We start from the raw sequence: 122,471 nt of genomic DNA, 5'->3' as shown, positions 1-122,471 counted from the left end.
TATGTATTAATTTTATGATACACAGCACAAAATCGTGTACGTTTGTTGCATGTGTATGGCCAATTTAGTTCACTATGGTGCATGTGAGAGACACATAAACATTTATTTTTATAGAATCTTAATCAATGAATACAAATATTTCAAATCCAAAAACCGGAAACAAGTCGACAAATATAGCGGTTGTGCATTTTGTGTCCGGGTTGCAAGGATTCCTTTGTATTACTTAGTTTGAGTAATGTCAAAATAAAATTGAGAATCGAAATGGGGAATGTGTCAAAGAGACAACAACCCGAACAAAGAGCAAATAACAACCGAAGGCCACATACACAGGCAAATTTCATTCACATAAATTTCACGTGAATTTCAATTCATGTGAATCTCACGCGATATTCAGAAATATGCAATGGGAAAAATGAAGAGTTTCTTCAATTTTAACAATTTTAGGTCATCCTTTGATAGAATCGTGTAAATGGTGTTACCAATTTAAAGCATACATTTAGGTACTAAATATTATTGTTTAACATCAAACAACTGTTCCAATTTGTTGTTTAGGTTTAAATTACGACTTATTGACATTATTCATATAGCTGTGCATTCTATTTAAACATAAATTTCAGAATACATTGTCGTAAAAAAGTTGGCCGTCCTAATTATGGTCGTTGTAAATACTGAAAAATACACTCAAACTGAATATATGTGAATTGTATAAGAATAATTGATAATAATATACCTAATCTTTGTACACGACCTAAAAACACTTTCATTTATGAATAAAGATTAAAAAAAATGTCGCATTTTAATATAGTAACACCACTGACCCTTCAGTAACTCCAATGACACAAAAGTATCATCATTGACATCACATTTCAAATTTTACCTTTGTCAAGTACTGAACAGAAAGCCAAGATCACCGAGCAAAAGAAAAAGATGAAAAAATAATTCTTAGGCTAAAAAATCTCAAATTATATAACATAACATCCATTACTAAAAATGTCAATAGTGTTACTAAATACCTCCTTTTTTTGGAATATTAAGTATTGTAATTTTCATTTTTAATAAATGTTATATCAAACCTAATCTTGAATTATATCCTAGGTTCTATCCTATTTGTTAGAATTTCAAATGTGACGTCACTTTGTGCGTTGATCTCTTCAGCTAACTCGGTTTTATTTTTTTATGTGCTGGTTTATATTGTTTTATGTATACGTTTTTATTCTGTTGTTATTCGCCACTTCGGTGTTATCATGTATATCTATTATATATTCATTTTTATAAAATTACTGTTTGCAAAAGTATGAATTATTCTAAATACTAAGATAACCTTAGCCGTATTGGGCACAACTTTTTGGAACTTTTGGCCTCAATGCTCTTCAACTTTGTACTTTTGTTGGCTTTCAAACTTTTTTAATCTGATTGTCACTGATTAGTCTTTTGTAGATAAAACGCCATAAGGCGTATTAAATTATAAACCTGGTACCTTTTGATAGCTATCATTTGTGTGTTTCTCTATCCTACATGTATATGTTCTCATTTATTTGTATTGCAGTCCTGTCATGTAATGTACTTTACATTGCTATAAAAGTGGGAGGTTTGGTTAGCCACAAAACCCGGTTCACCCACCATTTTATTCTTAAAATGTCCTGTTCCACATCAGGAAAATGGTCATTATATTATAGTTCCGATCTGTGTGTGTTACTTTTAAGTGTTGTGTCGTAGTTCACCTCTTAAATTTGATGTGTTTCCCTAAGTTTTAGTTTGTAACCCGGATTTGTTTCTTTCTCAATCGATTTATGAATTACAAACAGCGGTATACTACTGTTGCCTTTATTTACATAATCAATGAACCAATGTAAATGAGGTCAAGCCGGCGGTCAGAGGAACCATGGCAGAAAGATATGTTCACATTAAAAATCATACCATAAACATAATATAGCTAGCCTATTGTTTATACTAGTAGCATCTTAGAAATAGACCCAAGTACTATTGCTGAACATTGACCAATAAACCATGAAAACGAGGTCAAGGTCAGTTGAAGATGAACCTAGCCAGACAAATGTTAACCTTTCACATAATATAATTCACCTATTGCTTTTAGTAACTGATAAACATGAGACTGATATGTGCATTTGTAGTCGGATCTGGAAATGTCCATAAGGGTGGAGGGGCACAGACTGCTAAAGAGGGAGTCAAATCCAGTCATGCTTCAGTTATTCCCTAAGTAGTCAACCATTTTTTGCACCCTGCCCTACATAGATACACCTTTCGTAAACTATAAATAACAAAACATGAAAACATAGCATGGACCAATGAACCACACAAATAAATTCATATGAAACCTGTCAACCCTTCCAGACAAAAAAATATATTATCTGAGAAGTCAACCAAACCACAAAAACTTATTATTGTTCAATGAACCATGAAAATGAGATAAAGATCAGATAACATGCTAGACCACATGAACACCTTACATACATTTCATACACTAAATAAGTTGATCTATTGGTCATAGGATTTGAGATATGATTAATCTTGAAATCATAACTTTGATCACTGATCAAAGTCAAGTGAACCCTCTCTGACTGATATTTAGGCATTGCAAGGATCATATTTACCAAATACAACTATCCTGATACTAGTGATAAGTAAGTATTTCACATGACCAAAAAACTATTAAAAAAATCATACAATCAAAGAACCATGAAAATGAGATTAAGAATAATGGGCAAGTGAGACAGAAACTAGTAGCATAAGGCAAACAAGGTATAAATCATCTAGGTCTTATTTGGAAATATAAATCTTTATATATAACAAAACAAAAAAATTTCCTGTTCCTTCAGCATTGTGCAGACACTTTTTATTCCTAGATGATCGTCTTATGCATGTCCCTAAAGCTAGAAATATTACCAAATGCAGCAAACTCAATGTCTTTGATATTAAGTCAAATTAATACATGTATCAATTGATCACAGGTATTCAACAGTTCATTTAATCAGATGGTATTCCAATTTGCCAGTTATTTTGACAAAATCACATTTCTTCATACCCATGTCATTGATCATGCTCTTAACAACAATACTGGAAACACATAACTTGTAGGTTTTTATATTTGAAGCCAAATATCACCATTCTAAGAGCTATTAGACACAGGCACTTGAATGACATAGCTTACATCTGTAAGTTTGTTTATTTTAGAGGAAATTTTCGAATTAGCTTAGAAAAGAAGACCAAAGATTTACTGACTAAATCTATTTTTTGTTCCAACACCCAAAACATCAAATATAGTACTAAATTTAAGTACACTGTAACTGATATATGTTTAATTTGTAGGCACATACTTTCTCAATCGAAAAATGAAGCTAACCATTTGCACATGAAATTGATCTCAATGCCATATGACATATCAGAGAATAGTTGTTACAAAAAATTTAGATTGCCATTGACAAAGGACTTTATTTTGGCTTGGGGCCAAAATTTTGTCTACAATAAATTACCTACAGGTTCCTAAAAACATCATGCTAGTTTCTGTAACCTGCAGACGGCTAGACATTCTCCTTACTTTAATATTCTCATCCCAACAGAAAGTGGCAGTGTATTCTTTTCACAAGGCATGTAATTCTTTGTTTCTACACTTTTTATTTACAAATGTTACTAAGTAACAGTTAATTACAATGATTGTATTCACCTATGTAGTCCTAATGCTAAACCAGATGCTCTGCAGGGTGCAGCTTGATATGACCGTAGAGGGTGAACCCTGAACAGAAGGGGTAAGTATGGACACAACATTCAAGCTTGATACAGCTCTGAATTTGGATTGTGATTAAATAGTTGACACAGAATAGGTTTTGGACACAGAATGAATGTGGTTTAAGAACTTAAAAATTTAAATGGGACATTTATCTATTATGGTCCAATATCAAAAATCTAAAAACATGGTTGGAATCAGCATATCAAAGAACCCCAAGAATTCAATTTTTGATGAAACCAAATAAAGTTCAATTTTAAACCCTTAAGAACTCAATGTGGACCAATGTGATAAGGGGCCCAAATATCAAAAATCTAAATACATGGTTAGATTCAGCATATCAAACAAACCCATATATTTTTTTTGTTTTTAAATCAAACAAAATTTAGTTTTGGCCCCTAATTCCTAAACTGTTGGGACCAAAAACTCCCAAAATCAATCCCAACCTTCCTTTTGTGGTCATAAACCTTGTGTTTAAATTTATAAATCTAATCAAACACAACAATGTAATCACAATGAATTTGGGTTTATTGCACATATGATTGATAGGAATGACAATTACAATAAATTAATAACAGCAGTCTAAAACATATATTGCACAAATGCTTTGAAAAAAACTGAGAAAATAAAATACTATTGCACAAAAGAATATGAAACACAAGAAAAAATCAACACAATATTGCACATATGAATAGAAAATACTGGAAAAAATAAGTGTTATTGCACATTTGCATACTAGACAATATAAACAAAACTCGATACACTACTGAACAAATGCAAGTTGCAAATACATGTACACAAATGGAATATAACATCTAACTGCATTGTCATCTGGTCTTAAGGTCACATTTTTTGTTTTCTTCTAGGTTTATAGATTTTCAATAAAAATAAAAGTTGACCAGTAAGTGAAATAAAAACAGTAATAGCAATATACAGCATACAAAACTGGTGAACATTACATCATTTAAAACTGGAGTTTAAATGTGCAAATTTATTTACATTATGTTAATATGATGAATAAGTTTTTATATGTAAATCATGTAAAAAAAATCTGAATGCAATAAAAGTGAATTAAATGGCATAAAGAACATAAAAGAATGCTGCTTAGAAACAGGGGAAACATAAAACTCTGTCAAGCATTTTCCCAGAATTGTACAGAAACCTAATAACATTTTAATGTCAAGTTGATCTTTAAATAATGGTTATAATATAACTGTATAATAAGGCAAATCAAATTAATTTTTAATTATATTTTTGTGTTTTGTTTCACTTTTAGATGCAATATTTGGTTTTGAACACCTTTTTTTGATGCAAAATTTATAAGATGAAATAAAAAAAAATTAATGTACCAGACATTGAAAAACAGCTATTAAACTTATTGATCATTTTTAACTGAGAGTCATGATTTCCTGTTTTTGATTAGACTTTTGCAAAAATTCTGTTGTCTGTTAAAATGAAACAAACTATTTACAATTCGATTAAAACTGTTCTTTTATTGTTCCCTATATATCATACTTAGTCTTTGAACGTTCCTCCAATAACAACCACTTGTATATTGTATGTTATTCACAAGCAACATAACAACTAACTCAACCTTGTCCTGTCAGATCATGCATCTGCTTCACCTGAGTCAGCACTGCTATTGATGTTAACCTCTTCATTACCTTTATAGTACAACGCATTGTCAAAACTACCAGCACCACCACCACCACCAGGCGATGGATTACGTTTCTTATAGAAAAGCATGCCTACCACTGCAACCACACCTAACACTACTATAACAGTGATTAAAACCCCTACCAAGCCTCCACCTGACAACCCAGTCTTATTACCTACAATGGAATTAATATATATAAATAACTTGTTTACAAGAAAACTTGTAAAATCTTAGTTTCAAGTACAAAAATATCAAAATTTATTAAAAACAGAAGATTGTAATGAGATATTAGCGTACCTTCCATCACACAAGGAAGGAAGTTCCCTCTTTCTTTTAAACAAAAATTAAATCTCCTTTTTGAACCTATCACATGGGAGGTCAAAATCTTGATCTTTGAAAACCCATTCTCCTGTTTAAGTGTGGTTTGTGTTGCTCTATCTCTAGTTTCCTGTATTATAATCTATGGATTTTTATGCATTTATTTTGTTTACAAGGTCTTCCTTTTTGATAATTTATTTGTTTGATGTGTTTGAGCTTTTGATTTTGCCTTTTGATTTGGGACTTTGAATTTCAAATTCTCCTCAAATTTCAGTACTTTGTGATATTACTTTATGTGTAAAATGAAATCTTATCTAATTCTTAGCTGATTTATTCTTTCTCCAATAAACACTTTTTCATCAGATGAAACAAAACCACAAAATCTAAGTCTTAAGTAAAATACTAAGAAACAATAAGTTCTACTTACTTAAAACCCTTGTCTGAGCTTGATTTTTGGGACCATTTATAAATCCAGTTGGCTGTACATATGGCACGTTATTCTTATTTGGTGCAGGTGTATTTCTTGTGGGAAACACATTGGGAAATGTTAGGAAAGTTACAGGACCAACATTTGGTTTACTAGTAGACCCTGGACCAACAATAGGTTGTGTTGCTGGACCAACATTAGGTTGAGTCACTGGACCAACGTTTGGTGGTGTAGCTGGAGCTAGTGTGGTTACAGGTACTGTTCCAGCTCCTAGTACTGCAAACAAAAATAATTACATCAATATTTCAGCCAATGACTTCCTCCAAAACTGTCACAAATTGGTGCATTAAATATAATTTCTTATATATAATTAACAGATTCAAGTTCACTTAAATGTGTTGTTTAGCTTGCTTGCTTTGATTTATTCAGGTTGCTTATATTATGCATGTGGTTTAATTATATGTGTGCTGTGTATTCCTTCACACACATTTACTGAAAGATCAATTTTAAAGTGATGGGATTCATGTAATGTATCAGGGTTTCTTGTGTAAATGAGGAAGGCACTACAGTGTGGTAATCTTTGGATTTTTGTTAGCAGCTTTCAGTTCACTCATTTTCAAAACATATTCATAAGTCACTTTCTTCTTTGCAAGTACTGGTAGTAGGTATGAATATGCAGGTATGTATCTTCTTAAATATGTAATTTTAGTTTTAAGTTCAATGTATCTCATTATAGTGCTCGTGTTGAACCATTATCACATTATTCACTGCTTTTCATTGGGGACACACTAAAAATGCTAAACAAGTATATTTCATTTCATCGATTTGTTTATCAGTCGTGATATCATATAAGCAGAACCATGTTTTATTTCATGGATGTAATAAATTTAAACCTGTAAATATTGAGATTTAGATCTCAGGATTGCACAAATTTGCTTTTGAATCATAACAAAATGATTACTCAATGTTTCCCTTCCTAAGAAAAGCTTTACTTAAAATCTTATAATTTCAAATATATCAATGCCATTGTCTTTCCAGAGTTAAAGGAATTTATTTGTCAAAAATGTATAGACAATTTCTAGGTGTTTTTTTATTTTAACAAAGTCCTTTTTTTTTTTTTTAAAACCTAATCCAACTAAGTTTTGTAACAAGCTGCACATATCATTTTTGAATACATTTTTCTTCTTCATATGCTGGTCAGCAGATAGATATTGGAATTTAAGGAATAATATATCAATGAGAGTACAAACTAGAGGCTCTCAAGAGCCTGTGTCGCTCACCTTTGTCTATGTGCATATTAAACAATGGACATAAATTCATGACAAAATTGTGTTTTGGTGATGGTGATGTGTTTTTAGATCTTTCTTTACTGAAATTTCTTGTTGCTACAATTATCTCTATCTATAATGAACTTGGCCCAGTAATTACAGTGGAAAATATTTTCTAAAAATTTACATAAATTTATGAAAATTGTTTAAAATTGACTATAAAGGGCAATAACTCCTTAAGGGGTCAATTGACAATTTTTGTCATGCTGAGTTATTTGTAGATCTTATTTTGCTGAACATTATTGCTGTTTACAGTTTTTCTCTATCTATAATAATATTCAAGATAATAACCAAAATCTGCAAAATTTCCTTAAAATTACTAATTCGGTGGCAGCAACACAAGAATGAGTTGTCTGATTTGTCTGAAAATTTCAGGGCAGATAGATTTTGACCTGATAAACAATTTTATTTCATGTCAGATTTGCTCTAAATGATTTGGTTTCAGAGATATAAGCCAAAATCTACATTTCACCCCTATGTTCTATTTTTAGCCATGGCAGCCATCTTGGTTGGTTCGCTGTGTCACGCCACACATTTTTTAACCTAGATACCCCAATGATGATTGTGGCCAAGTGTGGCTTAATTTGGCCCGGTAGTTTCAGGAGAAGATTTTTGTAAAAGAATACTAAAATTTTTGAAAAATGGTTAAAAATGGACTTTAAAGGGCAAATTTACTTCTTAAGGGTCAACTGACAATTTTGGTCATGTTGACTTATTTGTAGATCTTACTTTGCTGAACATTATTGCTGTTTACAGGTAATCTCTTTCTATAATAATATTCAAGATAATAACCAAAATCTGCAAAATTTCCTTAAAATTACTAATTTCGGGGCAGCAACCCAATAATCGGGCCAGATGAGCTAAAAATAAAAGGGAAATGCAAATAATTAAAATGGATTAGGTGGAAAGAAAATTTCTCTAACACAGAAAATTCTTTTATCTAAGTCTTGGCCTTCGTATACCAAAGATTGGTTACAGTAATATCACTTACATGCTCTGCCTTTACAAACAAAAGATTTTTTCTGGTCACAGGGGATATCATTCCATTTGCCAGTGTCTCTGTACATTTCTACACATTCTTCATTGGTTGCATTCACAGGATCTGATGGTTCACCAGCATTCCAATTAGTGTAGCTTACAGCTGTATTGTCTGACCACATAAAACCACCTACAATTCCAATGACAAAATAAAATGATAGAATGCGAAAATACCTGAAGAAACAACAATTTAAAACATGTGTTGTCTAAGTTCATGACCTTATCTACTACTGTGATGAAAGACATAGATTTGTGCAGGGGGAAACTTATAATTCCAGTTAGGTGAGGTTTTTGCTCCATGCTGAAGGTCTCTGTAACTTTGTTATGAAAAACAGCAATAAAAGTGCTGTTACTTTGCTTTTTGTGTACTTTGCTATGCATATATTAATGTTGTGTCAAGAATGGATACCCCATATCATTTCTTTTCAATTTTTGTTTGTGATAAAGTTTAAAGTCATGTTGCATGTCAAATCTGATAGAAAATACACCATCAACTAGAAAAACTGATATGTCAGCAAGAGCCCTGGCTTGGGAATTCGGGTGAGGCACAGAAACAGATGATTATAATACTGATGCAAACAATTTACAAAGCAAGATCTTTAAAAGTTTAAAGTCATGTTGCATGTCAAATCTGATAGAAAATACACCATCAACTAGAAAAACTGATATGTCAGCAAGAGCCCTGGCTTGGGAATTCGGGTGAGGCACAGAAACAGATGATTATAATACTGATGCAAACAATTTACAAAGCAAGATCTTTGGTGGGGTATCAATTTTGAACATATCTTAAAGCAACTCTAATGAAGTCAGAAATATGTGATCTCTAATATAAACTTACACCGAAATCAGTTAACCGCAAATAGAAAGTAACATTCTCCTCAATATTTATTTTAGCCTGAATAATGACTTACTAAAATGGCAGATCCATGCAAATATAGACACTTTTGAATCTTTTTCATTCCAAGAAAGAACTTTAAAGAATGCATTTATATAATTATTACCGTTTATTAAACATAAGACATATTTCATATAAGACAGATTCACAATAATATTAAATTCCAGCAATAGATGTTTATATAACAAATGCTATTCTCAAAGTGATCCCAAACTATCAAACTAAAAATACACTGCTCAAACTATACTGCTACATCAAGTAAGATTTTTAGTGTGCAAGCTCACTAGGTGGCAGACTGCAGGAAGACATGACACCCTTTCCTATTTCTAAGAATGTGCTCAAGCATTTTAAGGATGTACTTAAGTTATGTTTAGGGTTTTTTGTCAACTGACTCCTTGGTTTTTTTTCTACAATAAAGGGTAAAATATTTTACCCCATGCACCCACTTCTCGTTTCATTAAAATCTTCAATATCTCAGACATTACAGGTCATTTACCAAAATCTAAGCAGATAAAGATTTCTTTCCTTACAATTTGAGACCCAAATTATTCCAATGTTAAATATAAGTTAAAAGTCTGAGTCATCCTTTTCCCACCATTTAAAAAAATTAAATTGCACAAAAGGAGTTCCATAACCTATCAATATAATTCTAAGTTATTATTTCCTCTTATTTTCAAAATCGGTTATGCTATTTCTTTCTTAACGACTATCATCATGATCATACTGTGAAAGTGAATTTTGTTTATCTGAATAATATCTAAATCTTACTCATTAAAAGACAGAACATGATATTCTATAATAGATAATCACCGTGTTCTTTGACATTCTTTGTAATTTGTAATGATAAATATATGTTTACCATGAGATGTACCATTTACACAGTGTAATGAACTAATAGTAAATATATATCATCAGTGGAAATCACTTTGACAAAAAGAAATCAGGTGGAAAAAATCTCATTTATGAGGAATTAAAGATATGAATGAATGAATGAATGAATGAACTTTATCAGCCATAGCTTTCATGAATAATGAATGCAGTTAATTGTTGAAAATCTGTAAAAAAACATCAGTTGGAAACAATCTGAAATTAAAAAGAAACTAGTTTTGATCAACTTTGCTGATTTTTATTCCACAATGAATTCTTGAAAGTGGAATGACCTTTCAAATAGACTTATATAGCTGGACTATAATTCAAACTGGGATGACCATGCATAAATAACTACTAAATATTGAAAAGTGTGTGATGATGTCCGTGTGAGGAAAGATTTTAATTGACCTAAGTATGGAAAATGAACAGCAAGAACTGAAAAAATTGAAAATTGTCTATACCAAAGAAACAGTTATAATAAATGGATACATCATTCCACCAGTCGCAGTGATAGTCTTGGTCACAAATGTGTTTGTTATTCTTATATACTTCAAACAGTTCAGACAGACTACAAATAACATACGGAAAATTTCAAGTATACTTTATATTTCAATAGCAACAGCTAATACATTAGCCATCTTACCGATATCTGTATGGTATTTCTATTTATTCACCTTAGGGAACATGGGCAACACATATTTTGTTCCGTACCATTTATGTTGGGGATGGTATTTTTTCGCTTATTTTAAGGCTTTTCCACATATGGCATCTATATGGTTCGTAACAATTCTGTCTGTTCAAAGATACATGATTATCAAACACCCATTTGTTTCTTCAGAAAAATGGACTTTAAAAAGGATGTGTATATTACTAGTAATTGTTTGGTTAGTGACATTTTCAATGCAATTGCATCTTGTGTTTGAATTACATTTTACACCAAAGTACATTAGTGTTAACACCACTACCAATGTATCTACCATCTTAGGATGTAGTGCTTATTATGCTGATTGGTTGGATGGAAATGGTGAAACATCTGAAATGATCAGCTACTTACTTAAACTCATTGGAGTAATTTTTATTCCGTCGTTTTTGATAATTTACTCAGACGTATCACTAGTGTTATTTTTAAAGGAATCCTCCAATGTTCGGAAAATACAGCTGGTAAAAGCATCTAGCACGGAAAAAGAACAAGCATCAGGTTCCGTACGTTTAAATTACGTAACTTTTCAATATGATTTAACTGATGGTGAGAGCAGACGTCAAACATTGCTGGTAGTTATTTTATCCTCAATAGTTTTCGTAGTTGAAATTCCATTTGCTGTACTGTTAATAGTTTATATTCATTTCATATCGATACAGGACAATGAACTAAAAGGTTGGCTATCAGTAGGTCCTGCAGTAAATTTAATTAATCTCACTATGCATGTCAGTTATCCAATATTATTTATTTTGTCATGTTTACTTAGTCGTCAGTTTAGAAAATTGCTCTTAAATATGTTATGTCTGGTGAAAAATTAGTTTCTCAAAAAAAATCGTAAGACTTTGGATGAAAATAATACTTATCAAAGTGTTGAGTCAGTATAAGGCCACGTTTTTTTTTAATTTGTTGGTTTACGGATTTTCTCCACGAAAAAGTCGGGTCGGTCGGTCCGGAAAAAAAAGAAAAAAAATATCTTTCAAGACAGAAAAATATGCAAAATAAATATATATTTCACTTTCTAATAATATGTTTGTTATGCTATTATGTCATCATTTCTTAAATTCCATGAAATATTATAGCTCAGCTGTCATAAACATTGCATGACATTGTCTAATAGTTTCCCGTAAAAAAAGGGGTTGCACGAACAAAGACGAAATAAAATCGTCATTTCATAAACAAAAAAAAACAGATTCGCGTAGCTCTTATTCAATTCCAGAAAACTTGTTGAATAATGATCTTCAAGCACGAAAACTGATAAAGAAAAATGTAAAACGTCGTACGAAAATATGTTTCAACACACGTGCCAAAAATGTAATAGACTCGTCCACTGAAAAAAACGATAATATCGGGTTAATCTGTTGTCATGCATTCCCGTTTTTTATCCAAATGGACGATATATTTTTTTTATATTAATTATGAAACAAGAAAATTTCAAATGATTTGTTAATATTCAGTACTTTAACTTGATGTCTTGAACTTCCACCTGTTCACATTTGGACAAGTCTATTTCTATGAAATGATGCATCTTACGGACTGATGACAAATAAGAGAAACAAACTTATTGTGTAATTGATTTAAACACAGGCTTCGTTCCGCAACATTATTTGCGCAAACAACATTTCAAGGTCAGTTATAATAGATTTGTCTTTAATAGTTATCCCACAAGGACGCAGTGTGTCAGTGTAAGATCACCCCAATGGTCGGAGGCCAGAGGGTGATCTAACACTGACACACCAAGTCCGACTGGGATAACTATTTTACATCCCAGCTGTTTTAGATTAGACGAAAAACCATTTACAATTCATAAAATCTAGTTAAGAACGCCACACAATCATAACAATATACTTTATATATTACTATATGATGTATACCCTTTTTGACCCCAAACAAGATGAGTAGATATCAAACAATGTCAACTCGCCCCACACTATATCGCCACTTTATAAAAATATCTTCCCACTCTTGTTTACCGACTTGCCCCACTTTGAAAAAGTGTAAAATCAAATTGAACAATCAGTCTGAAAACTCACTAATTAACGAAAAAGGTTAAAACCCCACTGAATAAAGGTCTGACGACTCGCCCCACTTATAAAAAGATCTTGCTTCCTTTAAGTATGTCAAATTACTATTATTTCGTATCCAGTCGTCCTGGTGTAGTGGTATGTGTCGTGGCTTAATATGCTAAAGGTCTTGAGTTCGAATCCCAGCATATTCATTGGATTTTTTCTACGTGAATTTTGATAGATAGTCTTTTCCGTATAATTAATTATAATTTTTATAGTGGATTAGACATTCCCGCCAAAATGTTACAGAACAAAGGAAAGCATGCATAACAAAGAAACTCAAACTGGGGTGATCTGGTAGGGGTGATCCGGCTCAGATCACCCCTGTTAGAACAAAGGAGCTGGGGCGTAAATTTTTAGAAAAGTAAACTGGAAGTTTTATTTTTTCACAACAGAAAATGTTATCAGTTCTGTTAGTGATTAATGCATTTCATTACATAAAAAAAGAATATTTTAATCATTTTTCAGGGATAATGCATTTGTTAGGGTCAGCGGGAATAAAAAATCATGAAAAGTCAATTTTATTTTAATTCTGGAAATCGGCAAAATCGGGTTGGCGGTTCAGTAAACCAACAAACTAAAAAATCCTGGCCTTAGAGAAGTATGACAAATAAACCAAACTGATCTACGTAAGACAGCACAGATTTTTGGTGAGATGCATCAACAAGTGATTTTTTTAAGATGAAGAAATGTGCTAAAGATATGTATATTGTTTTGAATAAAAATGGAAGTGTTCCCACTAGTCAGTTAAGATAGACTGAAATTTTTGGCTTTGATCAAAATCATTGGAAAAAAATTTATAAACTGCCATTTGTTGTCAAAAATAATACTAAGTTACAGTGGACACAGTATAGATTCAATCATCGAATCTTAGCTACAAACAAATTTCTTCATAAAATTAAGATTTATGATAATCCAAATTGTACATTTTGTAATAGAGAAATTGAAACATTAGAACATTTATTTTGGGAATATGAACATACACAATTATTATTAGAACAGATTGAAAATTGGTTTCTAACCAATGGAATTAGTGTACTTTTTACAAAAGAAGTTTTTTTGTTTGGTAACACTGCAAAAATATCAAAAGGCAATGCAGAAAATACTCTTTTTCTTACCATAAAGCAATATATTTATAATTCCAGATGTTTTAAAAAAAAACTGAAAATAAACTCAGTAAAAGAAAAGATGAAATATGTGTATGCAATGGACAAAAATATTGCTATGAAAAACAAATGTGAACATCAGTTTCTCAGAGAATGGAATGCTTTTGATATATTACTTAGTTAAGTACAAAAATGTATATACTTTACATTTAATATTATACATGTTATAAATGAAAATGCTGTATTTACTATACTAAAATAGAATTCAATTTCTAGATGAATTATATTGAAAACTCACCACACTATTCTCTCTCACTCTCTTTCTCTTTCTATCTCTCTCTCTCCGGTGTTCAAACTGCTTTACTCTTTATCTTATATTTGTACATTTAAAAAAAAAAAAAAAAAAAAAGAGCTTCCTAATAGAAAGATGTATTGATTAGATAATATCTATAGATCTATATATTATATATTGCTATTATATTTGTGTATATTATGTTGTAAATTGGAAGTTATAAATAATAAAAATTAAAAAAAAAAAAGAAATGTGCTATAAAGGGAAAACATTATCTTCAAATGAATAAAATAAACATCAAGTTATGGCTTCATTACATTTCAAAATGCATGCAAATTAAATATAATTTATCAAATGAGAAAGAATGCTTACTGTTTATTCCTTTTGTGAGACCAACCCAGATATTCTGTGCTGTATGTTGTGCAGTAGGTGACCTAGCATTCAACATAACCATATAAACATAATTCTGGTCATCTTGAGAAGTGATACTGACAAGATCCATCAAGCGTCTAGTACATGCATATCTAGCTGATGGCCAGTCCTTGTATGTAAATGGACTAAAATAGTAGCAGTAGTCTCCGCTGATTATCTCACCAGGGTTACGGCAATGTCCTGGTGGTGCCGGTGTTGCAGCTGGAGGCTGAGCTATAAATACAAGACATTATAAGCCTGTAATAGTCTTTAAAATACATTTGAAAACAAGAATGTGTCCCTAGTACATGGATGCCCCACTCGCACTATCATTTTCTATGTTCAGTGGACCGTGAAATTAGGGTCAAAACTCTTATTTGGCATTAAAGTTAGAAAAATCATATCATAAGGAACATGTGTACTAAGTTTCAAGTTGATTGGACTTCAACTTCATCAAAAACTACCTTGACCAAAAACTTTAACCTGAAGCGGGATGAACGGACGCACGGACAAACGAACAGACAGACAGACTGACGAAAGGACATAAAGACCAGAAAACATAATGCCCCTCTAGTATCGTAGGTGGGGCATAAAAACATAACTCATACTGTGTGAATAAGTCATCCAATGTTTGAAAGTGTATTCTAATATGACATGCTTCTTTCGCTTTGTGAACAAACCCATGCTCTAATTTTATCTTTATTTACACCTTCAGTGTTTTCATTAAAAATACCACCAGGTAAACAGTCAGAAAGCTGTCTTTCTATTATAATCAAAAAATTTATTAAAATAATTTGAAGAGCCTCAATGGTTAAGAGGTTTAATTCTTCATCAAGATCATTATTAATAAATAAACTATTAAAAACTTCATCTTTTTTTGTAAATTTTGGATAAAAAACTTTCCCTTCAATAAGTTCTGAAGCATCCTTTGAAAGGAGTTCAATAGAATTTTTGAAAACCAACCAAATGTCATTCAAATCTAAAATATGATCAACATTTTCAATAATTCTCCATAAAGGACCAGTAAGAAGCTTATCTATAATACCTAAAGCTCTACAACCTGCTAAATATACAGGATTGTTTACATAATTATAAACAGCACAAAGTAATCTATTTCGGTCCTCTTTATTAAAATAATTCTCAATAAATAATTTTATATGATTTCTATGGTGAAAAACACTTGCACCCATTGAAAACAGTAATTTAATTCTATGCCCATGAAAAGTGGTAAGTTGCAAATCAACAGGAGGTTCCAACTGGTTTAAAAGTGTTTTAAAAAGTAAACCATAACCAGATTTCTCATCTGCACCAGGCACCCACAGCTTTGTAGAAGCTCTGGTAAAATTGCAACAACTAGGACTGAAAAAACTACTACAATCAACAGATTCTAAAATATTTTGTTCCCATAATTTCAAACCAGACTCAGCCTGAGTAGCAAAATTAACAAGTACATGTAAATTACATTTAAATCCATTTATAGCTGACATCTTTTTAATTAAATCCATATCAGTATCATCATCAGTTGGTAAACACTCTATTTTCATTTTTTCTAATAATGATTTTAATGACTGGTTAACAATATGGCGATCAGTCATCATGTTTTTAATTGATAAAATAAGTTTAGACCTACTTTCTTCACATAAATTAGCATCTGAATTTTTTACAAGAATTTTAGACATGTCTGTTAATACAGAATCTATTAATAACTTAAAACTTTCTGCATCTCCACGAACCATTTCATTTATTCCTAAACTGAACTGACCAAAAGAGGTTCCAACCTGGACACCACCAAATTCATGACCCCCTCTTTTGGTACCATCAGTATGCAAAGTATTACATTCACTAGTAAGCATTGCCTCAGCTGCTTGCATCTGAGCAAGAGCTTTGGCCTCTAAAAGTATAATTTCAGAAAAGGTGTGTTTCGGCAACCTTTCTACTTTCAACCCCCCTAACTTTTCCAAGACCGTTCTAACCACCTTTTCTACATTGTTAACACCGACATTTAAACTTAATAATGCAGCATAAACCTCTCTAACTGTATCATTATATTTTCCATTATGGAAAGTCTGAACAATTTGGTTCAACTCAAAAGACATTTTAAATTCCGTTAATGCAACACATTACATGCAGTCATAATGAAAGAATTAGTAACATCATCAGACATGATGTTACTAATTCTTTCACTATGACTGCATTTTTTGTGTTGCATTCCGAAATTGACATATTTGACCTAGATACGACAACCTTTCATGCTCTGTTCAAATTCCTCCCTCTGAAAAATCACTATCACTCAGGCAAAAATAATCACGAATATAATGCCTACCCATGTGAAACTACAATAAAGTATAGCTTGCATCAATTTTTTCTTAATCAAAAATGCTTTATTTTTTAACAAACAATTTCTTTTCAAAATATGTTCTTCTAAAAATCATTCTGCTTGATGCACTTGCATGCAGTAATATTCAGATAACAAAATTCCCAGAATTCCCAGTAAAAAACATTAAAACAATATGGAAGTATAGTATGAACAATAACACTTGACGACTAGCTATCAATCCCTAAAAAAATAAAGCTACTGACAAAAAGACTCAGGAAAATCATTACTTTATAAAGGACAAACTAGAGGCTCTAAAGAGCCTGTGTCGCTCACCTTGGTCTATGTGAATATTAAACAAAGGAAGCAGATGGATTCATGACAAAACTGTGTTTTGGTGATGGTGATGTGTTTGTACATCTTACTTTACTGAACATTCTTGCTACTTACAATTATCTCTATCTATAATGAACTTGGCCCAGTAGTTTCAGTGGAAAATGTTAGTTAAAATTTACAAATTTTATGAAAATTGTTAAAAATTGACTATAAAGGACAATAACTCCTTAGGGATCAATTGACCATTTCCGTCATGTTGACTTATTTGTAAATCTTACTTTGCTTAACATTATTGATGTTTACAGTTTATCTCTATCTATAATAATATTCAAGATAATAACCAACAAGAATGTGTCCTCAGTACACGAATGCCCCACTCGCACTATCATTTTCCATGTTCAGTGGACCGTGAAATTGGGGTAAAAACTCTAATTTGGCATTAAAATTAGAAAGATCATATCATAGGGGACATGTGTACTAAGTTTGAAGTCGATTGGACTTAAACTTCATCAAAAACTACCTTGACCAAAAACTTTAACCTGAAGCGGGACAGACGGACGGACGAACGAACAAACGGACGGACGAACAGACAGACGGACGGACGCACAGACCAGAAAACATAATGCCCCTCTACTATCGTAGGTGGGGCATAAAAACAGCAAAATTTCCTTAAAATTACCAATTCAGGGGCAGCAACCCAACAACAGGTTGTCAGATTCATCTGAAAATTTCAGGGCAGATAGATCTTGACCTGATAAACAATTTTACCCCCATGTCTGATTTGCTCTAAAGGCTGCGGTTTCAGAGTTGTAATCCAAAATCTACATTTCACCCCTATGTTCTATTTTTAGCCATGGCTGCCATCTTGGTTGGTTGGCCAGGTCTCCGGACACAATTTTTAAACTAGATACCCCAATGATGATTGTGGACAAGTTTGGTTTAATTTGGCCCAGTAGTTCAGAGGAGAAGATTTTTGTAAAAGATAACTAAGATTTACGAAAAATGGTTAAAAATTGACTATAAAGGGCAATAACTCCTAAAGAAATCAACAGACCATAACCCAACAACGGATTGTCGGATTCATCTGAAAATTGACCTGATAAACAATTTTACCACATGTCAGATTTGCTCTAAATGCTTTGATTTTTGAGTTATAAGCTAAAAACTGCATTTTACCCCTATGTTCTATTTTTAGCCATGGCAGCCATCTTGGTTGGTTGGCTGGGTCACGCCACATATTTTTTAAATTAGATACCTCAATGATGATTGTGGCCAATTTGGATTAATTTGGCCCAGTAGTTTCAGAGGAGAAGATTTTTGTAAAAGTTAACGACGACGGACGACAGACGACGACGGACGCCAAGTGATGGGAAAAGCTCACTTGGTCCTTTGGGCCAGGTGAGCTAAAAAGCTGAAACTTCTCCCTTGTTTTTTAAAATATTTATTGATTTCATGTTATAAGTCTGTAATATGAAGGTTTACCTACACGTATCACATTAACATTACAAAATCAAACTATGCCAGACTGACATGTACACCATACTATTATTCGATTCACCAAAAATAGTGGTCCAGTTGCTAACAGTACCAGAGAACTAGATCTTAATACAAAATTTTATTATTGACCAATGAACTCTGAAAATGAGGTCATGTTCATGTGAACCCTGCCAGAAAGACATGTAAACCTTACAATCATTCAATACACCAAATATAGCTGACCTATTGGTTATGATAACTAATAAACTGACAAAATCATGAAAACTTATTATTGACCAATTACCATGATAATGAGGTGAAAGTCAGATCACACATGTCAGACAGACATGTACACCATACAATCATAACATACACCAAATATAGCTGACCTATTGGTTATGATAACTGATAAACTGACAAAATCATGAAAACTTATTATTGACCAATTACCATGATAATGAGGTGAAAGTCAGATCACACATGTCAGACAGACATGTACACCATACAATCATAACATACACCAAATATAGCTGACCTATTGGTTATGATAACTGATAAACTGACAAAATCATGAAAACTTATTATTGACCAATTACCATGATAATGAGGTGAAAGTCAGATCACACATGTCAGACAGACATGTACACCATACAATCATAACATACACCAAATATAGCTGACCTATTGGTTATGATAACTGATAAACTGACAAAATCATGAAAACTTATTATTGACCAATTACCATGATAATGAGGTGAAAGTCAGATCACACATGTCAGACAGACATGTACACCATACAATCATAACATACACCAAATATAGCTGACCTATTGGTTATGATAACTGATAAACTGACAAAATCATGAAAACTTATTATTGACCAATTACCATGATAATGAGGTGAAAGTCAGATCACACATGTCAGACAGACATGTACACCATACAATCATAACATACACCAAATATAGCTGACCTATTGGTTATGATAACTGATAAACTGACAAAATCATGAAAACTTTTATTATGACCAATTATCATGATAATGAGGTGAAAGTCAGATCACACCTGCCAGACAGACATGTACACAGTGGCGTATCCAGGGGGGTTCCGGGGGTTGGAACCCCCCTTTTTTTTTGGCCGATCAATGCATTTGAATGGGAGCATATAGTTGGAACCCCCCCCCCCCCCTTACTCTGGGTTGGGAACCCCCCTTTTTAAAATGGCTAGATCCGCGCCTGTATCTACCATACAATCATAACATACACCAAATATGGTAGTCCTATTGCTTATAGTATCAGAGATATAGATTTTACCAAGATAACTTGATCTTACTCACTGATTAGTAAAGTGAGGCAAAAGTCAAGTGAAAACTGTCCGACAGGCATGAGGACATTACAAGGTATTCAATACCAAACACAGTTTTACTATTAGTCTATTAGTCTATTACTCATAATAAGGGGGAAATTAACATTACAAAAACTTAACTTTTTTTCAAGGTCACTGATCCAAGAAAATGAGATAAAGGATTACTGACATATGACAGACAGACACTTAATAAAATAAGGCATCTATATACAAAGAATGAAGCATCCAGGTCCTCTACCTTATGAAATATTAATCTTAAAGGAAATTAGCTACTTTAGCCCTTACCAACCCTATGTCTTGCTCTCTGAAAGGTGTTGCATGCTCAACAAAAACTAAAAAACTAAAAATTGGCATCTTCATCAACTTTAGGTAGCATTTTTTTTTACATCTTTTATATTTATTGAGACAATATTCCAAAGCATATGCAAACCACTCTGTTCTATTTTAGAAATATCAGCCATGTTTGTTGATCATGCATCAAATTATTGCATACAATTTTCAATAAAGCTGCTCTAGAGCACAGGTAAAGTTTGATAACAAAACCTACCTTTTATACCTGTAGGAAACTAAAAAATATGAAATGTCGTTTTATTTCTGGACATTCTGTTGAAGAGTTATTGGCAATCATATCACATCTTTTTATTTTTAAAACAACTGTTAAGGAATATGCAAGTAGTGGAAATAATGACTGTTATGAAAGGTTAATATCAAATAATATTGAAAAATTTTAAATCTTGAAAAGGTAATAATCTAAAGTACTATTGACCTTTTGTTATTATTTTTATTTCAATATTCCCTGCAGTTCAATGTGTAATAAGAATAAATGACTCAAATATTTAAGGCTGCTGAAAATTTTAATGACTTTATACTTCATAATGTTTATGATTAATTATTGTCAATACACTCAAACATACCAGAATTGATTTCACAGACGTATCCTAGAGTAAGAGAACAGGTAGTATCATCCCATAGTCCATTATTTGACTTAACACATCTGTCTGATGGTGCCTGACTTGGTTCACCATAACCCCAGCTTGTAAATGTAACAGGCCAACTCTTTTGCCAGTGATAAGTGCCTTTAAACTGGGAAGAATATATCAAAATACATATATATAAACATTGTTTTTTTCAATCAGTGTAATTATAAGGCTGTATTTCAAACCATGATTCAAATCAATTATCTTTTACAATACCAATTGTCTATTTATCTATCTTCTTTTTTTTTAACAAATCTGTCTTTCTTTAATTTGTGACATTTTCTTTTTGTAAGGTGTAAACTTTTGTCATGTATGTTATATTTTTAACTTGGGGTTAATAAAAAGCATTATCTGTTATATATAATGATGAAAGTTTTTAATGACCTTGACTGGCTATACAGCCCTTGCACAGTCGGCTCTGTTATATATTTTAACTGTCAGCCAATAAAAAGCAATACCTGTTACTGTGGATATCAATTTTGATGGGTATTGTTGGTACAAGTGAACCACCAATTCAAATAATCAATGAAAGACAAATTTCCTACAAGTCATGTATGCAGAGATTGTCAAAACCACCAAATCTAATATCCATCAAACTACAAGTTTTCCTAAATCCATGAAAATTGATACCCACAAAAATAAAATTAATCTACAGTAATTTCATCAGTAGCTGCTATTCATAATTTATTAACAATTACAATTCAATATGTTAAAGTTAGAAATAAATTGTAAAAAAATAAAAAGTTAAGCCAATAAAAATATAGGGCTATACCAATGTCATGCTTATAGAGCTAAACTTGAATAGGTTCATATAAAGTAATGGATAAAAACAATTAGGTAAAACTGGAAAATCAGTAATACATGGAAAGGATAAGCAGTTATACCTGGTCAAATTGTAGTCCTATCCAGTAATACATGGAAAGGATAAGAAGTTATACCTGGTCAAATTGTAGTCCTATCCAGTAATACATGGAAAGGATAAGAAGTTATACCTGGTCAAATTGTAGTCCTATCCAGTAATACATGGAAAGGATAAGAAGTTATACCTGGTCAAATTGTAGTCCTATCCAGTAATACATGGAAAGGATAAGAAGTTATACCTGGTCAAATTGTAGTCCTATCCAGTAATACATGGAAAGGATAAGAAGTTATACCTGGTCAAATTGTAGTCCTATCCAGTAATACATGGAAAGAATAAGAAGTTATACCTGGTCAAATTGTAGTCCTATCCAGTAATACATGGAAAGGATAAGAAGTTATACCTGGTCAAATTGTAGTCCTATCCAGTAATACATGGAAAGGATAAGAAGTTATACCTGGTCAAATTGTAGTCCTATCCAGTAATACATGGAAAGGATAAGAAGTTATACCTGGTCAAATTGTAGTCCTATCCAGTAATACATGGAAAGGATAAGAAGTTATACCTGGTCAAATTGTAGTCCTATCCAGTAATACATGGAAAGGATAAGAAGTTATACCTGGTCAAATTGTAGTCCTATCCAGTAATACATGGAAAGGATAAGAAGTTATACCTGGTCAAATTGTAGTCCTATCCAGTAATACATGGAAAGGATAAGAAGTTATACCTGGTCAAATTGTAGTCCTATCCAGTAATACATGGAAAGGATAAGAAGTTATACCTAGTCAAATTGTAGTCCTATCCAGTAATACATGGAAAGGATAAGAAGTTATACCTGGTCAAATTGTAGTCCTATCCAGTAATACATGGAAAGGATAAGAAGTTATACCTGGTCAAATTGTAGTCCTATCCAGTAATACATGGAAAGTATAAGAAGTTATACCTGGTCAAATTGTAGTCCTATCCAGTAATCAAAGTTTGGTCCCATTTGAGATTCTATAAATGAGTTCTCATAATTAGAATTGATCGACGCAAGAACGCCACCATCACCTTGACATAAATTTTCTGCCAGTTGCCATGATTGGACTGGTGTCTTTACAAACTTATAACAACTTGTTCCATGGGAGACATATCCTGCTCTACAATTTTTCCTTGGGGACAGAGTAGCCTGACCTACAGCTGTAAAAGAAGAAAATTTACAAATTCATATTTTGATATAAAGTCATTTGCATAGTTAAGCATATAAAAAGACTTTATTCAAAAGACTCCACTTTTACAAATTCATTTTGACCTTGATATTTCCATTATACTTCAACGTTTTCTTAGAGTCTAAGGCAGATATTATTAATATGCTGATGTTGCATATGATGATGCACCCTCAACAGTTTACGTCAAAACATATATAAAAAGACAAAGTTTAAATTTGTTTTTGTGTCAAACGATGTTGATATACATGTATGATGCCCAACTGATTAAAATGCTTGCCTTTGTTGCTAGTTCTTAGGGGATTGAAGTGGATCAGACAAAAAATGTCCACCTAGCTCAAATATTTTTAAGAACCCCTGGTTAAGATAGTTGGTGAGATAAATTTGTTATACAGTGTGCAAGTGACCAAATACAAAATATTTTGGGTCAGTAAATTCCAAATGAAAATTTGAGCTTTGCTCACACCCCATAAGGAATTTACTGACCCTTATATATCGTATATATCACTAGCACACTGTTATATACTACTAATAATACATGTACAAATACCTTATATTAGTAAGAAATATAATGGGTTATAAATAAATATGTTTCATCGCTTGTATGAAAATGTTTGCTATAAATTTCTATACTTAAAGCAATGAGGTGAAATTAAAGTCTTATAGGATTTTAAGTATGCTTTATCTTATCACCTTGCACTTTGATGACTTGACTTTAATTTTCTACAGAAGTTGGTAAAGTTTTCAACCAGTTGAACCGTTTGGTTTCTCAAAAACATATAGCAATTGTGTCTGAATTTTGAATGAACTGCAAAATGTGGAGAGCAGCACCTACAGTAAAGTCATGATATACTGACTTACTTTAAAAAAGCAACACTCATTTTTTTAGATTTTTTTACCAGATCATGTTTGATCCTCATACAACTACTATTCATGCTCATCATACGTCTTTCTCTTTCGAAAAAATCAACATCTGACAAACCTGAGGTTATTGAATATACCGGATCATTGAGATCGCACGAATTTCAGAAAGTGAAATTTCAAAGCAATAAAAGATTTTTTCAGGTTTTTTTCTTTGTGAAACAGTTCTTTCAATCCTTGGCCACACTTCAATCAGTTTAAAAATGTTGCATCTCCATATATTGCTAAGACTGAGGAATAAAAAACTGAATTAACCCATTAGAATACTGCAAAAGGAAAACGTGAACGAGCTGTAAACAGACGATTTGATGTCAGAAACTCGTCTTACTGTTCTTCTGACAATGATAACGGTAGACAGGATTTGTTGAAGACCATCAATACCCAGATCAACAGGTAGTGACAATGCAACGTCAATAGAATTTGATTACGCAACGTCATTTGCAAGACAGGTCTACGGCCGCAATGTCAACTGTTAATCAAATTGCTGAATGCCATTTTGTACAGATTTATGCCATAAATGTTTCCCATTAACTGAACTGCCAAAGAATCGACTGCAGAAAACATTTAAAGCCTTAAAGTTTCAACCGCATAATTGCCAAAACCCATTGTAATGGGTGGAACAACGAAAAAATCAGAAGGTGCAAATCAGAACCCAGAACGTGCCGAACAGAATTGGTTGACCTTTCTGACAATCATTTTGGCGTTTGTTACAGGTAGTCATTGCTATTGACGGTGACACGTTCATTGGGAAAGGGAAAACCAGGGTTTCAGTGTATACCACAATATTTGAACATTGAAAATGACGTAATCAATTCAACTTTCGAACTGGCATTTTTTTAAACATTGAAGTAATGAAAAAACTTACTGTTCATAAGTTTGTTTACAAAAAATTGCATATTTGAAAATGGGAATTAAAAAGAACAATCTAGTGTTGCGTTTCTAAAGTCAGTCAGTATATTTGGAAAGCAAATTTAAAATTTGCAAATAATAAGCTACATAACTCTTGAATGGTACATGCTAACAAGTGTCTATGGTGCATGCCAAAATATTTTAAATGGTACATGCAAAAATGTGTTTAATGGTTCTAAACCAATTTGAATTTTGATCCATTTTGGGTTGTGGTACTCTTAACATCTGGAATCCTGGATTTCTAATTGATAAAGAACGGTTAAAGAGAATAATTTGTTTACCTTTTGGCCCTTGGCATAAAATATTACGAGGCGTGTTACACCTTTGATCATTCCAAGAACCAGCTATAACACTCTTCACATACATTTCTACACAATCTTCCTGCAATAAAAGATAATAGATGCAAATAAATATTCATTGCTGTAGTTTTTGTTAAAGTATTTGTTTCCGTTCAAAATATTGAAAAGCATCTTGCAAGAAAACCCATTATAACTCATCATTATCCAGCTGCTAATCAAATATGAGGTTCAGTGATTGATATTTAGCCAACTCCTAGAGTGAGGTATACAACTTGATACTATAATAATCATGCGTAAGAGGTCAGTTCTGGAAATCTATGAATTCAGTAACTTTAACAAATTCGGTAACAGTTACTGAATTCATTAACTGAACCATTACCAAAGTCGGTACCTTTAGTGTTCATTTGATTTTACAATTTCAGACGGAACTGCAGACAAATTTCTAGAATTCTGCCTGGTAAAATTAAAATCTATCTACGGATTGATGAAAACCGATGACAAATGTTCAAAAATCCTTATCAATTCCTTATACATTTATAAATGTCAAAACCAAATAAATTCTGTAGTTACCGAATTATTTAATGGTTCAGTTAATGAAATTCGGTAACTGTTAATGAATTTTGTTAACGTTACCAAATTCAGAAATTTCCAGAACTGAGGTTTCCAGTTGTTGTGAAGACAACTTTATTATTACCTTCTGTAAACCCCAACTTTATCTTGATACCATGGTTACCAGATAAACAAAATGACTGAAAAACTGAAGCATTGATATACATACTGATAATCACTGGTTAAAATACTGATCCCTTACTAGGCAATAAATATTTGAATATCACGCTCTCAGTGTTCCTTTGGCGTACTTTTCCCAACAATGTGATCAGAAAAATACCTAAATCAAATAGGTTCAGTGATTGATTAAGTGTTCCCTGAAATGACATTTGTTATGAATTGCCTGAATATAAGATTTTATTGAGGTCACAAACTTTGCCATTGATCAGGAAATGTCTTTCCATTCCAGCTTAGAAATGTAAGTTTGTTTACGTTACTTACTGTTCTCCCTCGTCCTCTTTGTGAGTTACCATTAGGTTCTCCTGCATTCCAGTTGGAGTAGAAGAATGCTGAATTATCTTGCCAATTAAATCTATTGCCATGTCTCAAATTGTTCAGTCCAATCCATAGATTTGTGGTAAATCCTTGTATCAAGGAAGTAAGGAAAGCTGAAAGGGATAAAAAATGGTAAACATTAGGATCAATGAAGTAAGGAAAGCTGAAAGAGGTAAAATGTAATAGATAATGAACAATTATTTCTATTGTAAGCAGAAGCATCATAAAATAAGTTGCTAACTCCTTTGATTTTTACTGGAAGAAAAAGTTATTTTTGTTTACATGGATTTGTACTGGAAGAAAAAGTTATTTTTGTTTATATGGATTTGTACTGGAAGAAAAAGTTATTTTTGTTTATATGGATTTGTACTGGAAGAAAAAGTTATTTTTGTTTACATGGATTTGTACTGGAAGAAAAAGTTATTTTTGTTTATATGGATTTGTACTGGAAGAAAAAGTTATTTTTGTTTACATGGATTTGTACTGGAAGAAAAAGTTATTTTTGTTTACATGGATTTGTACTGGAAGAAAAAGTTATTTTTGTTTACATGGATTTGTACTGGAAGAAAAAGTTATTTTTGTTTACATGGATTTGTACTGGAAGGCACAGTATTTTATGTTGGGCACAAATTCCTGTCTTCCTTTTGGTATTGGAGAGGGTGAAGTCTGATGAACATTTATGTTGAAAGATGGAAACTTCATAATTCTATAATTCTAATTAATTTTTTTTTATGTTTAAGGGGGCTCGCGGGTCTAAATCAATTTTTTTTCCTAATATAGGATTTCTCTATATTTTTTCATAAATGAACTTTATCATATACTTAATAGAAAAATGAAATAAAAATATGGGGTCACCGTTCATTTAAGCTCACAATCTGCCTCCGAAAGAAGCATACATTTTTGTTAATGTCCCTTTTTTCTGTAGAACTCATAGGAGAAATAAAGGTAATATCGAAATAAAAAAAGAACTAAATTACAGAAATCGCAAAAATTTTACAATTATTTAGTTTATGTAAACCTTATTTGAAAACAATAACAAAAAATATAGGTCACCGATGAGTTAAAGAAGATATTTCAATTTTATGGCCATAAAATGGCATTTTTGCACCAAAGGGAGATAATTTGGAACTTTTTCAATGATAAAAAACATTTTAAAAGTCATCTGGGGCCAAGCCGAATCGATTTTTTTTGGTTGATTTTTGTACCATATCATAAAGTAATAACTGATAGTGTAATAAATAAAATTTGTAATGAAAAAACAAATGTTTAATTTTTGGCCAAAATTTTTGTACCCGCGAACGGGCGTATGACATTTGCGCCGATTTTGAAAATTTCCATTCTTTCATTTGCGCCGATTTTATAATTTCTCCTAATTGGATTTACAGGTAAAAATAAATTAATACTTTTACTTGTACTATAACTTGAAGGTTTATTGGTATATCTGATTATAAATGTTGTTCACTTATGTTTAATAGATATAGGAAGATGTGGTATGAATGCAAATGAGACAATTCTCCATCCAAGCTGATTGGAAGACTATTTATGAAAGTAAACCATTTTTAAGTTTATTTTGATTCTAATTGTTCTGGAAATTCGTTGTAACACGATGGACATATTGTAACGACCCGATGAGTCAATTCTTTAATCTTCGACAGCCATACATATCGGAGGGTCAGTGTCCAGAAAAATAACATATCTTGCCGATGTACCATTAAATCGTGTAAAGCCAGAGTCACAACGGATTCTGATTGGGAGACTATTGTCAAACCAAAACACAGAAAGAACATAACCATGTGGCAGTTGACCGAAAGACCGAGGCTGAAGATCTACGAGTACGGTAAAGGAAAAGTCTGGAGATGTATCTTCAAAGACTGGGATGAAAAGTTATCTCATTGGCACTAATACCATATCCTCTTATATCTGTTTACCTGTTATTTACCTGTAATTTACCTGTAAAAAAATCGGCGCAAATGAAAAAAAAAATCGGCGCAAATGAAGGAAAAAATCGGCGCAAATGAAATGCAGATCGGCGCAAATGCAAAACGCCGCCGTGAACCTCCTTAAGAGACAAAATTTAGGTCAGTTAGTTTCTGATCTTTAAACAAAAAAATCAAACTTAATTTGAATCAAAGATGTTTTATATTAGTGTTTAAGACAAGTCATTATAACTAAAAAGCATTTCATCTCCAACTCATTCAGCAATTATTTTGGTACAATTAAACTAGAGGCTCTAAAGAGCCTGTGTCGCTCACCTTGGTCTATGTGAATATTAAACAAAGGAAGCAGATTGAAAATTGACTACAAAGTTCAATAACTCCTACAGGGGTCAATTGACCATTTCGTTCATGTTGACTTATTTGTAGATCTTACTTTGCTGAAAATTATTGCTGTTTATAGTTTACCTATATCTATAATAATATTCAATATAATAACCAAAAACAGCAAAATGTCCTTAAAATTACCAATTCAGGGGCTGCAACCCAAAAACAGGTTGTCCAATTCATGTGAAAATTTCAGGGCAGATAGATCTTGACCTGATTAACAATTTTACTTCATGTCAGATTTTCTCTAAATTATTTGGTTTTTGAGTTATAAGCCAAAAACTGCATTTTACCCCTATGTTCTATTTTTAGCAGTGGCGGCCATCTTGGTTTGATGGCCAGGTCACCGGACACATTTTTTAAACAAGAAACCCCAAAGATGATTGTGGCCAAGTTTGGATCAATTTGGCACAGCAGTTTCAGAGAAGAAGATTTTAGTAAAAGATATATAAAATTTACGAAAAATGGTTAAAAATTGACTTTAAAGGGCAATAACTCCTAAAGAGGTCAACTGACCATTTTGGTCATGTTGACTTATTTGTAACTCTGACCTTGCTGAACATTATTGCTGTTTACAGTTTACCTATATCTATAATAATATTCAATATAATAACCAAAAACAGCAAAATTTCCTTAAAATTAACAATTCAGGGGCCGCAACCCAAAAACAGGTTGTCCAATTCATCTGAAAATTTCAGGGCAGATAGATCTTCGCCTGATTAACAATTTTATCCAATGTCAGATTAGCTCTAAATGCTTTGGTTTTTGAGTTATAAGCCAAAAACTGCATTTTACCCCTATGTTCTATTTATAGCCATGGCGGTCATCTTGGTTAGTTGGCGGGGTCACCGGACACAATTTTTAAACTAGATACCCCAATGATGATTGTGGCCAAGTTTCAAATAATTTGGTCCAGCAGTTTCAGAGGAGAAGATTTTTCTAAAAGATTACTAAGATTTACGAAAAATGGTTAAAAATTGACTATAAAGGGCAATAACTCCTAAAGTGGTCAACTGATCATTTTGGTCATGTTGACTTATTTGTAGATCTTTCTTTGCTGAACATTATTGCTTTTTACAGTTTATCTCTATCTAAAATAATATTCAAGATAATAACCAAAAACAACAAAATTTCCTTAAAATTACCAATTCAGGGGCAGCAACCTAACAACGGAATGTCAGATTCATCTGAAAATTTCAGAGCAGATAGATCTTAACCTGATTAACAATATTACCCTTTGTCAGATTTGCCCTAAATGCTTTGGTTTTTGAGTTATAAGCCAAAAACTGCATTTTACCCCTATGTTCTATTTATAGCCATGGCGGCCATCTTGGTCAGTTGGCGGGGTCACCGGACACAATTTTTAAACTAGATACCCCAATGATGATTGTGGCCAAGTTTGGTTAAATTTGGCCTAGTAGTTTCAGAGGAGAAGATTTTTGTAAAAGTTAACGCAGGACGACGACGGACGACGACGGACGACGACGACGGACGACGACGGACGCCGGACGCCAAGTGATGAGAAAAGCTCACTTGGCCCTTCGGGCCAGGTGAGCTAAAAAAACATTAAGCCTGTGATAAAGCATATGAGAACAGCTTTCTTTACCCAGTGTGTCCATTTTATGCCAGTTTTATAGACCTCTAACTATTCCTAATGTTACGATTCATATGATATTCTACCTTGTTCAATTTCATTGTTGACTGCAGCAATATCATATCCAGTACCGAACTTTCTACAAAACTGCACAGCTGAATTCCAATCTGTTGGAGTTGTGTTGTTATTGGCATAAAAACATTTGTTACCTGAAGAAGAAAAATGTTATGTAAGTAAAAGGCATTAATCAACATAAAATGTAGTTCTGCACAACGTATTATTAACTTAAGATGTAGTTTACGTCACTTAATGCACCACACACCATTTTTTACAACATACTATTTAAATTTAACATAAACATTACCTTAAGATGTAGTTCACATCACTAAATGCACCACAAACCATTTTTTACAACATACTATTTAAATTTAGCATTAACATTACCTAAAGATATAGTACATTTGTAACAAGATACCACTTACCAAAAGAAATTTCAAATCCAGTACAAAGAATGAACAAGTTACCAAATTTACAATCCAGTACACAAATCAATGAAGTCATACTTTACTATAAAATTAACTAACATTACAGATCTTTGAAGTAACACCATACCATAAAATAACTTACAATACATAATTGAAGTCACACCATACCCTAAAAACATGGAATAAAATACTATAACTTACCATATATACTTACAATACAGAATAATAGACCGTATCACTATTAGGGAATCTTACATTACTTGACCCAAGAATATAAGACACTTGAAATTTTAAAGGCATACAACAATCACTATTTATTTGTTGCATCAGACATTTTTTAGTATGACTTTAAATTTAACAGCAACCTTTATGATGTCCAGAAATTGCAGACAAATAGCAAATAGGTGTAGGTCTTACCATATGGTTCTGGTACAAACCTACACTACATAGCTACTATCGTACAACTTACCATATACACTATACCATAACTACCATCGTACAACTTACCATATACACTATACATAACTACCATCGTACAACTTACCATATACACTATACATAACTACCATCGTACAACTTACCATATACACTATACATAACTACCATCGTACAACTTACCATATACACTATACATAACTACCATCGTACAACTTACCATATGGTTCTGGTACAAATCCATTGACAGAACAACCTCCAGAGATTAACTGTGGTGGTGTAGGAGTAACGGGTCCAACAGACCCTACACTACATAGCTACCATCGTACAACTTACCATATACACTATACATAACTACCATCATACAACTTACCATATACACTATACATAACTCGTACAACTTACCATATACACTATACATAACTACCATCGTACAACTTACCATATACACTATACATAACTACCATCGTACAACTTACCATATGGTTCTGGTACAAATCCATTGACAGAACAACCTCCATAGATTAACTGTGGTGGTGTAGGAGTAACGGGTCCAACAGACCCTACACTACATAGCTACCATCGTACAACTTACCATATACACTATACATAACTACCATCGTACAACTTACCATATGCACTATACATAACTACCATCGTACAACTTACCATATACACTATACATAGCTACCATCGTACAACTTACCATATACACTATACATAGCTACCATCGTACAACTTACCATATGGTTCTGGTACAAATCCATTGACAGAACAAGCTCCATAGATTAACTGTGGTGGTGTAGGAGTAACGGGTCCAACAGACCCTACACTACATAGCTACCATCGTACAACTTACCATATACACTATACATAACTACCATCGTACAACTTACCATATACACTATACATAGCTACCATCGTACAACTTACCATATGCACTATACATAACTACCATCGTACAACTTACCATATACACTATACATAGCTACCATCGTACAACTTACCATATGGTTCTGGTACAAATCCAGTGACAGAACAACCTCCAGAGATTAACTGTGGTGGAGCAGGAGTCACAGGTCCAACAGACCCTATTGATTTTTTGCAGATAAATCCTATTTGTTGGTTGCAATTGTCATCATTCCAGTTCCCTATTAAAACCATTGTAAAACTGCATAATTTGTTTATTAACCTTTCATACTATTAAAAGCAGTTTAAGTTTGCTTACAAACCTCAAGAAAGATGTATTGAAAAAAATATAAATATACACAGTACTACATATAATTTCAAAAAAATAAAATATGATTAATTTCTTTGCTTTCAAAACACTATTAATTTATTCTTAAAGGTGGAATTAGCTATTATTTAGACAAAATTTTTTAAAAAATATCATCATTTTGTTGTTCAAACATTAATATAAGTGAAATATTGAATGATTTCTCTAGTAGCAGAATTTAATTTAGAATCATTTTTATTTATTAATAACTTCATATCTTTCTTCCTTGTACTAACCATTGGAGGAAAGCAATCCTGCACACCTTTCACCTCCAAATGCATCATTGGGTTCGTTTCCATTCCAGCTTTCAAAATCAAGTACAGAGCCGTCACTCCACCTATAAATAGATTCTCAAATAAAATATTTTCTTTTGTTACAAGTAGAATTTTTATTTCAGCATTTTCAGTGTTTAAAATAGTCAAATTTACACACAAAAAAATATGATTTTATCTAAGGTTGTTTACAACAATGGATTGGTTTCTTTTTTTCTTCTTTTTTTCACATGATATAAACATGTTATAGATAACATATTTGGCTGGTTTTCTAGGGGGAAATCTATTTCTGTAGTCTTTATAAAGCTTGACCACCTTATTTTTAATAACAAAAGAAGTTGTTCTCCTGGATCAAACCAAGGTCATCATTTTATTTTTCTCAATTAAGCACTGATTAGAACAAGAATGTGTCCCAAGTACACGGATGCCCCATCTGCACTATCATTTTCTATGTTCAGTGGACTGTGAAAATGAAATAAAATCTCTAATTTGGCATTAAAATTAGAAAGATGATATAATATCAATCATGACGAAAATGCGTTCAAATGACAAATCTACGACAAACGAACTGCAAATTGTGATCGTTTGAGAAATATTGAGATTCAATATTCAATCTGTTTTAAGATCATAAGTCCAGTTATTGTCTCTTGAATACATTCCATGTATCCAATCTCTATTCTAGATACATAAGCAAGTCTTATCTGGATTAATAAGGTTTTATAAGTTTTGCTATTTATACATATTATGATAAAATAATTTCATTTAACAATCTAGATGAAATTTACTTACTTATATTTTCCAGGCTTCTCAAGTTCATTAAGACCTATCCAAAATTCATTTTGATTCAACTTAGAAGTCTAAAAAAAGAAAAGAATTCTATTAATGAAATGCATGTCTGCATTAAGTACCTAAAACTTAAACCAGTCCTCTCAGCTTTGCAACCTCTTTCAAAATACTACACCTAAAAATATTTACCATTTATTTTAACAAGAAATACTAGAATAGAAAAATAGTGTTGCTTAATTTGATGTGTGAAAAAATATTGTGCATATAAAATTACACAGCTTCTTAATATTCCAAAAAGTAATTTTTAATTAGTTTAAACATATTTTATTATTCAAAATGACAAACGGATTAGACACAAGTTTTACAACTTAGTAATGTCTTCTCCAATTTTTACCTTTTTTAATGAAGTTAAACTTGATGTTGATCAGTGATTTTCTCTGTGAAATTCAATTACTTTCATAAAATAGTATCTATGTTAAGAACATTTATCTTGGACTAAAGTTTGGGACTTGTTTGGACTTTTCAATAGACAACTTTTGAGTTCGATGCATTTTCTTCAAAAAATTTGGTTTAAATGAACATCATTCGTGCGTTTCGGGACATTGTCACCTCCGTTCAAATGTTGATCGAGTGCTTGGAAAACTATAAATCTATATTGCAAATTGATTTCAAATAATTGTCTTTTAGCACTGCTGTTATTAGGAAATTGTGATTAAGTACCTACTGAACAAATATTATTTCTAGTTTATCCTGCACAATAACAATCACTAACACGCTTGATGAATGTTTATAGTGCAGGGATACAGGCGATCCCCTCTATCTGGTAAATGACGTCATAAAGTGGCACATAATTGACAATTTTTTTCCGGTGACGGACAAACTTGAAAGTGGTCTATTGAAAGAACTAAGTACATAAACTAGATGTTTATACTGATTTCTACATCATTCTCGACAAGCTTGCAATGAAAATAAAAGGAGGAAAATATGCATCAGCCATTTGAAAATCTTCTGTAATTTTTTAAGGCGATAAACTAGTGTTTTCAAATGGAACATTTAACATACTCTAATTATTTTTTGAATGATTAACTGGATTATCTGTATTGAAGTTGATGTTTTCAAGACATGCATGTCTGCAGCATTTTACAATCGCATGGTTGTATGATATGTTGTATTGAAATAATATATATAGCAGCCTTTCTTAGATCAGTCAGTACTCCTGACTTTATGTGGATGTTACTGGCCATGGTATGACCAGAATTCACTAATTTTGCAGTTTTTAAATCAGCATTTTGTTTGAAATAGGATCAAACCTTTGATATGAATAATTTACATTTTTATGTTTAACTCCACACAATACTAAGTTAAAGTGATATAATAACTAAATTGTGAACTTTGATAGGCTAACAATTGTACAATGTATATTTATATTGTTTTCCAACCTATACATTGTATATTATGGTTACTTTGGATTTCGCCTAAAGCTGAAGGACAAAAATGTTACCTTAAGCTAAAGGACAAAATGTTTTTGTGCTACCATAATTATGTAAAATTGTAATTTTCTAAAGATAATCAAATAATCAATAAACTAAATAATTGATTTTATAAAAAACAAAGATTATCATTCAAATTTTAACACTTTTTAATTAGGTTTTTTAAATTTTAATACACATTTTTATCAAAATCTGTTAAATCGGAAAAAGCTCTGATTAACAACTTTAAAACATTCTTGTAATTCCATACTCCGTTCTTCTGACACAGTAAAAGTGTAGCATGACTACTTTAAGATATAAATAAGTCTTTAAATTTAACTTACCATGCCTAACAACAGATTGTTTTCATCCTGAGCATGAATACTGGCCAAATTAGCTTTATTAGCTAAACAATACTGTTGGGCTTGGTACCATGATAGCGATGAATTAGCACCATTTGTGGGATTGGTCATATAACATGCTCCATTGAACAACTCCCAGGAGCCTGCACCACACTGAGCAGCTACAATTGAAATAGTTTAGACTATTAGTTTTCAATTATAATATTAATTACACAATTTGAACAAACAAACAAAAAACAAACCTAAATTGAAAATTCAATTTTGAGATAAATTAAGATTTAGCAGCAACTATAAGATGAGTTGACAATAATGACCAAGATTTATAACTTTTATGATTCTTACATAATTTTTTCGTTTTTTCTGCTTTCTGTTTATTTTTTTTTACAAACAAACATGGTTTACATATGGTATAAATGATAAACATCAATGAAGTCCATGTTCTGGACTATGTTCAAAAATCAATCATTGGTTCATCAGCAACCATACCAAATTTTCTAATTTTTATTCATAATAAGATGCTTTGTCATCAATGTGTTACCATTACCATTGAATAAATGATTTTTTATTTAAGTGTAGTGACGTTATTGTTAATCTATAATCAACAACTTACATGTAACACCAGTCACTGGTGCAGCAGTAGTCTGAAGTACTGTTCCTGAAAAATCATTAAATTGAAATGATGTAATGCCACTGTGCACTTAAAATGTCCATCGATTTTTTATATCTACTCTATTAATATTTGGCGACTTTTTTCCTTAATGAAATAAAATGTAAAAGGCATCATTATATCTCTCTGTGCCTTGCTATTTGTACAATTTCCCATTGATCCCACAGCCTGATTTCTTTTGGATTCAAGTGATTCTCTAAATATGTAAAAGTAATAATGCCACATTCAATGCAGCAATATAGTGTTTCAATATCTATCCACATCAATTTGTCAATGAAATATAGGTAAATCATTCATACAACAAGACAACTGACAGAACTTCAACTTGCACAAGATTTACTTTTTATAACAACTTCATGTAATTTCATATTCTTTGTAAAGAAATACCTTGTTGAGACAAATTGATCAAAAAAAGAATAATGACCTTTCATTTTTTTATTCCATCTTTATCAGCTTGAATAATAGCTTAACTAAGCAGGCTTGCTTGATAAAGTCAGTTTCTAAGACTGAAATATTTGTGATATTTTTATTGAAATTTAATCAATATGAATTAAATTTATTTATTGAATTGATAAGAATTGGATTTGTCTCCCTTTTTATGTTTTTATTGTTGCAAGCGACACTAAAACCGGTTGTATAATACAAATTTTTCTGTTCATAAGCGATACGCAATTATCTCGTGCATTTATAGGCGGGAATTTCAATATAAAACCAGTTGTTTCGGTAATGTTATTTCATTCTTTAACAAACTGTAGACGGGTGCAAGGACAAAAACCCACCACACCCTACCCCAATTAAATATTTGTTTGCTGCCGTTATGATTTATAATTACAGATTTTGTATGCAGTCTTTACCAATCGTCATGGCTTTTAAACATGTTGACATTTGATGGATGATGATGTGATCTAACAAAGCTGAACATTACAAGCAATGTGTATGGCGGAATTAACGTATTGTGGTGCTGGAAGCCCAGTTGTCACCTCTTCAGTACTGGTTGCCCTTTACTGAATCAATGAAAAACATTAATTATATTGTCATTGAATGATTTATTCTTTGGCCTTTTGAAAATCTAATTGTTGTTATGATTTTGTTGAAAAATTAAAGCCATGACAAAATTCGCCAATTCTAAAATAGTGTTGTTTTTATTCATGAGTCAAATAATAGAATCTAGAGACACAGAAACTGTTTGTATGTCATAGGAATTCACCATTTTGCTATATGTCGGTTTGGTAGTTTGATATCATATACAATAACTATATTTTTCATATAAAGCTGATAAAGGCACAAGCTTACCTCTCTGTATCTTACAGATATAGTTGAGAGAGAGATAACAGTTATTGTCATTCCAAAGTCCTTTCTGTGTGGTATAGCCTACAATCTGTCCACAGTCTTCATTGTTAAAATTATTAGGTTCATTGGGAGCCCAGGCCGTAAAATCAAAACCCGATCCATCACTCCAAACATATCCTGTCTCATTTACACGATCATTAAGTCCAATCCAGAAAGTTGTGGAATCTCTTTAATAAAAAACAGATTTTATTTCAGAATGATTTGACAACATCTTAAAATTATGATGAAACAAGAATGTGTCCCAAGTACACGGATGCCCAATCTGCATTATCATTATCTATGTTCAGTGGACTGTGAAAATGGGATAAAATCTCTAATTTGGTATTAAAATTAGAAAGATCATATCATACTGGAACATGTTTACTAAGTTTCAAATTGATCAGACTTCAACTTCATCAAAAACTACCTCGACTAAAAACTTTAACCTGAAACTGGACGAAAGGACGGACAGACGGCACAACAGATGGATGGAGGCACAGACCAGAAAACAGTATGCCCATAAATGGGGCATAAAAAAGATATAATTATTTGGTGGATGTATTATTAGTGTCAGGTGTGTTTACTGGAAAATTAACTTCTTTATTAAAAACAATTTCAAAATGTAAAAGAAAAAAATACATATAAAATAGAAGATGTGGTATGATTGACAATGAGACAACTCTCCCCAAGAGACCAAATGACACAGAAAAAAACAGTTTTAGGTCACCGTATGTCTATTCCAAGGGACAATCAATAACACATGTCTAAGGACACAAAACAATATGAACAAAAAAATGAAATGACAAGCAATTATCCATAAAATTAGAACATTGAGAAACACAAACCACATCAAATAAATGAAATAAGTGATAGAATAAAAGACAATACAACAACAACAACAACACACTAATGTATCCACTTACACCAGTAAATTAGTTTTTATATAGTTTAATTCATTCTGATCATGAATACTAAGTAAGTCACCACCAAGACCTCTACACAAATCTCTTGATGCTTCCCAGGTTTGTTTCTGTGCTGACGATGAGTATTTCTGAAATATAAAACAATAATTTAATTATGGATGTAACACGTCTTCTGATTGGCTGACGTTATTTTGTTATCAGCCCATAGACATAATTTAGTCATGTGACAGTGACGTCATCAACTTTTTTCATGGTTTTCTACGGTTTAAAATGGAATTTAGAATCAAATTATAAGAAATTACTGTAATATTTTTTCTGTCTATTGGAAATAACATAAAAAATGTGGTGCACACTGTTAAATAACCCGCTACGCGCGTTATTCAGTGTGACCTAAATTTTTTATATTATTTCTTCCTAGACAGAAAAAATATTACAGTCATTCCTTAAATAGTTTAAAAGGGCCTTATAAAACTTTAACACAAATAAACATGAGCATGGATACTATATCAGAAGTATATTGCAAACTAGTTAGCCTGCTCAAGAAAAATAAATGAGGATTACATAAAACATCCCATTATGTGGCAAGAGACATATATCCCCCACTTCCTCTTTTTGTAGCCCTAACTTTTTTCATTTATAAAGACTTTCTGACAACAATGTTAGACATGCACACATTTCCTTTCTTCAATAAAGAATGTATTACAATAATAAACAGCATACCTTATAACAGTAGGATGAATACTGGTTCCAACCCATAGGACAGGGAACATTGGGTGCAATTGTTGATGGAGGTGCAGTAAAGCCTGTCCGCGGTGTTTCACAAATGTAGTTGTGGAGTTCAGTACACTGCTTATTTCCCCATAATCCAATTGGATGAGTTGTTCTCATGGCAACACAAGTATTCTTTTCATTTCCTGAAGTAAAATGATTATTTCTTACATTTCAATACATATGAATTACTGCTTTAAACTTTAAATATAATAAAGACAATTACATTAATCAAATGTTGCTTTAAATATTAAGATAGTTGCCGATTTGAATATGAATGAGGGGTATATCTAGAAATCATGGTTATGCTTAGAGATGGAAGTGCAATGTATCTATTATGAAATAGTTTTTAAAAATATTATTTTCTCCCTTTTTTTTTTAAGATTTTTTAAAAAATTTGAACACTTGTCTTGTAATCTACATTCATTTTGAAAATCTACAGTGTTCATAATTCAAGTTAATATTTGCAAAAGCATTTCTAAAAATATTGAATACATTTATTTCACATTGCCTGGAAACATATCAGAAATTGGTGTCAAAAATCTAATTTGGCATTTAAATTAGACAGATCATACCATAGGGAACATGTGTACTATATAAGTTTTAAGTTGTTTGGACTTCCACTTCATCAAAAATTACCTCGACCAAAAACTTTAACCTGAAGCAGGACAGACAGACAGATAGACAACCAATAAACAGACGAACTAACAGATTCACAGACTAGAAAACAGAATGCCCCTCTACTATCATAGGTGGGGCATAAAAACTTATCAAAATCTGTCTGAGATATTACCTGTATGTGTGTTGTCCCAGAATGTAAAGTAGTCTGTTTGCCCTTGTACCCAACTATAAGTCCCTGGAGTGGATTTATCTGTTAGTCCAATCCAAAAGACATCTGTTCTGGTGTCTATGTAACTGGCTAGGAAAGATTGAACATACCTAGAAAATTGAATACTAATTTAACCAAGAACTATTTCAAGATTTGAATAACCAGAAGATATAAGGCGTCTGTATAAGAAAAATAATTAGATTAGTGGTGATTACATATATAATTGAATAAATATATCCTTTGATTTCATGCATGAAGATCATATCACAAAGAAATGCCAAAAATAAAATTGCCAATCTTTGATAAAATGATGGCAATATGTTTCATTTGCCTTTGAATCAAACAAAGGGTAATAATACTCACTATCCTCATTTCCATTACTCTGACAACAAAATATATGTGTGTGATTACCTGTCATTTACTGTTGCCAGCTGACCTTAGTACTGTGATTGACATGAGGCTTGGGCTGCCTGCCATGTAAGACCCATTATTTACAATATATATGTGTGTGATTACCTGTCATTTACTGTTGCCAGCTGACCTTTGTACTTTGATTGACATGAGGCTTGGGCCGCCTGCCATGTAAGACGTTGGGCATTATTTACAATATATATGTGTGTGGTTACCTGTCATTCACTGTTGACAGCTGACCTTTGTACTTTGATTGACATGAGGCTTGGGCCGCCTGCCATGTAAGACGTTGGGCATTATTTACAATATATATGTGTGTGGTTACCTGTCATTCTAATATGACGTGCTGCTTCTTTAGCTTTGTAAACAACACTGTGATAAAATTCTCGATAAAATATACTTAGCGCAGACTCAGAGATATACATAATAATGGCTGTTACAATATACTTCCCACGTAAATCTACATATATTGGAACCTGTTTGCAGACCCTTTGCTGATTTTATTGTTTTAAAAAGTGCAATTAAAAAAAGACAAAATAACTTTTATTCTTATTCGTATGCATAATAAAAAGAAGTAATGCACAAAAGCTTGGAGAAGTCAACAAAATGAAAATTAAATAAAATTCTGCGAAAGTCTATTAATCTTTTTGGCGCATTTAAGTCATTTTAAAACATGACGTCATACAAATGAAACCGCTAAAGTTGAAAGTTTTCTGTTACATGAACCATCGGAATTGGTATGATATTGTATTAAAACTGATTTTTGAGGTAGGTTTTGTTTTATTTTCTTTTCTATTGCATTATTCGCATATTTAGTCATTTCAGCAAGTCAACATAGCGGCTCCTTAGTTACAAAATGTCAACTTTGGATTTGACGGAAGCTTATGAGAAAAACGTGTAAATTAAAAATGGCAAATGTTGGTTTTGAGAATTTAAAGAATTAAAAATTTCTAGCGTTTATTCACGAAATAAGTTACGCAAGCTACATATTTATAAAGATATTTGTGATTTATCTAACAGGGAGTAAAAAAGAACAGCCACACACGCAGCATACCTACCCTCGCTTCAGTTTTTTAATGACCGTATTTGTCCTATTAGAATTGAAATAATTCATGGAAGCCATAGATTGTTGGAAATTTAAACATGGCCTGGGCCGTGATATTCGAATTTTATCCTGAGTGTTAGCGAGGGATAAAATTAACGAATATCACGGCCCAGGCCATGTGTAAATTTCCAACAATCTATGGCTTCCATGAATTATTTCTTAATTTACTGTTGCCAGCTGACCTTTGTACTTTGACTGACATGAGGCTTGGGCCACCTGCCATGTAAGACGTTGGGCATTATTTACAATATATATGTGTGTGATTACCTGTCATTTACTGTTGCCAGCTGACCTTTGTACTTTGATTGACATGAGGCTTGGGCCACCTGCCATGTAAGACGTTAGGCATTATTTACAATATATTTGTGTGTGATTACCTGTCATTTACTGTTGCCAGCTGACCTTTGTACTTTGATTGACATGAGGCTTGAGCCGCCTGCCATGTGAGACGTTGGGCATTATTTTGATCCAACAAAGCATAGCATGATGCTCCAAAACCATATCCTCTCCACTGTTAAACAGAAGAATTTGACATTTACTTTAAGTATCAATGAGCACATAACTCAACAGGTGTTTTTTATTTCTTCAGCAATATTACCGTAAAAATTTAGATGTTATATATTGATTTCCTCTAGAAGAAGTTAATATGGATAATGCAGTGTGAAGACTAAAGAAGTATAAATATACATTTGTTTATATATTTATGTATACATATATATATATATAACTTTCTACAACCACCACTGAATTTATTTATTTGTAAAGCCAAAGTTCCAACCCATACACTTTGTCTATGAGATGAGAGAAATGTGTAAGGCTTTTTAATATTTATCATCTTTATAAACATTTTACTGAATTATTTTTCATAATTTCATGGATGCGGCTCATTCTATTAAAATAATGTAATACTCACAGGGTGTGTACATCCCTGGAATAAGGGATTCTGCCCAGTAGTAGCTACTACCTGTACACCTTTTCTACACACATAACCCTGAGATAAAGTGTTACATGGCATATCATTCCAACCTCTTCCCTAAAATAATAAATAAAGAATTATGACAGTTAATGAAATATAACAGTTTACAAAGTAAAAGTGTCATCTAATTGGAAGAAAAAATACAATAAATAAACAATTAAAAAAATTAAATATGTACATGGAAATCAGACATTTTATTCAAACAAGACAGGTGTATGGCAAACAGACAACATCTAAATGAAATTAAAGCAGGGGTGTGGCAATTTAACAAAAATTACCTGATGCTCAAAAACGGAAGCATATCCAATTCAAATAGGATTCATAGGTCATCATTGATAAGGGAATTGTCCAGATCTTTTACTTGTACCAGAGAATTCATTTTAGACTTTCAACTTATCCATCACTTCAACCTTTCTCCCCAACTGAATTATAGTTCTTAAATTACTTTACTGTGTATTCATTATTATTTGTGGGATATCAAATTTTGAAGGATTTCATTGGTACAGATGAACTACAAATCTAAATGTTCAACATATTACAATTTGTCTATACACTTTGCAGACTTTGACTTATACAGTACACTTTATGCAAACTTTGGCTAAACCATAAAATCAAATATCCTTGAAAATGTAAGTCTCATTCAGTCCATGAAAATTAGTACTACCGTAGAAAGGGGTGTATAGTTCGCGGTTTTTTACCTTGGGAATGAAATTGATGGAAGGGGTGCGGACTATGCAGTACTATAGGATTTCGTGACATTTTTTTCCATGTAGGGATACGATGTTGAACGAGGTTTGGCCAAGTAAACAGAAACATCATGTGTTGTCAATGTTATAATGTATTCTTAACAACTCTTTGTATTATTTAGAAATAAAATAAACAATCTAACTGTATTCTTGACTACTCTTTGTTATTTTTTTTAATAAAATAAACAATCTAACAGTGTTGACTTAGTAATTTGCATAAAAATCAGCCTTTGATAGAATGTCCGCTTTGTTTCGGATTTGGTCAAATTTGTGTCATTGCATTTAAACAGTGTACCTGAATCCTGAATATCAATGAAAGATGAACCCTTCAATGGTAAAACCATAATAGTCAAGTTGAAACCTAGTGAAATCTTCCCAAGATAGATTTTTTTAATGTTATTCGCGTGTGTACAGTACAAGTAAACCACGATGCGCCATTTTGAAAATGTGTGATTGAAGTATCAGAAATTTTCGTATTCCGACTTTTTGTGTTTAACTGTTAACTTATCGACGTAAATAAATCAAGACCTAACATTTTTTAATTGTAAATCGTAACCATTAATACTGAAAGTGTAAACCTGAAAGAAGTGGAATTTTGTATACGAAATATATTTCCAGGTGAAAGGTCACATTGTTTGTTTTTTTTTACATTGTGTGATTGAGCTGTTTTATATGTATATAACAGTGTCTCATAAGTCTTTTTAGGCTGGGTGTTGATCTTTTTTTTTATGTGATTGTACTTGTGTAAATATTTTACTATTGTGTAAGATCAATACGTGACACTTTAATAAAATAAATTTATCTTATCTTATCTATCTGTATCGTCTTACATGAATGAGTTTTCGGGTTTGTGTGTAAAGCAATTACTTAACCATGTCAACTTTTGACAAGTGATGAATGTAATTCAATAACCTAAGGCAGTTCTTCAAATCAATAAAAGAAATGATAAGATTAAAGAGTTATAACATTTTAATGAGTTCTAATCAATTTTTAAACATCAAACATCAAACTTTCGATCTTAAATGTTTGATCTTAAATTTTCTTTTGTTTAATAGCATACCAAATATTTATTTTTTAGAATTTTAAACAGTTTATTGGCTTGGGCAAGCTACCACTTTCAATGTTATCAAAAGTGATAACGCTGATAGTTAAATGTACATGATTGAATTAATTAACATTTATTACATGAATACAGTTCTTACTTTCATTGTTTGGGACTTTGAATTAATTAGTAAAGAATGATAGTCTGAAAGACGATTTAATTGAGCAATTAAACAGAATCTTTTGAAAACTTTTAAAATAGATTAAATACATATCTTTTTAAGTCCTCTTTTACAAACTGATCATAACTTTATATTAATCATCGATCTTTTAACAACAATAATTACTGTGTTGCCAGTCTTTAACACAGATTAAAAACATATCTTTAAAGATCCCATTCAAAAACTTATCATAAGTTTTAAGTGACTATCAATCTTTTCAACAACAATACTTACTATATTGCCGATCTCGGCAAAAAAAATATAAAAAAATACGCAATTTAGGCATTTTCCGTCATTGTTCGCGGACCCGATCTTGTCAAAAGTTGCCGCGGACTATACAAGCGAACTAGACTTTTTCCTTGATATTTGGGGATGAAGAGGGGGCGCGGACTATACACAAATGCGGACAATACACGGCCGTATACGGTAGTGCATATAAATGAATCCACAGTATATATAACATTCAAATTCAACTAAATATCCTAATGTCTAAATGATTTATGAAGTGTATGAAAATAAATATATATATATTAGAAAAAGGATAGAAGTGAGCCATGCAAACATTGGCACAGACTTGGATCAATGTAAAAATATAACTTAAAACCCAGCTTACCTGGAGCCAAACACTGACACAATCTTCATTCAGGTTCCTCCAGTTGTTGGGCTCTTTACTATTCCAGTTTGTATACAACACTGGTGTTCCATCATCCCAGACAAAATAATTCTCAACAACTCTGTCACTAAGTCCTATCCAGTAACTTCCACCCAAGAACAGTCCTTTCATTGCTACAAATAAATAGAATATCATAGCTTCAAATAAATAGAAGATCAACGTTTCAAATAAATAAAAGATCATAGCTACTAGTTAATACAAGATCATAGCTAATTAATTATTTGTTCATACTCTAAATATTTTGAAAAGGCAATACCTTAAGTTGAGGATACTTATGCATATTGCAGTTCTGCATCATATGTTAAAGTTTCCCCCTTCAGGGAATGGGCCTCATCAAGATAAGAAATTATATAAAGTAATACTTAGAAACATCTAAACATACGTCTAGGTAAATTGGCTTGTATGAAATTCTGCTCATCCCGACTGTTGACTGTTGCTAGGTAACCACCTCTCTTTTGACATTCTGTCCTGGCAGCAGTTGCAGTCATATTTTTTCTAATAAAAGCCCAACATGAGTTTGCATGTTTTTTCCATCCAAATTGACATCCCAAAAACTGTCCAGCTGTAAGATAGTACTTAGTATAGTTAAGTTTTACTATGTCAGGTAAATACACAAGTGCATATGATAAATTTAGAGCAGGTGCTTCTCCAATTAGAATTGAAACTGGCAGATATGAAGATTAAGATGTAAATCAAAGGTTTTGTTTTAATAGTAGAAAAAAAAATTCAGATGTAAATAGAATATGAAAAATATGTGTTGTAATACCGCAGTCCCACTAGGCCACGATCGCACTATGATCTGTGAAAAAATGCAAATTTTGATGATCGTAGTACAACCAAGTAGATTGCAGTAAGGTCGTATCACGGTCGTGGTGAGGTCTTCAAGATCGTGATGAGCGTGGCCAACTTTGAACATGTTCAAAACAATCATTGTGCGGTCTGGGCAAAATCAGGTTGTAGTAGAAGCGTAGTAAGAGCGCACTAAAGTCGTGGTAAGATCGCAAAGGTCTCTGTACCATCGTAGCGAGAACGTAGCGAAAGCGTGATTCTATTCAAAGAGACAGTGCTACAATATCACAGCGACGTTATTACCACATCACTACATCCATCACATTTTAACCGCGACCCAACTACGCTTCAACTACGACTATACCATGTTTACACCACGCTGTTCAAGACCATAGTACGATTCTAGCACACCCTTATCGTCCTCATCACGCTCTTCTTACAACCTGACTACGTTCACACTACGTCCATCATTCTCATTGTCATTTTCACATAAATATATTATATATCTCCAGATTTTGTTTGTCTGTATGTAATTAGGACTTCTTGTCCATTTTCTCTAACCACTCAACCATGCTTCTTGTTTTTATATTGATTAGACCGTTGGTTTTCCCGTATGAATGGTTTTACACTATCAATTTTTGGGGCCCTTTATAGCTTGCTGTTCGATGTGAGCCAAGGCTCCGTGTTGAATGCCGTACCTTCGCCTATAATGGTTTACTTTTATAAATTGTTACTTAGATGGAGAGTTGTCTCATTGACTCTCATACCACATCTTCCTATAGCTATTGACACATCTGTGTCATCTCTGCTAAAAATATTGTTATTTGAGCTTTATGGACAAGCAAAAGGTTGTAATTTAGGTTGGATTGGTCCGGAATCTCTACTTGATCAGGATTCAATACTATCAGAGCTTCCTCTGCCTCTACATCAACCCTTACCACCACGCCCACATGTTCTAGAAGATTTTGGTTGCATCAGTGTATTGTTTCCGAAAAAATCTATGTTTTAATCAGAAATAGAAGAATAGAACTGTATTGATATGGAACATGATGTTGACATTATTGCTGAGAATGTAGTAAGATCGCTGTATGACCGTAGCATTATCGTGGTAAGAACGTCCTATAATCGCAGTAAAAGCGTGGTAAGATCGTGTTGCAATCAGATAACACATGGTATGGTCGTAGTGAGAACGTGATAAGCGTAGTGAGGTCGCATAATAAGCACGGTGAGAAGGTGGTATAATCGTAGTGGGATCGTTCTAGAAGCGTAATGAGGACGTAGTAGCATAGTGATATCAACGAAAATTTACATTTTCATGTGTTCATACCGCGACTTCACCACGATCTGAATTTTTTTTAGATCGCCGTGAACGTGGTGCGATCGTGGTCTAGTGGACTGTGGCTTTAGAATGCAAAGAATGGGTAGATTTGGGATTTTTTTTTTTTACAGAGTATGTTATGTAGAAAGTAGTTTCAATTATTTGTGTAATGAGGACATTTTTTTATTTACATTTCACAGCCAAAATCTGTCATGAATTACTTTTTAAGAGAGAGTGTATTTTAAAATTGTAATAACTGTATATAATGTTGTATTTTGTTTTATTCTTTTGATTATGATTATAAAAGTATTGCTTTTTAATATGGTGTTTTATATTAAGATATATTGATATATGTTATCTTTTTTAGAAATTATCAAAATCTTCTGACCAATATTTACATTCTGTTCACTTATTTAACGAATTAAGTATAAATAAGGAGAAATATGAAATTCAAATATGTAAATTTTCTTCCTGCTGTATCTTTGAAATTAAGTTTTCTTAACAACAGATTATTCTTACCTGGAACTCGTGGAGTTGGTCTTGGTTTAATTGTAGTTCTTGGTCCCCCTGTAAAAAAGATTTAGTTTGTTTAACTTTGTAATAAGATACATCGATTGGAAAAGTTAAACATTTCTGATAATACAAAAAATGCATGTTATTAAAATATAATTTTATTATCGTTTCAAACTATTTTAACAAAATTTAAAATAAATGGAGAGTACTTGCAAATAACTTTATAAAGGTAAAAAACTCAAGAACGTTAACAGTGATGCACCGAAATTTGAACTTGATCTGTGTTTTGTTTTAAAAAGCAGTGTGTATAAGTTTCAATACATTTGGTTAAGGCAAACTAAACTAAGAAAATGAAAACTAATTTTGTGACATACTGACGGACTAAGGAAACACATAATGCCCCCTCCTCCATACAGGCGAATCAGTTTGGAATAGCATAAACACTAAAATATCTTCTTTTTTTTAATTTTCTATAACAAAGGGCAACAAATTCTGCAAAAATTGTTAATATAGAATGTGACTTGAACCTGCCATCTTGTGATATTTATAGATTATAAGAAACAAGAATGTGTCCCAAGGACACGTATGCCCCATCCTCATTATGATTTATCATTTTCTATGTTCAGTGGACTGTGAAAATAGGGTAAAAACTCTAATTTGGCATAAAAATTTGATAGATCATATCATAGTAAACATGTGTACTAAGTTTCAAGTTGATTGGACTTTAACTTCATCAAAAACTAACTTGACCAAAAACTTGAACCTGAAGGGGGACAGACAGACAAACATAATGCCCCATGGTATTTCTACCATCTTAAGACCAACAAAGACTATGATACAAAAAATTCAACTGATAAAGTAAAAAAATAACATTGAAAATTAAGAAATTAAACTCCCTCAGGCAAAGTTGACCTTTAGAGAAGAATTTTGCCATTCTGTAAATGTCCTTTATGGTCATAAAGCTCCTTATGTTTGACCATGTTGACACGTCCCTGATTTTCAAATGTTCAGCTTTGAGCATTCTTGATGCACGTGATGATAAATCCAGAAAAGCTCTTTGGACACAAAAAAAACACACAAGCGTTTTATATTTTTACAAGCACTGGGTTGGTACAGCGGATAGTGAAGGTACCATCAGCTCGATAGGCAGTGCTTTTGTACTGACATGATCTTTATCTTATACCTATTAAAAATCCCTATTCATAAATTAAGAAATCATTTAGAAATTAAAAGGTTCAAACTCCCTCTAGAAAAGTTGACTAAAGATAACTGTGCTATTCCGTTTATGCCCTCTCTGGTCATATAGCCTCTCTTATGAATCCCTGGTATTCAAATGTGTAGGTTTGATTTGTCTCGATGAAGATAATTCCAGAAAAGCACATAGTGTTTACTTAATTTACAGAAAGAAATGTAGAAACTTGATATTTTGAGGTCTCCACCAATACCTTCTTATGATATGAAATGGCTTTATACCAACTTATCAAACCATTACAGGAAAACTAACTGTACAAATAGACTGATTGAATTTAAAGCTTTTATCCCTATTTGACTTCATGGACAGGGGGATTGACTAATCACATGACATCATATGAAAACATTCAGTGTAGATGTTACTTTATTACTTGCATACGGTACCTCATAACTTTATATTAATCTAATCAAAACTAAATTTCTGAAGCAGGTGATTTTTATTTTCCATCATATTTTAATAATTGATAATGATGAGTTTCATGAACACAATATCGTATTCCAAAGCTGTGAATAGCAATGTGATCAGCACTCGTTATGAAAACTAAATTAACAATAAGTTCATATTGATAACACCAATCCATGCAACAAGAAAGCGAGACAGACGGACAAACGAACAAACAAATGCACAGACCAGAAAACATAATGCCCATATATGGGGCATAAAAATGGGGTATAAAAAACAGCATTACATTAACCTGCAAATGGAATTTATATTACATAATAGATGAGATATTTATAACATATTAAGGAAACATTTAAATATACCTACAATATTTTTTACATATGAACCCATTCCTGTAGTTACAAGGGAAATCATTCCATGTATGACCTCGCTGTACATAGTACCCCATACAGTCCTCATTATGTCTGGCATCGTCTGGTTGCCCTTAAAAAATTAGGTCAGTTTATTTCAAAAATATTGTATAATCAAAATTCCTATTTCACATACTTAACATTTTTCCCATACTTCAGACATAATCTAATGTCATAAAATGGTAGCTACCAAATATGAATATGAAGGAACAGGACTTACATTGATATCAGGGGCTGTATTGAGTTATAAGGAGTTATAGCATAATCTTTCAAAGATTCTCTAATGCTGGTCTTCTAGTATATTACGAATTACTTATTATTTCATGACATTATTGACTCATGAATTAAACATTTAACCCACATCCATTATTTCCAAAAACCTATTTTAATTTAACCATAACACTAAATCATGTACCTGTCCCAAGTCAATATGTGTTAAAAAGCTGCTTAATTAAACATTTTGTGTTTTATGTTTGCAGTATAATATTGAAGAGGCAATGCCAGAGAAAACCAGGCAGAACTTTGTTCAACAACCTTTTTTCGATAAATGTGTTTTTGTATTGTATGCATCTAAATTCTTTTGTTGGGAAATGACATTTTTAAAGGTCATATTGGGTTATAATATGTATAAAAAAATAAATTTGATTTTACAGTAAATTTGACTGCTTATATAGGGAAATATGGGTATTAATTTCTCAACAAAAAACTTGTTTTTATGTTCAATTATATGTGTGCATGTTCTGATATGTGTTCCGGACCATATGAGTATTTGGACCATACGCGTATGGTCTTATCCATATGGGTATATACTCATATGGTCCCACCATACGCGTATTGTCTGACTGTACGCGTATGGTCGGGGTAATTACACTCTGTTACAGTTTACTTTGAATACTTCTAAACTCTTCATATGGTATGACCATTTCTTAAAAAAACGCTATCATATAGGTCATTTTATTATCATATTATAATAAAAAGATTAACTAAATAAAAATAAGAAGTTTCACATAGTTAATTTTACTACCTTGTCAAACTATAATAAACACATTTTATACCGATGTCCATTACCGATTTGTTATTAGGAGTGAATAGCAATATGTCGACTTGAAAAGATCACTTCCAAAATTATCTCAATAAACTGTTACACAAGAAGTCATTGGCAAGGAACATATTTTATTTAAGTTGTTTTGTGCATATGGTGTACTGTAGTCACATTACGATATTTGAAATATAGAGCTCCACAAACACCTTCACCATAAGCCTACATGCAAGAATGTAATAAACGATGAAAATTAACTTTGGCATCAATATTCAATTTTAACGTAGCCTTTAAATTAATACATTGTCCTTTAAATTAATACATTGTCATGTAACAATCAATTTTTTTTTAGATAAAGTGTATTGTGTTATTGAAACGTTTGTAATGCATATTTGAGAAAAATACCTATATGGTAAAAATACTCTTTGGTCCAGCCCATTAATAACCATACAAGTATGTACTCATAAGGTTCAGATACTCATATGGTCTAGAACATATATATTGTTTGATTTGCTTTTGTTTTTAGGTTTTAAAAGCTCTCTAGAGCTTGCAGTTACATGTTTATCTGGTATACATAGACTATAAATACAGCTTTATATCATATAAATTAAGTACTTGGTGCCCAGTTGACGTAATTAAATGGTGTTCTATCACTCCATGTCCATCCACCTTCCTTTGACCTATCAGTTCCACCAAGCCATAAAGCTACTGAATTCATTGTAGCAGACCTTGCTGTAATGATAAAATAATATGAATGTATAGATTCAATATTTGAAATACAAACCAATCAACTTGATGAGTTTTTAAACTTTGCTTGGTTTATAAATATCTGCCATATCAGAAAAATTCATTGAATCGAATGTATCAAAATGGAAAAATATTTTGAGAGTCTAGAGGTAGTCCTCCTATACTATGACTATTTTAGTGAGACTGTGAGAGTCGAAAGCAAAACTGAATAACCAGTTTACTTGTTTTAAGCTCACATGGCCTTTTAGACAGGGTGACCAAAATAATTAAACATCTACATAAATATAATAAAATCTTGAATGATAATGAATTATGTATGGTAAACGTACTGTTAATATAAACTTGTGTCTCTCTATCATGTATACTGGCCAGGTCCCCACCCATTCTCTTACAAGCCAGACGTGCATCATTCCATGACATCTGGTCATCACGGAACTGGTAACAATACTTTGATGATGGATCCTCTTCCCATCCAACTCCACAATGTAAACTAAATGGCACTGAAAAATTCAAATTTCAAAAGTTAATATCAATTTTTTAAAGAAAACAATGAACCCATTACCAATAAAGACATTTATAGACCTTGAATTAAGTCCAATATATTAAAATATGAAAAATTTAATAGTGATGCACACATCTTTAAAACATGTATCAATATCAACCTTATCTCTTTGGCATTGGAACCACATCTTCTTATTTATATTGTATACTACAAAAATATGTTATAATCTAAGAATGTGAATTGAGGTGTCTTAAATAAATAAAGTTCAACCTGAAGACAAATTAATAGTTACTTACTTGGAGTAGTTGTTATTGGTGGGCCTAATGGAATAGATTCTGAAAAATAAATAAATCATTGTTGATAAATAATTAATTCAGATCATGATCTAATTTGAAGAGGAGTTTTTTTTAAGTTGTTGATGTTAAGCCACTTTTAAGCAGGAAATTTTTTTAAAGATTTCCTACAGAACAAAAAGCTAGTACCCATATTCAGTAACTCGCCAAATAATGAACAGCAATAAAATCCATACTAGAAAATTTTGTATTTTTATGATATTATTGTTGGTTTCTTATACACATCCTCCCTGTTATTGGCTGAGTGCTTATATACTCAAAGTGAAAATGCAAATATAAGAAATAGATTTCCAATGTCCATATATTTCATCTGTCCAACAGGAATAATTTAAATAAAAAATAATTTCTTTTAAACTTTTAATAAATATCTTGCAAGAAATGTAGACAGGACATTCTGACTATGTTATTTTCCATTTATTTTTATTTCATATGACATAGCTCATGTTATAATTAGTTGAATGACACTCTTCCATGACCTTTCTGACATAAAATTCATAAAAATTCAAAAGAAATGTAGGTGTACTGTGGGAGTGCTAACAATACAATTTTAACATGAACATAAATAAAAGACATAACTCCTGAAAAAATTATAGATCAAGACATTGATGATAAAACCCTTTAATATATATTTCATAACAATCCTACAAGAAATGTAGGTGTGAAAGTGCTAACAATACAATTTTCTATTAAATTATTAAATTAATATTTCAAGGGGTCATTACTCTTTTGAGAATATGTGCTGATCTGCACTGATTTTCAAACATGTCAAGAGACATAATTTAAAAATCTTTGATATAAATGACACAAATATCTGGCCCAAATTTATCACTTGAGAGCACTTATAATTTTCTAATCTATAGAATTTACAATACTAAGGGACATAACTCCTGCAAAAATAATTGATATTGTGGTTGGTTTTTTTTTAATTTGTCCCAGACTTTACTGATATAAACCTCCAATTTAACTTTCATAACAATCCTACAAGAACTGTATGCTTAAAAACACTTACAATACAATTTTCACTATAAAATTATAATAATAAAAATTTTCTCTTTTGAAAAAGTGGATCAGCACTGATTTTGGAACATGTCCAATATAATTTTGCTTATGTAAACCTTTGATATAAATTTCATAGAAATCTGGCAAAAAAAGTACAGGTGAGAGTGCTTACAAGACCTGAAAGGCAGACACACAGACAGATGACCTGTATTTAAATGTCCTCAAAATCGTATCAAGGACAAAAAATCAACAGCAGGTGAATGGCAAAGGATTAAATAAGTAGCAGAAAAAAAATTAGTACCATCCAAAAAGAAAATTGTTCAAATTAACTATCATGAAATGTAAAAAAATCAATTCCATTTACCGTTTCTCATTTTAAAGAAACTACATATTTATTTTATATAAAATATAGTTCTGAAGTATTTAAAATGAAAATTTTAAATTGCCATTAACATTGAAACATTTAAATCAAATTTTAGTAAAAAATAAAGAAACTTGAAAACATTACTAACCACAATATACAAATATAACTTGGTGAAATATAATGAATCTATATGAAACAATTATTCAGCAGGTAACAAGACAACATTTAATAAGTGCATAAATAAATTCCACCACCACACTGCAGGTATTAAGAAATGGGAATAGGATCAAATTTCTGATGAAAAACAAAGATATACTTGGTGGTTTTTGACAAACAAATTTCCTTCCTGTGCTACATCCCTGGTCATTCCAACATCGATTTTTATATTCAATACAATTTTCCTGTCCTCCTCTTTCATTAGGTTCTCTTGGACACCATTTTCTAAATCTTGTCTGGAATGAATTATGTATGTGAAAGATCATAAGTTGTACAAATATTATGTTGATGTTATAAGGTCATATAAATATTAACACTTTCCAGGCTGCATTTCATTTTCAAAAATATAAACTTCTGTATCTTTTCTATTCTGTTTCATAGCAACTTTGTATAAAAAAGTTGAATAGAATTTCACCAGATAATAAATATTCAACGGTCAACATGTAATTATAAGTAGAAAACAATTGTGACCAAAATTTCTTTTGGCTATGAAATTAAACATGGAGCCTGAAAAATGAATATCCTTGACCTTTGTTCCTACCATTCAATACCTACTAGGAGGTTTCTGACAAATAAATTTTAATCCAGCGTAACATTTCTCATCATTCCAGCATCGATTTTTGTATTCGATGCAGTTCACGGCTCCATCATCATTAGGTTCATGAGGACACGATTTTTTTAATTTTGTCTGAAATGTCAATTCTTATAAGGTAAAGTGTTAAATAATCTTGTATTTAGATTAAAAATAAAACTATATATTTCCAATTATGATCTGTAAATGGGATTATCTGTTCTATCACATCTAATGGCAAAACATTACACAACTGAAAAATTCTGTAAAAGTCCCACCAATTTTGTGATTTTTCATGCTCTTGATATGGTCGTTAAAATGTAGAATTATGTCCATTTTCACTATGGACTTAATAATTGCTTTTCTCATGCCTTCTCCTTATTAAGACCTAAGCTAAGGTTTGATACCCTGGTGGTTTAAGCTTTTGCTTTGATACAAATAAAAGACAAGCAGACAGTTCAGTTATTGAATTTTTAATATATTATTATTTGAAGTTTTGAAATACAATAATAAAAGGTTAACATACTTTTTATGACATTGGAATAAAGGTCATAATTTAGGATCACCATGTGTTTTACCCTTCAAGACTTTGTAAGGCAGATCATTTATCATTTGATTTTTTTTTTATTTATTTCATTCAATAATTACCTTATGATCCAACTGTTTTCTAAAAGATTTCAAGTTTTCATTATGACAAACCTTGTTTTACAAAATCTTTAAATACCAAAAATACAATTTCCTGTTTTGTGTTTATTATCATTACCTGCAAACCTGTGGCTGCCCATATAAATTTTCTGTTCCGAGCTTTATCATTCAAACCAATCCAATATTCTTGTGTACGTATACGATCTGTTAAAAGATAGGTAAAATTGTGTCATCAGGCTTAAACAGGTAATTTGTAAAGGGTATTGCAAGAAATTATGTACATGTCTCTTATATCTTATATAGGGATTGATTGATTGATTGATTGTTGGTTGCTTTACGCTGCATTAACACAAAAAGGCTATATCGCGGCAAGAGCTAATTTGAATCTCTTATTATAATTTAAAGCATATTTTTAAATAAGACAAAATGTCCTTCAAGAAAACTAAAATTCTAGACTAAAGCAAATTGATTATTTACAAATAAAAATTGATTGATTGATTGATTGTTGGTTGCTTTATGCCGCATTAGCACAAAAAGGCTATATCTTATATAGGGAAACAGTATCTTATTTAAAGTGATGATTCAATCATCTTTGTTAAAAATGTACTGGAACATAACCTACTTGTGCTTCAAAAATTAAGTCTTAATATTTTTAGTAATATAAAATAAAAGTGTCATCTCCCATAGTTTTTGGACCATAAAAATAGTTTTTCACAAATAATTTGGGCTGTTGGTTGTGTTGTAACTTTGGGCTTTGAGCTATATCTCAATTTTGAAGGCCTCACTGTGAAGCCTAAAATCAGTAATAAAATTGCTTTGGTGTTTGTGTCAAGTAGTAATCCTTCTTCTTCCATCAAAAACTGTTCTTCGCCAATCTTCATCTGTATAGGTTTGAAAAGTGGACAGCTAATGAATCATTGTAACACAAATTATTATCTTTATCAAAGTATTGTTGAAATCCCATTTGAAATATTTAGCGTCCAGAATCCATGTTCTTGCACTAACTTTGTCTACTTTTAGTAACAATAACCTTGACCTTAAATGTGTAAGGATATTTTGTGGAATGTAACAGTTTAGAACTGTAATAATTCTAATGAATTAAATGTGCAAATTCCTCAGGAATCTATCATGCTGCTTTTGATTTTAAGGTGGTACAAAGCACCTTGACTAATATTGATTTGATTCATTTAATTTTCCTTAATAAAACAAAGTGATTAAAACTTTCAGCTGATTTTTACAGAGTTATCTCCCATTAGGGTTATTTACCACCTCAAGAAAATAAAATAAACAGGAAATTCCAAGTTGATTAACAATAATAAATGATTATGTTTTCTATTAATACCAGTTTTTCTTCAGACTATCAAATGGCAATGAATGAACGTTTTAAGAGAATCATACGAGTTAAAGTGTGTTGAAATGAATGATGATCATTTCATTAGAAAGTTTAAGATTAAACTTCTATATAGTCTTGTACTTGATTAAGGAAGGGACACTTGCAAACATGCTTAATGTGTAGTAAATTTTAGAATGTTTTACTTGCCAAAAGTTCTTTTTTTTGAAAGACTGAATGACTGAAAGACATATAAAAAAAACTATATGCCTGAAACTTCCTAGAATGGGCATATAAAACGTTCAATCATATCATATACAACATCCAACCCTTTAAAATGGACCTCAAATGCAAACATTATCAGTAACATTCAGGAAAAGGGGACCCATAATTGCAAAATAGTTATGAACTAAATACTAAATCATTGTACTAACAAAATGTGTTCCTAAGATTTAAACTTAGCTATAGTATTTTTAACATGCAATGCTTTGAATTTCATTTTTTCTCAGTGGAATGGAGGCCATTGCCAAGTTCTATAAGTTCCTTTAATTTCATAGAGAATGGTATCATTGATAGATAAGAACAAGTTTCCTTAGGTAATGCTAGTAATAAACTAACAAACTTTACTTCAGTTGGCCTAAAATACCTAAAAATGTTTCGTAAGAAGCTTTCTGCATTTTATCCCAAATTTGCTGCACATTATTAAGCTTGAAAACATAGTGAGTATGTACACATTGTATACTTTTGATCATGAGAACAAAGAACACAGCTTAGTATAATCAGTGATAAACAAATGTGTTGCCTATAAGAAGCAATCAAAAATAATCTGAAAAAGGATCTTTTTATAAAAATCATGAAGATGAATTTTTTTTTATGCATTATCATGAAAATATATTTCCTTACTGATAACAAAGCTATGAAGTCTGTTTGTGTTAATTGTAGCTAAATCTCCTCCTTGGTTTTTACAACTTTGTCGAGCATTATCCCAGTTCCTCCTGGCGTCATTAAATTGGTAACAATTTCCACTATTCAAAGTCCAACGGGCATCACACTTCAGTGTTGCTGCAAAGATTAAAAACACAACATAGTCTGGATTGAAACAAGGACTTGAAAACAATATATCTAAAATATATTAAAGCGAAATGGTAACAACTAGCAAAATCCACTCTAATTGATTGAATCAGGGGTTTTATTAATAAAAATTTCATAAAAGGAATAAACATTTCAAGTATTGGTTGTCTTATGGATACGCTAGTCATTTTTGTTGTTTTGTCTAATTAGGAAATGATGAATAAAATAAATTATCGGTCGTCCCACTGTCTATATCACTTTGTTCAGCTCTTAATATTATTCCGTATCATGTCTTTGTGACGTCAAATACGTTGACCCGGCCTTAATAACCAGTTATCTGCATGTTGATATCGTAAAATATCAGCTGCTTGACATTATATGAAGGCTTTTTGATCTCGTTCGCTACGCTCACTCGACAAAAAGCTTCATATTATGTCTCGCAGCTGATATTTTACGATATCAACATGCAGATAACCTGATAATCGGTACATAGGGAGATGTGGTATGACTCTCCTCTAACTCATGAATTAGGAAGGATGACAATTTTGTGATATATCACTGTGACCACTGCTGATTTCGAAAGCTGTCTTTTAATGATAACACAGCGCCCGAACCATGAATCCTGAAAAGAATAAATGTCAATCCAAAAAAGCAAACACTGAAAAAAGCTTGAATGCAATATGTAATAATACTTATGGAGACCATTTGTTTTCACTGCTAGTTTTTAAAGTGTTCTATTTTTCTTGTGCTTTATAGCAATGTGTATGGTTTTCATAATCTTTAAATGAGGCAGACTTAAGTTAGAGTGCAATTATAAGTAGTTACTGTTTGTAAATGAGAATTAGTACTTACGTCTTGGAGTAGTAATTGTTTTGACAGGTCTGTTAAATCCTATGGTGCAGATAAAGGCCTTCTTACTTCCACAGTTTGGTGTGGGTCGCCATAAACCATTTCTATCATCTGAAATGTAATGTTTTTTTGCAAAGCAGGTTATACATTAACAAAAATATCAAAAAAATTTAAGCAAAGCTAATTCATAGTTTCCCTTAATATTTCACATTTGTTTTTAAGTCAAAATGTGTTTTGCATAGTTCGCTTGATCTGTTTTTCATTTATCTAAATTCAATAACATCAAATTTTCTGGATTTCATTTGTTTGCTTTGCATCACGGTTTGGAGCTATTAGTTTCAGTTGACATACTACTTAGGCCATACCAATTTGATTCCTTGTTCGACGGACCCGTCCGCACCTATTTTTTTATTTTTTTTTTATATTCCCGCTTCCCGCATCCGGAAATGTAATCATGTCCATTTCCCGCACCGTTTTTTTTTTTATAAATATATTAAAAAAGATATCAACATTTGTTTTTAAAATCACAGTCTAACCTGTATATAACGATTTTAAACATAAAATCACCCCACCACACTGTGTAAATATCTGTGAGAATATTTGTTTCAGCATAAAACCTATTTATCCACAAAGTGGGAGTGCTACGATATAAATTTCTACCTGTAAAGAACAAAAAATTGGTTTCTTTCCCCCTTACTTATATTCCCTATCAAAAAATGTTTTTTGTTAGAATAAAGTACAAAGAACTTCTGAAGGATTTGCCTTCAACTGCAATTCTATTGTATGCTGGCGAAACAAAACTATCCATAGCCGCTGCATGTTTATGCACCAGTCCTGATTGATTCAGGGGCCTGTCGTTCAGCAGTTATGGTTTGTTGATGTTGTTCATTGGTATTTTCCCGTTTGGATATATAAATTTGATCGTTGGTTTTCCTGTTCGAATTGTGTATGCTAATAATTTTGGGGTCCTTTATAGCTTGCTGTTTGGTCTGTATCAAAGCCCTGTGTAAAAGGCAGTACTTTGACCTGTGTTTGTTATTATCAGGTTGAGAACAACCCTCCCTCAGACAACGGGTCATTTTACTGATGTAGAAAAGAAAATAGAAATACCAAGGATTTGTATAGTTCTTCTATACAAAACCTTTGAAAACTTAGAATTTTGTACTAAAAAAGAGGAGAGTTACATCATATTTAAACAACTTTTTCTAAAAGAGGGGTCCACTTATTTTGAATAATATTAAACTGTTAAAGTAAATGTGTTAAAGTCCAGGAATATTACAAAATTCTTGCATGTTTTGACCATTTAATACCAGATAAATATATAGTTCTTTGAGAAAATATGAGCCCTTTTGTACAAACAAATATATTATAACTTATATTGATCCCTCATAAAACATGTAAAAGGGATATTTATAACATAAAAGGGTTGCCCCCAAACTGATTATGACTTGGATGGAGAATTGTCTCATTGTCAGTCACACATAAATAGACCAGATTTAATTATTTCTTGGTGAACAGGGAAAAAATACTTCAGAAATTAAAGAAATGTCAAAGTACAAGTGATAAATCAAGTTTTAATATTGTCAAAACCTACTATTTTATGTTTACAAACTAGAGGCTCTAAAGAGCTTGTGTCGCTCACCTTGGTCTATGTGCATATCATAAACGAAGGACACACAGATGGATTCATAACAAAATTGTGTTTTGGTGATGGTGATGCGTTTGTAGATCTTACTTTACTGAACATTCTTGCTGCTTACAATTATCTCTATCTATAATGATCTTGGCCAAGAAGTTTCAGTGGAAAATGTTAGTAAAAATTTACAAATTTTATGAAAATTGTTAAAAATTGACTATAAAGGACAATAACTCCTTAGGGGGTCAATTGACCATTTTGGTCATGTTGACTTATTTTTAGGTCTTACTTTGCTGTACATTATTGCTGTTTACAGCTTATCTCTATCTATAATAATATTCAAGATAATAACAAAAAACAGCAAAATTTCCTTAAAATTACCAGTTAAGGGGCAGCAACCCAACAACCGGTTGTCGGATCCATCTGAAAATTTCAGGGCAGATAGATCTTGACATGATAAACAAATTTGCTCTAAATGCTTTGATTTTTAAGTTGTAAGCCAAAAACTGCATTTTACCCCTATGTTCTATATTAAGCCGTGGCGGGCATCTTGGTTGGATGGCCGGGTCACCGGACATTTTTTTAAACTACATACCCCAAAGATGATTGTGGCCAAGTTTGGATTAATTTAGCCCAGGAGTTTCAGAGGAGAAGATTTTTGTAAAAGATTACTAAAATTTACGAAAAATGGTTAAAAATTGACTGTAAAGGGCAATAAAAGTTAACGACGACGGACGACGGATGACGATGTCGGACGCTGGAGGCCAAGTGATGGGTCAGGTGAGCTAAAAAAAATTATAATCGCTCGCCTTTACTTTTCAAGCTTCGCCTCAAAAATTTGCAAATTAAATATTTTTTTATTAAAATTTTCAAATCGCTCGCTCACCCCAAATTTTGGAGTCCAAAAATCTGTAGAACAAGAAATTAAATTGGTGTGGCCTTATCACAAATAGATTGATTGGTTGCTTAATGATGCGACTGAGTTACAGCAACAGCTATTGGCTTAAATGAGATAAAGAATTACAGACTTTTCTCGTCTCAGGATAAGACATCAAATGCCCAAAATTTAACTATGTGTATTACATTTCTGATCAATTGTCAGTAATTCATGTTTGTTTTAGTTTTCATAAATTGTGCACTGAAATTCAATATTGAAATATCAAATATAAATGCGTGTTTATTTGATTTGTTAATCTGCAATAAGCACCATTTGTTTTGACAAGCAATGTTCCTATACAATGTTACAAAAATGCATTATCTGTATTTTATAACTTTTGTCTATCTAGGCCCACACCTACAGAGCAGCACACCTCCAGAGCTGTGTCTATTTGTAAATGTTTTCAACCAGTAAAGTGATTTTTTTATAATCATGGGTGTATAACGCACAATCTTAAGGTAAATCCAATTTATTTCAAGTAATATCTAAAATACCACAATTCCAATAATAAATAAACAACATGCACACATATTACCTTAAATTAGGATAGTGTGAAGCAGTCCTCAGCTTTTTAGAAAGCTCAAACTTGTTTCACTATTGTATCAATAACTAGAGGCTCTCAAGAGCCTGTATCGCTCACCTGACTCTACTTGGGTTTTTGAAATCATATAAAAAAAGATAAAATTTGGCTACAAAGTTACAACACCTGGTCAGCACCTCATAAGGAATATTCATGCCATGTTTGATTTCATTCCATTCAGTGGTTCTCTAATAGAAGTCATTTGTATGCATTTCCCATAGGGTTTTATGTTAAACTAAGACCCCCGCTGGTGGCCATTTTGAATGATGGATCGGCTACAAATTAACAACACTTAGTCAGCACTTTAAAAGGAATATTCATGCCATGTTTGGTTTCATTCCATTCAGTGGTTCTCTAAAAGAAGTCATTTGTATGCATTTCCCATAGGGTCCTATGTTAAACTAAGTCCCCTGCTGACGGCCATCTTGGATGATGGATTGGCTACAAAGTAACAACACTTGGTCAGCACCTCGTAAGGAATATCAATGCCATGTTTGGTTTCATTCCATTCAGTGGTTCTATAAAAGGAGTCATTTGTATGCATTTCCCATAGGGTCCTATGTTAAACAAAGTCCCCCACTGGTGGCCATTTTGGATGATGGATCGGCTACAAAGTAACAACACTTGGTCTGCACCTCATAAGGAATATTCATGCCATGTTTGGTGTCATTCCATTCAGTGGTTCTCTAAAAGAAGTCACTTGAAAGCATTTCCCATAGGGTCCTTTGTTAAACTAAGTCCCCCGCTGGCAGCCATATTGGATGATGGGACAACTACAAAGTAACAACACTCGGTCAGCACCTCATAAGGAAAATTCATGCCATGTTTGATTTGATTCCATTCAACGGTTCTCTAAAAGAAGTCATTTGTATGCATTTCCCATAGGGACCTATGTTAAACTAAGTCCCCCGCTAGCTGCAATCTTGGATGATGGATCTGCTACAAAGTAACAAATCTTGGTCAGCACCTCATAAGGACAATCCATGCCATGTTTGGTTTTATTCCATTCAGTGGTTCTCTAAAAGAAGTCATTTGTATGCATTTCCAATAGGGTCCTATGTTAAACTAAGTTCCCCCCTGGCGGCCATCTTGGATGATGGATAGGCTACAAAGTAACAACACTTGGTCAGCACCTCATAAGGAACATTCATGCCATGTTTGATTTCATTCCATTTAACGGTTCTCTAAACGAAGGCATTTGTATGCATTTCCTATAGGGTCCTATGTTAAACTAAGTCCCCCGCTAGCGGCCATCTTGGATGATGGATGGGCTACAAAGTAACAACACTTGGTCAGCACCTCATAAGGACAATCCATGCCATGTTTGGTTTTATTCCATTCAGTGGTTCTCTAAAAGAAGTCATTTGTATGCATTTCCCATAGGGTCCTTTGCTAAACTAAGTCCCCTGCTGGCGGCCATCTTGGATGATGGATCGGCTACCAAGTAACACCACCCTTCGGGCCAGGTGAGCTAAAACGGAGGCCATGCTGATGATGTCACATAGAAAGAATATGACAAAAGCTAGATTAAGTTGCACTACATATTGTCTAAAAGTCATTTATAGAGAAACACAACCTTATCTGGTGTGATACTACATTTTTTTTAACTCTAATTAACCCATTACGCATATAAAAGACCCCCAAAATGACAGTTAATTTTCCTTTTTTGGGGCCACCATCTAAAGGTGGTTATAAATCACAACTTGTTAGCAATGCCCTGGTTTGTTGGAACATTTTGGATTTCAATAAACGTAATCTATGTATAACTGGTAAATTAGTAAAAGTCAGGGATTTTGTTACCACAAGTTACTTAAAACCTTTACTAAATTCTAATTCCAAAGATATAAAGATTTGGTTTTGAAGTTTGTTTGTTTGTAGAAAACTCTTACTGAAATGTTGTTTACTGAGATTCATGGCTCTACACTCTGAAGATACGTTTATCTTGGTATTACACAAGGTCATGTTTTTCTCATCTATTCATGACATCTTTTTCTAAATCCATTGGATGTTGGATGTGTATCGATTGATATTTTAGTCTCAGGTGCAGGATTTTTTTTTATTAGTTGTTATTGGCTTTGAACTAGCTATCAGTATCAGCGACTACTCTCAGATCTGTATATAGTGTCATTTTGATGTGGGATGTCCATGTCCACTCTATATTTTTGTTAGTGTATTTCTATTTGTATCTATCTGATGAGTCATTGTTGAAGGCTGTCCAGTGACCAATAGTTGTTAATTTCTGTGTCATTTGCAATCATACAACATCTTCTTATTTCTATATTCCCTTACATCCAGATGAATTATGTAATGACTTACACATCCTTCATTGTTGGATTGACTTTATGCTGTCACATTAATCTGCATTATTTCAAGGTAATGACTTACTTGTACTGACATAAACACAGTCTTGTCTATTTAATGTATTTGTCGGTGGATTATGAACCCAATGCTGATATTTTATAGCAGCTCCAATGGACCATTTGTAAGTATTAGTGTTGTTATCTGAAAAAAAATATTACTCTTTTGAAAATATTTATTTTGGCTATTTCACAATATGGTAGCTAAAGTGTGTATCTAAGCCATAACATATTTGAAAAGGGACCTTCCTAGAAAAGCTGGTGCTTATTCAGTTAATCTAAATGTTTTGAAGAATTTTATGGAATGTTTCAATTTACTTTTAAGTTATAAATGATTTTCTAAATTTCTATCTGATCTTTACTGGTAATAAATTGAGTTCAAAGAAACAAACTTTCTGTGTTGTTTTAAAAGTGCTGAATAATATGATCTCTTTACCTGTGGCTCCTATCCAATAAGTACCAACACCAGCTGAACGCAATTCATCCGCATACGATTTCAAAAAATTAGTAGCAGTGTTCCTAAAAAAATTAAATAAAATCAACCTGATGCATCTTCAATAAAATATTTTATTCCACTGAATGTAAATATTGATAACAAAATCAACACTTGATTTGTGATCCAACATTAACAAAACTTCATATTCCGCTCTAATATGTCAGACTACCTTGTGAATTGTAACGTGTGGTTAATGTACAAAACCTTTTGAATGTTTTTTAAAATAGGGATAGTATAGTCATTATTGTGTTCAAAACAATTTTTGGTGTAAAACAAAATAGAGAACAACTTGAACTTGTCATTGAATAAAGAATTAACTTTTGATTGTTATTGCTGATCAATGTTTATGTCATGTTTAGTTTTAAAATGTGGATACAAAAAATTGTACCGAAAATCTTTTTCAATCTTAGCAATGTCATGATAAAACATATAATTTTAAAATTCTACTTAAACTACATATTTCACCTCTTAACAAACATACAAATACTTATAAACAATTTTCCAAAAGCAATTATAATATATTTTAAGTGATAGTCTACAGTCTTTTTTTATACTGTTTTATACTGACCCATACGATTCTACCATTCTAGCTCCCTGGCCTCTACAGAACTGCATTGACTGTTGCCATGACAATAAATATCTTGTGTTGAATTGGTAGCACCTGTTTTGATGTGCAACCCATCCAGGCTGACATGATCCTGCAAAATAGTACAGTGTTTGTGTTATTTTTGTCCGTGTCTTAACTATCAACATTTTAGCTGATGCAAAGATTGCAAAAACTGCCAAATGAAAATATTTCCTGTCAATTCTTTCAAATAGAAAAAATAATTCCTGTGAGAATTTTTAAATGTAACCGTTTTTACAGCAAATCCAGAAACAAAAGCAAAGAAAATGTTTTTAATATATGTGTTATATCATTTTTTGGCCTGCAACCAATAAAGTGAACTATTGCAGAAGAAACAAATCTTCCTACCTTCAGCCTTTTTACAGACAAAGTTTTGCCTTGCATTACATCTGACAGGTTGCCATGCTAAGACTGGTGATGATCTGGCATACAGGACTGCTGCACAGGTCTTGTTATACTGACTTCTGAAAAATATACACCAGTATATGTAAATACATATATATATATAAAAATTGCAGCAGTAACTTTTCCTTATTATCTAATAATGACAATATGGTGCAACTAATCAAAATGAAATAATCATAAATGAGCTAGCTAAATCAACTAACACTAAAATGAAGTATTTCAAAAACTTGATTCTTTTTTTTATGTTGTCTAATATAGGTTATAAAATTCATCTTTAGTTTTGATCAGAGTTTACATGAATAATTGTGCAGGAAAAGGAATAAAAGCACCCCCCCCCCCCCTTTTTCTTCCTCCCCTATAATGAATGAACAGCTGCTACACCTGTCACTTTTTCAAAAGTTCAATAACTTCTCTGTCATATCAGAAATCCATGAAAAATTAATGGGAGGTTATCTTAATAAATATAAATCAGTCAACAAAGTTTCATGATAACTGCTCAAAACATTCTCCAAAACTAAAAAATCCCCCCTTTTTATGAAACACTGAAATGTAAAATCTAAAATTTATAAATAAGAAGGGAGCTTTATATAATATGTCAATTAGATGTCAACAATTCACCAAAGTTTCTGCATATTGGTTCAAGCATTTTTCAGTTATGGACAAAAAACTGGAAAATCCCCCTTTTTTTAATGAATAAAACCCCATTACTCGGAAAACGTAAAATCTCAAATTTGACAGCAACACATTTAGGTTAATATCAAAACTTATCCTACTTTAATACCCTCCTATTACAATCAAGGTTAATTAGTTGTCTGACATTTAAAACTTACATGTTCAAGCGACAGAAAAACTATTTTTTAATGGCCATTGATATGTCTTTTTAAAGATATTTTCTTATACTTCAGTGGTTTGCATATAATAATTTCAGTCAAGAAGATTCAGATTATCAGAAATACCTATATTATGTATATATAGTAAAGAATAATTGGATGAAAATTTAAAAAGGTAGTATAATGTTTATTAGCAAAAGAACCTCATAGTGCATATATTTGCCAAGATGCGAGATTTTATTATCCAAATTTTTCAAAAATCTTAAAATATCATGGATACCTTTTAAATCAGAGACATATTTAAAGATGACAAATTCAAAGTGCATTACTCACTTTCTCTTTCCAAAAATATAAATATACAAACCGTTGTAAATGAGGTGTTCTAGCCCAAAATGCAGGATTTACTACAGTATTGTTGGGAAGTTGCAGCCAGGCATAAGAGCCACCCTGAAATAGACAAAAATCATGGGCATGGCAAACAAGTCATTGTAGTTTATGGCATTCATAAAGATCCACTGAACTGTCAACGCGATTTTTCTCAAATGTAACCATATTATAATGGTAATGCAAAGCCATTGTTCAATGAAAATAAAGTATGTCATTATTTTCTACTTAAGGAGTATGTAAATAAATGAATATTCTTTCAACATACCAACCAAACAAGAGGTTCAAAGAAGCCTGAATTTCTCATGGGGCAAAAATATGCAATACTAAAATTGACATCTTTTTAGTCATCAATTTTTGAGGCCCCTCCCCAAAATTAAATATTATTAACTACTGAAATGGTTTGTAGATCTCAATTTGGCTGTTTGTAAATTGTTGTGTTTATACTTTCTTTTTGCTTTCAATGTAATAATTTTTATACAAACAAAAAAATTAGACAAAGAGTCTTCTTTTCAGATTATTTTGGCATTGGATTAGCTCATTCCAGCAATTCAATGGAGAATATCTGCATAGAGCATTGTATTTGGTATTATTTTGCCAAAGGGAGAGTACCCTTACAATCATTTTTTTCTCTTTCTCATCACAAAAATCTGTAATATTATTCTGAAAAAAACCTGAGAAGTTTTATATTGAAAATAAAAAATTGAACAATTATGTTGTATAATTTTACCATTCATATTTTAATATTTATTTTGCACATACATATTGTTTTAGTTGATTATCTTCTCTCATAAATCTGTACAGATTAACTTATGTATATAGAATGTATCTTTTATAAATGTATTGTGTAATTTTTTACATTAGGTGAGACATTATATAAATAACACATAGCTGAGAGGGTGATTGAGCAGATTGTTACCCCTAGAAAACATTGTCAACCGCGGCGAAGCCAAGGTTGATAATGCTTTTTCTAGGGGTACCAATCTGCTCCATTCTCCTCTCAGGTATGTGCTATTTAATTTCTTATACTGAATGTCAAAACGTAGAACTTAAGCATTGTCTTCAATAACTTGATGTAAATTGAATTCATTTTCCTTTAAATTATTGATTTTGATTGGACTAGACAAGAGGGTGACATTCAAAAAAAATGTTGCCCGCTCAGCCATGTGATAGAGTAAATTAACACCCTCAAATGAGTCAATCAAAATATGGCATTTTAATGTGAAGTATAATAAAAATAAAATATTTAATTGAATTGAATTGTTTTCAAATATAATGTTTCTCCAGTTATTCCACCATAATTTGTCCCCTAGAAGCTCTATCTCCTTTATACATTTTATATAATTACCTGTTGATAAGCTTTTATACCAATCCAGTAATTTTTATGAGTATTCTTGGCAAAATCATGTATAATATTCTCTTCTGCAGCACTTTCTGCTGTAAATATATTTCCTCCCAGTTTGTTACAAATTGTTCTAAAATAAATCAAATTAATACATGTGCAATAAATGGACTAACCATTTTAGTGTATCATTCTTGTGAAATTTTTATAAATGACTTTTATATGACAAGAAAGAACTTCATCCATCTCCTTTTAATTCATATTGCAAGAGTTAGATAGTGAAGTGTATACCACTGGTAAATACTGTAAATTCAAAAAATATTGTGTGTTTTCATTTAATTAGTGATTTTTGAAGAATGGACAAAAATGCAAAATTTATCATTGTGATTTCTGGCAATCTGCATACAGATAAGATATCTTATCATTGCAGTATTCACCAAGTCAATGTTTACTGAATTTACATTAATTAAATGAAACATCCTACAGTTTGTATTTCAAGCAGATTTAGGTCTATTACACGAAGAGAACTATGATCATGTCCTTTGCCTTGAACAAGATCAACACACTGAACCATATATTAGTTACACGGCAACAGTCAAATTACACCATCTCAATTAATGATGCAAGCCTTACCACAGCCTTCATTCTTATTTTTAATTGCAGAATGAAAATTTCAGGGCTGATAGATATTAACGGTTCATGATTTATTTCTTCTCTCAGTCTACATGTGTGCCTTTTTAATGTTGACAATGGAAAACTGAGCTACAGGAATATATTAATTTTGAGATGAATAGGACACTTTTAGTGGATTTCATTGATCATACAGTCATACTAAACCACTTCCCTTCTAATTTAGAAATATGTATTAAGTGTATTTCAACTCACTGAGCTCCATTCCAAGAGTTCGTGTTAGTAGCAAATACTTTATAGCAAAAGTTTGTGTAAGACTGCCACCCAGCATCTCTATTGCAGGTGAGTGGAATACCTGTAAAAAAGTAAAATCTTTAAAGAGCCTGTGTCGCTCCTTGGTATTTACTTGGATTTTGGAAATCATGTAAAATAAAGTTAAAATCATATTTTAAAAATAGTATAATAATGATTGAGGCAAAGGTTGATTTAATTTGGCTCAATAATATAATTAAAAGCAGATGATTTTTGAAAAATAATTTACAAAATTACCAATAAATTTCAGTAAATAACTTTGAAGGACAAAAACTCCAATTAGATGTCAATTTAAGATTTTGGTCATGTTGACTTATTTGTAAATCTTACTTTGCTGAACATTATTGCTGATTACAGTTTATCTCTAGCTATAATAATATTCAAAATAAGAACCAATCAAAGCCTTAAAGGCTGTAAAAGCAATTGCTGCCATGTTAATGTTTGGGGACTTTTATTTTTCATCCACATATATACAAGAATTAAACCTGACATGAGTGTTGTCTAGTTAAAAGTAAGAAGGTTTTAACTTTATATAAATAAAAGACTTTAGCAGAAAGTCATTTTTAATATGTTTTATATTTCACAAGGAGACAACACGTTTACCAGGCTAAAGTTGGGGTCAAATATACATGTGCTGAAACATATAACTCAAAAAGAAATCATCATGGATTATCCCCTGGTAGTGTTTGTAACTTCCTTGGCAATAATTTCCTTTATTGATTTAATTTTAACAATTTTCATTATTAATTTATATTTAACCATTAACACAAATTATTAAGTTAAAACATTTCAACTTTCCAGACGCAAATGTTAAACCAGATGCTCCGCAGGGCGTAGCTTTATACGACCGCAGAGGTTGAACCCTGAACGGTTGGGGCAAGTATGGACACAACATTCAAGCTGGATTCAGCTCTAAATTTGGATTGTGATTAAATAGTTGACACAGCATAGGTTTCTGACACAGAATGAATGTGTTCTAATGAACTTAAAATTTTTGTTTTCTCTTAGAGCAATTCACTATGCTGTTGAATATTAATCCTCTCAAAAAAATGTTTGAAGAAATTTTGTTATTTATGAAATTTCAAATGAGAAAAATTGAACCCAATTTTTTTAATCACATCCCCCTTTCCCTTATTCCAAAACTAATCTCAATTAAAATTTCTAATGGAGTTTGCAACAATAACTACTCATTTAAATACATCATAAAATATTAAGATGTAAAAAAAACTGCTTGTTATCACTGAATGGTAAAGATTATTTTAATTTATCAGTTGGTAGTAAAAAGTGAATATACATTGTATATTGTATATATAACAAAGATTTAAGTTGATTCTGGACAAAGAAAGATAACTCCAATTAAAAAAAAAATCTTGCTATTGCACAATATTTTGCAATTAGATATTTCTTGCTTACTATTCTGGACAAAGAAAGATAACTCTAATTAAAAAAAAATTTGCTATTTCACAATATTGTGCAATTAGATATTTCTTGCCATTGCGCAATACTGTGCAATTGAAAAGACTTGCTATTGCACAATACTTAATATAATAATTTTAGATCCTGATTTGGACCAACTTGAAAACTGGGCCCATAATAAAAAATCTAAGTACATTTTTGGATTCAGCATATCAAAGAACCCCAAGATTTCAATTTTTGTTAAAATCAGACTAAGTTTAATTTTGGACCCTTTGGACTTTAGTGTAGACCAATTTGAAAACAGGACCAAAAATGAAGAATCTACATACACAGTTAGATTTGGTATAACAAAGAACCCCATTTATTCAATTTTTGATGAAATCAAACAAAGTTTAATTTTGGACCCCGACTTGGACCAACTTGAAAACTGGGCCAATAATCAAGAATCTAAGTACATTTTTAGATTCAGCATATCAAAGAACCTAACTGATTCATTTTTTGTCAAAATCAAACTAAGTTTAATTTTGGACCCTTTGGACCTTAATGTAGACCAATTTGAAAACGGGACCAAAAGTTAAGAATCTACATACACAATCATGACAGTTAGATTCGGCATATCAAAGAACCCCAATTATTCAATTTTGATGAAATCAAACAAAGTTTAATTTTGGACCCTTTTGGCCCCTTATTCTGTTGGGACCAAAACTCCCAAAATCAATACCAACCTTCCTTTTATGGTCATAAACCTTGTGTTTAAATTTCATAGATTTCTATTTACTTATACTAACGTTATGGTGCGAAAACCAAGAAAAATGCTTATTTGGGTCCCTTTTTGGCCCCTAATTCCTAAACTGTTAGGACCTAAACTCCCAAAATCAATACCAACCTTCCTTTTATAGTCATTAACATTGTGTTTAAATTTCATTGATTTCTATTTACTTAAACTAAAGTTATTGTGCAAAAACCAAGAATAATGCTTATTTGGGCCCTTTTTTGACCCCTAATTCCTAAACAGTTGAAACCAAAACTCCCAAAATCAATCCCAACCGTTCTTTTGTGGTCATAAACCTTGTGTCAAAATTTCATAGATTTCTATTAACTTAAACTAAAGTTATAGTGCGAAAACCAAGAAAATGCTTATTTGGGCCCTTTTTGGCCCCTAATTCCTAAAATGTTGGGACAAAAACTCCCAAAATCAATACCAACCTTCCTTTTGTGGTCATAAACCTTGTGTTAAAATTTCATAGATTTCCATTCACTTTTACTAAAGTTAGAGTGCGAAAACTAAAAGTATTCGGACAACGACGACGCAGACGACGACGCCAACGTGATAGCAATATACGACGAAAAATTTTTCAAATTTTGCGGTCGTATAAAAACGGGAAAGAAATAAAATATCTTACAAGACATAAACATGTAAAGAATAAATGTATATTTCAGCTTAATAAAAATATTTTCATAATGTTACTTTGTCATCATTTTTAAAACTAAGTTCCAAACATTATTGCTCAGTTGATATGTGTCCTTCTGATGCGGTACGAGCACAGGCACTTGTTTCTATCCATAGGAAGGTCGATTATCCATATAAATAGTTTTATATGGATAGTCGACCTTCCTATGGATAGAAACAAGTGCATGTGGGTACGAGATAACTACAATTCTCATGCAATCCCGAAAAGGGGAGTCATCACAGACAAACATGACATTAAGTCGTTATCACTGAACTAGTATATATATTGGGTAAATGGACAGAAAGTCACGGGACAAAAAGTCACAGGACATAAAGTCACAAATTTGATAGGACAAAAAGTCACAGGACAAAAAGTCACAAATAATTTGGTGACAATTGTTTGAATATATAAGAGAAATATTTTGAAATATTTACTTTTTAATACATATATTCATATTAAAGTTTAGGAAATGTGTCATTATACTTGAAAAATCAAGATTTATTTAATTTTAATCAGGCAAAAGATACATTTCTTGGCACCATGAAGCCATTTAAGTGCCAAACCACTTTGACATTTTGTTTTTTTAACAATTATTTGATCATCTTTGATATTTTTTTGATAAATTTTGTTAACAAAGTTGGTTTATATACAATAGTTCAAGAAAAATACAAAAATATTTTTGTAGAAATAAGCGGTTTTTATTCAAAGAAAATAATCAGAAAAAATGAATTGTGACTTTTTGTCCTGTGACTTTTTGTCCGTGACTTTTTGTCTGTGACTTTTTGTCCTGTGACTTTCTGTCCTACATTCATATATTGTATAGTGGCCAGCTGAAGGACGCCTCCGGGTGCGGGAATTTTTCGCTGCATTGAAGACCTGTTGGTGACCTTAATTCTGCTGTTGTATGTTTTTCTATGGTCGGGTTGTTGTCTCTTTGACAAATTCCCCATTTCCATTCTCAATTTTATTATACGAACAAGAACAAACAGCTCTACGTTGCTTTGATATTTATCAATTTTCAGGAAACATTGCGAAAAATGATCTTCAATATTTCGAAAACATGTGAAATAAAATTGCTAACACGGTGGACCTTCGAGTGTCAACAAACGTAGTAGACTTGTTCACTGAAAAGACGAGGATAATGGTTTCATCTGACATTTGTTATGCACTCGAGGTTATGCAAACCCAGTTTTGATCATTATATTTAAAAAGACGTACTTTTTTTCAATCTATGTATTAATAAACTAGAAAATTCCAAATTGTAAATATCTCTTCATCTGGACCGACTTGGCATCTACTTCGTTTGGACGGGTCCATTTCATTAGTAAGGTGATCGATAAATATTACGGAGTTTTGACAGAAAAGGAAAACGAACTTATTGTTATGTGTTTTCAACAAGGGTTTCGTTCCGCTAAATTATTTGCGCAAATAAAGTTTGTCTATTTTTAGAATACAGGTAATAATTTGACACTACGCATTAACCTGTGTAGTGATTTTGATTTTACGATAAATGTATGAATGAACGATAATTTTATGAATGAACAAGAGCACCTGACCTCTTAAAGAAACACAAATTAAACATAAAAAACCGTATATATTAGGAGATAATTCAGTTAAATTTTCAATACTAAATCAACAACTGAAATGAATCCATATTTTGTTGAAACATCGTATGAACGGCGGAAAACGGAATCACATTTATAAAAATGTACTTTTTTTCACTCGGACTTCTATGTTATTTGATAGTCAAACGGTTGACCCTTTAAATACAAAAATACATCTACAAGAACATATTCTGAAACTTCTTAAATCCACTAACTTTTTTTAAAAGTTTCAAGCTATGTATTGCATTAGAAAACATACATAGGTGTTAAAGAATGACTGACCAGGAGCCTGTTAAACAAAATACTATGGCTTGATCTGGGCGGAGTCTCTGATCTGGGTCACAAAGATGGCCATACACGACGGCATAAAAGCAATTGCTTTAAAAACTGCAAAATTTCCATGTAATAACCAATTCAGGGGCAGTGACCAAACAATGGGTTGCCTGATTTGTCTGAAAATTTCAGCGCAGATAGATCTGAACCTGGTAAACAATTTTACCTCCATGCCAGATTTGGTCTAAATGCTTTTCTTTCAGAATTATATGCCAAAAACTGTATTTTACCTGTATGTTCTGTTTTTAGCCATGTAGGCCACAAAGGTTGACATGCATGGTCATCAAACTGTATATCCTAATGATGATTATGGCAAAGTTTGGTTAATTTTGGCCCAGAAGTTTCAGGGGAGAAGATTATTGTCAAATATGTCGTCATAAAATGTAACATATGAAGAAATATAAAATAATTTTGTTTTTTCAAAAAAATTATAATTTAACATGGGGAATGGTGGTATCAAAGATTACAAAATTTTGGAAAAAGGGCCATTACACCTTATGGGGTCACTTCACAATTTTGTTCATGTTGACTTATTTGTAGAGCTTACTTTGCTGAACATTTTCGCTTTTTACATTTTATCTCCATCTATTATAATATTGAAGATAATAACCAATGCAAAATTTCCTTAAAATTATTAATTCAGGGTTAGCAACCCAACAACGGGTTGGTTGTCTGATGCGTCTGAAAATTTCAGAGCAAATAGATTTTAACCTGATTAACATTTTCCCCCAATCAGATTTGCTTTAAATGCTTAACTTTTGAAATATACATTTAAGTCAAAAATGTATTTTACCCCCATGTTCTACTTATAGCCATGGCAGTCGTCTTTGTTGATGGGCAGGATCATCAGATAACTTTTTAAAGCTAGATGCCCTTAGGAAGATTTAAGCTTATTTGTTTGCCCCAGTAGTTTCAGAAGAGTGGTTTTTGGTAAAAGTTTAAGAAGAAGGACAAGACAACAGACACCAAGTGATAAGGAAAGCTCACTTGACCCTTTTGGTACATAATCAGGTTAAAGTGTAATTACCTATGTGTCTTTCACATATATATCCTAACTTGGTATTACAATTCACATTTCTTAATCTATTTCCATCTATTTTAACACAATGATTGGTTGTACTGGGAGATATTGCTTGACCTCGCCTGAAATTTAAAATAAAGAAATGAAGTGAACAGAGCAAAATTTGTGTAAAAATTATGTATTTGACTCCTAATATTCTTAATTATATTTTTCATGAAATAAACAAACTAAATAATATAAGATTTAGACATTAATTACAATTAACAATTAATCAGGGATGTCCATGGATGAAAATTCAACAATAGAGGAACTCTCACCTGGACAAAACCCCCATGTGTACATTGTATTGTATAGAATAGTGAATATACTGATATATCATTTATTACATTCATTTAATTATATAGTAACCAATATTTCAATAAATTTCAATTCTAATTACAATGTCAAGCCTACATGGCTCCTCTCCCTCAAGGACAATCACAATTCAGGTGTTGTGATAACCTGGTCAAGGTCAAAGTTTTTTCCTTTCAGATGGTTCCAAGAGTCATTTTCTCCCAATTTGGTTAATTATTTTATGTCTTTAAAAATGGGGACTGTTCTTCTGATAGTCACACACCACTTTAATTGTGGTTTTCAAATTCAGTTCAGAAGTCATGAATTGATTTGCAGCCAGAGCAAAAATAAATTGCATACCCATTTTTGAAAAATGACATTGTTAAATACAGATTTTTGGAGGGCAAGTAAACTGAAATGGTTATAATTAACTAAAATAGCTAAAGTGATTCATCATGATGAGTTCGTTTTTATAAAAAAAAGTCTCTACCTTGAACTCGTTTTAAAAGGGGGATGCTGATTGTGTAAGTCAAAAAAAGCATGTTCAACTTTTTAAAATTATTTCTTTGTAATTACATTTAAATTTTATTTTTTGATCCAAATTTTTTATCAGCAATTAGATAATGCTATAAATTTTGTTTGTTCATGTGTTTTCATGTCAGGTGTGTACTAGTGATAAGCAATCATTAGCAGGATGATGGTGGGGATCATTTGATGGAGGCAGCGGATAGTTTAACAATGGTAGTGCACCATCATAAAACAGGTCATGTAGATTCTTAATATCACACCTATCCTACAAAAGCAGAACATTTTAGATTTAAATAAAATGAAAAGGTTATACCTCTGAAACTATTAGAGAAATTCCACGGAGAAACTAAATGCCATGTTTGTGGAAAACAGATTTACAGAAATAAATAAATGCGATATCATCCCTGCCTTAAGAATGCAAATAATCCTAAGATTTTCAGGTAACAAAATAAGTTAAAAAGAGATATTTGAATATGTTAACCAGGTGCTCTGCAGGGCGCAGCTTTATAATACCGCAGGGGTCAAACCCTTAACAGTTGGGGCAATTATGGACACAACATTCAAGCTTGATACAGCTCTGAATTTGAATTGTGATCAAATTTTTGACATAATATGGGTTTCTGACACAAAACAAATGTCAAGATCTTACAAATCTATTGCACAATATTGTGCAATTAAAGATTTTTTCTTCAAACTTTTCAAAAATTTGTAATTTGAGAAATTTGGGGGAAAAAAATTAAAAAACTACTGCTCCCCTTTTTTTGCCCCTTATTCTATAACATTTTGAGCCATATAACCCCACAAAGTAAATACTAACCATCCCTTCATGGTATGGAAACTTGTGGTATAATTTCAGAGAGATTCATACACTTAAACAAAAGTTATTGTTTGAAAACTGCAAAAATGCTTATTTTGGGCCTTCTTTTTGGCCCCTAATTCCTAAACTATTGGGACCATAACCCCAAAAATCAATCCCAACCTTTCTTAAATTATATTGAACCTTCTGGTAAAAATTTAAAGAGATCTATTGACTAAAACTAAAGTTATTGTGAAACCAAATGTGTCTGGGGCGACGATGACGCAGATGACCATGACGCAGACGACATGATAGCATCATATGACGCCAAAAAAAATTGCAGTCATATAAAAAGATAGCAACCCAACGACACAAACAAATACAAGAGTAATGTACTTACGTTACAAGAGGACTGACAGGACTGCCATCAGCCCATGTATACGCTGATGTACTCTGATCTATATTGTTTAATCCAGTCCAAAATCTATAATTCGGCTTTTTGATTTGAGTTAAGATTTGTGTTGTTCTACTCATCATCCAATTCTGCAAATAAAGGTAATCAAAAAGAAATATTAAAAAATCTTAATAACATTTTTGTCTTCATGTTTGTGATTCTGTTGGGTCCTTGCAGATAATTTATTTATTTGTTTTTCCAGTTGGAAGTTCTAATTAACCCATAAATTAAATCACTCATATAGAATATTTTGTTTCACATGATAAAATGATAAAATAAAATGAAATCAGATCAGATCAGATCAGATCACTAATAAATAAATATGACAAACAGAAAAAAATGCAGTGTGCAGAAATGGAATGTTATGATCATTACTTTCCTAAACTTTTAAATTAGCAGTTCTCCAAAAAAAAGGTTTTGAGGCTTCATCAAATAATGGTAGACTATTTATAGCTGTAGTAACAATGCTTGTTTTTAGGCGAGAGCACCAGTGAATCCAATTTAAACTGACAATCATTAGATACTAAAACATATAAACTGTTATTACAGAGATATGTCTGGCTTTTATGTAATTTCAATAATGCAAATTTTGAAATTAAAATAGCAACACTTTAACGTGTAATTCTTACAAATATTGAAAGTCAATAAACCATGACTGAAGGTACATGGCTAAACAGTCTATTTGGAAATGAGATGTGCCAATGTTAATACAACTGCATGCCAAATACCATTGAAAAATATCATAAGTAGTTTCCCTTAAACAAACCTAAACACTCATACATGTAAACTAAGCAAAATTTAAAAGTTAATTTCAAAGTCAATTAACCATAACTGAGTGGGTTGGGTCAAATAATCTCCGTGATAATGAGATGTGCCAATGGTAACACAACTGTATACCAAATATCATTGACCTACCACTAGTGTTTCCACATAAACCACCTACATGTAATCACAAAACTAATACATGAAAACTAAGCAAAAGTTTCAAAGTCAAAAGACCATCACTGAGGGGATGGGGCCAAATAATCTCCATGGAAATGAGATATGCCAATGCTTATACAACTGCATACCAAATATCATTGACTTACCACTAGTGGTTCCTAATAAACTGACCTAATCACAAACTAATACATTGTTGACGCTGCTGCCACCAAAAACACTGGAAACAGCATACATTGTACCTATGTCTCGCTTTTTGACTCCGTCATGAGATACACAAATGACATATATTCCAAGCCATTGTATCTTTTGATTGAGCCATTTGGGAGTAGGTCAAAATGATTTAATACAAAATAATCAAGATCAAAGATAATTACAGAAAAGATAATCTTCAACAAAATAATCTACTTAAAATTATTGCCTATACAAGCCAACCCATTATATCCATATGAACTGCATTGTTTTCTCGGCAATAGAATATAAATGTTAATTTTTATTTACAGTTTACAGGCTTGACAGGGCATAATAATTTAGAAATATAATAGTCATTGACAAATCAGCCAAAGATTAAATTTCCTCAACTGTTATTCAAGATGATTTTTTCAACATTAATAAAATAAATCTTTTGTGGACTGATTTAAATATCTTACCCTTTCATTAGTATTTTCAAACTTGACAAGATGTGCAGTCTGAGATTTACACCAATTTTCAGCATCATTCCAAGACATAAGGTTAACATATCTGAATCTATAACATATACTCCCACGTTGTTGCCAATACAACGGACATTTCTGACCTGAAACTATAAAGGTGATACACTGAAAATCAATAGTAAATAAAACATATCATATCTCTTATAATTTCTCATATATATTTCAAAATGATGCTTTAAAATAATGATGACTGTAAAAAAGTATGATTGTATCATGCATGACACTTTTTTTTTCAAACAGATATTCTGCAATGAATATTACTTTTAAATAAAAAGAATACTGAAGCTGTTTTTAGATAAGAATGATCTTGATTTAGAAAACCCAGTGCTGTTAAATTTTCATAATTTAATGGGAATTCTATTATTTGATAATACTGTAAATGTATTGTACATTTGTAAAACCTTAAATATGATAAATTGCAGGAATTTTAATATACTTTGGTACCTATGCATATATTACGGCACCAATAATTTTTCTTTTCAGGACTAACACAAACTAATTTACATAGAGCTGGGAACAGTATGTCTAACCAAAAAATGAAACTGATAGGCTTTTCAGTATAAATTTCATTTGCATATTATCTTGAATGGTTTTTCAAGCCATGAAAATTAAAAATAATTTAAAGCCGTGAAATAAGAATAACTGGTTTCTGGTTACGTCCTAGGCAGGCATCTCAGAAAAAATTAAAATAGCCTTGCCAGACGTAGGAAGGCGTCCAAGAAAATATTAAAATAGTCTTGCCAGACGTAGGAAGTCGTCCTAGAAAAAATTTTAATATAAAATAGCCTACTAATAATTATTGGACTAGGTGAATCCCAACTAGTCCAAATATTAATGACGTCTAGACAGGCTTTTATATATTTTTTCTTTGATGCCTTACATCACAAGAAAGCGTCAAAGCAAAAATTTAAAATAACCTTCCAAGACATCATAAATATTTGGACTAAATTCCAACATGATAAATTGTAGAAATACAGGCATATTTTAGTCCAAATAATTATCATGATTATTGTCTGGCAAGGCTATTTTAAATTTTTTTCTGGGACGCCTTCGTCATAGGAAGACATCCCAGAAATAAAAATAGCCTTGCCAAAAGTCATAATTATTTGGACTAGGCATTTTTAGACCAAGATTACTGACGTCCAACGACTGTTTTGAGAGACAAGCTGGCAGTGTCTGATCTAGTCCAAATAATTATGATGTCTGGCCAGATGTCATAATTGAGGGTTTGGATGGGGTTAAATGATTAAAGAATAATGCCCTTAATAAATGAAGATTAGAGAATAACGGGCACAAAAAAAGAAGATTAGAGAAATGAATGGTCTAATTTTTTGAAGATTAGAGAAAAAAGGGGTTAATTTTTTGAAGATTAGAGAAAAAAGGGATGAAAATTAAATGTTTACAGAATAACAGACCCCCCATCCAGACCCTCATAATTATTTCATAATTTGGACTATGTCAGATCCAGAAATTTTCATAAGTTGTGGTCCACTTACTGCCAGAGAGGGGGCCCCCTCCAGTCATGCTTCAGTGATTCCCTATATAATCAACCAAATTTTCTCAGAAAAGGTGTGGGGGGGTAAGTCGGGCCCCCCTCTAAATCCGACTGGCTGGGGCCGTGGGGCTTGTCTAACAAAACAGCCGTTGGACTTTGCAAATCATTGCAGTCGCCGATAAGTAACACCGAATCCATGACAAATCGCCCCACTGGCAAATCGCCCCACTTTTTTACAAACTCACCCCACTCTTGTTTACTTACTCGCCCCACTTATGAAAAAGGGTAAAATCCCATTGCAAAAAGGTAAAACAACATACCTCACTTATGAAAAGGGTTAAAATCCCGCTAAAATAAGGTTTGCCAACTAGCCCCACTCAGGACAAATAGATAAACCACAATGAATTTATTAGTGTCAACTCGCCCCACTTATGAAAAAAGATGCAATCCCTTTGTATATCTACCTGCCCCACTTCAATACCTATGAAAACCTTGGTGAAGTGCTATATAACATCAAATTGCTGTTAATTGAAATCCTTCAATTGTATGATTATGATACAATTAACAGGTTTCTTTTCAATTGCTAAACAACTAAGCTCACAAGTATAAAGTTATTCTCCAATGAATGATACGATAATGTATTTGCAGTTATATTTTAAGAATGTTAAACATCATTCAACTTAAAAAATAATGGTTTAATAAATTTCGTTTTTTTTTTGGTATTCTGTGTAAATTAGTTTTCATTTAAGTGGGGCAGAGACATATCAGAGACATATATACACATATATGTCTCTGAGTGACATATATACACATATATGTCTCTGAGTGACATATATACACATATATGTCTCTTGAGTGGGGCTAGTTGGAAGACCTGAAAATTATATATTGAAGTAGATTTTACCTTTTTTCAATAAGTTGGGCGAGTTGACCGGGGAAAAATTAACGGGATTTAACCCTTTTCACAAGTGAGGCTATTTTCTAAAAAGTCGGGCGAGTTGGTAAACCCGTTTAGGGCGATTTTTTTAATAGTGGGGCGAGTTGGAGAAAAAGTGGGGAGATTTTGTGTGGGGCATTTTGCCAGTGGGGCGATTTGTCCTGCTTCCGTAACACCTAAGTTTGTATTGTCAAATACTTACAATAAATCGCCAATTTCTTGCTAATACTAATAGTGCAATGCAGTAACTCTGCATTTTCGTTAGAAACTTTGTTTATGTTCTATTATACTTTCCCGCGTTTTTTTTAGTTCCGAATGACTTTCCCTTTGTAGTTCCGAACGGATATCCGAATGTTACCGGGTGTGTTTGGATATTCATATGCGGTGTTCTCTTGTTACCAAATATTGGACTTACAATTTTGATTGCTTATTTAAATTATGATTACACTTCAGGAATTACAGATGACTAGAAAGTTCATAACCCCCTAAAATCAACAACAACAATAAAATAATACCAGATATAATTAAAACCCTGTACTAATATGACTTGCTTCTTTCGCTCTGTGAACAAACCCATGCTCTAAATCCAATAAAATTTGTTTGCACATGCGTATATTGATCTCTTCATTTTATCAAATTATCACGTACTTCATGTATTTCCTTAACTTTTAAACACTTTCAAACACTTAAATGGTGCACATGATGTTACTCAGTAATTCATTTATTATGACGGGACTTAATTATGACTGTAATGTGTTACATTCCGAAATTGACATATTTGACCTAGATACGACACCCGTTCATGCTGACTGTTCAAACTCCTCCATCTGACAAAGCACAGTGCCAGCCGTTTTCTTCTTTACAAACAAAAAAGGGAGGTTTATCATGTTCATGGAAGAGCCTACACAAACGCTTTTACACTTATACTTATCGGACATAGAAATTACCTTAAAGAACTATGATTGACATTTGTCCTATTCAGAATAGTCGAAATAATTGATGCAAGCTATACTTTATTGCCGTTTTAACATGCCTTGGGTAGGCATTATATTCGTGTTATTTTAGCCCTCACTATCGCTCGGGCAAAAATAATCACGAATATAGTGCCTACCCATGTTAAAACTACAATATAGTATAGCTTGCATCAATTATTTCTTAAGTAATTATACACATAAGAATTCGAAATTAAAAAGCCAGATATACTGTTCCCATGTAACAGCCAAGTAGATAATCATCCTACCAGATTTCGCAAAATCTTTTGATAAAGTGCCACACCATCGCCAACTACATAAACCTGTGTATTACGAAGTAAACCCTAAAACAAACAAAACAGGATGCAACGCGTTATCATAGAGGGTGATGTCTCTGTACAGGTACCATGCAGAACTCTCTGGTACACCCCAAGGCACAGTTCTTTGACCTTTGCTGTTCCTGGCCTACATAAACGACATGCCAGAAACAACAACATCATTAGAGAACACACTACTTGCAGATGACAACCTTCTCTATAGAACCATAACAACGGTAACCAAGCAGAAAGTAACCTACTGCAGACAGATATAGCATCATTAGAGGACTGGGAAAATAAATGGCATATGAGCTTCAATGCGAAAAAATGCACTGTAATCCGAATGCAATTCAAGATCATGTGATATAAACTAATAACAATCTACATGAACACACATTAGACACCATTGAAGCCAGCAAATACCTAGGAGTAACAATCAGCGATAACCTAACACAAGCACTTGTCTCAGAAAAAAAAATCCTATATACCTTGATATAACATTTTTTTCTGAGACAAGTGCCCATGTAACCTAATCTGAGACAGACATATTGACAATAAAGAGGGCAAAGGTAACAAAACACTAGGTTTCATACGAAGGAACATAAAAGACTACACTAAAACGGGTTAAGCAGCAGTACATTCAACAATAGTATGACTATTTCACCAAGGATAGTTGGTTGTTGGACCTTGTGACACACGGTGGGACAAGATTACGTAATAAGGTTCTCAGGTGCATATTACATCTGTGATTTTCTTCATTTTCTTCTTCCTTAAAGAGATTAACATCCAACTGCAGAGTTCTTGTGGCCTATAATTGCAGGTTTTTGAATTTATGTGAAAAACATATTCAAAAATTGTCCTTCACTTCCGAGGCATATTGAAAAATTGGTCGAATAAAAATCTAGAAGGTTCAGATTTTCTAAATTAATTCGAGAAAATCGGTATTTAATTTCACGAAAAATTGTTTAATTTCACTAGTAATTATTCTTTCAACATGTTTGTTCCGTTTTGCGTCATTACGGATGGTATCTCCCCGGTGCTTAACACTGCTTAAGTTATGTATTGATGTGGATATTTTTTATAATCTGGTTTTCATTGTTACAAGAATTGTTGAATGTTGTATCATCAGCAATGAGCCGATATAGTGATGTAAACCTATCAGCAATATCATTAATATATAAAACAAAATGAAGAGGGCTTAGAACAGATCCCTCGTGAACACTACCTCAAACATTACAATATTTATTACGTACCCCAACGGAGATCAACAATCAAAGGCAATACCAACAGGCCTACATAACGAAAACTACAGAGCTGAAGAAGAAGCTCTTATTCATGCTGCAAAACCCATAAAAAACAAAGTCGATAACGCAACTCAAGTAGTATTCCTGATTGATTCCCTCTCTGCATGTGCTACACGCTTTGACAAACGCCAGACAAGCTAACCCAGCTCGAACAAGCTTTATACACCATCAAAAATCTAAAACATTCCTTCAACATTGAGGTGATGAACAAGCCGATAAGTTAGCAAAGCACGGCACTGAACAACAACGGGAGGAAAGTCCAGTCTGCTACACCGATTTAGTTTGAAACATATTTTATTTGCTCAAAGCAAAAAGGATCAGACACAATAAAACATATATATATATATAAAGTCTTCTCCACAATACAATATATATATATATATAACAATACAAATTGAATGTGAGACCGAATTATATAATATAAACAACATAATTTTTATTTAACTTAACTGAAAAGGGGACCGGGGATGAAGAAATATAACGACGTAGATTAGGAGGATGACGAAAATGATGATGATGTGCGTTTTAACTATGTTGATACTATACTAAGAGGAATGATTTTGATCTCTTTATAAAACAAAACACTTGTTTACCAATTTGCACATTTTGATCATAGGAAATCATCTCTTTTTCAAAAACCAATAGTTTTAATTGGAGCCTTCGGGAAGCCAGCTGAGACTATTAAGCAGAATAACCTTTTCATTTATATAAAAAGAACAATTAAAGAATAATGGTGCATGTCCTCAATATCCAAACCGTATTTACATGTTGGATCTACTACAGAGAGATGAAGACTTTTATCAAATCTCTGTTCAACACCACAGACAGTGACCACTGCTTATAAGATCTGAACAAACTACCAAAATCAGACTAAGGGCAGGACACAACAGACTCAATTAACATCTAAAAAAGCATGAAAGTTGTTCCATGTCCAATTTGTCCTTTTGGAGAATTCGAGCAAGATACTACACACATTTTACAGTCATTCAAAATACACCAGGCACTGATAGACTAGATATGGCACTCAGAAACACCACTCAAAGAGGAGGTATATGGACAGTGGATACCCTACAGAAGACAACCAGATTTGTTGTGGAGACTGGTAATCAAGTGTAAAAGCGAACGATAGAAAGAAGAGATTACAACAGGAATAAGACGGATTATGCTGCACTACTTAGATAGGAATATGTGGCATGCCAATGATACAACTCTCCATCCAAGTCACAATTTATAAAAGTAAACCATTATAGGTCAAGGTACGATCTTCAACACGGAGCCGTGACTCAAATCGAACAGTAAGCTATAAAGGGCCCCAAAAAATGCTAGTGTAAAACCTTTCAAACGGGAAAACCAACGGTCTAATCTATATTAAAAAGGAGAAACGAGAAACACTTATGAACCAAATAAACAAACGACAACTACTGAACATCAGATTTCCTTACTGCAGATAATCTTCCTGGCAATGTAATAAGCTTCTGTCAATACAATAAGCGTTTAGTTTCCATATAAGACCTCTGTGGTAAACTTTGTCAAAATCTTTTAAAAAGTCACAGAATACAAAACAACTTTTTCTTTGAAAATTATTAGTAATGCATGACTTATAAATATGTTATTATTATTTTGAGGACTCTCAGGAAGATTAGTTTTAACTAATGGGATCATCCTCTTGAAATAAAGATTATTTATTTATTTATGAAAGAGGAAGATATTTGATCATTTAACATCATTGTTATTGGTGATACGTAACTAAGCTCATGCATGTTTGATACATTGAACGATTATGTATCAAATATACATGTTTATTTAAGGTGGATGGGGATCTTAATTACAATCCATAAAATGTTTTAGGAATTTGTCAAAATTAGTTTTTATCGGCATGTTTTTTCCAAACATATATGTATACTAGTATATATATTTTTCCGTCTGCTTGCATATAAAGAGTTCATTTTGTTATTTTCCCAAACCTTTATTCATTTGTACATTTATTTTATCTGAATAAAGACGGATTCATACTAAAATTAAGATTACTAGTCGTAGATTTTTGTACTTTTCGTAGTTTGAGGTCGAAACGGCCAACACTTGCGTTGAACCTTAGTTACTCATATTTTTTTTTCTATTTGTGGGGGTATATAGTATTTGTCCCACGGGTAAATATCAAATGACCAATTAATTTAACGTTGAAAATCAAATGAGTATTGGGAGGTAGAAGATATAGAGCTATTAGAACCTGAGTTTCCTACTGAATTAAGAAAAATCATACCTGAGATTATACATATCAAACAAAAAGTAACCAAAATCCGTAATGAATTAAAAGGCACCATCATTTTACATTCTACATGGAGAGAATACAGAAAATTTTAGATATGCGGTTGAGTAAAGGGAGTTTCAAGAGGAGGTAATGGGGAGTTGCTTTTGATAAATGTATTTCATTCACGCTTAGAATATGAATGATTTTTCACTTTAAAAAGTTACTTGTTTCACCTTTTGTAAATATTAGCACAATCAAGATATTTTTTTGCAACATCAGTTAAATAGTTTTACATAATTATGTGTTTCTTTTTCCCATAGGAACCTCATTGAAGATGTGAATGGCAAATAATAGTAAAGATACAAAGTTTAAAGTATTAGATATATAAATGTTAGGTACAGACATATCTATGTCCAGATTGTACCCGTACACCAGATAATTTTTTATCAATATTGTTGATATATTGACTTATACAGCGATGCCTCATATGTAAGGTACTTCAGGTACTTAACTCAAATGATTATAATTCATATATATAACAAATCAAATTCGTTGATCTATTAATGCAATGTAGATTTAATGTGGACATTTATAATAACAGGATTTAATGCATGATATGCATCAATCTAATGATTAAAATATTGAGCTCGATTTCGTTACACTACTCTTATGTAGTGTATAGCGAAATCAGTGTTCTATATTTTAATTGATTTGATATGCATTACCTTGACTAATTAAAGGGATTGAAAGTATTGCAGTACAAGAAATGCATATAAGGAAATGCAACATCACGCACCAATTCTAGCCCGACACTACTGAAATCCTACTGGGAGGTAAAAGTAACTAAATGGGGCCGACTAAATGACATCTACTAATTATTAAGTCTTTTTATACATAAAAACACTGAGCATGTGACTTTGACTGGCAAAGTTTTCAACACTTTTGATGTGCACAACGTTGAGCATGCCTGAAAAACTTTCTACTCAATGCACTGGTCATGAGCATACTGATGCAAAAATTATTAAATTTAAAAATGTATTCTCATCTGAAAATGTTGTAGAACTAGAAAAATTGTGTAGATTTATACGATATATATCATTGAAAGTCTGTCCTCCTAAATTAGAGGAACTGTAATATTATTATAATGTTATTTATTTTCACACATGCGAAACAAAGATATGTATTATATATGAACTGTTATTATCTCTGTAGCTATGTACTAATTTATGAGAACAAAATCATTCATTCCGATTGTCGATTTGAAAATTTATTACTTATGGCATATTTTTGTTAATTGTGAACAAAATAGTACAACATGTTACACACAGTAACGCAAGTAAGACCCGTGCAGGCTACCGCGGATCTGGAGACCATCGAGGCCGGCAAACTATACCCTCGGTAAAAAAAATACGCGGGTGAGATTTTTTCATCAAGGAGCCGCACGTAAGATCCGTGACAATTGATCAGTATGCTGGAGTTTCTTATTGACAACATATTTGTTGAATTTGGAGGTAGACTTTTTCAGCAAATTGTCGGCATTCCTATGGGAACGAACTGTGTGTCTTTCCTTGCCGACCTTTTCTTATTTTCATAAGAGTTGGAGTTCCTTCTCAAATACAAGAAGATCGAAGAAGCTAGATTATTTAATTTTACATTCAGATATATTGATGGTGCTCTTTCCATCAACAATCAAAACTTTTCTAATTCCGGGGTTCTATTCAGAACTAGACAGCAAAGAAACAACAGACACAGTTTCCCCTGCCTGCTATTGAGACGCATTTTACCTCGTATTTGACATATTAGTATGTGGTCATTTCAGTACCAGAATGTATGACAAACGATTTCAATTTTGAAATTATCAATTTCTCCACCTTAGTACCAATATACCAGCTAAACCTACATATGGGAAATGTATATTTGCCATTTTGTTTTTCTTTGTTAACAAACTTGTTTGTTTTTATAGTGACTTAAAAGATTCAAGATAACATAACGGTAACTAATGTACCCTATTTCTGACATTTTTAACTACTAGTATTATGTCTGGTTATTTTGTTCACACGTTGTTTTCAATACAATGGAATTTTATGTGACTGTAATACATGCTAGAGGTTAAGCTAGCTATACCAGGGGCGTGTTTTATTGGTCTCTTCTGTACATCTCCAGAATGTCTTCTAGTGAAGAGTTCAAAAAAATGAATCTGGACCTCTTCTGGAGATATTCAACGGAAGATCCTTAAAATAAAAAAATTAAATTGCCGTCGAATACAGCAGGTTCTTGTTATGTGGGATGAATTAAATTAAGTTTACGATTTTTTTTAGAAAATTAAGATACGTCCAGTAGACATGACTGTAAAATTGTGCTCTGTTCGTTACAATTTTCTTTATGCTTTTCTTCAATCCAATGTTGCTAAACAAATCAGGCTTTACACTCCACTATTTGATTTTTAAGAATAATCTTATCCTGCACAAGAATTCGTTAATATTTGTCTGGAATATGACTCGGATCAATTTACAAAAAGGACATCTTAGTCTATCTATTTTTTTTTTTTAAAGTAACCGAACTGGATTATTTTTGTATAAAGCAAAGCTTTCAGAAAGTTCTCAAAATCATTTTTTTCTGGTGGTCCTTGAAGAAAATCTTCTCAGGTCCTAACTATTATTTCTAATGCAAAATTTCGATGGTCAAAACCTTCGGACTACCACTTTTCAAATGCTTTCATTGTATATCGATCCATATGTTAGTATGCAACGTAAACCAGACGTTTCCTATACTTTTCTTTTTAATAAATTTTATCAGTTGGTTGTGTACTGATTGATACTTCAGTCTGGGAGAACAAGATTTATTTCAGAACTAGTTGCAACTAGCTTTGAACAAACTTCCAGTAATTGCAAATACTCTTTGTTTGATGTTTTGAGTCTATGGTCTTAATGTTAGTTGGCCGGTTTCTTTTGAGTATCTCGTACCGATCTTTTCAGTTAATCAAATTTCAACTGATTTGCACAGGTTGTTCTTATATTGTACTGCTACACTACTGTTTCAGCTTCGAGGAGGATCGAGCGCTCACAAACTAGTTGTTGTACTGTTAAATCACTGTCCCTGGTTAGGAAATGGTTGGGATCCCGCTACTATGTTTAATCCCGCCACATTCTGTATGTATGTGCCTGTCCCAATTCAGTAGCCTGTAAGTCAGTGACTTACAGGCTACTGACTTGGGACAGGAACTCGGTGGTTGCCGTTAGTTGCTGTGTTACTTCTTTGTTTTTCGTTCACTTTATTTTATACATTAATTAGGCCGTTAGTTTTCTCCTTTGAATTGTTTTACATTTGTGATTTCGGGGCCTTTTATAGCTCACTATGTGGTATTGGCTTTGCTTATTGTTAAAAGCCATATGGTCAGGTGACTTATGGCTGTTAATTTTTGTATCATTTGGTCTCTTGTGAAGAGTTGTCTCATTGGCAATCATACCACATCTTCGTTTTTATATAATCAACTTCTGCCATATTCTTTATGAACCTGTCCCAAGTCAGGAGCATGTAGTTTACTGTTTGTCGTTGGTTCATGTCTCAACTCATATTTGGTATTTTTCAAATTGTTTTGTTTTGTATAATTAGTCCGTATTAGTTTTATCGTTTGAATTGTTTCACACTTTCATGGCGTTTTATAAACGCCTTTACAGTGTCGGTTTTTTTTTTTTATTATTGTTGAAGGCCTTACGGTTTCCTATTATTGCTTTCATCCACTACTTCATATTATGATAGTTGCGTCATCAGCAGTCATATCACATCTCTTCGTTTTTATATTATATACCCGACTTTTTCTCTCGTGTTTCCTGAGCATGCATGAAACATTTGTCACTGGGCGTTAAAAATTAGCATCAATTTTGTGTTAGATAAGAAAAAACCATATGATATTTATTTATTTATTGGGATGGGGGACAGGAGATTTTCGTTTATGAATATGGTTGCCTGGTAAGAGCAAAACAAAAATAGGCATGATTAGCGACAAATTAAAATGAATAATGATGTCCTCTTTCCTTCTTCATTCCTCATCTATTGATTTAAACTGACTACTAGCCCAATCATGAGTATTGAAATAAGTGTTAATCACAAATGAAAATATAATTAAAAAAAATGTAAAAAATTAAAAGTTCAATAAAATTGTAAAGTTTAATAAATAAAAGAAAAATTGAAATGAACTAGCAACCTCAATCAGGCATGCGCCGGAAAGTAATCTTCAAAATGTTGATGGTTTTCTGTACCTAAAGAAGAATCAAAATTCCGTCTCTAGAATTTCAAAGAGTTGTCCCTTAACTGTTACTGTCCGTGTAGTTCTTATATTCATCCAGCTTATCGTCCTACATATATGTCCTACTAAAGCTGGCATACCATAAAAACGTTTATAAAAAGCTCATATTCTATTCTAACATGACGTCCTTCAAACGCTTTGAGTACACACCCGTGGTAAAATATGAATATATTGCCAGTGCTGTTCCGATTGTACTCCCACGTCATATGCTTTTTTATGAATGAGATACCCGACGTCATAGAACAATGACGTTAGAATAAGCATTTTACGGGAAAATACACGCTTGTGAATCCGAAAATCATCACAAGGAAACATACACAAATGATGCTAAAATGTGGCAAAAGCCCTTTATTGTACATCATATAAGACATATAAATAAATTATCATTCAAATTCATCCAAAACTGTCTAAATACATTATTTTAAATAGTTTAAGCATGTCACTAATGCAGTTTGCTCCGTTCTTTTACGCTAGTTTATTAGTGCGTATATTTATGGGAACGGCAAATATTTGCCTACACCTAGAGCGCTTCGATCCAAAAGAATTGCCGTATGTGTCCTATCAGAAACGAAATAATTCATGGGGGCTTGAATATATCTAGATTTTACCACGGGTTGTCCCTTTATGCCGATATTTTACCCCTCGCTATCGCTCAGGGGTAAAATATTTGTCATAAAGGGCCAACCCGTGGTAAAATCACGATATATTCAAGCCCCCATGAATTATTTCTTAAGTATATCTTCATTAATTAATTTATGAATGTCATTTAGACTAAACGACGCCATGTTTGTTTTGTGCCTCTGCTGTCTAAACCACCTATTTAAAAAGAAGAGGTGGAAGAGAGCCAGAAGATCTTCCCAATGCAAAAAAATAGAAATGGACCTCTTCTGGCTCACTACCGAAGAACACAAAAAACGCGCCCCAGGTTTCCACTACTTTATATACATAAGGAAATACCTGTACCAGCATTTGTTTTCCATTCGTTTGATGTGTTGAAGCTTTTGATTTTGCCATTTGATAGGGGACTTTCCGATTCGAACTTTACTTTGAGTTCGGTATTTATGTTATTTAACTTTCCACTAGATTACTAGCATTATATGACTCTTACATACTAAAATTGAGAAAGGAAATGGGGAATGTGTCAAAGCAACAACTCCTCGACCATAGAGCAGACAACAGCCGAAGGCCACCAAAGGGTCTTCAATGTAGCGAGAAACTCCCGCACCCGGTGGCGTCCTTCAGCTGGCCCCTTGAAAATATGTATACTAGTTCAGTGATAGTGGACGTCATACTAAACTCAGAATTATACACACGAAACTAAAATTAAACTAGAGGCTCTAAAGAGCCTGTGTCGCTCACCTTGGTCTATGTGAATATTAAACAATGTTTAAAATTGTGTTTTGGTGATGGTGATGTGTATGTACATCTTACTTTACTGAACATTCTTGCGGCTAACAATTATTTCTATCTATATTGAACTTGGCCCAGAAGTTTCAGTGGAAAATGTTAGTAAAAATTTAGAAGTTTTATGAAAATTGTTAAAAATTGACTATAAAGGGCAATAACTCCTAAAGGGGTCAACTGACCATTTCGGTCATGTTGACTTATTTGTAAATCTTACTATGCTGAACATTATTGCAGTTTACAGTTTATCTCTATCTATAATAATATTCAAGGTAATAACCAAAAACAGCAAAATTTCCTTAAAATTACCAATTCAGGGGCAGCAACCCAACAACGGGTTGTCCGATTCATCTGACAATTTCAGGGCAGATAGATCTTGACCTGATAAACAATTTTACTACATGTCAGATTTGCTCTAAATGCTTTGGTTTTTGAGTTATAAGCCAAAAACTGCATTTAACCCCTATGTTCTATTTTTAGCCATGGCGGCCATCTTGGTTGGTTGGCCGGGTCACGCCACACAGTTTTTTAACTAGATACCCCAAAGATGACTGTGGCCAAGTTTGGATTAATTTGGCCCAGTAGTTTCAGAGGAGAAGATTTTTGTAAAAGATTACTAAGATTTACGAAAAATGGTTAAAAATTGACTATAAAGGGCAATAACTCATAAAGGGGTCAACTGACCATTTCGGTCATGTTGACTTATATGTAAATCTTACTTTGCTGAACATTATTGCAGTTTACAGTTTATCTCTATCTTTAATAGTATTCAAGATAATAACCAAAAACAGCAAAATTTCCTTAAAATTACCAATTCAGGGGCAGCAACCCAACAAGGGGTTGTTCGATTCATCTGAAAATTTCAGGGCAGATAGATCTTGACCTGATAAACAATTGTACCCCCATGTCAGATTTGCTCTAAATGCTTTGGTTTTTGAGTTATAAGCCAAAAACTGCATTTTACCCCTATGGTCTATTTTTAGCCATGGCGGCCATCTTGGTTGGTTGGCCGGGTCAAGCCACACATTTTTTAAACTAGATACCCCAATGATGATTGTGGCCAAGTTTGGATTAATTTGGCCCAGTAGTTTCAGAGGAGAAGATTTTTGTAAAAGTTAACGACGACGGACGCAGGACGACGACGGACGCAGGACGACGGACGACGGACGCAAAGTGATGGGAAAAGCTCACTTGGCCCTTCGGGCCAGGTGAGCTAAAAATCATACAAGACTAACAAAGGCCAGAGGCTCGGTGACTTGTAAACAAAACAAAAAACTATGGCGATTAGTTGCGTTGTTGGTTTTATATGTAAAAAGATATGTTAGGATTGGCAATGAGACAACTCTCCACAATAGACCAATTGACACAGAAATTAACAACTATATAAAAAAGAAGATGTGGTATGATTGCCAATGAGACAACTATCCACAATAGACCAAAATGACGCAGACATTAACAACTATAGGTCACCGTACGGCCTTCGACAATGAGTAAAGCCCATACCGCATAGTCAGCCCCCGATAAGACAATGTAAAACAATTCAAACGAGAAAACTAACGGCCTTATTTATGTAAAAAAAATGAACGAAAAACAAATATGTAACACATAAACAAACGACAACTACTGAATATACAGGCTCCTGACTTGGGACAGGCACATACATAAATAATGTGGCGGGCTTAAACATGTTAGCGGGATCCCAACCCTCCCCCTAACCTGGGACAGTGGTATAACAGTACAACATAAGAACGAACTATAAAAATCAGTTGAAAAAGGCTTAACTCATCAGATGGACAAAAATATAAGTGGACGTGGCTGGGTACTTATACATCCCGACACAAAAAGACACAATGAACAGATCTGAGAGTACTCGCAGTTATCTGACAGCTAGTTCAAAGCCACTAACAACTAATAAAAAAATCATGCATCTAAGACTAAACTATCAATCCGTACACATCCAACATCCAATGGATTTAGTGTAAAGACATCATAAACAGCCAGAGAAAAACATGACCTTGTGCAATGCCAAGTTACAGGTATCGACAGATTGTAGATCCATGAATATGTATATATATAACATACTAGTAAAATTTAGTAAGCTTTTAAGCTACTGATAACAAAATCAATATTTATTCCAATAAAAACAATATTCAATGATCTTATTACGGTGTTGAATAGGTAACCTTTTAGAATAAGTTTTTTTTAAAGGAGCGACAAGTTTACATGGATCATTTCTAAATTTCCGGGCACGGTTAACAACATTTCCGTAAAAATGAGGATGTGCTATCCCGTTTGAAATAAGTTTTCTACAGGTACATCCAAACTTCAAAACCAAATCTTTATATCTATGGAAAAATTTAGTAAAGGTTTTCAGTAATTTATGGTAACGATATCCCTGGTTTAATAATTTACCAGTAATACATAGGTTGCGTTCGTTAAAATCTAAAATGTCACAACAGACACGGGCATAGCGAACAAGTTGTGAAATATAAACACCGTAAGATGGTACATCACCATCTAAAAATGGAAAATTAACAATAGGGAACGAAAAATCGTCTCTTTTGTCGTAAATTTTAGTGTGGAGTTTCCCATTTAAAACCGAAATATCTAAATCCAGGAAAGGACAGTTATTACCGAATAAATTTGATTTATTTAAAGTAAGTTCCTTGGGGTAAATTTCAGCAGTATATTGAGAAAATTCTTGATTATTTAACGAAAAAATATCATCAAGATAACGGTAAGTGTTGTTGAATTTATCAATTAAATGCAATTTCGACGGGTCTTTACTGAGTTTAGTCATAAACTGTGATTCGTAACAGTACAAAAACAAGTCTGCTATTAAAGGAGCACAATTAGTGCCCATGGGGATACCTACAACCTGTCGATAAACTTTGTCGCCGAAACGTACATAAATATTATCAAGGAGAAAATTAACAGCTTCAATCATCTCATCACACCTCCAGTAAGTATATCTAGCATATTTATCTTTCTCATTAGAGAAGAAGGCTTCAAATGAGTTGCAGCAAATATATCTACATTCAGCTTTACCAAACGACCATTTAATTAAATAGGAAAACTTTTGTTTAATAAGATAGTGTGGAAGTGTAGTATAAAGAGTAGAAAAATCAAAACTATTAACAGAATCAAAAGGACCATCAAAAGCCCGTAATTTATCTAAAACATCCAAAGATTTGTTTACACTCCAAAAATGGTTTATACCACTATGTTCATATATTTTAGACTTTTTAAGAAGTAAATTAAATTTGGAATTGGCAGACTTATTCAATCTCTTTTTATCCAATATGTTATCTAGGACGATAATTATCTTACTTAGTCTACTCTAATCCAGATTTATTTGTCTTTATTGATAACCTATACCCCAATTCATAGTTATTACAAAACAAAGGATAAAATGTAGGTCTCCATTTGTAAATATTTGATATGTATGAACTCGGTGTTCATAGCTGTTCTTATCAGACGTCCAGGAATGATGATTGTTGCATCGATAACATTTTTCGTCATATGTTCCTTAATTAACAAGAATTTTTGGCAAGAATTTTTCAGAGTCCTGTTAAATTGACCATTCAGTATATATGCTCATAAGTATTCAGGGATTTGAAATATTACAAAAAAATTATATACTTAGTATTAAAAATACTATTGGTTGCTGTTTGTTAAACTCCTGTGGAAAATATCTCATGCACATTCAGGACGAGTTCAGTTGACAATCAAACTATTAGATGATCTCTGTTAGGTCGGTATCCTGGAGATAAGGCATAGAACATTGGACTGCCACTTGTAAATAAGGTTATGCTTGAAAGGAAGGTCTAAAAAAATATTGATTTATAGTAGACGGCAACCTACGGACGCTGTAAAGAGTTATATCTTGAAAGGACTAGTGTGAGCAATGATAATCAGTCGTCACTTTGCATCCGTTATCCGCGTCGTCACAAGCATGAATTCTTAGTGTTCACGTCGGATTTCCCAACAACTAAGCAACCAACCAACCTGGTCGTCATAACTTATAAAAGATCACAAGGTTTCACAAACCAAATATATAGTTAATTTACATGAGGCCAATCAAATATTATGTATATATAATTATTAGAAATACTAGTATAACACGTTAACAGGAGTTTTTTTCTTCTTCTCCCTGATTTCATGTCTTGGCACTTTTCAGAATTTTCGTTCTCATTAATCTGATATATATTCATCTACTACATCATATGTCATAGCACTGGGCCAAAAGTTTAAATGTTAACATTAAGAATGTAAGAAAGCCTATTCAACATATATCCACGACATTATAAGCCCAGAGCAGAAATCCAACCCAAAGAAGTTCTGGAGCTTCATAAAGAATAAAAGATGCGAAAATGGAGGAGTAGCACCACTTAGAAACACAGATGGGCTCACATACTCAGACAACAAGATGAAAGCAAACATACTTAACAACCAGTTTTCCTCAGTATTCAACAGCAATGAAGACAAATCTACCATAAAGAAAATGAAAACAAAGCCGTACCCAGAGATGAAAAACATCACTATCTCGGAAAACGGAATACACAAATTACTTTCAAACCTCAACATACACAAAGCATCTGGGCCAGATGAAATTTCTACAAGATTATTGAAATCAATAGCGCCTGATATATCATCAATACTTACCACCTTTTTCCAAGCCTCTGTTGATCAAGGCACATTACCATCTGACTGGAAAAATGCAAACGTTGTCCCAATATTCAAGAAAGGGGATCGTAGCCAGGCATCAAACTACCGACCTGTATCATTAACTGCAATTCTATGCAAATTATTGGAGCATATCATCTGTACCAATATCATAAAACACCTTGAATGTCACTCCATCTTGACCGATGCTCAACACGGCTTTAGAAAAGAACGGTCTTGTGAATCTCAACTAATTCTCACAATTCAAGACCTAGCAAAGAACATCGACATTAAAGAGCAAATAGATCTCATCCTCTTAGACTTTTCAAAGGCCTTTGACAAAGTCCCACATGAGCGACTACTGTACAAGATCGACCACTATGGCATAAGAGGGACAACAATAGACTGGTTGAGAAACTTTCTGGACGACAGACAGCAATGTGTACTCCTGGAAGGAGAATCTTCAGAAACCTCACCAGTGCAGTCTGGAGTTCCACAAGGTAGTGTGCTTGGCCCTCTGATGTTTCTCATTTTCATAAATGACCTTCCAGAGTATGTGTCAGCATCAAGCGTTAGACTTTTCGCAGACGACTGTGTCCTCTACCGCCAAATAAGAAACCAAGAAGATGCGAACACCCTTCAGAACGACCTAAATGGACTACAACAATGGGAGGCAGACTGGCAGATGGAATTCCACCCCCAAAAATGCCAACTCCTAAGAGTAACAACAAAACGGAACACGATTAAGGCGAACTACACCATACATGGCCATGTCCTAGAAGAGGTTGACTCGGCGAAATATCTTGGCCTCTCTATACACAAAACATTGAGTTGGAACAAACATATAGACAACATCGCAAAGAAAGCTAACTCGACCAGAGCTTTTCTTCAAAGAAACATCAAAAACTGTCCTAGTGAAACAAAAGCCTTATGCTATCAAACGCTTGTAAGACCACTCATGGAATACTCTAGCACCATCTGGGATCCAGCTACTAAGGACAATATAAACAAATTAGAAGCCATACAACGACGATGCGCACGATTTGTACTGAATGATTATAGAAGAACAAGCAGTGTAACATCAATGCTACAAACTTTAAATTGGGATACGTTACAGGAAAGAAGAGCTAAATGTAAAGCCATCATGTTTTATAGGGTAGTGCACAAACTCATTGCTATACCATCTATAAACTTACAGCCAGTAACAACAACAGTACGAGGGCACAAAGAACGATTCCTTGTTCCTTTTGCCAGGACTCAAGTATATCGATACTCGTTTTTCCCAGACACCATCAGAATCTGGAATGGACTGCCACAACAACTAGTAAGCTGCACAACCCTTGATTCATTCAAAAGGGGCGTGCAAGTGGTCCAGCTTCGATAGATGTCCAACCATGTTTTTAACCTTATTTTAAAGAATCACCGTTTCACTGTAGATATTTCGCACCTACCCGCACATTTGTTGTTCTCACATCGAACATGTACATAAAACAGTACGATAATACTCCCCTGGGAGGCCTGTACTACAAAGGAAGAAGAAGGTAGTAACATTTTAAATCGGTTGGTCGGTCAGTCAGTCTTTCTTTTTTTTTTCTTTTTTTTTTAATTATTTCTGTATATTTTTAAGACTTAAATTCAAGTCGGAAGGAATTGAAGTCATATTTTAGTAAAGAAATTATACAACCGAAGGGTCAATCCAGTACAGGGAAAACCAAAGACAAAAAAATAACGTGCACTTTAAACATACAATGCCATACAAAATAAACACTAAAATTTAAGGACAACTGAGAAGCACACACCCTGTTAGTGTAAAAACTTTACATTTATAAGTGACGTCATCATATTATAGGGTTTTCTACTTCTGCTCACAGATACCAGGTACCAAGCCAAAACGAACTACTGTTGCATGTGCTGTTACACTATTGTCTATCTCATAAACCTGGGACACTAGTCAACAGTGTAAACACTATGTCCACCTCAGTATAAGGTTAGAGTGTAAAAGGGGCACTAGCTACGAGATACATAAACTGAAAATAAATTTTGATTTTTTTTTTGTTCAATCATTAATGAAAGTGAAATAGTGAAATAATAATTCGCTATTAGCAGACAGTATGGTTCAATTTTGTCAAAATAAGCTTAGAAACATCGATGATAAAGTATTCATTGACAAGTGAATAATTCGAACTCATTGAATTCGTATTCATGTGAACTTCAATTTCACCCATTAGCTAGAGATGGATTATGCATGATAGATGTGTGTAAGGCTTTTAAAAGAATAGAATGTCAACATTGAAAGTGAAACAAAAGTAAACCATTTGATTGACTGATTCGATCGACAAAAAATCATTCTTATACAGGTAAAATCGAACATTAACAAGAAACGAAGCCACCTATTATCGATCCCATGTCCTGTAAGAATCCTCCTGTAAATTGTTAGTTTTAGATCTTTTATAATTTAAATAAATATTTTACATTGTTATATATCTACCATGAGAATTTGAGTCAAATAGGTGAACATGAAGTCCAGGATAAATATAAATTTAATGCATATCATAATGCTAAAAAAATACAATCCTTTGACACCTCCACTCCACTAGAATAAATTTGCACTGACATGAATAATAAACGTTTGTGTTGTGTTGTGTTGTGTTGTCCCATCCACTTCTATACTACAACATGTATGGGCACATATTAGAATCAGTAAAACATGCTAAATATTTAGGTATCACAATTTCTTCGGATTTAAAATGGAACACCCACATTCAACAAACAGCCGCCAAAGCAAACAAATCTTTATGTTTTATCAGAAGAAATCTCAAAGTCCAGTCACAAAAATAAAAGAAAAAGCATACCAAACCCGCCATCATAAGAACCAAATTAGAATACTGCTGTACTGTATGGGACCCCTATACAAACGAAAACATACGATCATTAGAAAAAGTACAGAGACAAGCGGCAAGGTATGCATGTAACAGACATCACAATACCAGCAGTGTGCCTGAGATGCTAGACACCATGACATGACAAACATTACAAGAACGGCGGCTAAGAACAAGGCTAATAATGTTTCACAAAATTGCAAACGAAAATATTGCCATTCCTTCGCAATGTTTATAACAAAAGAGTCAGTCCATCACAAGATCTACCAACAAAGATTCTTACAGACAAATCCAATGTAACAAGGACAGCTACAAATTTTCTTTCTTTTGTCAAACAATTAAAGACTGGAACAAATTATCCTCAGTCATAACAAAAAACACTACCACAGAAACCTTCAAGGGTGCACTCACGCACGATGTGCTCCTTGATACCTATCCACACCTGAAGTAATCAGGCAATCATGTTTCAGTTATCTTAAATTGAAAATTAAAAATGAAAAATGAAATATTAGAAAAATCTAAAAACAAAGAATAATTATAAAAATTAATAATATAACAAATATATACAAAAATATGGAATACAGAAAAAAATGACAATCTATGTTTAACTATACTTTTACATGTAAATACAAAAATTTGAAATTTTTATACCAGGCATTCCGGAAGCAACTGTTTGCTGCTTGTAAGATTGGAAACGTTTGTACAAAAACACCCGTTAAAACTGAAATAATCGTGAGGCCGATTTTGTTATAGTCCGAGTTGGTCACGTATGGGCCGAAATATCTATGAGTAACTTTTCTGCTATGAGATTGTCATGAATGGAAGAAATATATTTTGATATGGCCCCTTGAGGACAAATAACATATCTAGCGATAATTTTCGGTAAATGTTTTCATTTTTATCATGATAAAAAAAAACATCTTTAATTCTAATTTTATTACACACAAGTTTTTAATTTTTTCATTTACAGATCCATAAATATATACTGCACGGTCCTGTTATCTGCGGTACTGTTTTTCTTGCGCATGGAGGGCAAAACTTGCACGTTTGATCCGTTAAACTGCGTATTTGTGCATTTCTGTGAGGATTTTTATTTGTCGATAAGAAAGAAACATTTACAACATGGAGGACAATAGTCTGGATGATTTTTTTGCCAAGAAAGACAAAACAAAAAAGAAGAGCAAATCAAAATTAACCCCCAGTGACTTCCTAGCCCAACAGGAAGCCGGTATCAAGAAGTCAAAGAAGAAACAAGATAAAGAAAACGAAGCACAATCAGAAGAAAGAAAAACTACCAATGTAATCTTAGCTCAGGTCATTAGTCACTAACATGGTAACCTTTTGACACAACTTTTTGCCTGTTGCAATCTATTTGTAGCCTGGCATATGTTGCAGTCGGTACCACAAGATGCATGCTTAACCATAGTCGGAGATTACTCTGACATCCAACAGCTGTTTTGCCAGACAAGTTGGGGCTGTGGGATGTCGGAGCTTGTCTCATATCAAAAAGTGGATATTTTCCTATCCAAAATGGATGCAATGCGCTGCCTCATTGCTTCTTGGGCCCACTGATACCTTTAGATCAATATAAATCAGACCTCAATTTGTTGATTTATCATTTATCTCTTCATTCATGTAAGTTTCATCTACCTGCCAACCTTTGTTTTTGTCATTAAGACAGCTTTCATCAATGAAAAGTGAACAAATTGAGGCCCGATTTATCTTTATATTGATCCAAGGTTGTCAGACGGTCCTAGAAGCAATGAAGTAGCGCATCCATTTTGGACAGGAAAATATCCGCTTTTTGATATGGGACAAGCCCTGATGTCCCACAGCCCCAGCTTGTCTGGCAAAACAGCCGTTGGATGTCAGAGTAATCTCTGACTAGCTTAACCAGTTAACACCTTTAGAAGAAGTCATAAAATTTGTAATAGTTTTCAAAATTACTTCAATGAGTGGTTACAAAAATGTACTTTAAATCAGTTGGGGTTTAACCAACAGAACCGTAGAAATAATTGATTATAGCTTATCTATATAGTATATATATGGATTTATATGAATCTAAGGACGTCAAGTGGCATAAAGAGCATTGAAGCAGTGCGTCCATTTTTGACAGGCAAATATCTACTTTTTGAAATGGGACAAGCTCTGACCTCCCACAGCCCCAACTTGTCTGACAAAACAGCCATTAGACATCAGAGTAATTTCAGATTGAGGGAACTTGTGAAAGATAAAAATTATAGCCTAAACAGTAATCACTTGGCAGGGGTCATCCATAAATGTAGATATTATATAATATATTTATAATGTAAACACAACTTCAGATCCAAGAGGCAATATCTTTTCAATTTTATAGGGCCAGTTAAAATCTGGAAGTGCAAATTAATTTAAAAAAGTGTTAGTCTGCTTGGCCTGTTAACATACATTTGAACCTGTCCTTGAATTATTTATTATATGCATGTTAACCATTTTGAAGAACTACAAAATTTTGATAATATAAATAATAAACTAGAGTGCCTTGTTGTTGAGTGTTAAAACAAAAAGAAAAGTAAAAAAATACAAATAGCAAAAATTACAGAACTGGTCAGAATCGATCTGCACCAGCTTAAAACAGGTAATGGTGATCCCTGATATAACAACATAGTTTTACAATAACTAATTTTGCATTTTATTCTTCTTTTTCATGAAGAAGGATGATGAAGAATGGGTTGACTTTGAAGCAGAAACAGAAACAGACTACAGTGGGTTGAGGATACAGAATTTACAAATATCTAAGTAAGGCCATTTTTGTCTGGCAATGTCAAACTGTTGTATTTTTTAACAGACTGGCGTAATTCATGATCTTGATTGCAATTCATCTTTTGCTAAGATCCTAGTATGTAACTGGAACCACACACATATTTTTATTTGGCTTTACTAAATGCTTGAAAAAGACAACTGGTCTTTTGAAACCTGTGTAATGATGAACACTAAACAAATCTTAATCATTACTAAATTACTAAATGCCGTTTTGAAACCTGTATAATCATGATAATGATGAACACGAAACAAATCATAAATTCTTAAAGATGACAAATTTGAAATTATGTAAACAACACAGGCTCTTAAAAGCATCTTTTTATAGGACCGCACAAATTGAAATTTTTTTTGTCGTATATTGGTATCACATTGGCGACAGCGTCGTCGTCGATGTTGTCCCAACACTTTTGGTTTTCGCACTATAACTTTAGTTTAAGTAAAAAGAAATGTATGAAATTTTAACACAAGGTTTATGACCATAAAAGGAAGGTGGGGATTGATTTTGGAAGTTTTGGTCCCATCAGTTTAGGAATAAGGGGCCAAAAAGGACCCAAATAAGCATTTTCTAGGTTTTCACACTATAACTTTAGTTCAAGTAAATAGAAACCTATGATATTTTGACACAAGGTTTATGACCACAAAAGGGTTAGGATTGATTTTGGGAGTTTTGGTTCCAACTGTTTAGGGATTAGGGGCCAAAAAAGGGCCCAAATAAGCATTATTCTTGGTTTTTGCACAATAACTTTAGTATAAGTAAATAGAAATCAATAAATTTAAACACAAGGTTTATGAACACAAAAGGAAGGTTGGGATTGATTTTGGGAGTTGAGATCCCAACAGTTCAGGAATTAGGGGCCAAAAAGGGGCCCAAATAAGCATTTTTCTTGGTTTTCGCACCATAACTTTAGTATTAGTAAATAGAAATCTATGAAATTTAAACACAAGGTTTATGACCATAAAAGGAAGGTTGGGATTGATTTTGGGAGTTTTGGCCCTAACAGTTTAGGAAAAAGGGGCCCAAAGGGTCCAAAATTAAACTTTGTTAAAGTCCAAAGGGTCCAAAATTAAACTAAGTTTAATTTTTTTTTAATTGAATTCTTGGGCTTCTTTGATATGCTGAGTCTAAACATGTACTTAGATTTTTGATTATGGGCCCAGTTTTCAAGTTGGTCCAAATCAGGATCCAAAATTATTATATTAAGTATTGTGCAATAGCAAGAAAATTTCAATTGCACAGTATTCAGCAATAGCAAGAAATCTTCAATTGCACAGTATTGTGCAATAGCAAGAAATTTTCAATTGCACAGTATTGCGCAATAGCAAGAAATCTTCAATTACACAGTATTGTGCAATAGCAAGTATTTTCAATTGCGCAATAGCAAGAAATATCTAATTGCACAATATTGCGCAATAGCAAGAAATTTTCAATTGGAGTTATCTTTCTTTGTCTAGAATAGTAGTTGAATCAACTTAAGGTGGTACCCAACACTTTCACTAAAATTAATTTGGCTCGTTTAATTTTCATTAAGTTTTGTCAAAGTATTTACTTTGACACTTTAACAAAAATATAAAAATTTAAAAAATTTTGAACCAACCATTTTGCAAGAAAAATTACACTGGTTATATAGCAATTTGACAAACACCAATTTTGATCACTGACAAGCTTAATATTCGTTGTAAAACACAACGTAATTAAAACGTTTAGCTGACTTTACAGAGTTATCTCCCTGTAGTGTTAGGTACCACCTTAAATCATTGTTTTATACAATATACAATTGTATATTCACTTTTACTACCAACTGATAAATTAAAACAATCTTTACCATACAGTGATAACAAGCACTTTTTTTACATTTTAATATTTTATGATATATTTAAATGAGTAGTTATTGTTGCAAACCCCATTAGAAATTTGAATTGAGATCAACTTTTTTTCATTTCAGATTTCATAAATAAAAAGAAAATTTCTTCAAACATTTTTTTGAGAGGATTAATATTCAAAAGCATAGTGAATTGCTCAAAGGCAAAAAACAAATTTTAAGTTTATTAGACCACATTCATTCTGTGTCAGAAACCTATGCTGTGTCAACTATTTAATCACAATCCAAATTTAGAGCTGAATCCAGCTTGAATGTTGTGTCCATACTTGCCCCAACCGTTCAGGGTTCAACCTCTGCGGTGGTATAAAGCTGCACCCTGCTGAGCATCTGGTTATATGGTGTATGAGTGAATATTGAAATTAATTCTATTCACAGCAAAGAAGAGGAAGGAGAAGTTGAAGAAAATGAAAATGAAAATGAAGAAGATGGAGAGACTAAAGAAAAGAGAGAAGCTGCCTCAGGCCCTTGGCATGGTTCCCAACAGTCTTCACACCCTGGTTTGTTTGTTTTTACCATAGATATAATATTTATCTACATTGTATGGTGATCATATCCATGTTTTTACTGACACAACTTAGTTTTTATACGACTGCAAAAATTTTAATTTTTTGTTCGTATATTGCTATCACGTTGGCGTCGTTGTCGTCGTCGTCTGAATAATTTTAGTTTTCGCACTCTAACTTTAGTAAAAGTGAATAGAAATCAATGAAATTTTAACACAAGGTTTATGACCACAAAAGGAAGGTTGGGATTGATTTTGGGAGTTTTTGTCCCAATATTTTAGGAATTTGGGGCCAAAAAGGGCCCAAATAAGCATTTTCTTGGTTCTCGCACTATAACTTTAGTTTAAGTGAATAGAAATCTATGAAATTTTGACACAAGGTTTATGACCACAAAAGGACGGTTGTGATTGATTATGGGAGTTTTGGTTCCAACAGTTTAGGAATTAAGGGCCCAAAAAGGGCCCAAATAAGCATTATTCTTGGTTTTCGCACAATAACTTTAGTATAAGTAAATAGAAATCAATGAAATTTAAACACAAGGTTTATGACCACAAAAGGAAGGTTGGGATTGATTTTTGGAGTTGAGGTCACAACAGTTTATGAATTAGGGGCCAAAAAGGGGCCCAAATAAGCATTATTTTTGGTTTTTGCACCATAACTTTAGTATTAGTAAATAGAAATCTATGAAATTTAAACACAAGGTTTATGACCATAAAAGGAAGGTTGGGATTGATTTTGGGAGTTTTGGTCCCAACAGTTTAGGAATAAGGCGCCCAAAGGGTCCAAAATTGAACTTTGTGTGATTTCATCAAAAATTGAATAATTGGGGTTCTTTGATATGCCGAATCTAACTATGTATGTATATTCTTAATTTTTGGTCCCGTTTTCAAATTGGTCTACATTAAGGTCCAAAGGGTCCAAAATTAAACTTAGTTTGATTTTAACAAAAATTGAATCTTTGGGGTTCTTTGATATGCTGAATTTAAAAATGTACTTAGATTTTTAATTATTGGCCTAGTTTTCAAGTTGGTCCAAATGGGGGTCGATAATTAAACTTTGTTTGATTTCATCAAAAATTGAATAAATGGGTTCTTTGATATGCCAAATCTAACTGTGTATGTAGATTCTTAATTTTTGGTCCAGTTTTCAAATTGGTCTACATTAACCCTTTCGCCGATGAGTCCCGGTTTACCGGGATTCACGCTTCAGACAGCTGACGATGAGTCCCGTTTTACCGGGATCGGAATACCTCTTTTATGTTTTCCGCTTAAAACAGTGCAAACATGAGTTATCTTTCTTTGATGGATACCCGGATGAAAGTGTGAACATTGCGCTTCCGTTTGTTGAAAACCGTGTCAAAATCAGAGGAAATTTACGGAATTTACGAGAATTTGAAATGAGGGAACATTTTTTTTGAAAGAATATGGAAAAATTGAAGCCAAATTAGTATACTTTTTTGACATAAAATGTCGTTTTAAGTACAAAACACTTGGAATGGACATCGTTCAGTGTGAGGAATTTGTACAGCCTCATAAAAATTTTCAAAATTTTGCCGTTTTGGGTTAAAAAAATTACGATTTGGGGTCAAAGAGCAGAATTTTGAGAATTTCACCTAGAAAATGCCGAAAATTTGAAAATTTGAATATTTTAAGAAGAAAAAATTATTAAAACATGAATAAAACTGTGAACATGGTGTTAGTGAATGAAATAAATACACAAATAACTACAAACAAGTTTTTATTGACATTTATTATGAAGATCTCCCACTTGAGTAATAGTAGCCAGGGAAGCCATCGTCTCAGAGTAGCTTCTGTCTGGGCAGCAATCGGTGAAAGGGTTAAGGTCCAAAGGGTCCAAAATTAAACTAAGTTTGATTTTAACAAAAATTAAATTCTTGGGCTTATTTGATATGCTTTATCTAAACATGTACTTTGATTTTTGATTATGGGCCCAGTTTTCAAGTTGGTCCAAATCAGGATTCCATATCAAGTATTGTGCAATAGCAAGAAATTTTCAATTGCACAGTATTGCACAATAGCAAGAAATATCTAATTGCACAATATTGTGCAATAGCAATTAATTTTCAATTGGAGTTATCTTTCTTTGTATAGAATAGTAGTTGATAATATATGTTGGAAATTTATGATGTCATTTTCTATTTTTATTTGCCAATAACTTTATGTAAATAACTTCATTGGAAATTTGCCAATATAAAATCTTGCTGATGAAGCTTTTTTTCCTTATCTTATCTAAAATGTTTTTAGATAATGTATGTTGGACATTTGGCAGACATGACTATGATGTCATTTTCTATTTTTATTTGCCAATAACTTTATGTAAATAACTTCATTGGAAATTTGCCAATATTAAATGTTGCTGATGAATTTTTTTTTATTGTTTTATACAATAAACAATGTATATTCACTTTTACTACCAACCAATCTTTACCATTCAGTGATAACAAGCACTTTATTTTACATTTTAATATTTTATGATGTATTTAAAAGAGTAGTTATTGTTGCAAACTCCATTAGAAATTTGAATTGATATGAGTTTTGGAAGAAGGGAAACAGGGATGTGGAAAAAAAAATGGGGGGGGGGGGGGGGGGGGGGTGTTAAATTTTTCTCATTTCAGATTTCATAAATAAAAAGAAAATTTCTTCAAACATTTTTTTTAGAGGATTAATATTCAACAGCATAGTGAATTGCTCAAAGGCAAAAAAAAACTTTTAAGTTCATTAGACCACATTCATTCTGTGTCAGAATTCTATGCTGTGTCAACTATTTAATTTTAGATTTAAATAAGTTTGAATAAGAAATCTTTAATTGATTTGTAAAATCTTGACATTTGTTTTGTGTAAAAAAAAACATGTAATGTCAAAAATTTGATCACAATCCAAATTCAGAGCTGTATCACGCTTGAATGTTTTGTCCATACTTGCTCCAACTGTTCAGGGGTCGACCTCTGCGGTTGTATAAAGCTGCGCCCTGCGGAGCACCTGGTTGATTATTTTCTAATACCAGTCAAAACAGACAGCCATTCATTATATTCGCTTCTAGTTCTACTATTAATTATCCTCAGAAGAAGTAAGAGCACACCTGAATCCAAGGTCACACCTGCCATATACAGGTCATTTGACAGATATGACCTAATACAATGACTACCATAGCCCTCAAAATACAAGCTTAGTTGTACATGTTCCTTTGACAGGGTTCATCTGATATTGACCTCTTTTACATGGATCATTGATAATGTTAAGTTTAAGTAATATTTCTAAAAGTTTTATCAGAAGACTCTCCACATTAAATAAATCTTAATCAGTGAAGCAGGCAAGACATCTTGATTTTTGAACTCTAGTTTAATTCAATTTATCATACAAATAGCCTAAAAAGGCCTATGATTTAGGAGATGCATGTAATACTGCTGTGGAGTCCTTATTATTTGTGGGATATACATTTTCTTGTAGTTCCTGGACGAAGATGAACCACGAATTAAAATATTCAACGAAAGAAAAGTTTTCTATGTGCTTGTATGTAGTCTTTGGCAAAATCAAAATTCCATGAACATATAATTTTTGTTGAGCATGCAACTTTTGTTGCAGAAAGCTCGACATAGGGATAGTGATCCGGCAGTGGCGGCAGGGGTGTTCACTTATTTTAGAAGGTGGAAGACCTGGATGCTTCATACTTCTATTATAGATGCCTTTTGTTATAAAGTTTCCATCTATCACATGTCCATTGTCCTTGACCTCATTTTCCTGGATCAGTTACTTGTTGAAAAAAAGTTAAGATATATATATATACGAATTTTATCTTATAATGGGTAATAGGATAATTATATTTGGTATGTGCATACCTTGCAAGGTCCTTTTTGCTTATCAAACCATTTTCACTTGACCTCAACCTCAATACATGGATCAGTGAACAAGGTTAAGTTTTGGTTGTCAAGTTCATATCTCAGATACTATAAGCAATAGGTTTGGTATATTTTTTGTATGGAAGGATTGTATTGTGTACATGTCAAACTGGCAGGTGTCATCTGACCTTGACCTAATTTTCATGGTTTAGCGTTCAAAGTTAAGTTTTTGAGTTTTGGTCTTTTTTTTTCTAATAGGTCAACTTTATTTGGTGTATAGATCAAGGATCCGGAAATTTTTTCACCTAATTTCGGTCATTTTGGGATAACAAAAAGTTGGTGCCCTTTTTCAAACAAAGATTGTGTCTATGCTCATACAGTCATACTGAGACTACTATAACATGTGTTATAGTAGTATCAGAGTCATACTAGTAGCATCAACGAACTTGTTTAAACTGTTGCATCGCATTTACTTCTGAAATTTCCCTACCTTTTTCCTTAAAATCGATCTTGAGCAATAAAAGGAAGGCAACAGTTTAAAAATGAAATGATTTTAATGACTCAAAATGATAAATTTCTCAAACATCGCTTACGTTTCTTTCGATTTTGAAGACAAAATTAAAACCGGATGTTTTACGACAATAGTAAAACTACCAATTCCGGACTCATTTCCGGGATTAGTTTTGTTTATCAAATTCACAGGAAATCGTCGGCTTTTTAACTGTTTGATATATAATAGTGTTGAATATTAATTATAATAGTTGGACTTGTTTAATTTAGCATGAAATCATTTTGAATTTACGATTTAGTGTCTAATTTGCGGAAGAGAATTTCAAGCATGCGTATTAGTAAACAAAGCACGTGTTTGTAGTGAAACAAAATTTTGTTCTAGGTAAATTAATTTAATTTTAATTTAATCAGAATTGACAATTGTCTAAGCTGAGAAAAGTAATTAAATAAATCCGACAGTTGTTATGAACTTTTAATTTCTTTAAAGTATTAGTTCTGGGCTTTTGATCAATAGAAAATTTAATTAAAAACACAGGTAAAGAGATTAGCGATCATTAGCCAATATTTCCCCGAGGCATTACTATAGTTATTAGGAGGGCCCTCAGGATTATAACACTTTACTGGAGTGGCAGTTTTATTACAGGAAAAGGATAACAAACAAAAAATAAGTTCAAAATGGCGATTTAGACAATGTAAGAAACTCGATCTCAACGAAATGACCGAAATTATTTCTGTAAAAAAATATAATTTGTCCTAAATCCCAATTACTCATTTAGGACAAAATACTTTCAGTTTAGGTCAAGACTGGCATATATGACCGTTTCCGGACCCTTGGTATAGATATATTTTATGATGTACATGTCAGTCTTGCAGGTTTTTTTTACCTTGACCTCATTTTCAAGGTTCATTGCTCAGTGTCAAGTTTTTGTGTTTATTGTCTGTTTTTCTTACACTACATGTATAAGCAATAGGTCAACTACATGTACATTTGTTGTATGGAAGGATTGGGAGCTCTCCATGTCTGCCTGGCATGCTTCATAGGACCTCGACCTCATATTATGGTTCATTGGTCAATATTTAGTTTTCTTGGTTAAGTCTGTTTCTTACTGGAAGCAATAGGTCATTTTATTTAATATATTAAATGATTGTACCGTGTACATGAATTTCTCATTTTGTTTATATGACCTTGACCTCATTTTCTTGGATTATGTTAAAGTCATATGAAACGAGTGACTGGTGAAAAATAATGTTTATCTAATTCTTGAACCAATGCATGTATATATCATAAACTTAGTCTTCTGGGCACGATTTTATCATTTTTTACGCAAATATATTGTATAATCGTCAATTTTTTTCACTATCTGTTATAATTTAACAAATATGGCAGCTAATTAAATGCTGTGTTTTGACTCCAAAGTTTACTGACTGTCACCTTATAGTAAACAATCAACAAAAAACATGGATATTGATCATGTGTTTAACACATACAATCAGATAATAGTTATTTCAGTGACAGATCCATGTGTATTGAGATCACCAGATTTTTACAAGGAGGGTCACGCTAAGGTCACTTTGCATACAGAAAATATGTTGGCGAATTGCTTCCTAGAAGCAAGCAATTAAAAAAAAGTGAACTTCTTCTAAATGTGGACAAATTAAAGAATTTTCTACAGAAAAAAGTATATGTACATAAGTTTAATATGAAAACTATCCATTTTGTTATAAAAAAAAACATATGCATCATTTTTTTTAATTTGAGGTTTCATATGACTTTTAGTTTATCTGATAGTTGTAGTAAAGCTTTATATTTAGGACTATCAACATACTATCAATGGTTAGTAAAGAAGGAGAGACATCAAGAGTGTGCACTCTTGTTCCCCTATCCATGAAAATTGGTACCTTTAAAAATAATTTAAACAGCAATTAAAGTTACTGCATATCACATTTTTTCTTTGCATTTTGTCAAGCCTGCAACTTTTTTTTCGTTTTTCATTTATTAGATTCAAAAACCATCCTAGATTTTTACTTAATTTAAACAAAAGTTTTTTACAATCAAAAAAATATCTAGAGCAAAATTTTTCATAATTTTTTCCCATTTGCGAAAAACAGCAAAAACGAATGGTGAGACACTGGGTTCTGCAGAACCCTTACAATTTTTTATTAATTAATTTCTTGTTTTTAGTACAAGTAGCATCAACAGCAATGCCAGAACCTCCACCACCTGAACCTGAACCTTCCAAAGATGACAAACCAAAACTAGGAAAATATGTCCCTCCTGGTGCAAGATCAGGAGGCCAGTCAGCAACAGGAACACCATCAAGACCAACACCCAGAAGGAAAAAAACTGCTCCAAATTTACATAGTGAAGACGATTTCCCCACATTAGGAGGGGGCAATGCTCCAGAGATTAACAGTTGGGGAAGCTCAGGGTATGTAGATATTAAAAGTATACATGTATCTTATATAAACTTCTGTTAAATGAGTAAATAATGCATGTGATATTCTGAAATAATGTTATCTGAAAGCAAATTTTTTGCAACCATATAATCATAATGGTTTGACTTTGATATCGTCATTGTCTGAAGACATTTGGTTTCCAGACATTAACTTTGAGTACAAGTGTATGGATCTCTTTGAAATTGTATCACAAGCGTGACAAGGTTCCGTATCTCAAAAGGAAGGTTGGATTGAATTTTAGGGTTATTAAAAAAAGGTGAACATTCGATTGGTTAACTTCCAGTGATGGTCTTTTTCTGATATGCAATGAAATGTTATGTGAAATTTCGTCAATAGTACTGGACAGGATAAAACTTTACTCATGCCAAGTATTTTTTTATTTGAAACATAGAGAAATTCTGCACAATTTTCTGAAAAGTGCAAACTTAACAAAGACTAATAGGGGAAAATCAATGATGGTATTACACCTACCACCAAACACAGATCAAGTTTGTATTTTGTGGTGTCACTTTCAATTTCTGTATTGTTACTTTAGCTAACCTTAACCAAATGGTATAAAACTTATACATAATGCTTGTTTCCATGAATAAGGGGAGACAATTGTGTGTTGGTGCTAAAAATTGAAAGTTAAAAGTATATAAATAATGTAGACAAAACCACTTCTAAGAATTCAATTATGTATGGCCCCTCAAAATATGAAGTAAACTAAAAATCCTTTTTATGACAAGTCTGTTTCAACTTATTACTATGTATTATTATTTTTTAGTGGATCTAGAGGAGATTTTGAAAAAGTACAGTCTGGAGGTAGAAATATAGACGATTCTAATAAAGTTAACCAACAGTTATCACTTGGTAACAGATATTCTTCCCTTCAGGATTGATATATGCTCCTTTTAGGATTATTTCGTTACTGGAAGATCAGCTGTGATGTAGATCTACACTGGTGTCACTGTTGATATTTCTTTTTAGTCATTTTCTAGTTAAAATGATAAAGACTTGTGAAACGTCTATAAAGTTTAACTTGTTACAATTTTCATAATTTATTGATACATATGTTACCATTTCTGATATATTTAATTCATTTATTGATCTGGTTTGTTTAAGTTAAATAATAAAGTGCTATAGTTCTTTTACTTAGAAATATTTTTTCTACATGTTGTGTAGGTTCATTTCATTTAAACATAAAATTGAAAACAGTTTCATAAAGAAGCATTCACAGAAGGTAAAAAAGAATGCTTAATTTACTTCATATTTTTGACAAGTCATATCCATGTTACTATAGAACCACTTTTACTTTCACCATTTTTGCAATAAACTTGTTTATAATTTCCATGCACTAATCTCCATGAGTAAGTACTCACGAGCCAATGGGATTATAATTTGTTGCTTTATTTCAAAAGAAAGGGGGCATTGTTTTGTATGTGAAAGTTGTTATTAGATTTTCCTGTCAATCTCTCTATTGACAGTAATGAAGATGTTTTAGATAGCTTGTCACTGTAGAATAACCAAAAAAAAAAATGTTGACATTAAATTTTATGCTTGAGTGTGGTGTTCTTGTGAATGTGATAAATGAAATATGATAAACAAAATGCATTGGTAATTTGGACAAGTTCAGTAATTGTTTAGTTTTAGCTATTGTTTGTTGTGATCATCATAGAAAAACATGAAATTTTCTTCATAATTTAAGAAAATGACTTATATATTTCAAATTTTCAATGCAGCTTTCTACTCATTCTTTGTTTATTTTTTCAATTTTTATAGAAATATGAATTCCATTTAAATTAAAAAACTTTATGCAATGTGATATTTATCTAAGGCTTACTCCGTATTCTTTGTTATATGTTTTTTTTTTGTTATCTGATTGTATCAATACAGCTTTCTTAACATATAAAACGGTTCTAGTCTTTGTTCAACATTACAAAGTCATCAATTATCAGTGTTAATGCTTTTACTTCATATATGTATTTATCTTACCTCTCATATTGGTGACATTTTGTAGATGAAATGGTTTTTTGTTTAGACTGTAGGTACCTATTATAAAATGTTAGTTGCTTAGTTAGGATGTACATTTGATAGTTGAAAGCCAAAATAAACATCAATATTTTTCAATAAACAAAGAGGGCATAGCTTTGTGTGTGAACAGAAATCAATATATATAATATTTATCTGGGTTATATTATTTGACAAGCCATGTTTAACCAGACTTGTTTTTGATAAACAATACAATAGTTTCCATAAGTAGTGCAGTAGCTATATAGACTACTGTTCATTCATTGATTTTCGTAGGAACCAATTTTTGTGGGTTAAGGAAAACTTGCAATTTCATGGACGCTTGAGTGTGTGGTTTTACTCATGTCTGCATACATGCCTAGAAAGGATTTTGTTCAATGTTTAAATTTGTGGTCCACCACTACCCATAGAACTCACGAAAAATGGTATTCCACAAATAATAATGAGTCCACAGTATGATATGTTAACATAAATTGGTGAAATAGTGATACAGGTTATACTTTTCTTGAATTATGGCATCATGCATTTACAAATATCCTTATATATTGTCGTCATCTTCATTTAAGTAAACTAATATTTGTATGGTTGTTTTTATCTTGAGACTTTTTTAACCAATTATTGTCTCTAAATTTATGCCTGGGTATGTAGATTAACTCTTCAGGGGTACACTCCCTGTTAAATAAAGATTAACCATCTTCCATCTTTCAAATTGTCATACTGTCTTTTAAGTCATATGATTTTGACCTCATTTTCATGATGCTGTGGTCAAGTCATCAATATTTGGTGTAACCATGTGCTGAGGAATATATTGGAGTATTCATTTGACTTGATTTTATATCTTTTACCTCCAGTTGTCAGGGTCAAGACAATGGTCTGTCCTTCAATAGCTCTGCATTATAGGTCAAAAATAGTTGGTTAAGACCTAATTTTATGTCCTCCATCCCAGTTGACCTACTTATTTGATGTACAAAAATGTATTGGTTGATTTTACTTATTCTATACAATCAATCAAATATTAATTCATTATAGGTCAAATATTTTTGATAGTAAGGGGGTTCAAACCAGTATATGTCTTGCATGTCATATGGCTGTTTTACTACAGAATAAATGTTCACCAATATTGTTGTAATGAATAGATGTCCATATGATATTTAACATGAGATAACAATAAGATTTCAAAGTGTATGCCAAATGTGTCAGGAATCCAGGACACTGATGACCAGAAGTGTGGGAAGTCAAGTTTATCAGTAATGATACATGATAAATAAGTCAGTAAAATTTTGTACACGAAAAAAATATTTATCTGTTTTGTTAGTGTTATATTTGGCCTTGTTCTCTTTTTCATCCAATTGTCCAATCTTATTAAAATAAGTTCTCATCACTTGCTCCTCGATCGAGGAGCAAGTGATGAGAACTTATTTTAATAAGATTGCCAATTGTCAGGTATAATTTTGAGGATAATGCCCTTTTCTGGGTAATTATACATCATAGGTTGACAAATTGTAGTATGTGTTTTTGCGTCAGAAATCTATCCAAATCACATGGCCATGATCTTGTTTACATAATCTAAATGTAAGTTGTGTTTATTTTTATCACAATCTAACAAATTATACTTTATTGACCAACATTTGTGAAAATTCTTTGGAAGAAATATTTGTGTATTTGACAGGTATCATGTGATCATGACCTCATTTCAGATCTTATTGACCATAAAAGTACTGGGTTGAGTTCAATATCCTAGCAGCTACATAGCCTCTACGTAGCTGCTATCAATTTCTATGAAACTAGTCTACAGCTTCACGTTCAATAGTCAAAATCTATGTAATACTAAGTAGCCGCTACGATATTGAACCCAGCCCTGTTAGATTAGTAAATATTGCATACATTATTAAAATGATTGTTGATATAAAGTCAAATATTTGATTTCTTATAATTCTGCACACAAATAATGCAAAAGAAATTTATAATGGGAAATAATGTATTTGTTATATTGACATTGTTACATGTTTTGCAAAAATTTGATTCACAGTAACCCAAATATGTTATTAGGCAAGACATTTTAAAGTGTCAACTCTTATTTTGATTTTTAATTTGTTTTGTGTATATCTATAAATGTGTATTGCATGAAAGCTAGAAAATTTGTTAAATGTAAACATTGGGATTTGTTGATTGTAAGATTATTAAATGAGTGTAAGAAAAAATGTATGTTTATATAAACTGAGGTTGTTGCTTTATGTTTTATTTTCATAAATTGCTTTGAATAGGATGTAGGTTAAAATCAGACAAAATAGTTGTATGACTGAAAAGTATCTCATCAATTAAACTTATGACTATTATACTTATGACTATTACAGGAAATAAAATATTGTATGCAAACTTGTCTGTAATAAAATACTTGTGAGCAGTAGAGGAAATTAGAAGAAAGGATAAACAATTTGTTAAATGTGGCATCAAAAAGTGCTATTTAAAGTTTTTTGAAAATGTTCTTTATGATTATGATGGAAATTTTTATGACACAGGATTAAAAAGATATACAGTATATGAATTGCTTTCATTATGACATAGAATTATTTACAAGAATAGAAGTTACCAAACTTTTAGATTTGATTTTTGTCTCCCACATATCACACACATTGCGTTGGACATGGAAAAATCAGGCATCTGTCTGTCCATCTTGTAGCGCTCTCGCGTGTACAATTCTTGCCAGATTTTCATGAGGTTTATATCAACAATGTCTTGGCCGAGTTCAAAAATTGGTGTCCATCAATTATTTTTAAAAGAGATTTGCCCCTTGGAAAATAAATTTTATTGAAAATTGCATCTTTAGCACTGTCATTTGTACAATTCTTGCTAGATTTTTTTGAAAAACCTATATCTTAGTTTTATATGAGCAATGGCTTAAATGAGTTTGAGAATCAGTGGTGATCAATTACGTTTTATGAGATATGCCACTTTAAAACATTTATTTTATGGAAAATAGATATAGGAAGATGTGGTATGAGTGCCAATGAGACAACTCTCAATCCAAGTAACAATCCACAGAAGTAAACCACTACAGGTCAAGGTGCTGTATTGTTATTGCCCTTATGTGCTGAATTCTGTCCAGATATTTATGAAACTTAAATCATAGGTTTATATTAGCAATGGCTTGGTTGAGTTATTGCCTTCCCTTTGAATAGATAAAATATAGATATAATATGAGTAATGCTGGGGACATTGGAACTCTATTCTTTTATACCATTCTTGAGTAATGTTCCTTCCTAACATTATTTTCAAGCTGGGCATCATCTGTGTCCCGTGGACACATTCCTCTTTATGTTGATAACATCTTGAATATTGATTAAAGGTTTATAGACAATACAAAAATTAAAATACATGTACTTCAAGTACCTCTCCAAACAATATTGACACTTTTGAATCTGTTGAACCCAAAGGCCAAGTCAGCTTTTCACTTGACTTGGTGGTGGTCATTGTTGTATGTCAACTTTAACAAAAATCTTCTCTGAAACAATTGGACCAAAGGAGTAGGTCCGGTAAGAGCCGGTTTTGGCCTCAAATTTCAGGTTCATCTAACAAAAGTTTTTGGACACTTTTTAAACACTTAAGTGTCTATTTCAATTGATTTGATTAGTTTATGTGAAAGATTCTAACTGATTTATTCATTACAAACGCTCTAATTCAAGCTCAAATATGAAAAATCTATCATATATGCCAAAAAACATCACTTTTCAGATGGTTTTTGTTAAAAATGAAAGTGGCCGCATCCGTGTTCATCCTCAACCTTTATATATGTTATGTATTATCATCAAATACAACTTAGATTTCAATATTATGAATGAACACTTATGCGGCCCTTTCATTTTAGACGGAAACAGTCTAAAAATTAACCAAAATGCTAAAATTTTGAAGATTTCAGTAATTTAGCATGACTTAATGATGCTAGCACGCGAAATTTGTGCATTGTATTGTCAAAACCAGCTCATATTTATGTAGCAGAAGCATTTTCTAAAATATAGTTTCAAGATTACTTTTTCACAATTTTCTAAAACTGTTTTATTTTGGGGCCAAAAAGGGGTCTTACTGAACCTACTTCTTTAACCAAAACTGGCAAACAATCATATCTAGTTTAAACAATGTGTCTGGTGACCCCACCTGCCATCCAACATGGCAGACATGGCTAAAAAAAAAAAAAGACCATGGTGGTAAATGCCAGTTGTCCATTATCTTGAAAACCGCTATAAATATTTGAAAACAAGAGAATGTGCTGAAATGTCTCTTATTTTACTTATCATTGATTTCATGTAGAAAGTCTATAATATGTTTGGTTTTATTACAATTATCACAATGTTCTATGAAAATGAGGTCATATTATGATGAATAATGCTAGACAGACGTATGCACCTTACAATAATTCCATGCTCAAATTGTAGTGGTCCTATTGTTAATAGTACTTAAGAAACAGATTAAACAACAAAAAATAAACATTGTACATTGAACCCTGAAAATGAGGTTGATGCTCAGATGACACCTGTACACCTTACAATTATTACGTACACCAAATATAGTAAACCTATTGCTTATACTAGTAGTATCTGAGATATGGGCATGACCACATAAAACCTTGTTCACTGATCCATGATATGAGGTCAAGTGAAACTGTCTGACGGAATGATGACCTTTCATGCTAGCCATATGCCAAGTATAGTATACCACATCTTTATTTTATACGAATGCAAAAATTGATTTTATATTGGTATCATTTCGTTGTAGTCGTCTGAAGACAGTTGGTTTCCAGACAACTTTAGTCAAAGTAATTATAAATCTATGAAATTTTAACACAAGGTTTGTAACCAACTAGAGGCTCTAAAGAGCCTGTGTTGCTCACCTTGGTCTTGTGCATTTTAAACAATGGACACGGATAAATTCATGACATAATTGTGTTTTGGTGATAGTGAAGTGTTTGTAGATCTTACTTTACTGAACATTCTTGTTGCTACAATTATCTCTATCTATAATGAACTTGGCCCAGTAATTACAGTGGTAAATATTTTCTAAAAATTTACAAAAATTTATGAAAAATGTTAAAAATTAACTATAAAGGGCAATAACTCCTTAAGGGGTCAATTGACTATTTTGGTCATGTAAAACTTATTTGTAGATCTTATTTTGCTGAACGTTATTGCTGTATACAGTTTATCTCTATTTATAATAATATTCAAGATAATAACAAAAAACGGCAAAATTTCCTTAAAATTACCAATTCAGGACAGTAACCTTACAACGGGTTGTCCGATCCATGTGAAAACATCAGGGCAGATAGATCTTGACCTGATAAACAATTAAACCAAGGTTGGGCGGTATTTACCACCCCTGGTATTTACCGGTGGTATTTACCGCCCCGGACAATACTCTTCAAGTGGTCAATACTGGCAAATACTGGTCAATTGAAATTTTCATGGTGGTTTTTACTATTTACTTAAGGAAAAACTTTATTAAAAGTAAAATATATTTAATTTTTAATCTTTAGCAAGCATAAATGAATGAATTTGATACGTTTTATTCATCTTTAACACTTATACCTCCAAATTTAATCCTTATATTATAAATTATGATATTATAAACTATAGATTTATAAAGAATTGACATATTAATTATTTCAACAGTTGTAAATCCAGATATTATTCTAATTGAAAATACATATTTTTTTTAAAGATAAATAATACAGGTAATGCCGTTACAGGTGTCCTAGTGGCTATCACCTGGCATGTGCTAGGTGTGTTAATTGATTACTAAAACAACAGCCCCCAATAAATGATGACAAAAACATAGGGTGAAAGTAATAAAAGGGATATTTCAATAATTTGTAGATGCTCTTAAACAATAAAATGTTTCCTGTTTATTCAACTGTGAATAAAAAATCATCTTTTCCTACAGTAAATGGAAGGTACAAAGGACCTTAAACTTACTCTTAGCATGCTTATGGCTTCTGAGCCATCTTGACTTTAAACTCCAATCTGGCAAACTGAAACCTACAGACCATATTTGGAACTTTTATACAATATTTGAATACAATAACAAAACCAGTGCATAATGCTATAGTCAGTGCAAAAGTCACCTGAAGAGTTCCCTTAGCAGGGACTAAACAGTATTTAGCTTTTGTACTAAAAAGTAATTGTATATGTAAATCACTGTTTATAAAGAATTTACAATAAAAATAGGAATGAGAACATTTAGATTGACTTTAACACTTTCATTATTTCATTGCTAACAGTAATTGACCAGGTAGAGAGTGGTTTTAATAGTATTGTCCACCTAAAATTTCAATCGACCAGTATTTGCCAGTATTTCCCGGTATTTACCGGTATTTACCGCTGGCATGGTCAATACTAGTATTGACCACTTTTTTGTCAACCTTGAATTAAACCCTGTCAGATTTTCTCTTAATGCTTTGGTTTTTGAGTTATAAGCCAAAAACTGCATTTTACCCCTATGTTCTATTATTAGCCGTGGCAGCCATTTTGGTTGATTGGCCAGGTCACGCCACACATTTTTTAAACAAGTTACCCCAATGATGATTGTGGCCAAGTTTAGTTTAATTTGGCCCAGTAGTTTCAGAGAAGAAGATTTTTGTAAAAGATTACTAAGATTTACGAAAAAATGGTTAAAAATTGACTATAAAGGGCAATAACTCCTTCAGGGGTCAACTGAACATTTTGGTCAAGCTGACTTATTTGTAAATCTTACTTTGCTGAACATTATTGCTGTTTACAGTTTATCTCTATCTATAATAATATTTAAGATAATAGCCAAAAACAGCAAAAATTCCCTAAAATTACCAGTTCAGGGGCAGCAACCCAATAACGGGTTGTCGGATTCATTTAAAAATTTGAGGGCAGATAGATCTTGACCTGTTAAACAATTTTACCGTGTCAGATTTGCTCTAAATGCTTTGGTTTTTGAGTTATAAGCCAAAACATAAAACTGCATTTTACCCCTATGTTCTATTTTTAGCCATGACGGCCATCTTGGTTGGTTGGCCGGGTCATGCCACACATTTTTTAAACTAGATACCTTAATGATGATTGTGGCCAAGTTTGGTTTAATTTGGCCCAGTAGTTTCAGAGGAGAAGATTTTTGTAAAAGTTAACGACGACGGACGACGGACGCCAAGTGATGGGAAAAGCTCACTTGACCCTTCGGGCCAGGTAAGCTAAAAAGGAAGGTTGGGATTGATTTTGGGGGTTATGGTCCTAACAGTATAGGAATAAGGGGCCAAAAAATTGCCCAAAAAGACATTTTCTAGTTTCCAGACAAAACTTGTGTTGGTAAGGTTTGGCTTTGGGGGTTGTGACTCCAACCATTTGAGGAATTAAGGAGAAAACAAGGGTTTCTTGGTTAATGGACAATTAAGACCAATTTTAAAGCAGTGTAAGTGAGGTATCCAAATATATTGAGGTAATCCGAACATATGTTTGGATTACCCTTCTTATACTGCTTTAAAATCATGTATGTCTTGGCTTGAGGTGATTAGCTGTCAATTTACTTTAAGAAGTTATGCTGATTAAGGAATACTAATTTTCTATTTCAAGACCTTTATGATGTATTTAAATGGGAAGTTATAGTTGCATCACCAATGGAAATTTGAATTGAGATTATGACCATATCTTGAGAGAAAAAAAATGTTTTTGGAAAAACGGGTGGGGGGGGGGGGGGTACATATTTTCCGGGTTTGGGTCAATATGAAAAAGGGGAGGGGGCAATTCGCAAAAGCATAGTGTATTGCACAAAAGCAAAAAAATTAGTATGAATTCAAATCATATAACCTATTCTAAGTTCTTTGACTACAGTTATTCACTGTCAGAAACCCATTTTGTGTCAAATATTTTATTATATTTCAAATTCAGACCTATATCAAGCGTGAATTTTATGTCCATTTTTGCCCAAACAGTTCAGGGTTGAGCCTCTGCGCTCATCTTCAGCTGTGCTGGGCGAAATAATTTATCTATATTATGATATATTGATGATACTCTTTTTAAATAATAAAACAATAATTTTTAAATAAACCGAAATTTACCCTGAGCAACTTGAACTACATCAAATATCAACAGCAATAATTGTCCTCGACTATAATTAGGTATTTCAGTTTTACATCAGTCAGAAACTGCATAAAAATTTACGACAAAAGGGTTGATTCTTCATTCTCTGTGGTTAATTTTCCTTTTTCGGACGGTGATGTTCATCTGGCACCATCTTACGATGTTTATATATCCCATCTCATTCCTTATGCCAGTGTTTGAAGCGAGGTTCTGAATTTCAATGGGCTTGATTTATTTATTACTTGTGAATTATTACGTCAGGGATTTCATTACCACAAATTACTTCAAATCACTATAGATACAAAGATTTGGTTTGCAATTTTGGAAGTCAAAACTGCAAAACATGTGGATTTGAAAAAAGGAGCCAGTGTCTTTTTAGCTCACTTGAGCTTTTCTCATCACTTGGCGTTCGTCGTCGTCCTTTTACGTTTACAAAAACCTTCTACCAAGCCAAATTCAACCGAACTTGGCCACGACCATCATTGGTGTATCTAGATTAAAAAAACCTGTCTGGCTTATATCTCTTACACAAAAGTATTTAGAGCAAATCTGACATGGGCAAACATCTTCATCAGGTTGAGATCTATCTGCTCTGATATTTTCAGACGAATCAGACAACCCGCCATCTATTACCTATCAACTGACCTGTATCCTGCAGGTCACCCCCGTTAATTTCACCCCATACCCGGAATTTTGTAATACCCACCAGGTCGTTAAAAAACCCGTGAAACCAGTAAATGACCTGGTTTTACCTATATTCTTGAGCTATTAGACTGAGTTCATAAGTGAATTTCCTTTGACATACCGGCAAATTAAACAGGCAGTTTAAATAGCTGTGTGAACTGTCAAATTAAGCGACCCATTAAGTGCATAGCTTCATTTGACAGCTCTGGTGTCAAACACACTGTTGATTGACACTAATTACCTTATATTAAGGTCACAAAAAATGCACCTTATGATACATACAGGTTATATAAATAGGTAGTGAGGTCCGGTAGCTTAAACTAAATAAATTACTATGAATGAAAGAAGGGAGAATAG

The 122,471-nt window shown here is 32.5% G+C and overlaps 3 protein-coding genes across 5 annotated transcripts; 1 reads left to right on the top strand and 2 right to left on the bottom strand.

Annotated features, from left to right (window-relative positions):
• Positions 1–4,252: 4,252 nt before the first annotated feature.
• LOC139513127 (macrophage mannose receptor 1-like) lies at positions 4,253–86,172 on the bottom strand. 2 transcript variants are annotated; one of them, XM_071301354.1, is made up of 43 exons: positions 86,078–86,172; positions 78,731–78,882; positions 77,088–77,230; positions 75,037–75,152; positions 69,149–69,248; positions 68,270–68,396; positions 66,902–66,984; positions 65,651–65,766; positions 65,246–65,375; positions 64,618–64,700; positions 64,210–64,326; positions 58,675–58,782; positions 57,655–57,813; positions 55,540–55,625; positions 54,306–54,441; positions 52,570–52,608; positions 52,101–52,271; positions 51,640–51,756; positions 49,942–50,058; positions 47,928–47,975; positions 45,684–45,863; positions 45,242–45,414; positions 42,558–42,677; positions 42,022–42,155; positions 40,093–40,238; positions 39,252–39,445; positions 38,532–38,659; positions 37,573–37,796; positions 36,223–36,267; positions 35,595–35,773; positions 33,785–33,852; positions 32,960–33,060; positions 32,491–32,598; positions 31,668–31,703; positions 30,614–30,736; positions 26,559–26,725; positions 25,491–25,590; positions 23,118–23,353; positions 21,253–21,421; positions 14,809–15,081; positions 8,464–8,640; positions 6,145–6,420; positions 4,253–5,574 (listed from the first exon to the last, which is right to left on the bottom strand). In XM_071301354.1, the coding sequence occupies exons 1-43, from the start codon at positions 86,139–86,141 to the stop codon at positions 5,351–5,353; spliced, it is 5,793 nt and encodes a 1,930-aa protein (XP_071157455.1). In that variant the 5' UTR covers positions 86,142–86,172; the 3' UTR covers positions 4,253–5,350. The 2 variants fall into 2 exon arrangements, with proteins under 2 accessions (XP_071157455.1, XP_071157454.1); XM_071301353.1 differs by lacking the exon at positions 31,668–31,703 and having other exon boundaries at positions 32,455–32,598.
• On the bottom strand, positions 15,492–16,951 carry LOC139510381 (uncharacterized). Its single transcript, XM_071296963.1, has one exon. The coding sequence runs from the start codon at positions 16,941–16,943 to the stop codon at positions 15,492–15,494; it is 1,452 nt and encodes a 483-aa protein (XP_071153064.1). The 5' UTR covers positions 16,944–16,951.
• A 14,137-nt stretch (positions 86,173–100,309) lies between the features above and the next one.
• LOC139513110 (protein CDV3 homolog) lies at positions 100,310–115,873 on the top strand. Of its 2 annotated transcripts, none has more exons than XM_071301287.1 (5): positions 100,310–100,633; positions 102,009–102,094; positions 104,374–104,495; positions 111,050–111,296; positions 112,091–115,873. In XM_071301287.1, exons 1-5 carry the CDS (start codon positions 100,442–100,444, stop codon positions 112,203–112,205), a joined length of 762 nt encoding a protein of 253 aa, XP_071157388.1. In that variant the 5' UTR covers positions 100,310–100,441; the 3' UTR covers positions 112,206–115,873. The 2 variants fall into 2 exon arrangements, with proteins under 2 accessions (XP_071157388.1, XP_071157389.1); XM_071301288.1 differs by having other exon boundaries at positions 100,312–100,618.
• The last annotated feature ends 6,598 nt before the right edge of the window (positions 115,874–122,471 follow it).

The sequence above is a fragment of the Mytilus edulis genome, chromosome 2 (assembly GCF_963676685.1).
Source record: "Mytilus edulis chromosome 2, xbMytEdul2.2, whole genome shotgun sequence".
NCBI classification, from domain to species: domain Eukaryota; kingdom Metazoa; phylum Mollusca; class Bivalvia; order Mytilida; family Mytilidae; genus Mytilus; species Mytilus edulis.
The sequence above is the reverse complement of the archived record's forward strand: the minus strand, read 5'-3'. Positions and strand labels throughout refer to the sequence as shown.

Bases quoted from the DNA above. Each gene is read 5' to 3' on its own strand.
- LOC139510381 (XM_071296963.1), bottom strand. From the start codon at position 16,943: ATGTCTTTTGAGTTGAACCAAATTGTTCAGACTTTCCATAATGGAAAA.
- LOC139513127 (XM_071301353.1), bottom strand. From the start codon at position 86,141: ATGATGGTGCCTTTTAATTCATTACGGATTTTGGTTACTTTTTGTTTG. The intron at 40,239-42,021 runs GTAATCACACAC...TCAATTTTCTAG, and splicing joins CTGGCAACAGTAAATGACAG to GTATGTTCAATCTTTCCTAG. The intron at 15,082-21,252 runs GTATGTTTGAGT...TTGTATTTATAG, and splicing joins CGTCTGTGAAATCAATTCTG to CTCAGCCTCCAGCTGCAACA.
- LOC139513110 (XM_071301287.1), top strand. From the start codon at position 100,442: ATGGAGGACAATAGTCTGGATGATTTTTTTGCCAAGAAAGACAAAACA. The intron at 102,095-104,373 runs GTAAGGCCATTT...TTCTATTCACAG, and splicing joins CAGAATTTACAAATATCTAA to CAAAGAAGAGGAAGGAGAAG. The intron at 111,297-112,090 runs GTATGTAGATAT...ATTATTTTTTAG, and splicing joins AACAGTTGGGGAAGCTCAGG to TGGATCTAGAGGAGATTTTG.